A 124,079-nucleotide genomic window follows, 5' to 3' on the forward strand; every position below is an offset into this window, starting at 1 on the left:
TTACTTCATTTCTGATGTTTTAATTTAATTTCTGATGTTGACCTAAGAGACTGAAATGAGTTCTCTCCTGGCAAAGACAGGGTTTATAGTTCCCCCTCCCAATGCCAGAGGAGAAAGGAAAAATGGAAAATTAAGGCCCCCTCCCTTAACCAACCTACTTCCCACAAAACTTGACCTTCTTGTATCTTTCTAATTAATGGTTGGTCTATTTGTAACATTGGAATATATAGAGTTACTGACTACATTTCTAATCAGTTAACCCTAAACTGCATTTCCCCACAAGCTAATAAACAAGGCTGCCTCAGTGGAGATAGAGTTCCATTACTCCCTCCCCCAAGTGATTGCCTCTATCACCTTAAAACAAGCTGAACCCTGGGCTTCAGTTTCATCAACAACAGAATGAGGGTGATGAACTACTCCAAGTTTCCTACCAGTTGAAATACTCAGTGATTTTTTAATGGGATGGAAGGAAGGTTGGGAAATGCGGGGAGAGTGTTCATGGACATTTTCTAAGGCATCACTAACTTCTAGTCAATAAACTCAGAAGGAAGTGAAGATGGGAGTGGGGGAGGAGGAAAGGCTCTTTTAAGTGGAGGGTCTCAATTCATCTTGCAACCAAATTGTCTTTGTTTGTTTGTTTGTTTCTAGAAAGGAGTATGTAAATGATTAAATGGAATTTCTGAATGGGTATTTTAAAAATACTTTTTGTATTTATTCATTCAATAAATATGTATTTAGAGCCTAATATAATGTCAGGAGTAGTGGTAAGTACTGAGGATACAAGGATGAATTAAACACAACTCCTGCCTTTAAGGAACTCATGATCTGTGAGGGAAAGGGGCAAATACACAACGAATTGCAATGCAACAAGATGGTGTTAAATATAATAAATATAATAAGCACCATAGAGTAATTGAAAAGGAAGCAATTGGTTTTGCCTTGGAAAGTTGGGGAAATGTCATGGAAGACATAACAGTTGACCTGGATAAGTTCCGTAGGCAAAGACTGGAATGAACATTTTTACTTAAAACAAGAACAACAAGGCTCATTGTAGACTTTTGAGGCAATCTAGATCAGACTTAAACAGCGTGGTAGGGGATTATTTGAAAGAGAACATGAAAAGTTTGCAGTGTTGGGAGTATATTTTCAGTAGGGAAGAAGACATTCTTCAGATAATGCCATCAATTTTACCGAAAAGATTTTATGATGTTATTTTGTAGACATGTTGTAACATTGGAAATATACTTGCATTGACTTAGGATAAACTAGGGAAATTTCACTTAATGGGCAAAGGAACATCATATATGGTGACAGAGTAATATTATTTTTAAAATACTCACTACTTCGCTGTATAGTAGAAACTAACTCAACATTGTAAAACTATAACCCAATAAAAAATAAAAATAAATAAAATTTACTGTTAAATAAATAAAATACTAAAATTTCCCCTTAATATCTTTTCTCTGATTTATGTGACATAAACAAACTACATAATGGTGTGAGGGACTATATAGGTTTTATTGCCACTTGTTTGGTATTGCCTGCATAACTCATTCTCAGTACCAGTTGTGGGTATCAAACTAAGTGCCATAAAACATATCATGCCACTCCACTTCCTACACCTTCCATACAGCCAAAACTTTAGTGCTCACAAAAATACTTATAAATGAATAGTTAGTAGTGAAAAAAAATTTTTTTTGTTTTATTTAGATTACAGATCCCCAGTCTGCAATAAGAAAAGTAAATGTTGTAAGGAAGATTTATGTTACTTCTCTGCAGGATCTCATATTATCTGGCAAATTCCTTCCCCAAAGAAAACCACTTTTCAAAGATATCCTCAGTAAATGCATACTTGGATTAACATAAAATTGGCAAAGTCACTTGTGTCCACACATTTGAATTCATTTGTAAATAACGACTACTCACTTCCTTGCTTCCCCACCCCGGACCAGACTCCAAGCATCACAGGTGCCGAAAGACTTACAAAAAGGAATGAATAGGAACAAAAGGATGTAGGCGCCAGAAGGAAAACAGAATCTCCCAGAACAAAATTAATCTCAGAAGGAATAGCAGATCCAATACCAGGTATTACGGAAGTTTAAACTGCTTTTTAAATGGTGAGATAATGCATCAAATTTATTACTTCTACTATGCCTGTCTGATTTGCTTAACCTTTAAGTCAGGCTTATCTTGAGGGATAGATTTCTCTGCTAAGCACATAAATAGGTGTTAAACCTGTATTGATTTTTTAAGGGTGGTGGTCAATAAACTTTACGGTTTTTTTAAACTTTTACTTTATGCCTTAAGGACCAAATGATGATTTCTATGATCCCGAAGTTTCACTACTCGTGAGTTACTGAAGAAACACAGCTCTGACATACACTAGAAGAACCGCAAATAATCTTTAATTTACCCCCCACAAAACAGCTTGGAGGTCTGACCGGAAATGTCTGGGTAGAGTCCTTCTGAAGTTCCAAGTCTCAAAAAGTCCAACACAACGTGTGCACAGTGAGTTTAAATTTATGGTAATTAAAGTCATCCAGATGGTAGCTGCATTAATCAATGAAGAGGCAGTATTTATCTTGGGACAGACGATTCTGAAACCCAGAATGAGAAAAATCGCCAAGGAGGGGGTGGGGACAGTTAATAAGAGCCCCTGGGAAAAGTCCTTCAACTAGGATTGGAAAATAATACGTTTGAATTGGAATCTTTTTGAATGTAAATCTCCCCTAACAGCAGGAAAAGGGTCCTCTAGCCCACCAAGCTTTGGGCAGGAAGGGAGTAAACGGAACTGTAAAACAGCCCGCTCAGCTGTTTCTGGTTTGGGACGAGGAGCAGAGAAAGGAATCGCGATGTGGGAACTGAGTATTTGTGTCGCTCAAAATAACTCGAAGGGTCAAATAACGAACTCCAGGCAAAGCGCTGACAAGCCTCCCCCTCTGTAGCACCCTGCGCTGGGTTTCCGTTCAACTTCCCCTCCCTCGCGAGGACTAACGGCAGGCGCGGCCCCTTCCCACGCGGGGCGCGGCGAGCGCGGACAGCTCCCCTTGGAGCAGACGAGGGCGGGAAGTCCGCGGCCCGTTGGGCTAGGGCTGGCGGGTGCCCCTCCACGTTCCGGGAGCCGGCTGGGCCGGACAGGCCTCAAGCCTTCTCCGCCCCGGCTGGCCTTCCAGAGGCGGCGGTGGCGGCGGAGGCCTCACGGGCCGCCCGCCTGGCCCGCGAGCCGCGGGCGCGGGGCGCCGAAGGGAGGCGGGGCGAGGCCGCGGGGCGGAGGGGGGCGGGAGGTGCATCCTGGGAAATCCACCAACATGGGGCGCAGCGACCGCCGCCGCTGCCGTGAGTCCCGGCTGCGGATGCCGCCGCTTCTCTGACGCCCAGCTGGGGCCTCGCCGCGCACCGCGGCTCGGGTTTCCCCGACACAAACCGGCCAGCGCGCCCTTCACCCGTCCGCCCGCCGGGGCCATGTGAGGGGGCCAGCTCCCTCCGCCGCCGCCGCCGCCTCCTCCTCCTCCTCTTCCTCCCCCCGCCCCCTCCCTCCCCTCCCGCCCCCCTCTCGCTGCGCCCTAGAGGAGCCCCCGCTGCTGCCCGCCCTCCCTACGCAACCCCCACGATGGACAGGAACTACGCGACCTCCGGCTTCGCCGACCCCCCGCCGCCGCCCGCACCCCCCGCCGCCCCCGCCAACGCCACCGCACAACCCCCCGCCCCCGCCTGGGCCTACGAACCCCGAGCCGCGGCGGCCGCCGCCGCCTCCAGCAGCAGCTGCAGCAGCGGCAGCAGCCCCAGCCTCAAGGCCAGGTAGGGAGGGTGGGCGGCGGGGTCGTGGTGAGCCAGGAAAGGCCAGGGATGCGTTTGGGGCCTTCGCCCCTGTGCAGCCCCGCCCAGGGGTCCGGGCCGGCTGGGAGCCCTCCGCTCGTCTCTTCGCCCTAGCCCTGGCCGGGAGAGACGGCTGAGGACTCCTGTGGGGTGGTCTCGGGGTGGGTGCGGGCGCCCAGTGCGGGACTCGCAGCCAGGGCTGGTCGGGGACCGTGGGTAAAACGGAGGGTTGGGCGGGAGTCGTGGGTCCCCGTCACCTCCGGGGTCCGGGCTCTCACATGGTGAAGTTTGGGTTCGTGGCTGAACTCGGCGATCAGGGAGACTCGGAACTGGTTCTGGGGGTACGAGGGGGGCGCTGAGGGGTTCGGGGCAGTGACATTCCATTGTATTGGAACCGACAATGTGGTCTTGGGGGCCCCGGCGGTGAGTGTGAGGGCGGGGGAGGCGGGAGAGGAAGAGGCGCGGAGCTGCGTCCCTGACATTGGGGGACCCGGGAGGGCTGTGCTGCGGGAGAACCCCGGGGGCGTGGGCCCTAGGAGGGGGCCCGTTGGGGCGCGAACGCTGCGCCGTGGCTGGGTGACATATGTTTGCAGTGGTGGCCAAGATGAAGCTATTTCTCGTATACAGGTTCAAAGTTACTCTTGGGTGTCCTCCTCTTTTAACAACAGCAGGAAGTATGGAATCTCTCTTTGCCTTGGGGTGACTAAAGTTGGGAAGAAATTGGAGGTGAGGGGCGGTCGGTGAAGGCCATAAAGGTTGAAGAACAGAAGCATGCTTCTCCATCTCGGTTTCTGAAGCCCCGGTTCATTATGTAGCGTGGGGTTCAAGAGTTCGTCTTTGCTCCAGCATGACCAAGGGAATCTAAAATGTTGACTCTTACTAGATATTTAAGCTCGCGGGAAATGTGTAGTAGTGCCACACTGTGAAACGTGAAACGGTCCATTTGAATGATAACTGGAAGGCGTGGTTTGGTTTGGACCATTCGGGAGCGGGGTGTTTTAAAGACACCTCTGCCGAACAATGAAGAATCTGGTAGGTGCAGCTTCTGATTACAAGGACCAGGGAATCCTGGGTTGCTAATGACTTCATCCTCAGCTACCAACAGGAAGCTTCGTGGTTTTATGATCTCATCAGATTTCTTTATTATTGTCACAACAGAAGTGAACTTTTTTTTTTACTTTATATATTACAGTATTCTAGGTTATCTTCTTTGTTTTTATAAAAGTTCCACGTTCATGATTTGGAAAATATGTGCGAAGAGTAGCTGGTCTTTGTCTTAGATAGTACCTTGGGGTGATTGTGAGAGAATGAGAAAAAATTTGTTCAAGAAAAGGGAAGTATGCTTTCTTAGAAGATTTTAGGTCCTTTGTTTAAAAGAGATGGGGTTAAAAAAATAATGTGATGTGCCAATTTGGAGCTAAATACGTAAATGCTGAGACTTTTCAGAAATAGTCATAACTTTGTATTATGTACAGTTAAGACATTTTAAGGAGTTTTATGAAAAATGTATGGCACTTTTCCCTTTTTTTGTTTTTTTGGTGGTAATTTGACTATCATTTTTTAAGTAGGTTTTGCATCAAATACCATAATTTACAAATTAAAATTACTTTCTCTTCAGGGAACAGCAGTGATAGGTATTTGTGCAGCATATTTTATGTTTTAAATGACAACTGTTTTATTAGGTACATGAAACAAATGCTATCTAGTTATTTCTGTTATTTCTTTTAGCAGAATACTTCTGAGTCAAGAAACTAAAATCTACTTGTCATATTTTCCAAATGTTATTTATCAAAGTAACAAAGAATGACTTCCCAAACACATTTGAAAACAGTAAGTAGATTTATTTGGAACACATAATCTAAAAGGGATTTATTTTCTGTTTATTGGAAATTACTGATTCTTAACTGCTAAGCCCCTCCCCTCTTAAAATATATTTTGGGGGTGGAGTTAGCTAAATTATAGCATAGAAAATGCAGGCTTTCCCCCTCCCCCATCAACTTGCTTTGTTAACATCTTGTGTTAGGATCAGGCCATCTGTACAGGGCTACACACACTTCTTAATTGTACCTCATTTTATTCCTCAAACTGTGATGTCCTCGCTCATTTCAGTTCTATAAAAAATACTGAATCTGAAATATGCCCTTTAAGTATTCTGTGCTTTCAGGAGCCTACTCATATTTTTGTAACATTTAAAAAAGCTGTTTCATAATTTGTGTATCAGTTGAATATTTTTGTTCCCCCTTTTGGCAGTTTTTCTTGAAGGTGGAAATGAATACTAGTTTTGATGACGTAGTATGGATACTTATCCATAAGGAGTTAGCCTCTCACCTTGTTTCCAGTAACCTATTCAGAAGCTAACAGATGGTAATGACATTCAGTTGTTACAGACGTGGGATCTTACATCCTACCTTATGTCTTTACTTGGTCCTGAAATGAAACATTTTCATCAGTTGGTAGGAAACAGCATAGTAAACAATTTTTTGGTATAACAGCTCCATAAGGTATTAGGTATTTCCATTGTTTTAACAATTGAAAAATAAAGCGCTAATGGGAAAACTCAAGCATTTTATTGATACCTTAAATAGAGTGTATAGAGAGATTTCTGAATGTTTCTAAAATAGTGCTTAGTACGTATATGGAAGTTCAGAGATGGGACCTGGTCATATATTGATATATTTCCATTTATTTGGGATCTTCTCAGTTTCAGGGACCAAATGAGCATATCTTTGCCTATCACCATGTGGTTGGAAATACTCTTTATGGGGCTAGTTTAAATACTATAAATACCTCTCCATGCTTTTGGAAATAAGATGATCATCAGAAAGCTACAGACCTGCACCTTTTCTCTCCCTGACATTTGTATCTTGTACAGAACAGGAAGAGACAGACTGTTTCATCATGGTGATGATACATGTTGTGCTTAGTCACACCAGAAAGTGACTAAATAGAAATGTTGTTTTAAAATAGAATTATATTTGTTTTTTGCCTTTTTGACTTGAAACAGCCTTTTTTTTTTTGCCACCATTTTTTAAAATTTCCTAATACATAAGTTCTTTCTGATTATAGTATGAATGCAGTGAGTGTGAGAGGTACCCTTCCGTAAAAGAAAACAATGATTACCTTCTCTAAAAATGGTCAGCTACTATATTGAGGACTTTTTGAGTAAGTTTTAAATCTAACGTTTCCCTCAAGGCTTTTGTAATGAGACCTGTAAGATCACAATTTATAAGGAGTAGAGACAATCCCAAATTTGTGAAAGATTATCAACTTCTGTTGTTCAGAAAGGATTTTCCCATAAAAACAATGTTGTAATAGTAGCTATCATTTACTGACAACTAATTTGTGCTAGCTACTGTTTTAAGTGATAAACACCCACACTAGTTTATTTAATCCTCACAGTAGTCTTTTGAGGTAGGTATTATTTTTACCTTCTCCTTTAAGAATTGGAAACTGAGGCATTGTGACATTAATAAACTTAGACCCACATAGCAAGTAAGTAGTGGAGCTGGGATTTAAACCTGGGCATTGTGGATCTAAAGCCTGCATGTTTCATTACTGTACTGCACTACATCATGGTAAGATAGTCTAATGCTGTAATCTACCTATGTAATGGGTTAATGACCTTTTGTAACTGGCCTGGAAACCTAACCGTCATTAATATCCTTATTTCAGTGTTCTTTATCACCACTGTCCGTTTGTTTTCCTGATTGAAACATGCTTCCTTTCACTTCCATAGCACTGTCTATTGTGGTTTTCCTCCTTCCTGGCCCACTGCTTTTTCCTCTTCTTCACTAGTTCTTACTCTTCTATCTCCACATGTTGTTTCCTTGGGGCTTGGGATTGATAGGATTTCTTGTCCATTCTGTGCTTTCTCCTGAGGATATCACATCCATGCCCGTTACTTTAAATACCATCTCTGGAGATGCCCATATATGTGTCTAAAGCCCAGACCTCTTCTGAGCACCTAATCGCGTATCCATCTACCTCTTTGAGCTTTTACTTGGGTGTATAGCGAGAATCATTAGTGGTGAACTCATACTTTCCCCATCCACCCGACCTCTGCTTGTCTAGTGAGTCCTTTCTCAGTAAGTCGCGCCTCTGTCCACCTAGCTTCTCAGGCCACAACCTGAGAGTTGGGTGTGCTCAGTCACCAAGCCTTGCTATTTTTTTTTATCTCTTAAATATATCTTGAAATTGTCTACTGTCTGTTTCTACTGCTCCACCCTGATCCAAGCCATTATTTTTCACTTGGATAACTAAGTAATCTTAAACCTTTTCTTTCCTTCCTTCAATTCATTGTTTTATTTTTTTATTCTTTATTTTTTTATTGAAGTCGAGTTGATTTACAAAGTTGTAGCAATCTCTGCTGTACAGCAAGGTGACTCAGTTCTACACATATATATATATTGTTTTTTAAAATATGAATTGGATATAGTTCCTTGTGCTTTACAGTAGGACCTTATTGTTTATCCATTCTAAATGTAATATTTTTCATCTACCAACCCCAAATTCCCAGTCCCTCCCTCTTCCTCCCCCCCCTTCAATTCACTCTCTTCATAGCATTCAGAGTGAGTTTTAAAAACACAGATCTACCAGTTTGATCGTGTTGCTCCTTTGCTTGAAACCTTTCCATTGCTACTCCTACACCTTAAGGTCAAGTTTTTAAAAATCTGGAATGTGTTGTGTATGGCCCTGCATTTACTGGCCAATGTAAAATTCCTTGGATCATCCTAAATTCCTTTCTACCTTAAAACCCTGATACGTGCTGTTACCTCCACTTAACTAATTCTCACCCCTTCCCTACCTCCCAACCTGACTTCTTAAGGTATTTCCTGTTAGAAACCTCCTGCCTTTCACCCTCGGCCCCCTGTTACTTTGAGCAATGGTATATGTTTACTGTGCTTCCACAGAATTCTTAGAAATATAACTACATACTTATATGCTATTTATGTAATAGATACCTTCCTCTTTAGAATGGAAGTTCTTTGAAGGACACTATCTGTTTTGCCTGCTGCTGTATACCTGATACTTTAGTGTCTGGCACATAATAGGTGCTTAATACATATTTATGACATGAAAGCCAGAACTCTGCTTTAGTGTGGGAATTGAAAGCCCTTCTTTTCCTTGCTGCAGTCTCTAGTACCATTCCCCATCTTCTCCCGCTACCCTGTAGGAGGGACCAGGATGTAGGGTTTAGGGCATTTGTGATTGTCCTTGGTTGGAAGTATGGAGATGTAGGCTGCTGCTTGCTTGCTGCCTTTCCTTGCCATGCTCTCTGGGACAATTTGAGTACTAAAATGTGTATAGCAAAACACAGTCCAGGATTTTTCTTTCATTCATTAAACAAATATTTGAGTGTCCACTATATACAAGGCACTGTTGCCTTTATCAAGTATTATATTTCTTCAGTGAAAGCTTGAGAAATCAAATGGCAAACATTCATTCACTCATTAGAATGTACTGAGCATCTCTGAGTTTCTGTTACTAAGCTAAGTTCTACAGGGTACCATAAAGATGAAAGAGACACTGTCCTGCCTCTGAAAGAACTTGTGATCCAATAGATGGAGTGTAACCTTTAAAAATTGTGAAACAGTATATTATACACCTGTAACATATAGGTGTAATACAATATTGTACCTCAACTATACTTCAATTAAAAAAAACAACAACAAAACTTGTAATCCAGAAGGGTGACAGGATGATATACTTGCTGCCTCTCTACTTGTCTTCTAAATGTTGGAGTGCCCTTCAACAAGTGACACTTGGAGCTCCATCCTTTTTCTTCTCTTTCAACTCACCCTCGGTGAAGTTGCCATATATATTAAAAGATTTTCAAATTTATATCTCTAGATTCATATCTAGGTATCTTCCTGTCATCTCCATTTGGATATTGAATAAGTATTTAAAACATAATATGTCCAAAACATGATTATCACCCTAACCCCCCAGCCAAGTCCTCCTTTCATCTTCCCTACCTCAGTAAATAATACTACCGTCTACTTTGTAGCTCATGCCTGAGTTTGGAGCCATCTATGATTCATTTCTCTCCTCCCATATCCAGTCCCTCAGTAAATCCTGTTGGTTTGATCTCCATATATATAATTTCCCACATGGACAATTGCAGTTGCCTCCTTGTTTCTTGCTTTCCTTGTTTCTACTTTAGCCTTTCTAGAGTTTATTAAACATGCATCAGCCAGAGTTAACATTTCAAAATATAAATCAAATAATGTCATTACCCTCCTAAAACCTCCTAGTGTTACTCAGAGGGAAATACAAAGTCCTTATCATGGCCTACAAGGCCTTGGCTAATTCTCCAACCTCATCATTCCGCTCCCACCACCATCCTTTAGCCACATGGGCCTTATTTCTGTTCCTGAAACATGCTGAGATATTTGTGTCTTAGGAATTTTGCAGTAGTTGTTCTTTTTATCTGAACTTCCTTTACAGGTCTTTGCTTTGCTGCTTCTTCTGGACATTTAGGTCTTCTCCTACATGTTACCTCCTCAGCAAGGCATTCTCTGGCTGCCCTATCTAGAGTAACTTCTCGTCACTGTATTACAGCACAGAGTTTTATTTTCTTCATAGCGTTATCACTCTCTGAAGTAATTTTATAGATTTATATGTATAATTTATCACTACCCTTTCCCCATTACCACTAACCACTACTAATAGAATGCATATTCCATGAGAACAGGAAGCTGTCTTGTTCACATCTGTAGAAGGCAGTTTAGAGAAATGGTTGATGGCATAAGCTCTGAAGTCAGAATTTGGGGGGATTATATTTTGACTCCAACACTTGCAGTATGATCTTAAACAAGTTTCTTAATTTCCCTGTGCCTGAAGTTCCCTGTGTGAAAGGAGGAAGCTTTTTTGAAGATTAAATGAGAACACAGAAAAGTGTTCAGAATGGTGTCTAGCATATAGAATAGCGTATAGACTATTAGCAATATTGGGACTTCCCTGGTGGCGCAGTGGTTAAGAATCCACCTGCCAGTGCAGGGGACATGGGTTTGAGCTCTGGTCCTGGAAGATCCACATGCCGTGGAGCAGCTGAGCCCTCGTGCCACAACTACTGAGCCTGCACTCTAGAGCCCACGAGCCACAACTGCTGAGCCTGCGTGCCACAACTACTGAAGCCTGTGCACCTAGCGCCCGTGCTCCGCAACAAGAGAAGCCACTGCAGTGAGAAGCCCACGCACCGCAACGAAGAGTAGCCCTTGCTCGTTGCAACTAGAGAAAGCCGGCGTGCAGCAATGAAGACCCAATGCAGCCAAAAATTTAAATTAATTAATTAAAAAATAGAATATTAGCGATATTGTCAGCACGTAGAACAATGTCTGGCACGTTGTAAGTGCCTGTTAAGCATTCAGTGAATAAATGAAATAACTATAGTACTAGGCAGAAGATTTGTTTCTTTTTAAGAAGTATGAAAATGTTTGGGGGCTTCGAAGGAAAAATTATAATCGAGTTCAAGGGGATCAAGGAAGCATTTTTCAGGTGTATTGCATACAAACTGATCTGAATTATTGTTAACGTTGAGTAAATGGAATAAAGTATTAGCAGAAAGAGGGAGCTTCCAAGAGCAGGTGTTCCAAAGAGAGAGGAAGTGGAATCTGCTGGACTGGTTAGGGCTGGTGCTTGAACTGGCACAGCATCACTTCTGGCGCAGTCTGCTGGTCAAAGCAGTCCTGGGCCTGGTGAAGAGTTATGGGAGGGAGACTACACAAAGGTGTGTTTCATTGGGGAGGTCACCAGAGTAATACTCTTGAACAGGGTATCAGTACTAGATTTTGGAGGACTTTTGATGACAGGCCATGGAGTTCAGTCTCTACAGCTCAGTAGGGAGCTTTGAAATTCACGTTTTTGAGAAGAATGGTGGTGATGATGACAATGATGATGATATTAGCAAGAAAAGTGTTTTAATAAGATTAATTTGGCAGTCAAGTACAGAATGGATTAAAATTGGCAGAGGTAGAAAACAGGACACCAAATGAGAGGCAGTTCATCAGACCAGACAGGAGGGAGGTGGTGTGAGGGTTCTCCAGAGAAGCACAGCCAATAGGGGATATATAATATAAATGTGTCTGCTCTCTGCAGCCTTGAAACCAGGGAAGCCTGTGGTGTAATTCAGTCTGAGTTGTAAAGACTTGAGAACCAGGGGAGCTCATGATGTAAATCCTAGTCCAGGGGCAGGAGAAAATGAGATGAGGTGTCGCAGCTCAAACTGTGAGACAGGCAAAAGAGGACAGATTCCTCCAGCCTCTCCATGGATTGGATGATGCTGGCCCACACTGGGGAGGGCAGTCTGTTTTACTGACTTCACTGATTCAAATGCTAACTCATCCAGAAACGCTCTCACAGGCTCTCACAGGCACACCCGGAAACAGTGGTTAATCTGGGCTTCCCATGGCCAATCAAGGTGACACGTAAAATAATCATCACAGAGGGGATAGGAGACTGGTGGTGATACTGGTATAGAAAGGAAGGAATGGATGTGAGAGACATTAAAGATCAAATTGCCTGAGATTGTTGACAAGGGTACAAGTTAAAAAGTAAGAACAAGGGAAATATTGTTGACCTTTTTCTGGTGACTGGAGAATGATGCAGTGAAGAAAAATACCTAAAATGTGCACTCATTTTGGTCAACAGATATTCCATGTACCTCCTCTAGGCATTGGGGATTCGATGGTAATTAAGATAGACAACATCTGTTGTTGTGGAGTTTACTTTCTTGCGGGGAGTGGGAGTCAGAAAGTAGACAAACGAGAAATTTTCCTGCTTGAAGAAGTAGCATTTCCCTGAAATGTGAGGAAAGAGCACGTGCAGATGTCCTAAGGCTAAAACAAGTCTGGTAATTCCCTTCTCTGACACAATCTAACCCTAGATCAGTGGTTATCAAATTTAAGAGTCCTTCAGAATCACCCAGAAGGCTTGTTGAAACACAGGTTGCTGGGTCTAACTCCAGAGTTTCTGAATTAGTAGGTCTGAGGCAGAGCCCAATAATTTGCATTTCTAACTAGTTCTTAGGTGATGCTAATGCTGTCTGTCATCTTATCACCCTCTTTTTGCCCTTTTTATGTGTGCTTAAAAATCATCTTTTCATAAAGGTCTTCCCTTACTGCCAAATCTAAGTAGCCCCACCAAGTTTTCTTTTATAACACTTGTATATTCTTTAAAGTATTTGTCCTCAGCCGACAAGACCAGAAAGGCGAATTTAGGGAGTCTGAATAGACATTTGTATAGAGACAACGGTGGAATCTCAGAGGTTAAGGTTTCTGGGAAGGAAGGGTAGAGGGCTGAGACCTGAGCCTTAGCTGTTAGTGATAACTAGCAGATCCTGAATGCCTACCATGTGCCATGCACTGGTCTAATATTACATGCGTTATCTCATTTAATTCTCACAACTCTGTGAGATGGGTAGTGTTAGCCAGTTCACAGACAAGTAAACTGAAACCGAGAGCTGTTACATGTTCAAGGTCACTGCTAGTCAGTGGCAGAGGCAGGATTTGAACCCATGAAGTGTGACTTCAGAGACAGTCAGTGTCCTGGCTCTCGGGGAAAACTTTTGGCTGTGGGGATTTAGAATGAAGTAGAATTGGCAGATGAAAAAAGTCAAAGGCATTCGTGATGGGAGACTCCCCCCCCCCTCCACCCCCCGGTACGTGGGCCTCTCACCGCTGTGGCCTCTCCTGTCACGGAGCACAGGCTCCAGACGCGCAGGCCCAGTGGCCACGGCCCACAGGCCCAGCCACTTCGTGGCATACGAGATCCTCCCAGACCGGGGCACAAACCCGCGTCCCCCGCATCGGCAGGCGGACTCCCAACCACTGCACCACCAGGGAAGCCCCGTGATGGGAGACTTTTAAGAAGGGTGTTGGGGGGAAAAAAGATGTTGGGTCTCTTGGGTGTTTGTGCTGGAAGGTTGTACTTTCTCAATTTAAAAATTAGAATTATTTTCCCAGAGCATACTTTGACTAAAAGTTTTTGGAGAAAACTGGGGAACATGGGCTTACACCAGTTTGAATGGTTGCCATAAGGTATGGGAGTTTTAGAGATGTTTCCTGAGCACCTCTCATATATTAAACAGTGCTTTGGGAGCTTGGAATACATCAGCGAACAAAACCAAGATCCCTGCCCTGGTGGAATTTAAACTGGGTATGTGGAGTGAGACAGATGATAAATAATAAACATAACTTTGTGAATTATCTAGTATGTTGGTAGGTGACATGAGAAAACACAGGCTTACGAAGAATGGAAGGTGGATGGGGGAGGCGTTGTTGATTTAAATAGCAGGCTAATTGAAATAGTGATATTTGAACAAAGATTTGATGGTGGTAATCTTCAATAAGAGAATTTTTTTTTCCAGTGATTCAAATGAGACTGCAGGTTTTGTTTAGAAACATATTGCCTGCTCTTTTGCTAAACTTGCTTACAAAAAATCTTACTTCTTTGTTAACTGTTTATGCTTTGTTGCTGCTACTGCAGTTTTAAATTTTAGGAACATGCTAGATAACTTGTTACCAGGCTGCTACCAACACACAGTTTCTGAATTTTCACTAGGCGTTTTCCAGCCTGGGCCTTTTTGCAATCAGTTTTTCTTTTTCTTTTTGATCAGTAGTAAGTATTTGTTAATCATCGTGCCAGCTGTGTTAGAAAATGTGTGAAGATATTATGTGAAGAGGTAAATGGGAGGACATGGATCTGGTTTTAGCATATCCACTCATTTTTCTTTCATTTTTTTCTAGAATCATGACCACAGATTCTCCCTTGCCCTCTGTCTCTTTTATCTCTGAGTGAAACAGGCCATTTTCCCATTGTTTCTTGAACAGCAGCGGGAATGCTCTTATCTCCAGGTCTTTGAGCGATTTCCTCTACTAGGACCACTCTTCCCTCTGATTATCTACATGGCTTTCTCGCTCACTGCGTTCAGTTCAAAGTGTCACATTGTTAGAGAGGCCTCTCCTTAGTACCCCTGCCCCCATCAATACCCTGCTTTATCATTGTGTTGCCTAGTACCCTGCTTTAAGTTTCTTCATAGCACTTATCAGTCCTTGATATTAAAAATTTCTTTACTCTTGTTTATTGTTGGTCCCTGTCCATTAACCCTTGGGTGTTTCTTAACAATCCAACTTGAGCTGCTTAGTCCTCCCCTTCCACCTTCCCCCTCCCCAATATATCTGTCACATAATAGTCTTCAATAGATACTGATTTTAATAAAGAATATATTTAATACTAGAGTATATTATGCTTTGACTTAGTATCTAATATTTCAGAGTTTAAATTTGCCCTCCATAAGTTTAAGGTTCTTTAGGGATCCTGACCATGTAGCCTAACCTTTGATGGTAAGCCTGTAGGCATTTATGGGATATAACAACATAAAATAAGGAAATTTTCATATGATTTAATGCCATCATTCTCATTACTGTGTGATCACTGATCTTATTTAAATAACTTGAGACCAGATTTGTCTGACCCAATGAAGCTTGGCAAACGCAAAAATGTGGATAAGCTAAAGTACTTTTGCTTGGATCTGCTTAAATTAGATGGCTTAACATTTTAAAACATATCTCATATTGAGCAGACTGTAAAAATGAATATTGATCTGGTAAAAACAGCTGACACTATCCCCACTTAAACAGACAGTAAACTATTGAAGTCAGAGTTTGATTTGGCCAGAGCCAGAAAAGGTCTAGTGGTATAGTGCCAAAATAAAAGTGAACCATTTGGAAGGATGGGATTAAAGTAGAACTGTGGCTGTACAAAAAACAACTAGAGATGGTCTTTTGCTGTTAGTTAATATCTTTGTATTACTTTTTTCATTTTTAACAAGAGCAAGTTTGGGCTGAATATGATCCTCTTTAACTTCCCGGATTTTAATATGGCATAGAAGATGATGGTTCCAGACTTGCTATTAACAGCTAACGTAGTATCAGCTAATTAACATTTATGTATTGTGCACCTTTTTATGGACATTTTAGCATCCTCCTCCTAAAGTATACTTTGGAATGAGTATGTCTGTTATTCACGCTTAACGGACATGTTTATTAAGAAATTTTAAGGTACTTCAGCTTGTAAATTATGGCACTTGAATAACATTTTATGAAATCTTTAACTGTTGTTTCAGAATATATACCTTTTCTCTAATGTTCATTATAATTTCTTCCTCTGCATTAACCTTTGTTGTGGACCAACAACAAATCTAGAACACAAATTAGCCACTTAGAAGTTGATTTTCTCTACTACAAACAACAGCAACATTTTTATTATGGAAAATTTCAAAGCAAACACATTTTAGAGAGACTGGTGTAATGAATCCCTATGTATCCATTAGCCAGCTTTGACAGTTTCAGCACATGGTCAGTCTTGTTTCATATATGTTCCTACCAGCTTTGTCTCCCTATTTTATATTTGCTTTGTTTTATTTCAAAGCAAATTTCATGCCATGTATGTGCCTCTTTCAACCATAGTATGTCTCTGAAAGATAAAGGCTTTAAAATTTTTTTTTGCGGTACACGGGCCTCTCACTGTTGTGGCCTCTCCCGTTGCAGAGTACAGGCTCCGGACGCGCAGGCTCAGTGGCCATGGCTCATGGGCCTAGCCGCTCTGCAGCATGTGGGATCTTCCCGGAACGGGGCACGAATCTGTGTCCCCTGCATCAGCAGGGGGACTCTCAACCACTGTGCCACCAGGGAAGCCCCAACATGTAGGATATTTTAAGGCAATCTATAAATATTCTACCTGCTTTGGTATCTGAAGTCAATCTTTTTTTAAAATATATATATATAATTTTTAAAAATAAATTTCTTTCTTTATTTTTTGCCTGTGTTGGGTTTTTGTTGCTGGGCGCGGGCTTTCTCTAGTTGGGGCGAGCGGGAGCTGCTCTTTACAGTGTACAGGCTTCTCATTGCAGTGGCTTCTCTTGTTGCAGAGCACCGGCTCTAGAGCACAGGCTCAGTAGTTGTGGCGCACGGGCTTAGTTGCTCAGCGGCATGTGGGATCTTCCTGGACCAGGGTTCAAACCTGTGTTCCCTGCGTTGGCAGGCGGATTCTTAACCACTGTGCCACCAGGGAAGTCCCTGAAGTCAATCTTAAAATAGTATAAATAATACAATTACAATTGTATAAAATACTAGTGGTTTTATTATAAGTCTTTGGTTAATGGGCTTATGGATTTCTGGAAATTTCCTTAGGAAAGCCTTTAGAGCATCTGGAAAATTTCTGATTAATTTTTATTAAAATTTATAGGGAACACCTGAAACTAACAGCATTGTAAATCAACTACAACAAAAAAATTTTTTTTAAAGTTTATAGGGGATATATAATAGAATATTACTCAGCCATAAAAAGGAATGAAATTAGGTCATTTGTAGAGACGTGGTTGGATCTAGAGAATGTCATACAGAGTGAAGTAAGTCAGAAAGAGAAAAGCAAATATATACTAACGCATATTATGTGGAATCTAGAAAAATGGTATAGATGATCTTAGTTGCAAAGCAGAAATAGAGACACAGATGTAGGGAACAAACGTATGGATACCAAGGAGGAAAAGGGTGGGGTGGGAGGAATTGGGAGACTGGAATTGACACATACACATTATTGATACTATGTATAAAATGGACAATTGATGGGGAACATGCTGTATAGCACAGGGAACTCACCTAGTGCACTGTGGTAACATAAAAGGGAGGGGATATCTATATGTGTATGGCTGATTCATTTTGTTGTGCAGTGGAGGCTAATACAACATTGTAAATCTAACACAACATTGTAAAGCAACCATACTCCAATAAAAATTAATTTAAAAAAATTTATAGGGAAAGAAGAAAAAGTACAATGAGTATCAAAATGAATATTAAGCTTTGGATTTTGATTCTCCTGAAAATCTTTTTCCTTCCTCTAAAATGTTATTTATTAAGTTCTTATATTAAACCAAAGATGTATAAATGTTTGTCTACAAAACTATTCACAAGTGTGAATTATTGTGATAAGTGTATATCTTTAGAAAGACTTCCTTATTTAATGCCAGAAATCCTAGGCCATGTTAATATTAGTGAAGAAAATTGTGATGACTAAAAATTCAGCTCTACTAGTTTCTCAAACAAGGAAGAAATTTAATTCGGTAAGGGAAAGACTAAGCCACAACAAGATGCATTGAAGAAACTAAACTAAAATATTTCATAGCACCTATACATTTGAATCATGGAAATATGGACTCTATTGTGTATTATAAGAAGTAACCAGCTATGTATTAATTCATTTTCGATAATCCCTTCATAGCCTGAAATGAGAGAGAATTATCCAGGGCTCACGTGACCATTTTTGTCTACCTCTTAAATGAATGTTAATGTCTGGACATTACAGATAGTTAATACATTACTGCAGCAGTTCAAATCACAAAATAATTTGCTTTGACAGACGTATTTCTTTTAAAAGAAAAGTGTTCTAGAAAAATATTGGAGTTGGGAAAAATTGGACCTGAAATGTTTTCTTTGTTCAATGGAAAGGTCAGTAATACAGGTGATGGCAGAAATAAAAAAGGAAGATGAGATGGAACTTTGGAATTGTGTCCAATCCAGGTCTTGGAGACTCTTGTTATCATGCATATAGCCAAGCATATGCCACATCACCAACACATTTCATTTATTTTCCGACAGAACAACAGACGGAAACTCTGAGTAGCCTTGACTTTGGCATTGTCTTTCTTGGGCATCTGTTACAAATGCCAAAATCTCTCTCTCTTTGTTGTGGATAATGTTTGGAACTGGTAGATTGGTTTTTGAATATGTTCTACTGCTCCACTAGGCAGGAAATACCATACTACTCATTTCACCTTGTTAGTGAAAACAAAAACACCTTCTTTTTAATAAACTTAAATGTATTGTTTACACAAAATGAAGTAGGATTTTTTAATAAAGATCATTAATGATGTATATAAAATTAAAATACATTTACTTATCTCAAGAAATCATACTTGATTTAACAGTAACTTGTTGGTACAAAATACCAGTTGTACCTCCTTTATACGATTATCAGTTGGGGGCCTGCGTGAAACGTAATTTCTCTTAGATGATTCATTTGCAGTTACTTTGGTGAAGGGCTCAGTATTACGGTTGGGAGCAGAGTTAAGGGAACCAAAAAGGTATATTGAGACACTGAGTGAGTAGCAGCAGTGTGAAGCCACTTCTGGGCCTGTGAAGGGCCACTTCTGGGCACCAGTTATTGGAGCCCAGAAGGAACTGTAGTTGTGTAGAGATGCAGCATGGCTGGAACCGTGGTTGTGACAGGGAGGGAATGGACAGATAATACTCAGGCTCCTCTCTTCTGCCTTCTGATCTCCTGCAGAACCTACCCCTAATGGCCCCTGAAGCGCCAAGGTGATGCAGTATATAGAAGTTACCTGTGCTGTGAGGTAGTCTTTAACAAAAGAAAAATGAAGGCCCAAAGAAGCTGTAAGTTGCTGAGGTCCCATTAGAGATAGTGATTCCAGGCCATTTGACTCCTCCAGCACTTTAAAAAAATTAACAGCTTTATTGAGATTTAATTTACATACCATAAAATTCTCCTGTATTAAGTGTACAATTCAATAATTTTTAGTATGTTTATGTCACCACAGTGTCACCACAGTCTAATCTTCAAACATTTTCATTCCCCCCGAAAGAAACCTCACTCCCCATTCTCCCTAGGCAACCATTAATCCATTTTCTGTCTCTATAGATTTGCCTTTCCTGGACATTTAATAGAAATGGAATCAAAAAATGTGTTTGGCTTCTTTGCCTAAGCATAACGTTTTTGAGGTTTATCCATGTTGTAGCATGTATCAGTACTTATAAATTCTTATAATGGAATAATATTCCATTGTTTAGATATAGCTCATTTGTTTTTCTGTTCACTGGTTGATGGACATTTGGGTTGTTTTCACTGTTTGGCTCTTGTGAATAATGCTGCTGTGAACATTTTCATAAAAGTATTTAAATGAAAACATGTTTCACTTTTCTTGCACACGTACCTAAGAGTAGAATTGTTGGGTCATATGATAATGGTGTTTAACATTTTGAGGAACTGCCAGACTTTTCTAAAGTGACAGTATCATTTTATTTTACATTCCCACCCGCAGTGTATGAGGATTCTAGTTTCTCCACATCCTTGTCAACACTTGTGATTATAGCCTTTTTTTTTTTTTTTTTTTTACTGTAGCCATTAATCTCCTGAAAGGTTCACTATTTTTAACACAGAGTTGTCTCTTCTCACATGATATTCTGCAGTCAGGTTCAAGAGAAGGGAGGTATCTTTTACCATGGACAACTTTATTATTTTCACTGTTTTTTAAACTACAGGACATCACGGTGGAATTACTCAGCAGTTGGTAGCCAAGTTCATTAAGCTCTATATCCCTTAACACTTGCTTTTAAAGCAATTTTTAGTAAAACTTGGAGACTTACATAGTAATACTTGTATGAAAGGGCTCTTATGACAATGAAAGGCTTATTTGAGTTTAAGATTCCCTTTGCTTTCAATTTTAGTTTGGGAACTGAGGGTAAGTTTTGTAGCACATAGCAGCTAGAGTCACCTTTTAAAAATGTATTTAGTCACTCCCTTGGTTAAAAATCCTTCAGTTGTTTTCCATTGCGCATGGAATAGAATCCAGACTCCTTACTGTACCCCCATAGGTTTTTCATGTTTGCCCCTTGCCTACTACTTTACAGGTGAATGGGTCTCTTGGGTCTCCTGCCACTCTCCCCTTCCCTCAGTACACTTGAAGCATGCTAGTCTTCTTTCAGCTGCTCTATATAGCAAGCTTTCCAACCTCAGGCCATGCATAACTCTTTCCTATCCTCTTCCTGTGGTTTGGCACAGGGTTGGCTTAATATCCCCATTCCGTGGAGACTTTCGCTGATTGCTGTGTCTTCCAAAAGTCATGTCTCAATCGCTTCTGCCCTCAGCCCCATTTCTCAGGGAGGACACTTGGCAATTTCATCCATTTCATGACTTCACAAATAACCCAACTGGTAATGATACCCAATTTTTAATTTCCAGCTCTAAGTGGTAATGTTCACTAGCCCTCTTTTGAGTATTTCCCACTTTATCTCTTATGAACACATTTTAAGAGTTCTCAAATGTCTATAACTATTGCCACTGTTTGGTCCTTATAATTTTTTACCTGGATTTCTGCAGTAGGATCTTGGCCTTCCAACTTTTAGGCTTGCTCTTCTTCACAGTGCTTATCAGATTATCCTTCTAAGAGTCATTCTCTCCTCTTGGTATATGGCAGAATTGCTTTAAGAGCTTTTTCAAAGTGACTTACAGGGTCCCATCTTAGAATTAACTAATAAAGAACTTCTGAAAATGAGAACTGGGAGTGTATAGTTTGAAAAAACCCGCCAGATGATGCTGATGAGCACCTCTGGTTAAAAACCATTCTTTTAAAATACAAATTTAATCATTTAACACTGATTAAAATTCTTTAGAGGCTTTTGATTCCCTTGAAGATAAATGTGATTTTGTCATATAATTTTCTATAATCTGGGTCCTGTCTGACTCATAGCCCCATCCCTAGTACACCCATGCAGAATTACTGAAAGGTCTACTAATGTACCATCTTATTTACATTTCTAGGTCTTTACATATGGTATTATCTTTTCGTGAAATAATCTTCTTTTTCTTCCCTTGAATACTTTCTCCTCTTTCTTTCAGTACTCAGCTGCATTTCCTAGAGGTAAGCCTCTTATACTATGTAATGTTTGTTCATTTACTTATGCCTTTTTACTTCTGTGCCTTCTAGTGCCTAGCATAATGCTTGGCAGTCAGTTGTATAAATTCAGACCTCACCTTTAGGTGCAGTAATAATAGCATTGATTGAACATTATGTGCCAAACATATAGTACTGCGCTAAATGCTACATATATATATGTATATGCCTTATTGTTTACTCTCACAACTTTATGAATGTGCATGTTACTATTCACCATATTTTACAGTTGAGGAAACTGAGACATAGAGAGACTATGTGGTTAGCCTCAAGTTGCAGAATTTGTAAAGTACAGAGCTGGGTTTGAATCCTGTGGTTTATTTGCAAAGCTTGTGTGTGTGTGTTTTTTTTTTTTTTTACAGCTGTTACATAGTTGTTTCATGGTTCATTAGTTTATTTTTTCAAACTCACAATAAGTAATTCCTTAATAAGGGCTGATTCTTCTTATGCTTCAGGGTTTTTTTTTGTTTTTAATCCTCAGACTACAATACACGCAAAGTTACATACATGCAAAGTTAATTCAGTGAACTTGGTGTTATCAGTGTACTCATTTTGAAGACATTTTATACTGAAGAATACTGTGTGATAGATGAAGTAAAAATACTTAGCTTAACTCAGAATATTAGAAATATGCAGAACATGAGGCTTCATAAAGAGAAGAACTGGGACTCCCTGTGCTTTGCTGAAAGTCTTGAAGTACATAATTTGCAGAATCAGGACTGGAATCTGGGCCTCCTAACTTCCAATCCAGGGTTATCTTTCTCAACTCTGAAAGTTTGATAATACCCTAAGACTAAAACATTATTTTCCAAATTTAAAGAAAATTCTGTTTTTATTATATTAGAATATATATATTTTCAGTGACCAAGTTCTTTAACAGAAGAAAATAATAGGACTACTTAAGGCAAAATCATTCAGTCTTGGGTAACTTATTACTTGTGTGCAAGTACTGGCTTGTTTACCTGGGATTTAACATATTTCATGGAATTTTTGCTGATTGATTTTAAAACTTGGAATGTGTTTTATTTCTTAAGTATTACAGACATAAGAGTATGCTACCCAAGGAGAAGATCTATACATGTTATTAATATCTGGATATAAACCGTAAGACAGCTTATTAGTAATACACTCAAAGCATTTTTTCTTATGATCATATGCCATCTTCACTGCACAAATTTGCCATTTTAGATAAGATTTTTGTCACAGCTTTCTCATCTGCCTTAAAACTTAATTTTCTTTGTTAAACAAATTAGATTAAAATTAGGAAAGAGGCTTACAGAAAGTATGTCATACTTATAGTAAACAAAGTAGAGAGTGGTAAAGAATAATCTCTTTTGGTTTTTTTTTTTTAAAATATTTATTTATTTATCTATTTATGGCTGTGTTGGCTCTTATTCTGTGCGAGGGCTTTCTCTAGTTGCGGCAAGTGGGGGCCTCTCCTCATCGTGGTGCGCGGGGCTCTCACTATCGCGGCCTCTCTTGTTGCAGAGCACAGGCTCCAGATGCGCAGGCTCAGTAATTGTGGCTCACGGGGCTAGTTGCTCCGCGGCATGTGGGAATCTTCCCAGACCAGGGCTCGAACCCATGTCCCCTGCATTGGCAGGCAGATTCTCAACCACTGCGCCACCAGGGAAGCCCCTGGTTTGTTTTAATTTTGAGGAAAACGTCAGTTTTTAAATTTGGAATTTAAGTAACAGGAACTGAAGGAAAATGTTACTTCCCCCTGCAAAATTCTGACTGTTCTTATCCTCAAGATTAAGTGTGTACCCGACTTTGAAAGTATGGGGAGGGGATGGAAGATGGAAGTTTTGTGCTTGGTTGGGAATCTGAAGATTGACACAACTGTCACTGTTAGCCCTTGGTTCCTTCCTCTTCCCTAGACCTTAGCTCCTGTAGTGCTTGGAGTATGTAGGGGTAGTAAAAGTCCTCTTTCCCACCCTACCACCCATCCAGGCCTTGGGGGCTAGAAAGGGCTATACTACGGTAGGTACTATTATATTAAATAAATGTACATTTATTCAAAGGAGCTTATATTTAGGTATAGGAATTAGAAACAAAGACCATGTTTTGAGGCTTTTTTTTTTTCCAGCATAAATTTTTATTTTCTTAGGCTGGCTTTTGTTTGAAAAAAATAAACAACTTCAGCAAGCCAGTGACCATCAGATTATTTTGAAACTTATTTTAAAACCATAAAAAATATATATATATTTGAAACTTGTTTTAAAACCTTAAAAATATTACGTACAGATTAACAAAAAAAATCCTTATTATATGGTATATGGAGATGGGCCAACCACAGGAGGGAGATTGAATACATGCATGACAGCAAGCCTATCTATAACCACCTTCTTGTTTGTTGATGTTTCACACTTCATGAAAAATTACCCATAATCACTAAGTTTGTATGATCGTAACTTTTATTGAGCTATAGTTCACAAATCATATAATTCACTATTTTATTTTATTTTTATTTTTTTAAATTATGTTGTTTGCTAATAAAGACTGTTTTGTTTTTGGCTGTGCCGCATGGCTTATGGAACTTTAGTTCCCCAACCAGGGATCGAACCTGGGCCCTCGGCAGTGAGAACACGGAGTCCTAACCACTGGACCACCAGGGAATTCCCATAATTCACTATTTTGAAATGTACAGTTCAGTAGTAGTTACATGAGGCTGTGTAACCATCACCACTATCTAGTTCTAGAACATTTTCTATCACCCCTGAAGGGAACACATGCTCATAAGCAGTCTCTTCCTATTCTCCCCTCTCCCTAAACCCTGGCAACCACAGTATCTACTTTGTGTCTCCAGGGATTTGATCATTTAGTACATTTCATAGAAATGGAATCATACTATATGTGGACTTTTGTATTTGGCTTCTTTCACTTAGCATAGTGTTTTCAAGGTTCATCCATGTTGTAGCATGTATTAGTATTTCATTTCTTTTTATGGCTGAGTAATATTCCATTGTATGGCTGTATCACATTTTACTTATCCATTTATTGTTGGACATTTGGATTGTTTCTGCCTTTTCACTGTCATGAATAATGCAGCTGTGAACATTTATATACGAGTTTTTGTGTGAACATATGTATTTCCAGTTCTTTTGAGTATATATACCTAGAAATGGGACTGCTAGGGCATATGGTGACTATGTTTAATTTTTTGAGGGAAGCATGGAACTTTTTTTTTCTTCTTCTGGTCTTCCCAGTGAGTTTTATTTGGGCAGACATGGGGATGGGGAGGGCCTGTATTTAAAAGAAGGCGTTGGGCCTCTTGGTGGTGAAGTGTGGCTTGTGCTGGTGACAGAGGACCCGGTGGGGCAGTGGGAACTTGCTCTTGGAGTCGTGGAACTGCTTGGTGGCTGCTCGGCGGCACTTGATGGCTGCGATCTCCTCTACCTCCATGATCTGGATCCAGTGGGCCCGGGCAAGGCGCTGTGTGCCCATGTCTCGGTAGCACTGGGTGATGGTGCCGGCTGCAGTCAGGTCCCGGTACTGCCGGTACATGTTGTGGGGGCCTCTGCGGGAGTCATAGTGCAGCCAGATGCAGAAGTTCTTCAGCCTTGGGAGATTTCTTGAACACCTGTCCACAGCAGACAGTTTCCCTGAAGACTTCTTCATCTTCTTCAGCTGAGACACAAAGTACCAGAAGCGGGACTTGCAGCATGATTAGGTGCAAAGATTTGCATGCGACAGAGGGGCAGTGTGGGCCGTTTGGCGGGCAGCGCCCCACCACTTTGTACTCTCGATGTGTGCCCAAGGCCTCCATGGCGCTCTTGCCGCCACCCTTGAAAAGGCGGGAAGCATGGAATTTTAACTGGTTTTTAAAAATTCATTGAACTACTGTTTCACTCAAAGCTAATTTTTATATCACGTTTAATCTTTATCCCATTGTGCTTTGTATATGTTGTTTTTTAAAAAGAATCCAGTTTATTTTTATATAATTATTGAGAGGTTAAAATTATCTGTATTGCTCCCTCTATGACGTATGGTGTAGAACGTTCTTAATTTGGGCTTCAATAATTAAATCCATTGAATAGTGGCCCAGTTAGATCTCTGCTTTATATTGAAAACTCTCATACAATGCTTAAAATTGATAGAAGTCTCCAGGTATTCAGTTTTCTAGAAAGGGCTGACCTACTAGCTTGATCCTTCATTTTTTTTTTTTTTTTGGTGGTACGTGGGCCTCTCACCGTTGTGGCCTCTCCCATTGCAGAGCACAGGCTCAGCAGCCATGGCTCACGGGCCCAGCCGCTCCGTGGCATGTGGGATCTTCCCGGACCGGGGCACGAACCCGTGTCCCCTGCATCGGCAGGTGGACTCTCAACCACTGCACCACCAGGGAAGCCCAATCCTTCATTTTTTTATTTCCCAATTCTTATCAGGATGTCTGGCAATCAGGTTAGGTACTCAGTACGTATTTGCTTGAGAGGTGATTGAGTTGTAACTTAAAGGTGATTTCTCTTCTGAAACTGAACATAGATTGTAATTATTTATGAGTATCTACAATGTGCCAGATACTATTGGGTTGCCCAAAAAGTTCGTTTGGTGTTCTCCGTTAGACGGCTCTAGTAGCGCTTAGTTGTCTTCAACTTCATTTGAAACAATTTTGTTCGATTGTATTTTGACAGCTGTCATGTCAGCGTGCATTTAAAGAAAAAGCTTATAAAAACTGGTGAATTTTTGTGTAGCCATTTTAATATTGAAGATGGAATAAAAAAGGCAACATTTTCAGCACATTATGCTTTATTATTTCAAGAAAGGTAAAAACGCAACTGAAACGCAAAAAAAGATTTGTGCAGTGTATGGAGAAGGTGCTGTGACTGACTGAATGTGTCAAAAGTGGTTTGTGATGTTTCATGCTGGAGATTTCTCACTGGACAATGCTTCACGGTCAGGTAGACCAGTTGAAGTTGATAGCCATCAAATAGGGACATTAATTGAGAACAATCAATGTTATACCACGAGGGAGGTAGCCGACATACTCAAAATATCCAAATCAGGCATTGAAAATCATTTGCACCAGCTTGGTTATGTTAATCACTTTGATGTTTGGGTTCCACACAAGTTAAGCGAAAAAAACCTTCTTGACCGTATTTCCACGTGGATTCTCTACTTAAATGTAATGAAAACATTCTGCTTTTAAAACAAATTGTGATGGGCAATGAAAAGTGGATACTGTACAATAAAGTGGAACAGAAGAGATCGTGGGGCAAGCGAAATACACCACCAACAACCACACCAAAGGCCGGTCTTCATTCAAAGAAGGTGATGTTGTGTACATGGTGGGATTGGAAGGAAGTCCTCTGTTATGAGCTCCTTCCAGGAAACAAAACGATTAATTCCAACAAGAACTTCTTCCAGTTGACCAACTGAAAGCAACACTGGAGGAAAAGCGTCTGGGATTAGTCAACAGAAAACGCATAATCTTCCATGACGATAACACAAGACTGCATGTTTCGTTGATGACCAGGCAAAAACTGTTACAGCTTGGCTGGGAAGTTCTGATTCATCAGCCATATTCACCAGACATGGCACCTTTGGATTTCCATTTATTTCGGTCTTTACAAAATTCTCTTAATGGAAAAAATTTCAATTCTCTGCAAGACTGTAAAAGGCACTTGGAACAGTTCTTGCTCAAAAATATAAAAAGTTTTGAGAAGATGGAATTAATGAAGTTGCCTGAAAAATGGCAGAAGGTAGTGGAACAAAACAGTGAATACGTTATTCAATAAAGTTCTTGGTGAAAATGGAAAATGTGCCTCTTTTTTTTAAACTTAAAAACCGAAGGAACTTTTTTGCCAACCCAATATTTTGGGTGTTGGGGTTATAGCAGTGATGAAAGCAAAGACCCTGTCCTAATGGAGTTTTCATTTCAGTCGCTAATAGGCAAACTAGTAAATAATGTTGAATGTTTATTAGTGCTATGGAGAAGAATAAAGCAAGAAAAGAGGGTTAGAGGGTTAGGCAATGTGTAGAGAGAATAGAGGAAGGATGTTATTTTATATCAGGTGGTCAGGGAAGTCTTCAGTGAGATAAAGTTTGAGCAGAGACCTGAGGGGAAATGAGGTGAACCAACTTAGTATGTTTGAGGAAAGAGCCAGGAGACCTGTGTGGCTGGAGTGGAAAATAGATAAAATTGGAGGTTTAAGGGGGCAGCAGTTAGGTTACTTAGTACATTGAGGATTATTGTAAGAACTTTGGCTTTTACTAGGGTGAGATGGGAAGCCATTGGAAGGATTTGAGCAGAAGAGTTTCATGATTTGGCTTTACTTTTTTTTTTTTTTTTAAACATAATTGACCTTACAACACTATGTTAGTTACAGGTGCACAACATAGTGATTCAGTATTTCTGTACATTATGAAATAGTTACCATCTGTCACCATACAAAATTATTACAACATTATTGATTATATTCCTCATGCTGTACATTTCATCCCTATGACTCATTTATTTTGTAACTGGGAGTCTGAACTTCTTTATCTCCCTTACCTATTGTGCTCATCCCCCCCACCTACCACCTGTTTATTCTCTGTATCTGTGAGTCTGTTTTTGTTTTGTTATGTTTGTTCATTTATTTGGTCTTTTAGATTCCACATATTTGTCTCTCTGACTGATTTCACTTAGCATAGTACCCTCTAGGTCTGTCCATGTTGCCTCAAATGGCAAGATTTCATATTTTTTATGGCTGAGTAATATTCCATTTTATTTATATATTTGTATGTGATACACACATTATATGTGTAATATATACACACACCCCACATCTTTATCAATTCATCTGTCAATGGACATTCAGGTTGCTTCCGTATCTTGGCTACTGTAAATAATGCTGCAGTGAACATGGGGGGGGGGTGTGCATAGATCTTTTCGAATTAGTGTTTTGAATTTTCAGAAAAATACCCAGAAGTGGAATTGCCAGTTAGTATGGTAGTTCAATTTTTTTAATTTAATTTTTAATTTTAATTCTATTGATAAGGGGTTAAAATCCAAAATATACAAAGAACTCATATAGCTCAATGTTTTTTTAAAAATCAGCCGGTTTTTAAAAAATGTACAGAGGACCTGAATACACATTTTTCCAAAGAAGACATACAGATGGCCAACAGACACATGAAAAGATGTTCAGTAACACTCATCAATGAAATGCAAATCAAAAGCACAATAAGATATCACCTCACACCTGTCAGAATGGCCATTATCAAAAAGACAACAAATAACAAGTGTTGAAGAGGGTATGGAGGAAAGGGAGCCCTTGTACCCTGTTGGTGGGAGTGTAAATTGGTGCAGCTACTATGGAAAACAGTATGGAGATTCCTGAAAATACTAAAAATTGAACTATCATATGACTTCATTTTTTAAGGGAGTGACTCAGGCTGAGAACAGGGGGTAGGAGGGGTTAGGGCAGAAGCAGAGAGACCAACTAGGAGGTTATAATTATTCCTTGCCTGTTAAAGAAGGAGAGTTAGCATGGATTTCTAAGAAGCAAGGCAAGACAAAAAACCACCCCTAGAACCTCCTGATATTTACAGTTTATCTTGATCATTATTCTTACTCTTAAAGAGGTTTCAAGATTTGACATGGCTTACAAATTTTTCTTAGTGTAGATTGTATTTTTGAGAGCCTCTTCTGTTTTTTGTGGGGTTTTGGAGTTTTTTTTGACCATGCCACGTGGCTTGTGGGATCTTAGTTCCCCAGCCAGGGATTGAACCCCAGCCCTCAGCAGCAAAAGCATGGAGTCTTAACCACTGGACTACCAGGGAATTCCCTGAGAGCTGTTTTAGATTTACAGATAGTTACAGGGTTCCCATATACACCCTCACCCACTTTCCCCTATTATTAACTTCTTATATTCTTATGGTACATTTGTTACTAGTAATTAGCTGATACATTGTAGTCAACTGAAATCCATAGTTTATTCAGATTTCCTTAGTTTTTACCTAATTTCTTTTTTTGGTCTCTCCAGGGATACCCCTTTACATTTGTTTATCTTGTCTCAGTAGATTCCTCTTTGCCATCACAATTTCTCAGACTTTTCTTGTTTCTGATGACCTTTATATTTTTGAGCAGCGCTGGTCAAGTATTTTGTAGAATGTCCTTCTCTTGGAATTTGCCTGATGTTTTTTTTCTCATAATCAGACTGGAGTTATGGGTTCTCTAGAGGGAGATCATAGAGGTAAAGTGTTACTTTCGTTACATCATATTAAGGGTATATCTTATCAATGTGATTTATCACTGTTGATGTTGATTTTTACCACCTGGCTGAGATAGTGTTTGTCAGGTTTCTGCACTGTAAAGTTATTTTTTTTTGTTTTTTTCCTCCTTTCAATACTATCCTCTTTGGAAGAAAGTTGCTATGTGCAGCCCATTAAGGAGTGGGGATTATGGCCCACCTGCTTCAATGTAGAGTTGCTACGTAAATTATTTAGAATTCTTCAAGGGAGATTTGTGTTTCCTCCTCCACTTATTTATTAATCATTTAAATTTATCAGCATGGACTCACAGATATATACTACTAAATTTTTTTTGCTCAGAATGTTCCAGTTTTGGTCATTGGGAGCTCTTTCAATTTGCCTCTTTGTCCCTTTGACATATCCCCATAAGTGTAAGGTTTTTTCCCCTCTCTCTTTCTGTTTGTTTGGTCAGGAAGAAAATGCAAAGATGCTCAACATCATTAGGTAAATGAAAATCAAAACCACAATGAGATACCACTTCACACCTACTAGGATGGGTATTATGATAAAAGTAAAGACACAGGCAATAACAAGTATTGGCAAAGATGTTGAGAAATTGTAACCCATTAAACGTTGTTGCTGGGAATGTAAAATGGTACAGCCAGTTTAGTTGGCCATTCCTCAAAATGTGAAACATGGAGTTATCATAAGACCCAGCAATTCCACTCCTAGGTATATACCCAAGAGTATTAAAAATATACATCCACACAAAAACTTGTATATGCATGTTCATCACAACATAATTCATGATAGCCAAAAAGTGGAAACAACCCAATGTCCATCAGGTGATGAATGGCTAAACAAAATGTGGTATATCTATACAATGGAATGTTATTCAGCCGTGAAATGAAGTACTGATATATCCATGTTTGTAACATGGATGACCCTTGAAAACATTATGCTAAGTGAAAGAAGCCAGTCACAAAAGCCTGCATATAATATAATATGATTCCATTTATATGAAATGTTGCAAGTGGGCAAATGCATAGAGACAGAAAAATTAGTGATTGCCAGGGACTGGGTAGAGGAGGATATATAGGGTGTGATGCTAATGGGTACAGGTTTATTTTTGAGGCAGTGAAGTGTTCTAAAATTAGATTATGGTGATGGTTGCACAACCCTGAGTATTCTAAAAGAGCTCTGATTTGTACACTTTAAAAGGGTGACCTTTATGGTATGTGAATTATATATCAATAAAGCTGTCATTTAAAAAAATTTAGAACAAAAGAAAAATGAGATATCTAGGGATTTATACTTGTAAGAATCATACACTAAACACTACAAAAGATTGCTGACAGGAATTAAAGACCCAAATAAATAGATATACTCATGGATTAGAAGACCCAATACTCTTAAGATGGTAGTTTGCCCTGGTTGATGTATAGCGTCATTGCAGTGTTTTTGTAGAAATTGACCGGCTGACTCTAAAATTTATATGGGAATACCTGGCATAGACAAAGTCATTTTGAAAAAGAACAAAATTAGAAAATCTGTACAACCTGAATCATTTATCAGACTGTGTGTTATTGGCCTAAGAACAGACATGGATCAATGTAACACAGTAGTTAAGAACAGAACCACAAATATATGGCTAGTTGACTTTTTTGGACATAGGTTCAGATAGGTTCAATAGGTAAAGATTCAGTAGATAAATAATCTTTTTGATAAGTAGTACTGGGATAATTGCATATCCAAATTAAAAAAAATGAATCCCAAGCTTTACATCACAACATGTACAAAAAATGAATTCCAAATGAATCATAGACCTAAGTGGAAATATTAATACTATAAAACTTCTAGAAGAAAACATGAGAAGAAATCTCTGAGATGTTGGATTAGGCAAAGATTTCTTAGCTACAACATCAAAAGTACAATTCATAAAATAAAAAATTATTTTGCTCTTCTAAATACATTGTTAGGAGAATGAAAGCCACAGATTGGGAGAAAATGTTTACAAAATATGTATCTGTCCAAGGATTTGGTTCCAGAGTATATAGGCAACTCCTAAAACTCATTAATAAGAAAACAAACAACCCAGTAAAATATGGGAAAAGATTTGAGTGGATACTTTACCAAAGAATATTTCTGCATGGTAGATAAACAAATGATGCCCAACATTGTTAGTTATTAAGGAAATGCTAACTAAAACCACAGTGAGATACCACTGCACACCAATTAGAATAGCTCAAATTTTTTTAAAGAAAAGGAAAAGAAACAACTTACAAACTTAAAATACTTGGTGCCAGTGAGGATGCAGAGTAACTAGACCAGACGTACATTATTGATGGGAATGCAAAGAGGTATAGCTACTTTGGAAAACAAGTAGTGTCTCTAAAGTTAACATATTACCGTATAACTCAGCCATCCCCCTCCTAAGTTATTTACTCAAGTGAAATGAAAACTTATGTTCAGACTAAACTTTAGGCATGTGTTTATAGCAGCTTTATTCATAATTGCCAAAACAGGAAAAAACCCAAAGTTCCTTTGACTGATGAACGGATTTAAAACAACCATCAACCTTTGGTACATCTATATAATGGAGTGCTACTCCACAATAAAAAATAATGAATTACTGGAAGTGGGCACACTCCATGCCTTGAGGGCACTGGTCTTTTCCCACCTGCCTTGCGCCACTGTGGGAGATTCTGAGAGTCAAGAAGAAGTCATCTGGGACATCGCCAGGCAGCTCATCCAAGTAGCAGACAGGATGGAGTGCGGCATCCGGCCAGGGCTGGTGGGCAACCTGGCCGCGCAGTTTACAAATGGGAGCCTGTCAGAGGAGGACAGGCGTATCTATTTGTTCAACAGGTACAAAGGTTTGGTTAATGCAAGATGAGTAAGCTCTTCATCGTTCATGAACAGATCTGCGGTACAACATGGTGCACATAGTTAACAATACTGTATTATATACTTTAAGTGGGTGGATCTCATGTTAAGTGCTCTTACCACAATTAAATTAATTGGTTAGAACTTCAGCCTGGAAGAAAACATTCACAATACATGTATCTGACCCAAAAAAATGTGGATCCAGACTGTATTTATTTATTTTAAAAACATTTGATTATTTTTTTTTAAATTTTAATTTATTTTTTGGCTGCATTGGGTCTTCGTTACTGTGCATGGGCTTTAGTTGTGGCGAGCGGGGGCTACTCTTTGTTGTGGTGTGAGGGCCTCTCACTGTGGTGGCTTCTCGTTGCAGAGCATGGGCTCTAGGTGCGCGGGCTTCAGTAGTTGTGGCGCATGGGCTCTAGAGCACAGGCTTAGTAGTCGTGGCGCATGGCCTTAGTTGCTCCGCGGCATGTGGGATATTCCCGGACCAGGGATTGAACCCATATCCCCATTAGCAGGAGGATTCTTAACCAGTCCCCCACCAGGGAAGTCCCAGACTGTATTTTAAAAACTTTTTACAACCCAGTAAGATGGCTAACAACCCAATTTTTTTTAAAGGGCAAAATCTTTGAACAAACTTCACAAAAGAAGTTACAAGAATAGTCTATAAGCATATACGAAGATGCTCCTCATCATTTGTTATTAGGGAAATGCAAATTAAACCACAGTGAGATACCACTTAACCTACCTAGAATAGCTAAAATTAAGAAGACTGAAAAGATCGTGTGGTGACAAGGATGTAAAGGAAAAACGGAATGTTGATTAATTACTGATGCTGATGTAAAATGGTACGTGCACCTACCTTATCACCTAGTAATTCATTCCTAGATATTTAACTTAGAGAAATGAAAGTATATGTCCACAGAAGACTCGTATACAAAATGTTCATAGTACATTTATTCATACTAACTAAAAACAATCCAGATGTTCATCAGTAAGTGAATGGATAAACATAATTGTGATAAATTCATATAATTCAATGAAAAGGAATGACCTACTTATGTATGCAACAGTATGGTTGTATCTCAGAAACATTATGCTGAAACGAAAAATAGCCAGACACAAAAGAGTACAGACTGTATGATTCCATTTATATTCTAGGACAAGCAAGCCTAAATTTTCATAACATTAGGTTTCTCAGTGGTTGTCTGGGGCCAGAGGTGATATGAAAAAGATATTGACTGCAAAGGGGCATGAGAAGCCTTCTGTTGTGATGGAAATGTTCTGCAAGTTGGTTGGGATTATGGTTATACTGGTGTGTACATTTATCGAAAAATGTGTACACATTGAACTGTACACTTAAAATGGGTGCACTTTACTGTATGTAACTTACACCTTAATAAGTTGATTTATAAAGTTTAAAATAGATTTAAAATTAATCCTAAAATTGAATCTTCAAACTAAAACAATCATTTACTTAACTTTCGAATCAGTATTCTAACTGTATATACTTAATGGGACATGATCTTGAGACAGAAAGTACTGTGAAGAAATACTTTACTTGGTGGTTTTGTTTTTGAAAGAGGTTGTGTTACAGTATTTTCGGATAGAACTAATAAGTAAATATGTTGATGTATCAATAGTTGTGAACTGGGATTCTGACGGTAGGAAAAGGGAAATAAATGTGAAATGGAGGAAGGTGAGGAATACTACATTAGATTTGAGTTAGAGTTGTCATTATGAACTCACGTTTTTAAAAAGACATGTATTTCCTAGCTTTGTCCACTTAAAGGGCCTAGAAGCAGTGACACCTCAGGCATTGAATACACCTGACACCCAGATCTTGGTTTCAAAATGCCACTGCCCACTAAAAAACCCCTAGTGGAAATGGTTGATTTCAGGTGTGGTACAGGGTTAAAAAAAACAAGGTGAACCTGAAGCATCTTGTTCTAGGAGGTAAAAATGTGTCTGAGCACCAAGGAGGATATGTCAAAAGGAAACAAGATTGAAGGGACACTATAAATTAAATATGAAGAGTCTACGATGATATTTTTTTAAGCATAACGTATATACATTAAAAAACATTAGTATATATTTTATATATTATATTTAAGTACGTATGTAGATAAGAGAGAGAAAAGGGGGGAAAAGCTAATTTTTATTTTATAGAAGAATGCTAACTTTTAAATATGGAAGGTAGTGTAATTAGAACACTACTGTTTCTAATCTTCAGTGCAATAATTGAAATGAAGATCATGAATGCAGGGTGTTTGAAACCATTGGCTGTTGGGACAAGATACTGACACTGTCTTAAGTAACACCTCACAATTGCATACTTATTTCAAAGAGAAGAAATAACTACATTGAGAGATCTGACAGTACCTTAACCACTTCAAGTTTAGCATCACCAGTGAGACAGACTGACATTATGTGTGTCCTCATGAGTGCAATAAGAATTACGAAGCATCATTATGTATTTCTCATGAAGTAGCAATCAGACAAATCCAGAATTTGGGACAGCGTACATTCAACTGACTTCAACTGACATTCAACTGACTCCTCAAAATAAAAAGTCCATGTCCATGGAGTCAGCAAAAGGGGTTTGGCATTAGAGGCAGAGTGGAGGCAGTGTTCTAAATGTAAAGAGACATAACCAAATGTAATTGTTGAATTTTGATTGAATCCTACAGAAAGCTTTAAAATATCAAACATTTTGACAATTGAGGAAAATTGGAATGTGACCTCTGTATTACATGTTATAATGACAGTGTTGAATTTCTTCAAGTCTAATAATGATACTTGGTTATACAGCTGAATGTCCTATTCCTAGGAGATGCAACTGAATTATTTAAGGATACAGTTTCATGATGTCCACAAGTTATTTTCAAGTAGATTAAAAGAAAGGAGTATATATGTCTGTGTATAAAGATAAAACAAATATAACAAAATGTTAACAGTTGTTAAAACTTAAGTGATGGGTATACAGGTTATTCATTGTACTGTTTCAGTTTTTCTGTGGGTTTAAAATATTCAGAATAAAAATCAAGGGGAGAAAAATATCTTGTTCTGAATTACTCTCAAGATGTATAAGCTTGAAATTTTCTAGAAGAGTTATTGGGAAATAGTGTTAATTTTCAATTCATTTGAACTGTCTACTATATTCCAGAGACTGTTAGAATTAGAGGGACTTTAGAGATTATCCTATCTGGGTCCCTTATTCATACAGGTGAGGAAATAAGTCCAACAGTAATAGAGTCACTTACTGAAATCACATGGTAAGCCAGTAGTAGCACTTGGACAGTGAATTCAGCTCTCCTATTTTCCAGGATATTGCTCTTCCCAATGTACCATGCTACCTCTTCCAGTAAAAGGACTTTGTTGTAGGTAAAGTTGAACTAAGAAAAATACTGTGTATTATTTTTCTTCCCAGTGTGTCTTCAGTATGTTCCCCCGCATTTTGACAGTATTGTCAGACTGTGTTTGATCTCTTGATCTGTAGGTCAGGAATTTAGTCAAAGACTTATGCTACTTTTGATAATTGCTCTCCTAGAAATTTTTTGATCATCTGGTTTGAGCTCTGTTTTTTGTCATTTATTTTTATCATCCTCTAGTTTAAGCTATGAAGAAGGACATCCTTCTCACTCTGAAGCAGATCTCCTTCAGAGACAGACTTTTGCAGCCTCTCATCAGCTTCCTGGATATGCTGCCACACCTCAGCCAACCGGTAAAAATTCTCTTATGAAATATACCACAAATCTGGGTACATTTAGTGAATAAGAAGAAAAATCAATCTTCACATGTTGGGTTATGAAAGTATACGGAACATAACAGTCTCATGGGAAATGTTAAAATGAAAATGAGATTAAAAGCTTTGTCTTTTACTGCTAGGGAATATCTGTATAATTAGTAGGGAGATCTCTTTTTCATGCATCTCTGTAGATTTTAAATTATAATTATGCTTGAGCAAATTAATATTTGTTGCTATTCATAATAAAACAGTTTAGGGTTGTAGAACTTCTGGCCTCAAATGTCAGAGATTCCTTTTTAAAATAGGATCCGGAATATCATTTTATATTAACATATATTTTTACTTTGGGATACATTTTATCTTCAAATGTAGGTCTTTCTGGAATATTTGATACTAGTGTGAACAATGCCAGCACTAACACTAAAGAATCTTCAGTGATGAATTTTCTCTCTGCTGTTGAATCCCGAACTGCTCAGGCTGCTTCTTCAGGAACTACTCTTTTACCACAATTCAGGGCCCCATCCTGGCAGACAGGTGATTCTTTGTTTTCAGAATTTTTAAGTCCTTTAAAAATATGGATAAAATTTCACTTTTGATAATCTTGTCATTATAGTAGTGTGGCTGAGAGTGATGTTAATTATTGATTTTCCAGTGAACTTTAAAACCTGGAATTTTTCACTATTTTAAGGTGGACAAAATTCAAGAAATTGTTACTAGCAGAAATTCGGTTTTAGCACTCTGATGAAAACTAGCAAGTTGAAGAAGGTAGGTAATTGTTAAAGATAAATCCTAGATATCAAGTTTTTATCTAGCAATTTAAGTAGTTACTTGTTTACTTGAGAGGAGGAAAGATTAAATTTTTTTTTCCTATTTCACCTTTATAGAGGTGTAATTGACATATAAAACTGTAAGATATTTAAGGTGTACATTGTGGTGATTTGATATACATTTACATTTTGAAAGAATCCCCACATCTGGTTAATTAACACAGCTATCACTTCACATATTTATCTTTTGTGGGGGGCAGTTGGTGAAAGATTAAATTTCATTTCTTTTAGTGACTTTGGGCTGGATAGGTGTGGTATAGTAAAAAAAAACAATCTTGGAACTGATTTCATCATTAGAGTTATGTAAAGTTATCCTTAACTGAACAGAGTAAGTCAATCTTTAATAAAAGCCATTCCAAGTTGATATATTATGTACTTTTCTTTTTAAAATTTATTTATTTACTTTTATTTTTGGCTCCGTTGGGTCTTCGTTACTGTGCATGGGCTTTTTCTCTAGTTGGGGTGAGCAGGGGCTACTCTTTGTTGCAGTGCGCGGGCTTCTCATTGTGGTGGCTTCTCTTGTTGCGGAGCATGGGCTCCAGGTGTGTGGGCTTCAGTAGTTGCGGCGCACAGGCTTAGTTGCTCTGCGGCATGTGGGATCTTCCCCAGACCAGGGCTCGAACCTATGTCCCTTACACTGGCAGGCAGATTCTCAACCACTGCACCACCAGGGAAGTCCTATTATGTAGTTTTCTGTTTTATTTTTCTTATTTCATTTTTCAACTGTTCCCCCACCCCAAAAGTGTTTGTATATACTTTTATTTTTTGCCGGATGACAGAAAGGTTAGTTTTTTTTTTTAAGGTTTCATTTTAAAGAATATATTTTTAAGTAATAGCTATAGGAAATAATATTTTACATTCTGATATAAACTCCATTAATAGAGCTTCTCAGTATGTCTTAGAAACATTTTTTCTGCTTCCAAAGAAATAATGTTTTACTGTGAAATAAAACAGTATTAAAAAACACAGTAGGGGACTTCCCTGGTGGTCCAGTGGTTAAGAATCCACCTTCCAACACAGGGGATGCAGGTTCAATCCCTGGTTGGGCAACTAAGCCCACACGCCGCAACTAGAGATCCCACGGGCCACAACTAGAGAGAAGCCCATGCGCCACAATAAAAGATACCATGTGCTGGGCTTCCCTGGTGGCGCAGTGGTTGAGAGTCCGCCTGCCGATGCAGGGGACACGGGTTCGTGCCCCGGTCTGGGAGGATCCCACATGCCGCGGAGCGGCTGGGCCCGTGAGCCATGGCTGCTGAGCCTGCGCGTCCGGAGCCTGTGCTCCGCAACGGGAGAGGCCACAACAGTGAGAGGCCTGCGTACCGCAAAAAAAAAAAAGATACCGTGTGCTGCAACTAAGACCCAATGCAGCCAAATAAATAAATAAATATTAAAAAAATAAAACTACGCAATAGCTTCATTTTTTGCTTCCTGGAATAATTTTACATTACATGTATTGAGTTAGACTTTCTATCTCAGTTTCTATAATTACATTATTTTAAACATTAATTCTAATGTTTAGAATTAAAGTTTTTCTAATGTTTTTTCCTTCAAGAGTAGCTAGATATTTTCTGTCCTTGTAATGGTAATCCTTTTTCTGTCTGCATTGCGAGGTTTGTGGGATCTCAGTTTCCTGACCAGGGATTGAACCTGGGCCCCAGCAGTGAAAGTGCCGAGTCCTAACCACTGGACCGCCGGGGAATTCCCACTTTTTTGACATTTAATGGAAAGAGTTGAAAGAAGAATATTTTTGAAAAGGGCCAGAGAATCTTTTTTCCCAATTTTTCCAAAATGAAAAAGAATTTTTTTTAAAGGAAATTCACTAAAACATATGTAAACAGACTTAGAGAACGAACTTATGGTTACCAGGGAGGAAGAGTAGAGGGGAGGGATAGACTTGGAGTTCGGGATTGACATGTACACACTGGTATATTTAAAATAGATAACCGGGCTTCCCTGGTGGCGCAGTGGTTGAGAGTCCGCCTGCTGATGCAGGGGACACGGGTTCGTATCCCGATCCGGGAAGATCCCACATGCCGCGGAGCGGCTGGGCCCGTGAGCCATGGCAGCTGAGCCTGCGTGTCCGGAGCCTGTGCTCCGCAACGGGAGAGGCCACAACAGTGAGAGGCCCGCATAACGCAAAAAAAAAAAAAAAAAAAAAAAATAGATAACCAACAAGGACCTACTGTACAGCAAAAGGAATGCTGCTCAGTGTTCTGTAATAACCTAAATAGGAATAGAATTTGAAAAAGAATAGCTACATGTATATGTATAACTGAATCATTTTGTTGTACACCTGAAACTAACACAACATTGTTAATCAGTGGTGCTCCAATATAAGATAAAATTTTTTAAATGTAAACAATAAAAAGGTGTATAGAATGGAAAGTGATAGTTCCTAATTACAGTCCCCCTTTTTAGAGAAGAGTTAACAGTTTGGTATTTACTCTTCTTTAATATCTTTGTACATCAAAACTTTTTTTGTATATCCACCTAAGCAATGTTTATAGCATCAGTATTATTAGGATATGCCATAATTATTTTACCAGTCTCCTCTTGATGGATATTTAGGTTGTTTCTACCTGTTATTCACAATAACTATAATGAATGTCTTGTTTGAATCTTTGTGTCCACTTATTTCCATAGGGTAAATTTCTAGAAATGGAACTTTTGGATCGCATGGGTATAACAAGTTTTTACTTTTGCCATATGTGGCAAGAATGCTGTCCTGAAGTGGTAATACTCTCTTCTTGACAGTGCTTTTATTAATTTCTGATCAGCTTCTTTTGATAAGCATGCATCTATTGTTATGAGAAGTTGTTCATAGGAAGTCAAAACTTGAAATGCAAGGAATTTAAAAAATGCATTTATTTTGATAAAAGAAGCTGCACTATTAATCTCACTATTATTTTCAGATTTATTATGTTAAATGTAGGCAGTTCAGTTTCAATTTTAATGTTATGAACACTTTAGTTTGTCCGTTGGTATTTTGCATTGGGATTTCAAGGGAAATTAATCATTAGAGATTATGTACATTTTCACTGTTTTCTTAATTATCAAATGACCTTATCTGACTATATATATGTATAATCTCATATTTGTAACAGTCATACATATGAATTGCTGATACCTTTGTAATTTTGTTCCTGCCTTATGAAAGCTAGCTATTTTGAAATGTATTTTTGAAAATTTATGTGCAGAACTAATTTGTCAGGCTTTTCAGTTTTAAAGAGATTTTGATGGATTGAAGGTTATGTAAGTTTTATAAGTCTGTATTATGAAAGCAGATACAAGTGTTTGTGCTGTAACTGCATGAGCATATTTGTTTTCTTTTCATAGGTATGCATTCCTCAGCAGCAACTGAGCTGTTTGTTACTGGACCTTTGCCAACCACTGGAGCACTTCCACCCTCTGCCCTCCCTGCTTATCAGCATCCCACCACCTTCAGCAATAGAAACTTTGCCACCACCTCACCTTTGGTGCTTCAGGATTCAACTTTTAACACTACATCCAATGGAATTTTAAATCCTCATGATCCTTTGCTGCAAATCAAGACTTCCCAGGGAACTGTTCCAACCGCTTTGGCATTTGAGCGCCTGGGCAGTTCTGCGATAAGTAACAGCATACCACCTCAGTCTTCAACATACCGCTCAGCTCAAGAGTCTGCACCCCATCTTTTACAACCTCAATTTAGTTTGTTGCCTTCAGCACTTGGAGGAGCCCAGCAAACTCCTCAAGCCTACGGTTCAACTCTCTTTACTAGTTCTACTGCTTCCATTGAAAGAGCTCTTCTTCGAGAATGTAGTGTTATTAAACACCATCAGCGGCCTTCAGGTACTCAGTCTATTCAGGCACAACTGACTGGTTCACAGCATTCCTTACACAGTTATCTATCAAATGCAAGTGTGGTTAATTTTCAGGAAACAAGCAGGCAGTCATCTTTATCCTGTAACCCAATTGGAGATTCTACTCAGGTGAGCAATGGAGGATTGCAACAGAAGACATCCCAGGTCTCAGTGGGACTTGCTCAGTCCTATTCATCTGCAATTCCATCATCAGGGTATCCTCCTTCTACTACAAAAGTAAAAAGCTGTTCTACAAAACAACCACTAACATCAGCCAAGTCCCCCAAACCTCAAAGTATAATTCCTCCTGTGCAAACACTAAGCTATTCCAAACCTTTACATAACCAGAGTTCTGTCATATCAGGCCAAGCACAAATTTATTCTACAGCGCAGCTACCAAGCCTTTTATCAGTTAGTCAGTCTCAAAATTATGGTTTAGTACAGCCACATAATGTGCCATCTATTGTTCATTCACATGTTTATAGGTCCAGCAAAGTTGAGAAGTTGCCATCTTTATATAAAACATTGACTTTTTCTGGGTCATCTCAGACTATAACTTCTGAAAATCCAACACTTAATTATTCTTCTGATCAGCAAGAGGTATTATCGTCAGTTACAAATGAGAATTACCCTGCTCAAACAAGAGATCTGTCTTCAGTTAGCCAGTCTCAGAGCTACTCATCTGGTCACTCTCAGGGTTTATCACCAGTTAGTCAGACACAGGTTAGCTACTCATCTCAGTCACAAGTTTTGTCAGTTGTTAGTCCTTCAGAAAGCTATGCTTCAGGGCAGTCCCTAACATTAACAGCCCCTTCTCTTTCTTATTCTTCTGCCTCTCGGGCTCAGAATATGCCAGATTCTAGCCCAACTCAGAATTATATTTCTATGCATTCTTCCCAAAATGCTCAGACTCAAGGGTCATCATCTCCCCAGTCCCAAAAGTTTTTGCCTGTTGTCCAGTCATCATCTTTTGCGTCCTCTACTCATTGTCAGACATTACAGAATAACATACCTTCCCCTGATCCAAAGTCTTACGCTGAAAGAAAACTTGACTCAAATGTGTATACATCTTCAAAGCAAGGGGATGATTTTCCAATGCAAGAGTTACAGGTATTACAGCCGCAAGTATCTCTTGAGTCATCAACCCAAAGGCTATCTGATGGGGAAATTAATGTTCCAGAGTCAGCTTATAAGGTGTCAAAGACAGATGACAGATATTCCCAGAGCATAATCAGAAGTAATTCCCATCTTGAAGATCAAGTTGTTGGGATTGTTCTACAGGAGTCAAAAAAAGAAGAAAACATAGTTGGTTCAGTGGCACAGCTTAACCAACAAGTTGGCCAAGTCAATAATGCAGCAACCCTTGATATAAAGAAGACAACTAATTTAATGCAAACTCCACAAATAAGGTTGAATACTAAAGACCTAAACCAGCAGCATTCTCTTATACAGAAGGTACATGAAGCCAAGGTCCAGGAGCAGCATGATCAAATAATTAATGCCTCATCTCAGATTCAAATTCCAAATAATGCTTTAGGGCATGGCCATCAGGCATCTCTTCCTAATACACAGGTCCTTTTAGATTCTGCCTGTGATTTACAAATTCTTCAGCAGTCAATACTACAGGCCAGTTTAGGACAAGTAAAGGCATCTCTACAAGTACAGCGTGTTCAAAGTCCTCAACAAATAGTACATCCTTTCCTTCAAATGGATGGTCATATTATTCAGAGCAATGGCGATCATTCTCAGCAGCAACTCCATCCTCAAAATTCTGAAATTATGAAAATGGACCTCTCTGAGTCTTCAAAACCATTACAACAACATCTAACAACAAAGGGCCATTTTAGTGAAACAAATCAACATGATTCAAAGAATCATTTTGTTTCTCTTGGATCAATATGTTTCCCAGAGGCAATGCTCCTCAGTGATGAAAGAAATATTTTATCAAATGTAGATGATATCTTAGCAGCTACAGCAGCAGCTTGTGGGGTCACACCTTCTGATTTTTCCAAGTCAACTTCAAATGAAACCATTCCTGCTGTTGAAGATGGTGATTCTAAATCTCATTTTCAGCAATCATTAGATGTCGGGCATGTGACGTCAGATTTTAACTCCATAGCAGCTACAGTAGGAAAGCCACCGAATATAAATGATATTTCCTTAAATGGAAATCAAGTTACTGTAAACCTTTCACCAGTACCTACTCTTCAGTCAAAGATGACTCTTGATCAACAGCACATTGAAACACCTGGTCAAACTAAAGCTTCTAAAGTAACTTCACCAGTGGTTGGGCCGGGTCATGAAGTCCAGGAGCAAAGTTCTGGCCCATTCAAGAAACAGTCTGCTACCAATCATGAACCTGAAGAAGATAGCGAAGTACCTGTTGATAGTACATTAAATAATAACAGAAATCAAGAGTTTGTTTCTAGTAGTAGAAGTATAAGTGGAGAGAGTGCTACATCGGAGAGTGAATTCACTTTAGGGGGTGATGACAGTGGTGTGTCAATGAACCCGACTAGGAGTACACTTGCACTGTTGGCCATGGCCCAACCTGGGGAGCCAATCAGCGTCAAGATTGAAGAGGAAAACCAAGATTTAATGCATTTTAACCTTCAGAAGAAGAAAACTAAAGGAAAAGGGCAAACTAAAGAGGAAGACAACAGTAATCAAAAACAGCTGAAAAGACCCGCCCAAGGCAAACGCCAGAATCCAAGGGGAACAGATATATATTTGCCGTATACTCCCCCTTCCTCGGAAAGCTGCCATGATGGTTATCAGCATCAAGAAAAAATGAGACAGAAGATCAAAGAAGTAGAGGAAAAACAGCCAGAAGTCAAAACCGGATTCATTGCCTCTTTCTTAGATTTTCTGAAATCTGGGCCCAAGCAGCAGTTTTCCACTCTTGCTGTACGAATGCCTAACAGGACTAGACGACCAGGAACCCAGACCGTTCGTACATTTTGTCCCCCACCACTTCCAAAGACTGCATGTGCAACACCCACACCTTTAGTGTCTGAAACTGGGGGTAACAGTCCGTCAGAAAAAGCTGATAACGAACTTAAAAACTCGGAACATTTATCTTCACTTTCTTCTGATGAAGATGATCCTGGAGTATGCAGTCGTGATATTTATAAAAGCACCTCCACTACCTTAAATACTTCGGATGCCACTTCTGATAAAAAGAAGAAAACAGGTAAAGTTTTAAAATTTAGATTCATAATTATGGCTTTCCACTTTAATTTTTCTGGCTCTATACCAAGTTTTATGCTTTCTTAGCTTGAAGCAGGTCTGCATTTTTCAGGACAAAATGCATAGGTAGGTATCTCCTTATTAAATAAGGAGACTTATTTTTTTAAATGTTCCTTGCCTATAGGAAAGTTCTGGGTTTTAGGCTGAGTAGTTCTGGTTTTTCTCAGCTTTTTACCACATGCAGCATCATTTACATAGTGCACTATCCAGACTTTTCTAACCTGAGACATCTTGAAGTGGCTCATGGATATGAGGCATTGTATTGAGGGCCATGTTGTTATATAAACTGGCATATTTTCTTGGTATGCTAATTTTGCCTAAAGATTAACATTTTACTATTAAGTATGGTTATTTTGTGTGCAGCATGCAGATTAATATAATTAAGTTAAAACTTTAAAAATTTTGTGCTGGGGCTTCCCTGGTGGCACAGTGGTTGAGAGTCCGCCTGCCGATGCAGGGGACACGGGTTCGTGCCCCGGTCCAGGAAGATCCCACATGCCGCAGAGCGGCTGGGCCCGTGAGCCGTGGCTGCTGAGCCTAGGCGTCCGGAGCCTGTGCTCCGCAACAGGGGAGGCCACAACAGTGAGAGGCCCGTGTACCACAAAAAAAAAAAAAAAAAAATTGTGCTGGTTCCAAAGTATATGCCCAAATCCTTGGGTGTGTGTTTCACTTTATTCTGTAGTTAAGGGAACATTTCGAGGAACTGTTTTGAGAAGCACTGCCTTATGTAAATGATTGACAAGTAGTATAAAAGTTACTATTTTAAAGAGCATACTCAGCTTCCCTGGTGGTGCAGTGGTTAGGAATCCGCCTACCAATGCAGGAGACACGAGTTCGAGCCCTGGTCCGGGAGGACCCCACATGCCGCAGAGTAACTGGGCTCGTGTGCTACAACTACTGAGCCTGCGCTCTAGAGTCCACGAGCCACAACTACTGAGCCTGCGAGCAACAACTACTGAAGCCCGCGCACCTAGAGCCCGTGCTTCACAACAAGAGAAGCCACCACAATGAAAAGCCTGCACACTGCAACACAGAGTAGCCCCCAGTCGCCACAGCTAGAGAAAACCCGCGCACAGCAACAAAGGCCCAACAGCCAAAAATAAATAAAAATAAAATAAATAAATTTGGGAAAAAAAAGCTTTAAAAAAAAATCATGCTAAGGAAAAACATACTTATAACAATAAAATAGCTACCACCTCTGTGCCAGGAACTATTAGCAATGCTGTAAGATGTGCTTTGTTATCTCCAATATACAGATGATAGAACAGACTAAATGAATTTTCCAGGTCCATACAGTCAGTAAATGGAAGAGCTGAAATCCAAACTCAGGTTTATCTGGTTCTAGAATCTGTATTCCTACCTTCCTCCTTTTTTTTTTTTTTTTTTTTAAATAATTAATTGTTTGGCTGCGTTGGGTCTTTGTTGCTGCATGCGGGCTTTTCTCTAGTTGCAGTGAGCGGGGGCTACCCTTCGTTGCGCTGCACGGGCTTCTCATTGCAGTGGCTTGTCTTAGTTGCGGAGCACACCTGTGCAGGCTTCAGTAGTTGTGGCACGTGGCCTCAGTAGTTGTGGCTTGCAGGCTCAGTAGTTCTGGTGCACGGGCTTAGTCGCTCCATGGCATGTGGGATCTTCCTAGACCAGGACTTGAACCCGTGTTCCCTGCATTGGCGGGAGGATTCTTAACCACTGCACCACCAGGGAAGCCCCTGCCTACCTCTTTTGTATGAATAGAGTGGTGCTTTATGAGTAAAACCTTGTTTTGTGATGTACTTTTCAGCTTCTCTCCAGATTTGAGACTACCTTTTTAACTACTAGAGTAATATGAAACAGCTGGTATCCCAAATACTCTATTAGCATAAATTTCTGCTAAAACATTTGCAAAGAATTCTCATTTCGTTATACAAGGAAATTAGCATAATGGAAAATCATTGTTAGAGTCAAAACATTAGAGATGTGGCTAATCCTAGTAAGGTTTTACACTCTATTCCCCCAATTCAGAGTTCTTTGCAATTACTGTTATATTCCCTCCTATGTTCCTAGAGCAAACATTTTATAATCTCTGTTATAAAACATGAATCTAGAACTAGTTTCTTCCAGACAACAGTTATTATCTCATTTTTAGTTAAAAATCACCACCATCAACCCGATCCTTACAAATAGGTCTTTGAAGTTCTCCCTTTACCATCCCCATTGCCTCCTCATCTGTGAGAACTCATCATCTCTTGCTTGGACTATTGCAACGGACTTCTCATTAGAATCCTTCCCATCAGTCTCTACACCAGTCCGTCCTCCGCATTGTCATCATACTTTATAAAAAAGGAAAACCAATTGTTACTTCTCTGCTTTGAAATGCTTCTTTTTGCTCCATGGGAAAAAATTATAATGTGTAAAAATTCTCCCTTTCCATGTTTCACTCTTGCTCCACCCTTTCCACTTTCCCTCTTCTGTGACAACTGAATTTCTCATTGTTCCTTGGACCTGTGAGCCCCTGTCACAATTGTGCTCCTTTTGGGCAGGTTTTTTTCTACCTAGGCCTTCCTCTTGATTTTTTAGCCCAGCAGACACTTAGTTATCTTTGAAGACCATCTTCAAAGTCACTTTGTGGAAGTTACTCCTGGCAGAATTAGTGCTCATATCCTCTAAATTCCCACAGCCCTTAAATATTTCTGAAGGGCAGAAGTTTTAAATTGCAGCAAGGTCTAGTTTATCCAATTTTCCTTTTATGATTTGCGCTTTTTGTATCCTAAGAAATCTTCGCCTAGCCCATAGTCACAAAAATTTTCTCCTGTTTTCTTCTAGGAATTTTAGAATTTTGCATTTTACATTTAAGTCTAGGGTCCCTTTTGATTTTTTTTTTTTTTTGGTATAAGATATGTGGTATGGGTTGAAGTTAATTTTTTTGCACATAGAAGTCCAGCTTTTCCAACACATTTGTTGAAAAGACAGTCCTTTCTCCACTGAGTGCTTTTTGCACCTTTGTCAAAAATTAATTGTGTGAGTTCATATTTGTGTGAATCTATTTCTGGACTCTCAATTCTGTCACATTGATCTATGTGTTTATGCTTTCACCAGTACCACACTGTCTTAATTGCTATAGCTTTACAGTAAATCTTGAATGAAATAAGGCAGTGTGAGTCTTCCAAATTTGTTCTTTTTCAAAATTGTTTTGCCTATTCTAGTTCCTTTACATTTGCATTTAAATGTTCAAGTCAGCTGTTGGTATCTACAAAAAAATCCTTCTGGGATTTTGATTTCCTTGAATCTGTGGCAATTTGAGGAACACTAAACTGTTAACAATTGAGCCTTAATTCATGCACACATTTGATTTCTCTCACTAGTCTTGTGTAGTTTTTGGCATATAGATCCTGCTTTGTTAGATTTATTCCTAAGTTTTTTGGGGTGCTATTTATTGTAAGTGACACTTTCTAAAATTTTCAGATTCCAATTATGCATTAGTAGATTATAAAAATAGTTATTTTTTATACGTTGATCTTAAATCCGCACATTTATTTATTTATAATAAATCCGCACATTTATTATAAAATAAAATCTGATTTATTTTAAGACTTTTTTAATGGGAATTCCCTGGTGGTCTAGTGGTTGGGACTCCACAATTCCACTGCAGGGGGCACAGTTTTGATCCCTGGTTGGGAAACTAGGATCCCGTAAGCCATGTGGCACGGCCAAAAAAAAAAATGGTTTTTAAAAATTAGATTCCATAGGATTTTCTATGTAGAAAATGATGTCATCTGCAAATAAGGATAGTTTTATTTCTTCTTTTCCAGTCTAATGCTTTTTCATACCTGTCTTAATATACAGGACTTCCTATACAATGTTTAATAAGAGTGCTGAGTGTGGACATCCTGAACATGTTCTTGATCTTTGGGAGAAAGAAATCAGTCTTTCACCATTAACTATGATGTTCACTGTAGGTTTTTGTAGATGCCTTTTTTTATTGCATTAAAGAAGTTCCTTATATTTTATAGTTTGCCGACAGTTTTTATAATGAACGGAGGTTGAATTTTGTCAAATGCTTTTTCTTCATCTATTTAAATGATCATGTAGTTTTCTTCTGTAGTCTGTCAGTATGGTGAATTACATTGATTGATTGTTAAATATATCTGTGGCCTTGCATTCTCAGGATAAACTCCACTGACTGATATATTATCTCATTTATACATTGATGGATTCAGTTTTCTAATTTTTTTGTATCTGTGTTCACAATGAATATTAGTCTGTAGTATTCTTTTTGCAATGCCTTTGTCTGGTTTTGGTATCTGGTTATTGCTGACCTCATAAGTGAGTTGGGGAGTATTCCCTTCTTCTCTATTTTCTGCAAGAGATTGGGTAGTATTGTTTCTTCCCCAAATGTTTGGTTGAATTTGCTAGTGAAACCATCTGGACCTGGAGTTTTCTATGAATTAAATTTCTCTGACAGAACTATTCAACTAGTCTGTTTCTTCTTGACTGTGTTTTGTATCTTTGAAGGAATTGGTCCATTTCATTAAGTTGTCAAATTTATGAATATAGAGTTGTTAGTAGCATTTCCTCATTATCTTTTTAATTTCTGTAGGTCTTGTAGTGATTCCCGCTCTTACAGTCTTTTTTTAAAAAATAAAATATGGCCTATTTTTTAAAAAAAATTATTTAAAAAAAAAAATTATTTATTTTTGGCTGCACTGGGTCTTTGTTGGTGCACATGGGCTTTCTCTAGTTGCAGCGAGTTGGGGGCTACTCTTCACTGCGGTGCGTGGGCTTCTCATTGCAGTGGCTTCTTGTGCTATGGAGCACAGGCTCTAGGTATGCGGGCTTCGGTAGTTGTGGCACGCAGGCTCAGTAGTTGTAGCACATGGGTCCCACTCTTACAGTCTTGATGTTGGTCATTTGTGTCTTCTCTCTTCATCTTCGTTAGTCTGGATAGAAGTTTTATTAATTTTATTGATCTCTTCAGAAGACCAGCTTTTAGTTTCATCGATTTTTCTCCTTTGTTGACAATTTCACTGATTTCTGCTATTTTCATTAATTCCTTTTTCTGTTTGATTTTGGTTTATTATGTGCTAGTATTTTTTTTTCTAGTTTCATATGGTAGAAGCCTAAATTGCTGATTTCAGACCTCTATTCTTTTCTGCTTTAAGCATTTAATGTTATAAACTTCTCTCTAAGCCCTGCTTTAGCTATATCCCACAGATTTTATTTTTATTATTTGTTTTTATTTTCTTTTGTTCTAAAAGTTTTAAAAATTCCATTTGGTGCTTTCTTTTTGATCTATGAGTTATTTAGAATCATATTTTAAGATATTCAAATATTTGGGAATTTTCCAGACATCTGTCCTTTATTGATTTCTACTTTGTGTAATTTCAATTCTTTAAAATTTTTAAGGTTAGCTTTATAGCCCAGAATATGGTTGATCTTGATAAATGTTCCAGTGCACTTTAAAAGAATGTGTATTCTGCTGTTGTGTGGATTGTTGTATAAATGTCAATTAGATCAAGTTGGTTGTTAGTGCTGTTCAGATTCTTCTCCTTGCTGGTTATCTGTTTACTTGTTCTGTCAATTACTGCGAGAGGATTTCCAAAGCTTCCAAGTATGCTTGTAGATTTGTCTGTTTTGCTTTTCATTTCTATCTGTTATTGCTTTGTGTATTTTGACCTCTGTTTTTAGATATGTACACAGTTAGGATTGTTAAGTCTTAGCGAATTGACCCTTTTATCAGTATATAATATCCTTCTTTTTCCTTGGTAATAATCTTTATTCTGAAGTCTACTTTGTCTGTTATCAATGTAGCCACTCCAGGTTTCTTTTGATGAATTGCATGTATCTTTTTCCATCCTTTACCTTTAACCTATCTGTGACGTTATATTTAATGTGGGTATTTTGTAGACAGTATATAGTTCAGTTTTGTCTTTTTAAAAAAAACTCTAATCTCATAATCTCTCTTTCAGCTAGAATGTTTAGACCATTTACATTTAATGTAATTATTGATATAGTTCAATCTTCCATTTTATCGTTTTCTGTTTCCCTTTTTTGTTCCTGTCTCCTCTTTCCTATCTTTAAAAAAAAAATTATTTGAACTTTTTTACTATTTTATTTTTAAATTTATCTCTTTTTTTTTTGGCTGTATCCTTTTGTATTATGTTTTTAGTTGACATAGTGATTACAATCCACTTAGTTAATATTTTTGCTACTTAAAATGTAAAAACCTGAATACCATAGAGATCTCTTTACCCTTTGCCTTTATGTTATATATATTTGTCCTATATATTACCTCTACATATATTGAAAACCCTGATAGAGAAGTAATTTTTGCTTTCAACAGTCATATATATTCTAAATAACTTAACAGGAGCAGAATAGTCTATTGTATTTACCCAGATATTTATAATTGCTGTTGCACTTCCTTTATTCCTGATGTTCCAGGTTTCCCTCTGGTATCATTTCCTTTCAACACAAAGAAGTTTTCCATTTTTAAGACTTTTTCTTTGATTTTCAGGATTGTAATTATTTGTCTGGATAAGGTTTATCCTGTTTGGAGTTCATTGAGCTTTTTGAATCTATAAAATGTATCTCTTTTTCCAAATTAGAGAAGTTTGGGGACGTTATTTTTTTCTGCACCAATCTCTCTCCTATGGGACTCCAATGACATAAATGTAAAATATTTTTATATTGTTACTCAGGTTCCTGAGGTTCTGTTTCTTTCTTTTTCAATCTTTTTTCCCCCTCTGTTCTTCAGATTGTATAATTTCTATTGGTCTGTCTTCAAGTTCATTGACTTTTTTGCCTTCTCAATTCTGCTACTGAGCCTATCCAGTGAATTTTTTATTTCAGATATTTTTTTCAATTCTAAAATTTACATTTGGTTCTTTTTCTAGTTCCAATGTCTCTGCTGAGAACTTACATATTTCCATTCATTTCAAAAGTATGTTCACCTTACCCCAGGGAGCCATGATTATGATAGCTGCCTTCAAGTCTTTGATAATTTTAACATCTGAGTCACCTTAGAGTGGCATCTGCCACTTATCTTTTCTCTTTGAAGATTGGTCACATTTTCCTCGTTCTTAATATATTGAGCAGTCTTGGATTATATCCTGGACATTTTGAGTACAATACTGTAAGACTCTGGGTTCTATTAAAATCCTCTGCAGGATGTTGATTTGTTTTGTTTTAGCAGGCAGTCAGACCATGAGTTCTGTCTCATCTTTGAGTGATGGTCTGAAGTTAGTTCAGTTTTCAAAGCCTTTGCTCTGGTGCTTTGGATCTGTCAGAGCAGTTAGTCTGGAACTTGGGTGGATGGTAGACTGTTATAGTTTAGATCTCAAAGACTTTGCTATACTACTTTGGGTATATTCTGCATATGTGCAGTTTAGGCATGAAACTAAGATTTGTGTAGGTTCATGCACAGAATTAGAGAATACCACTCTCCAGTTCTCTCTTCCCTGGGAATTTCCCTACATGCCCAGCTCTCGGTTCCCTTTCCCAGACATTTGGCTAGAAAGCTGGAATTTTCCTTGGATTTTTTTTTTAGCTGCTTATGCTTTAACACAATTCTGTACAACTAGGACTGCCCTTGGGGCAGCACATTGAGAGAAGAGAAGAAAGGACAGGGAATCCTCCTACATGTTTTTCCCCAACTTTATTGAGATATAATTGACATACAACATTTTCTACTCTCTTCATGCCATAGGAGCCCATGCCCCATCCAGGTGCCTGTGGTACGCCAAAAAGACAGGTCTTCTGTTCGGGTTTAAGATGTCAGGTTTACTGCCTTTGCGTTGCAGCTCTGTGACTTGGGTTGCCCTTGGGGCAGGGCTGGGAGAGAGAGAGAGAAGAAAAAAGAAATGACAGTGGCCCCCCACATTCTTACTTTGCATGGGGCTCCTTTCCCCACTCCTCTGTCCAGAAAGACAGATTTTCTTGGAGTTTTTGTTGTCTGTGTCCTGTGTAGTTCTGCATAAGGGCCACCCTCTAGTTAATGCTAAGTGATAAGAGAGGAAGGAAAGTGAGGAAACATCTCTATATAAAGATTATTTCAGTTTGGGCTTCCCTCCCCAGTCTGCCTGCAGTTACTAACTTTGCAGAGTCTTCAGGTAGTTGCATTTTATGTTTTGTACAGAGTTTTTATTTGTAATAAGTAGGTCTAGTGGACTTAACTTCATCTTGGTTGGCACCAGAAGCTTTTCATGAATTTTTAAAAATTTGTCTTACAGGTTACAGTAGTTATTTCTGATGCTCAAACTGTCCTGTAATGGGCCGGTATGAGCCCCTTCAATGTTTTGAGATTTTGATTGTGATTACATTGAATTCATAAATTAATTTTAAGGGAGAATTGTTATCTTTACAATATTGTCTTCTCATCCACTTATGGAATGTAGTGTTTTTCTACTTATTCAGATCTTATTTTATGTCTTTTAATATCGTATCAATTTTTTCCACATAGATATTCTATATTATAGTATCTAAAAAATACTAGTTTTACTAGTATTTTAAATATAATTTTCCCCATAGTGTTCTCTCATTGGTTACTGATAATATACGGCAATGATTGATTTCTGTGTCTCCATCATGTGTTTGGCATTTTTGTTGAATTTCTATTTTAACAGTTTTTCCACCTGATGCTTTTGCACTCTTAAGTAGATGATTATATATTCTAAAAATAATGGTAATTTATCTGTTTCTTTTTTTTTTTTTTTTGGTAACTTATCTTATTGGCTCAGGCCTCTGTTGTTTAATAGTAGCAATGATAGCAAGCATCCTGGCCTCCTTCTTGATATTTAGTAAAATATGTAGTGTTTGACTATGAAATATATTTGTCAGTTTCTAGTATACCATACCCTTTAAGAAGATATCCTTATGTTTTGAAGTTCTGAAGATTATTTTAAAATTAACAATGAGCATTGAATTTTGTCAGATGCCTTTTTGAGCTGGTTCTGGTAAATCTGCTTTCTTTTACCCCCACATTCATCTATTACTTGATTTCTTAATGCTAAACCTCTTTTTAATTTTTATTTTATTTTATTTTATTTTATTTTATTTTTTTTTGTGGTACGTGGGCCTCTCACTGTTGTGGCCTCTCCTGTTGCGGAGCACAGGCTCCGGACACACAGGCTCAGCGGCCATGGCTCATGGGCCCAGCCGCTCCGCGGCATGTGGGATCTTCCCGGACCGGGGCACGAACCTGTGTCCCCTGCATTGGCAGGCGGGCTCTCAACCACTGCGCCACCAGGGAAGCCCTAAACCTCTTTTTAAAAATTTCTACCATGAACTCTGCTTGGTCATGATGAATTGCTTTAGTCCACTGTAAGATTTAAGTTGCTAGTATTTTATTTGGGATTTTTACACCTAGATTCATAAATGAAGTGAATGTATCGTATTTTTTGTCTTAATCTTGTTCATTTTTGTATTCAGGAATATGCTGACCTTACAAATTGAATTAGGAAAGTTTTTATATTTGTTTAAATTTTAAAAAGCTTATTATATATAATTGAGATTTCTAAGAATATATCTGGAACTCTCTAGTTTTTTCCTGATAGTTTGATCTATCTGGGCCAATTCAAGAATGGCATATTTTCTAGTAAAATCATCTCTTTCATTTAGATTTTAAAATTTGTTGTTATAAAGTTGTACATACTATTACCTTATAAGTTTGTAGTCTCCTCTGTTTCTGTAGGTATGTTCTTTCTTGTTCCAGCTGATTATTTGAATCTTTTTCCTTATCAATCTATGGAAGACTTGCCTATTTAATTGTTCTTTTCAAAGAACCAATGTACTTTTTTTTTTTTATCATCATTTTTTACTCACTTTTTCTTAATTTCTGCTTTTATCAGTTCTTTTTCCCTATCTTCCCTGGGTTGAATATTCTCTTTCTGGCTAGTTTGTTATTTCTTTGCTGTCTAATGAATGGCATTAAAGTTGTATGTTTCCTTTTTTTTTTTTCACTACACTCTGGCTCTATTCCTCTGGTTTCAATTTTTAATGCTCTCACTGTCCTTTCTAAATGGTTTGTCGTTTCATTTGATTTCCTTTTAACCCAAGAGTTATTAAGAATAGTGGGGTCTTGCCTGTTTCCCAGTAGATTTTTGGTTTTTTGGTTGTTTTTGGTATTCCTTTAATCCTAACTTATGGCCCTGTTGTATTGTGGTCAAAGGAATATGAATTAAGTAATGTCTACATTTTGAAATTTGTGGAAATTTTGTTACTAGCTTGGTAAATGGTCAATTTTTATAAATATCCCATGAGTACCAAGTGCTAATAGGTTTTATTTGTAATATTGTTCAAGTCCTTTATATCTTTTTATTTTTTGTGTAATGTAATAAATGATATTAGGTTATTTAACAAAATGTATATGTACATGTTGCAAGTAAATGATAGGTCTGGAATTTGCCTTAAACTATCCCAGCAAATATAAAAGAGGTGACAGAAAGATAAATTTATCAAAATGTTTGTGGTTGTTACAGTTGGGTTATGGTATGTGAGGGTTTGTATAGTCTTACATATGTTTTAAATCTTTAATAAAAAGGTTTTTTAAAATCCTCCCTATCCTTATTTGTTTCTAGATTGCTTCATCTGTTGATTACTGAAAAGGGTGTGTTGAAGTATCCAACTATGTTTTATTGTTTTTCTAATACTGTGTAGTTGTTTTGAACCCATGTAATTGGGTGTTTGAAATTTTACTACAGTTAAATTTCCTTTTATCATAATAAAATCTCTTTTTCACATTTTAATATTGCCATACTAATCTTATTGTTAGCATTTTTAGTATATTTTCCATATCTCTTCTTTCAGAATATTTTTTTCTTGTGAGATATAACTCAGATATAGAAATATGATACACATAAGAAAAACACACATAAAATTCCCATAAATCTGAAAATGCAAATATTAGTTAAGACATATTCCCTGACCACAATGCAGTAATTTCATAAAAAAATAGCAGAAAGGAAAAAAGAGACAAATAAAAGTAAGTTTTTCTTTGTAAAACTTCTAAATAACTTCTGCTAACTTCTAAATAACTCATGGCTTTAAAAGGAAACCAAAGCTGAAATGACAACTCACTTAGGACAGTGGAGCATCATATTTTGGAACCAAGGGGATGTGCCAGGAATGTGTGGGGCAAAGAAGAAAATTTATGGTGTTAAATGCTACTCATTAGAAAGCAAGAAAGTTCAAAAGTAAATTGAGTGTTAAAGTAAATCCAGCTCATAATCTGTAGAACTAACCACTGTCTGAGTTGGATGGTAATCACCTCCTTGCTTTTCTTTTGTAAATTTTACCACCTGTGTATGTATCCCTGTACTTTTGTTTGGCCCATTTTAAAACTTCTTATAAAGAGCATCATACAGTATTGATAAGTTTTTCCTTCTGCTAATTTGGAAGCTATTCTTTTTATAAAATATTTCCTTAACTTTTTATTATGGAAATTTCAAACATAAAGTTACAAAGGTTGGTATAATTAAACCGATCTATGAATCACTCAGTTTCAGTAATCATCAATACATGGTCAGTCTTATTTCATTCTTATCTTTACCTACCCTCTCACCCCCTTCCCCCCCCTGATGATTTTGATGAAATATTTCTGTTCTTTACCTGGAGATAATAGGGATTACAATATGCATTTTCACTTTCTCAAAATCCATTAGTATCTTACTCTCCCGAATAACGTAAAGACTCTGAGCACTAAAACTCCATTTTACCCCCTCCTAACTTTAATGTTACCATGTATTTTAATATTTGCGTTTTTTTCTTTCTGGCCACGCCACGTGGCTTGTGGGATCTTAGTTCCCCAACCAGGAATCAAACCCTGTCTCCCGGCAGTAGAGGTGCGGAGTCCTAACCACTGGACCACCAGGGAATTCCCCCATGTATTTTAATTCTATCCTATTTTCTAATACTCAACAAGAAATAGTGTATTAAATAGTCAGTGTTTGCTTAGGTTTATTTATATATTTACCATATTGCCCTCCATTCTTTCTTGCACCTCACATCTCCTTGGGATGACAAGCTTATGACTAAAGCACGTCCCTTGCAGTTTCTTTTTCTGAGGGTCTGCTGGTGGCCGTACCTCTGTTTTTGTTCATAGATAGCTATGTGATTTGTTTTGCCATGTAACTTAGAGTGCATTTTCAAAATTCAGTGACATTGCTATAATAAAATCCCTTTTATTTCTTCATTCATCCATTATTTATAAGAACAATGTTTCCCAGTTCCTTTATCAATAAAAATGAAGGACAGAAATAAAATTGGTTGTAAAACCTATCTCAATAAGTAATATTCACCCATGAGTCCATAAACGAGTAAGTTTTAAATGCCACATCCACTCAAAAGAAGCATTCGTTTTACATTTACATTTGTTTTACATTAAGTTTGAAAAAATATTAATTTAGATCTACGGTATTATGTGTTATAAGTATTATAATGTTAGAAGTGTTTAATATATAGAGCCTTCTGGTCACAAGACATAAAAAATTGATTTCCATTTATATACATTTTTGAGGCAGAAAGTATGATGTATAGTTATAGTAGCATAAAAATATATTACATTAGGATAAAATTCTGTAATCTAATCTTGAATGATTAGATTATTTTCCCATTGTTATTGAGATATGATTGATGTACAAACTGTGTAAGTTCAAGATATACCGCACAGTGACTTGATAATTAGATTATTCATTTGTATTTCCTCAACAGGCCTCCCTTTGATTGGGAGGAGTCATATAAATGTATGAGGATAGTTTTAATTTGGGATACAGATCAGGTAGGCTGGCTGGTGACAGCTATTAGACCACCCCCCTCAGCCCCTCCTCCCCCCTAATTAGCTAGAATAAGGGAGAGATGTACTCTAGTTGCCAAGCACTGTAGTTCACTCATTTCCCTTGCCTATCTGCTTTTCCATTTTCTTTTGTGTTTCATAGGTCTGGATTTGTGTTGGGCTCTGCTTTGATTCCCTCTCAACCCCTCCTGTAGGCAGATAGAGTTCACTTTCTTCAGGGAACAGTTTTTACATTTTGGCCTGTGATCAAGCCACCCCTGCTGCCTACAGCTCAACATAAGCAAGGGGATCACTGCCCTTCCTGTTTTATTTACTTATTATTGTATATGTTATTATTTTAGTTCATCAGCACTACTCAAAATTACTGCTGCAGTGCTGCATATTCTTTATATTTGTTTCTCAGCCTGGAGCTTCTCTATCAGCTCTAGGCTTCAAAGTCCTTTTTTAACAGCTTTGTTAAATTATAATTCACATATCATAACATCCACCCATTTAAAGTGTATAATTCACTGGGTTTGTAGAGTTGTATAACCATGACCACAATCTAATTTTAGAATATTTTCATTATCCAAAAAGAAACCCATTATTAGTCAGTCTCCACACCCACGCTCACACCCAATGATAGGCAACCACTAATCTATCTTCACTATAGATTTGCCCTTTTTTGGACATTTCATGTAAAAGAAATCATATAATATTTGACCTTTTGTGACTAGCTTCTTTCATTTAATGTAATGTTTTCAGTGTTTATTCATGGTGTAGCATATATCAGTACTTCATTCCTTTTTATTCCCTAATAATGTGGATATACCACATTTTGTGTATCCATTCATCAGCTGATGGACATTTGGGTTTTTTCCACTTTTTGGCCATTAGGAATAATGCTGCTGTCAACATTCATATACAGGTATTTGTGTAGATTTATTTATTTAGAAAGTGGAATTTAGAAGTGGAATTCCTTGGTTATATGCTTAACATTTTGAGGAATGGCCGAACTATTTTCCATAGTGGCTGTACCATTTTACATTCTCTCCAGCAAGGTACAAGGGTTCTAGTTTCTCCTCACGCCTGCTAGCATGTTATTGCTTGTATTTTTTGTAGCCATCCTAATAGCTGTGAGATTGCAATTATCTACTGAAGTTGCATTGAGCTAATGACTTATAGTGTTGAATGGCCTTTCATGTGCTTATTGACAATTTTTATGTCTTCTTTGGACAAATAGGTCCTTGCTCACTTTTTTTTTTTTTTTAATAAATTTTATTTATTTATTTAGGCTGTGTTGGGTCTTCGTTGCTGCATGCAGGCTATCTCTAGTTGCGGTGAGTGGGGGCTACTCTTCGTTGCGGTGCATGGCTTCTCATTGCGGTGGCTTCTCATTGTGGAGCACGGGCTCTAGGCCCACGGGCTTCAGTAGCTGTGGCACGTGGGCTCAGTAGTTTTGGCACACGGGCCCTAGAGCACAGGCTCAGTAGCTGTGGCGCACGGGCTTAGTTGCTCCGCAGCATGTGGGATCTTCCCGGACCAGGGTTCAAACTCGTGTCCCCTGCATTGGCAGGTGGGTTCTTAACCACTGCGCCACCAGGGAAGCCCTTGCTCACTTTTTAAATTGGGTTATTTGTCTTTTTTATCATTGAGGTGTAAGAGTTCTTTATATATCCTGGATACAAATCTCTAGCAAGTACATGATTTGTAAACAGTGTTTCCCATTCTGTAGGTTATCTTTCCACTTTTGTGATGGCATCAATTGCAGCACAAGTTTTAAATTTTGATGAAGTCCAGCTTATTTTTTTCTTTTGTTACATGTAGGGTCATGAAAATTTATACCTGTTTTTCTTCTAAGAGTTTCATGATTTTAACTTTCACATTTATGTCTATAATCCACTTTCAGTTAATTTTTGTATATGGTGTGAGGTAGACATCCAACTTTATTCTTCATTCCTATCTAGTTGTCCCAGCACCATTTGTTAAAAAGCTTTTTCATTTTTCCCCCATTGAATGGTTTTGGCACCCTTGTTGAAAATCATTTCACCATAAATACAGAGTTTATTTCTGGACTTTAATTCTACTCTTTTGATCTATATGTCAATCCTTACGCCACCATCACACTGTCTTAATTACTAAAGCTTTGTGGTAAAGTTTTGAAATTTCTGAAATGTGAGTCTTCCAACTTTATTTGCAGGATTTCTTTTGGCTATTCTGGCTCTCTTGCATTTCCATATGAATTTTAGGAATAGTTTGTCAGCTTCTGCCAAAAATGCAGCTAGGATTTTTATAGGGATTATGCCGATTCTTTTTTTTTTTTTTTTGGCTGCACCACACAGCGTATAGAATCTTAGTTCCCTGGCCAGGGATCAAACCCACACCCCCTACAGGTGGGGGGAAGCGTGGAGTCTTAACCACTGGACCGACAGGGTAGTCCTTGATTCTTTTAATCAATTTGGGAGTTTGCCATCTTTACAATGTTGACATTTCCTATCCGTGAGCACAGGATGTTTCTCCACTTATTTAGACCTTTAATTCTTTCAACAATGTTTATAGGTCTCAGAATATAAACTTTGTACTTCTTTCATTAAATTTATTCCTAAATAGTTTCTTTTTGATGATATTATAAATGGAATTTTGTTCTAAATTTGTTTTTGGATGGCTCATTGAAAGCATTTCGAAATACAATTGATTTTTATATATTTATCTTATGCCCTGCAAACTTGCTAAATTTATTTATTCTAATAGTTTTTTAGTGGATTCCTTAGGATTTTCTGTATACAAGATCATTTCATCTGCAGATACAGTTTTATTTCTTCAGACATCCTTCTTAGGGGGAAGCATCTCATTTTTTACCGTTAAGTATGATGTTAACTGTGGGTTTTTTGTAGATGGCCTTTATCAGGTTGAAGAAGTTCCCTTCTATTTTTAGGTTCTTGAGTGTTTTTATCATGAAAGTGTTTAAATTCATGATACTGAATTTTGCCAAATGCTTTTTCTGTACCTATTCTGATGATCCTGTGGTTTTGTCCTTTATTATATTAATATGGTGATTGATTGATTTTCAGCTGTTAAAACCAAGCATGCATTCCTAGGATAAAAGCCACTTGGTTATGATGTATAATTCTTTTCAGTGTTGGTATATTTGCTCATATTTTGCTGAAGGTTTTTGTGTTTGTATTCATAAGGGATACTGGTCTGTAGTTTTTTCATGATATTTTTGTCTGGTTTAGGTATTGGAATAATACTGGCCTTGAATGAGTTGGGAAGTGTTTCCTCTTATTTCTTAGCGTTTATAATGGATTGGTATTAATTCTTACTTAACTGTTGATAGAACCCGTGTGTACCCATTTGGGTCTGTGCTTATCTTTGTGGGATGTTCTTAATTTCTTTTATTCCCTTGTTATTGGTCTCTTCAGATGTTCTCTTTCTCCTTGAGTTCTTTTGGTAGTTTGTGTCTTTCTAGGAATTTGTCCGTTTCATCTAAGTTATTTGTTAGCATACAGTTTTTCATAACATTACTTTATAATCCTTTTTATTTCGGTAGCTTCTACTGGTATTTCAAAGTATTTGGGAGGTGCTGTTTTTGTTTTCCACGTCCAATCAGCTTTTCTTCTAGGAATTCACAGTTTCAGTTGGCTGACCCTTCCTTGTCTTGCATCACTTTTTTGTCTCTATTCTTTTAAAAATATTTTTGTGCTAAATACTTAAGTGGAAGTAGGGGTGAGTTTAGGTCGATGGAGGTTCTGTCTAATTGTCATCCAGATGTAATTCTCACCACTTTGGTTCTTGGAAGTTAATAACCATTCTTTAATTTCATTGTTTCAAATAATTTGATGGCAAAAATAATAAGGTCTTTCTTTGTAAACTGTTCAGATTTTACTCAAAGCAAGTAAATGTTTAATAATTTGTATTACTAATGTGCATTTGCTTGATCTAGTTTCAGAAGCCCTACAGGTGGCAACTACTAGTCCAACTGCCAATACTGCTGGTACTGCTACTACTTCCTCCACCACTGTGGGCGCAGTTAAGCAAGAACCTCTCTACTCTACTTCATCTGCAGTAAATATCCTGGAAAATATAAACTCTGCAGAACCCCCAAAGTCCATCGAACATGATGGTCTTCCTTCAGACCAGTTTGCAAAAGGACAGGACACTGTTGCCATAGAAGGTTTTACAGATGAGGAGAACACAGAAAGTGGAGGAGAAGGCCAATACAGAGAGCGTGATGAATTTGTGGTAAAGATAGAAGACATAGAGACTTTTAAGGTGATGTGAATGTTCACAGGTATAAAGGTCATAGCTTAATGGGCGTGCCCTATGGTAGCCTTCATGATGACTTTTAATACCATGCATCTAGCCTGAATTGTGAAAAGTTATATTTTTATAATTCTGTTGTCATAATTGTTAAATAATGAAATCAAACTAGAGATGTCAGGTATTTTGAAAAGGAAAATAGCTTAAAATAATTTTAACTCATCTCTGAGTTTTGTGTATTTCTGACTGGTCAGTATATTGCATTTAGCTACTAGTAATTAGAGCAGTTTTGAAATGTTAATTTTTTTAAAAGCTTCCAAGTCATTTGTATTATTAGAAGTTTGGAGAAAATGGTTATTTATGTAACTTAAAAGTTTAAAGAAAATAACAGGAATACAATGTAAAAGTAGAATTAGACTTTTTTCAAATTGCAGAATGTTATAATTTCATATAAGAAATTTTTAGCAGTGTTTAAGAAAACTTATTTTGGGGTTTTTGTTTGCTTGCTTTTGATTTTATTTTTTAATTGGGGTGGAGAGAAATGGTATTAAAAATACAATGAAGAACATAATATTTAAATTATCCATATTCCTTCCATTCACAATTAACTATTGTTAATATTTTAGCATATTTGTTTCTGGTTTTTTTTAATACATACATACTGTTATAAAATTGCATAAATAATGTATGACAATATCATTAGTGGAAAACTTTCCAATAGCTATACAAAAGGGTGATGGGTTACAACTGCATGTTTTTGTTCCCTGTTTCTGGAAGAATTTAAGCAGAGATTGAATAGCCCACTTAAAAGGATTACTGCAAAAGTTCAGCTAGGTAAAAGATAAAAGGTTGAGCTAGGTAGGTCTTTAAGATTCCTTTCAGCTCTGAGATTCTATAAATCTAGAATATGTTGCTAGTTTCTATAAATGTTGTTAATATTTCTTATTACAGGAGGCTTTAAAAGCAGGAAAAGAACCCCCAGCTATTTGGAAAGTACAAAAAGCTTTATTACAGAAGTTTGTTCCTGAAATTCGAGATGGGCAAAGAGAATTTGCTGCTACAAATAGTGTAAGTAAAATGCTTGTTTACATAACCTTCCTATTTTTTGACAGTGATCCTGGGTAAAATACAGAATGATGTAAATTTAAATGTATTGTTTAATGTATGTATATTGAGCATTTCTGAGATAAAATATTAAAATTGAACTACAGAGTATATGATACTGATTTTAAAATAAAATTAATGTCTAAATACCAACTACTTAAATTGCTTAACTTTTTATTTTTTAAATAAAGGAAAGGAATTAGTGTTAGTCTGTGAAGAATTCAGATGGACTCAGAGACTCTTATATTGATTGTTCTGCCAGAGTCAGATATCCTGATTTACCAAGAAGACTTACAGAATTATTTTCTACCTAAGTAGTTGTTTCCTAGCACTGAGTAAGTGAGCATCTGATGATCAGCCAAATAAGATTGCATCTATATATGGACTTGCAGTTAAGAGTGAGGCTGGAATCAGTTTTACTGAGGGTACAATTAGCCTGACCAGAGCTGCATTTTGAAAAACTTGAAGGATGGCTCTGTGACAGTCTATCAAGACAACAAAGTAATATTTTATGTACAGAATGTACAATTATGTAATTCAAAGTGTTTCTTTCCTTAGTACCTTGGATATTTTGGAGATGCAAAGAGTAAATACAAAAGGATATATGTGAAGTTCATTGAAAACACTAACAAAAAGGAGTATGTCAGAGTGTGTTCCAAAAAGCCACGAAATAAGCCTTCACAAACTATCAGGTATTTATTATTTTATGTAATATGTTTGTAGTAATTATTGGAAGGCTTATTATTGGCAATGTCTTGTACAAAGAATTACATAAATTAAAGAGGCTGATTTTTTTTTTTCCATTATGTACAAGTCTGAAAATTCAGTGCCTGATGTAATAAGTGATTCTTTTTGAAGTAATGAGACAGGAACTGTAAAGCCCATGGCTATCATGGTGGGATGGGTACCCTTTTCTTCTGAGTCCTTTTGGTGTCACCCTAGTATAGTGAAAAAAATTGGATTTACAGTCTAAAGGTTTGAATCCATCTTTTTGTGACCTAGATTTAGATAACCTTTCTAGGGACTTCCCTGGTGGTCCAATGGTTAAGACTCCATGCTTCCACTGCAGAGGGCCCAGGTTCGATCCCTGGTTGGGGAACTAAGATCCCACGTGCAGTGTGGCCAAAAACAAAGAAGAAAGAAAAAAAGATAACCTTTCTAAGCCCTCTTTTTTATCCATAAATAAAGTGAAAATAATAACAGAATGTCAAATTTAAAATGAAAAAAATTGAGCCTGTACATTACAAGTACAGTAGAATTGTCATCATGTATCAGTGTGACTCTGGGTTGTCTGGAGCGTGAATTTGGAAAACGATGACCTAGCCACATTCCCTTTGATCTCTGTGGGAAAGGGGGTGTGAACCTTGATATTCTCAATCTAGTGCTAGGAAGATCTAGTTTAATGAAGATTCCAACGTATTGGACACAGCCCACCTTATTTTTATGATGTAATTTTATCCACTCCCTCAAATCTCCAGAACTAGTGTATAGCAAATCTTAATGAGGGGCTCTAGAACAGGTGCAGTTGGGATTCCACATCAAAACCTGGCACCACCAGAGCCTGTGAGAGTTTCTGACATGACTATAAGTCCATTGATCATCTGCCGTGTACAGCCTCATAGTCAGGAAAATGAATTTACAAAGGGAAAGGAAGAGTAGAGGGAGAGAGAGAAATAGGGATGGAATTAATACAGTCCCTTATTAACTGAATATTGAATGTCAGTGGTTAAAGAGTATATTACAAGGGACTTTTGGAGGAATCACCATTGGAGATGTGTAGGACTTAGACTTTATTTTGGAGATACTGGTGAGGTAAATAAACTTTTCTTCACCAGTGTTTCTCGGGTTTTTGTCTAATTTATTTTATTTAATTTATTTTTGGCTGCATCACACGGCATGTGGGATCTTAGTTCTCTGACCAGGGATCGAACCCACACCCCCACCTACAGTGGAACCGCAGAGTCTTAACCACTGGACCGCCGGGGAAGTCCCTCATCTAATTTATTTTAATTTGACAAGATGTCAGTGCATTAATGAAGTCTGTCTGTAACATTGCAGAACTGTTCAGGCTAAGCCAAGTAGTAGCAGTAAAACTTCTGATGCTCCAACACCAAAAACTACAACGACAAAAGCCCCTTCCATGAAACCCAAAGTTAAACAGCTAAAAGTAAAGGCTGAGCCACCACCAAAGAAAAGGAAGAAATGGAAAGAAGAATTTTCATCATCCCAATCTGACTCATCTCCCGAGATCCACTCTAGTAGTAGTGATGATGAGGGTGAGTTCTCCATGAAATGAATACCTTGATAACTTTAGATTATGTACATTAATGGGGAGGAGCAGTGCTGCTGACAATTCAAAATGTATTTACTTTTACTTAATTAGGGAATTTAGCTACCTAATTAAGTTCTGCTTAGGCATATATTTGCCCATGACTGAGCTAGATAACTGTGCCTTAGTTTCTCTTTTATAAAGTGAAAAGGTTGAAATAGATAGCAGTTATCATACTTTTTGACCTTAGAACCCTTCTACGCTGTTAAAAACTGTTGAAGACACCAAAGAGCATTTATGTAGGCTATATATATTGAAATTTACTTCATTACAACTTAAACCTGAGATAGCTGTAAAACACAGAATATACCAGGAAACATTCCATCAGCCATCAAATTTGTTGTGTAATATATGCAAGAAATTTCTAGCAGTTCAGTAGTCTAGAGCAGAAGTAGGCAAACTACTGCTAGTGGGCCAAATCTGATCTGCAGCCTATTCTTGTAAATAAAGTTTTATTGGAACACTGGGATTCATTTACATATTTTCATACAGTTACTTTCCCATTACAGTGACAGATGTGAGTAGTTACTACAGAGAGTATATGACCATTAAAGCCCCAAATATTTACCATCTGGCCCTTTACAGAAAACGTTTGCTGACCTTTCTTCTTCTAGAGCATACAGTTGAAGGTAGTCAGGAAAAGACGAAAGGATGATGGAAGGCTGCATATGCCATGCTAAAGCTAAAAAGCCTGGGATCCTGTAAGCAAAGGGGAGTCCTTGGAGGGATTTAAGTAAGGAAGCAACATGGTAAAATCTGAATTTGAATTACGTGACATCACAGTTCAGGTATAAACTGAAAGTCTGAACCTAAGTTTTGGCAGCAGGGATGGAGGAGAGAGGACACATTTGAGAAATTCCGGATGTAATCTTGGCAGAACTTGAATGATGAATCGGGTGTTGGGGGAACTGTTGAGGTTGATGTCCAGGATGGTTTCTGACATTTTAAGTATCACTGCTAGGGAGCTGATCTTAGAGATTACTTGGATAGAAACAGAATTATAATAAAAACTCTTCAGTACAGAAGTTTACTTTAAATGTATTGTTTTTAAAAGCTACTTTTAAACTGTTGTTTAGAAGTAGGCACGTTGGAATTTATAAAGAAATTTAGTGCTTTGAGTATGTGTGGAAGGGATTATACGTAATTTCGCAGTTAGCATTTCTGCCTACTGTTTAGAGAGGTTTGGGTTCTGAATTTGCACTCAGTTATTTATACAGCTTCCTCAAATGACAATTAAGGTGAAAATTTTCTTTCATTGGTAACTTGAGTTACCACTAGGTGTCACTAACAGGCAAGCATTTTTAGTGCTTCTTAAAAAGAAGGCAAATATTGATAATAAACATAGATTTATAGGCTGGTGGTTTTCAAGCTATTTGTTTCAAGACTTCTTTATAATCTTCAAATTTACTGAGGATTCCAAAACACTTTTTGTGTGTGTGTGTGGCCTGTATCTATGTATATCGCCAAGTATCAGTTAAAACAGACAATTTTAAGATATTTTAAATAAAAATTACATATTCACATAAGTTTTTTTAGACAATTGTATTTAGTTAGAAGAATAGCATTTTCATATCTGCTTCTGTATTCAGTTTGTATATATATTATTTTGGTTGAAGTATATGAAGAATACCCAGCCTCACATTAGCTATGTAGTTGGGAAAGAGAGGAGTATTTTGATTACCTTTTCAGATAATTATGTAATTTTTCTTTGATACTCAAAGGATTTTATTTGATAAACTTGACAAGTGGTAGCTTCTTCAACTTTTCATGCTTGTTACATTAAAATCTATTGGTTTGTTTTACCCTTTGAGGTATCTTTCATCCATGAATGATTTTATAACATTTTTTTGTAATGTGAAAATATCTGTTAGCTCATTGATGTACATAGTCTATTTCATGTTTTTTCCACATTTTAAAATGTGGTAAAATATATATAACATAAAACTTGCCACTTTTAACCATTTTTAAGTGAATGATTCAGCAGCATTAATTATATTCACACTGTTGCTCAACTGTCACAGCTATTTCCAAAACTTCCTGATCATCCCAAACAGAAACTTTGTAACCATTAGGCAATAACTCCTCATTCTCCCTTTCCCCCAGCTGCTGGGAATCTCTACTCTATTTTGTCTCCATGAATTTGCCTACTCTACATATCTCATATAAGCGTGGCTTATTTCACATAGCGTAATGTTTTTAAGGTTCATCCATGTTACATAGCATATATTAGAACTTACTAGTTTTTATGACTGAATACAATTCCATTGTAAGTTTATCCATTGTATGTTCTTGTTTATCTTTTTATCTATTGATGGACACTTGGGTTGCTTCCACATTTTGGCTGTTGTAAATAATGCTGCAGTGAACATTGGCATATAAATATCTGTTTGTGTCCTTGTTTTCAATTATTTATATACCTAAGAGTGGAATTGCTGTCATATAATTATATGTTTAGCTTTTTGAGGAACTGCCAAACTTTTCCCACAGAGGTTGCACCATTTTACATTCCCACTAGCAATGCATAGGGTTCCAATTTCTTCACATCCTCACCAATACTTGTTATATTTTGTTTTTTGATTATAGCTATTCTAGTAGGTGTGAAGTGGTATCTCATTGTGGTTTTGATTTGTATTTCCCTAATGACTAATGATGTTGAACATCTTTTCAGTTGCTTACTAGCTATTTGCTTATCTTCTTTGGAGAAATGTCTATTCAAATCCTTTGCCCAGTTCATGTCTCCTTTTGTTCTTGAGTTGTAGGAGTTCTTTATGTATTATAGATATTAAACCCTTATTAGACATATGATTTGAAAACATTTTCTCCCATTCTGTAGATATTTCAGTTTTTTTTTTTTGTTTGTTTGTTTTGCGGTACGCGGGCCTCTCACCGTTGTGGCCTCTCCCGTTGTGGAGCACAGGCTCCGGACGTGCAGGCTCAGCGGCCATGGCTCACGGGTCCAGCCGCTCTGCGGCATGTGGGATCTTCCCAGACTGGGGCACAAACCCGCATCCCCTGCATTGGCAGGCAGACTCTCAACCACTGCGCCACCAGGGAAGCCCTTTTTTTTTTTTTTTTTTTTTTTTTTAAAGTATATGTGCTGCTGAAGTGAGCACAGTGTTTCATTTTCTTGATAATGTTCTTTGATGCACAAAAGTCTGAAATTCTGATGAAGCCAAATTTATCTGTTTTTTTTTTCATTGCTCATGTTTTTGGTATCATACTTAGAATCCATTGCAAATCCAAGGTCATGAAGATTTATCCTTGTATTTTCTTCTAAGAGTCTTATGGTTTTAGTTCTTACATTTACATCATACATTTTTGCAGTATCAAAGAAATGACATTTTTAATATCAACACTGATTTCATCAATGAAGTCCTTAAGTATTGGAATGTTGTCAGGCTCACAGTGGTGGAAACAAGTTTTCCGGAATTCTTTTTTTTTTTTTTTAATTAATTTATTAATTTATTTTTGGCTGTGTTGGGTCTTTGCCGCTGTGCGCGGTCTCTCTCCAGTTGTGGAAAGCGGTGGCCACTCTTTGTTGCAGTGCGCGGGCCTTTCACTGCGGTGGCCTCTCCCGTTGCGGAGCATGGGCTCTAGGCGCCTGGGCTTCAGTAGCTGTATCACGTGGGCTTCAGTAGCTGTGGCTCACGGGCTCCAGAGCGCAGGCTCAGTAGCTGTGGCGCACAGGCCCAGCTGCTCCGCAGCATATGGGATCCTCCCGAACCAGGGCCCGAACCCGCTTCCCCCGCACTGGCAGGCGGACTCCCAACCACTGCGCCACCAGGGAAGTCCCCCGGAATTCTGATTTTCACTTGAAACCTCAAATTTTATCATTGGCAACAAATACTGTCAGTTGTTTTCCTTGCAGTGACAGGTTCACTTCGTTAAGAAAATGTCTGCCAAATACCCAAGTCTGAATAGGCATAGTGTATCTGTCAGTCATTTTTTTCAGATAGAATTGGTATCCCAATGGGGGAAAAGGTGGCTGGTTCATCTTGTAATTCAAACAATTACATGGATGCTTTTCCTGGAGAAAACTGTCATACTTCATAGCAGAAATGCTTTATATGTACCTCTCATTTCATCCCACAGAATTTTAAGACATTTACTCAAGAGTAGAGATTTAATACAATTAATAATTATTACTGCTTCATCAAGGATTATTCTTAAGGGAAATTGTTTTTTTTATTTCCTTCAAATTCATGGCAGTTAGATGACAGTCATGGCAAAGTATATGGCTGCTAGTACAGTTTGGTGTCACTGCCTCAATTCAGGCTAGGTAGTTTTACCCAACAGTTTTACCCAACATTCCTTTTACAAATGTCAACAGAGTGAAAAAGGTATATAACATCTTAGTATTATTAGGAAAACAATTTGACATCAGAGACCCCTGAAATGGTTATGAGGGGAGACCCCGAGGGGTCTGTGGACCAAAGTCTAAGAATCCCTGTTAAAGGCTGTGATAATAGTTCTGTACTTGAATGAAAAGAGTCAAAATTCAGACACACCTTTAATCTTGCAGTTCTTGCCATTGAATTTGAGTGAAATTTTCTTTAGGCACAGGCTATGTTTACATTAAAAAATTTTTTTTAATATGTGTTGACTCTAGACCAGAATTTTATAGAAATTTTATAGAAACCATCAGTTTTGAAGTAGCACGACCTGGCAGCAGATGTCTGGTAGGGCCAGGGGAGGAGAAACAGGTTCCTATGGGGCAGATGTTTCCAAATACTGGGCTGGTGTTGGGCTTCAGAGGCACCTGGGAACTTTTTAAAAAGTATAACATTTAAGCTTCATCACCACTACCACCATTACCACCCCAGATTCTGTTTTAATAAGTCCAGCAATCTGTTTTTTTTGTTTTGTTTTAAAAGCTCTCCAGTGATTGTGATGTGCAAAACCACCTTTGAGAATCTCTCACCCACGGTGTTTTTAAAGGCAGAGTGGGAGAACCTTGAATTTGAAGAAATTTTATCTACAACCTTTTATCTGCTTATAGACACTTGCTATAGAGCAGAGTGTTTTTAAAGTTGTCAGGAAGGAGTATTTAATATTTCATCTTTTCTCCCTCCCAGAATTTAATCCTCCAGCTCCCTTTGTCACTCGTTTTTTGAACACAAGAGCAATGAAGGAAACCTTTAAGAGTTACATGGAATTGCTTGTTAGCATTGCTTTGGATCCTGACACAATGCAAGCCTTAGAGAAGAGCAACGGTACAGTCTGCTAAGTAGTACTTTCTTGGTAGTACTTTCTGGATCTTTTTTATTCTTCTCTGTTAGTTACATATTTAATATATGGTTTTTGTATATGTTGTCAGTTAACAAACTTGACATATTGATTCTATAAAATGGGGTCATAGCTTTTCATGAATTGTGTGAATATATGAACAATTTTATATTGAATATATTTTTATTGATTTCTACTCATGAGAATATTATGTAACTACCCACTAGTTTCTTTCAATTCTAGAATCTTTATCATCCTCATAACATTTCACCAATTGTCTGAGTTGCATGGAAGGTCCAGATGTCAATATATTCTGTTTTCTAATAATTGGAAAGATAATAATGGTGTAAAGATTAAAATTGTATATTCGTGTCCAGTAAAAGATACATCACAGAGTAATTATTTTCTAATCAATTAGTAGTAAAACAATAAACGCCATGGGTTATATTTATTAATATTATTCCTTTTTTACTCTTCCTTTAGTAACTTTTTCTTATGGTAGAGTAGGGATGAAGTTGACATAAGAAATAAACCGGTAATTTATATATCTAATGTTGCTCACTAACGTTTACCCTTCAGCTACTATAGCATTCACCAGGGACAACTAGAAGAGAGAATAAAAGGATTAACGAGTCAGTTTCCATTATCCTTCTATCAAAATGAGTTGAACAAGTGTAAGATCAAAAAGATAGTAACAATGAATAATCAGTAACAATATACTTCAACAGCAATGCCTAATAATGTATATTGTTTTATTATTTCCACATACTTTGACATACATTATTCTATATTAATCCCAGAACAACTTAGACAGCCATTTTTTTGGGTGAAGACAATGATGCTGAGCCTTTTTTGAAAAAGGTTAAGTGACTTGCTTAAGAGCTCACAACTTGCAAGTAGCAGAGAAAGGATTAAATCCAAGGTCTTCTGATTTCTAGTCTTGCTTTTTTGACTATATAAGCAGAGGCAGTAATTCATACATCAACTATTGTAGAGCTGGAAGAGACGTTAGAGAAGATATTAAATGTGTTTCCTAAAGTTACAGAACAAGTTAGTGGTAGAAGAGCCACAATCAAAACCCAAAATTAATTCCCTACGTCAGCATTTTGCCAATAAACATTTTCTCTCTCAATCAAAACTCCTTGCATTATAAAATATGCATTTCTTAGTAGTGATCATTTCTGGGTGGTTGTATTTTAAATGATTTTTTTTCTATTATCATTTTTTAAAATTTTCTCCATTTAAAATGAGGGATGAAAAATTTAATGGTTATATTTAAAAATAATCCACAAATGTTTAAAACTTATTTGTGTGAAATGTAAATTTTTATAACTTGAATAGATTTAATCACTGCTAGAAAGATAAAAAGAAAGCTATCAGGTGTGTTGTGGTGATCTTAGAAAGCATTCCTTATTGAGGACTTTTTCTTCAATTTGAGGAAACTGTTCTTTTTCTGGTCTCTGTGCTTGTGTTTATTCTCCAATTTTAAAGAGTCATTTTGTTTAGCTATGAAATTAGTAACCAGATTCTGAGGGTTATATATACATTTTCAGAAGGGTCATTAAAGCTAATTAGTATTATAAAATGTTGTTATGCTGATAAATTAAGAAATAGTTTAGTAACCGAAAACATTTAATACAGCACTAAAAGTAATTAACTTACACTCTGAAAGTGTTTCTCTTAAAAGAGCTTAAAGTTTCAGAAGGGTAAAAAAGAAATCACAATCTTTGGGTCAGAAACCTTCATCATACTTTTACTCTCCCCTTTTCTCAAATAACTATTTTGACTCTTCCCTTGTGTATTTGAAACTGGATTTTGACTATTTTTCTTGCCCTACTTTTTCTTTGCCCCAAACTATAGTGAATTAAGAATATCATACTCAGGGGCTTCCCTGGTGGCGCAGTAGTTGAGAGTCCGCCTGCTGATGCAGCGGACATGGGTTCATGCCCCGGTCCGGGAAGATCCCACATGCCACGGAGCAGCTGGGCCCGTGAGCCATGGCCGCTGAGCCTGCGCGTCTGGAGCCTGTGCTCCGCAACGGGAGTGGCCACAACAGTGAGAGGCCCGCGTACCACAAAAAAAAAAGAATATCATACTCAGTATTTCATAAAAAATTTTAATGTTAAATTTATGTTTTGGAATACTGTTATCATTCACATGGTAAATGAGGTCTGAAGAGATTAGGCAGTTTGCCCACTGGTTGATCAATTCCGGTGGCATAGATGGGGTTAAAACCCAGGACTTTTGATTCTGTCATCACACTATGCTACTTCTTTCTCACTTAGCTATTGTAAACCTATTTTTTCAAGGTAACTTTTGTTCATAAAGCTTCATGTGCAATATTTTTAAATCAATACTTAATCAGTGAATTTAATATCAGTCTATTAATGTTTTAAAGAAAAGCTATATTTCTAACAAGTTTTTTTGTTGATAGTTTATCCTGTCACAATAAATTTTTATCTTGTTTTAGATGAGCTACTTTTGCCTCATATGAAAAAAATAGATAGCATGCTGAATGATAACCGAAAGAGACTCCTTTTGAATCTTCATTTGGATCAGTCATTCAAGGTATTTCCGTCAGGTGGTTTATTAGCAAACTCAGTGGCAACCATAGTCTTAGATATAATAGGAAAGAAAATTTGGGGAAGTCATTCTCAGTTTTATAAGATTTTCCCACCCAACAAAGATTTGATTTTTATTCATTACGAGTCTTGTCTGAGCTTGTCTTTTTATTTTATTAAATATATTCTTAGTGTTAATCATTTGCTTTTCTCTGCTTAAATTCATTTTTTATATTCATCTCGTATTCCTTATATATAATAATTTCCAAATGTTTTCAAAAATACTTCCTTTAAACTACTGTATTCCAATCTTGTTTTTCTTTTAAACCTCTTTAAAAATTTCACATTTCATATATACTTAAAATTGGCCTTAGCACAGTTATCAAAATTCCCTTTACTTGCCTGCCTTACTCAGTATCTGAGGAAAAACTGATCCTCACCTAATGGTAGGAGGTATATACGTCTGTTAACGTATCTTGGCACTATACATTGGTTTTTGGTGTTACCAGAAATAGAGAACAAAAAGCTAATCTAAACTCAGAAAATATATCATAGAAGCTAGTTAGTAGTCAAAACTTTCCCGCCTTTTCTTATTCAAAGTATAACATATGGGCTTCCCTGGTGGCGCAGTGGTTGAGAGTCCGCCTGCCGATGCAGGGGGCACAGGTTCGTGCCCTGGTCCGGGAAGATCCCGCATGCCGTGGAGCGGCTGGGCCCGTGAGCCATGGCCGCTGAGCCTGCGCGTCTGGAGCCTGTGCTCCACAACGGGAGAGGCCACAACAGTGAGAGGTCCGCGTACCGCAAAAAAAAAAAAAAAAAAAAAAAAAAAAGTATAACATGTAACACCTGGAATCACTTGATTATATCTCTCTCAAGAGAAGTTTTTAGCTTTTTAAAAAACAGACTATATTTTGGAGCAGTTTTAGGTTTACAGCCAAATTGAGCAGGAAGTACAGAGTTTCCATGTGCCCCCTGCCGCCACACCTGAATAACCTCCCATTACCAGCGTCTCCCACCAGAATGTCACGCTGATGAACCTGCACTGACACATCATTACAACCCAAAGTCCATAGTTTACGTGACAGTTCACTCTTGTACATTCCATCGATTTGGACAGACATAACCACTATCATAGTATCGTACAGAGTAGTTTCACTGCCCTCCAAATCCTCTGTGCTCTATCAGTTCATCCCTTTCTCTCCCCCAGCCTCTGATCTTTTTACTTTTACTCCATAATTTTACCTTTTCCAGAATGTCATATAGTTGAAACCATACACTATGAAGCTTTGGGTACAGATTGGCTTCTTTCACTTACTAATATGCATTTAAGGTTCTGCCGTATCTTTTCACGGCAATAGTGAAATAGTTTCTTTCTTTTTAGCCTGCATAATAATCCACTGTCTGAATGTACCACAGTTTATCCAGTCACCTACTGAAGGACTGGTTGCTTCCTAGTCCTGGCAATTACTGCTAGACAAGTCTGTATGAACTTATGTGTGGACATAAGTTGTCAACTCCTTTGGGCAATTTGTATAGCTTTTTCACATCCCTATTTTATCTGAACTCCACATAAAAGTGAAAATCGACTTCATTTTAGCTAGGTGAAAATTAAGGCTCTGAGATTGATTTAGAGTTTATGTGACACCAAACTCTGACTAGTAGTCCTGTATTCTTCACTGACATGTATTGATACTTGCAGAGGGGAAAGAAAAAGGTCAAAAGCTAGTAAGACACCCCGTGCTAAGAATTTGTTCTGCTCACCCCTGGTCCAGTATTTTCTGTTTAACTGCTGTCTTCAAATGAAATATTTTGGGGAGAAATACCATGTTTTCTACAGACAATGGAATGTTGTTATCTGAATATTTACTAAATCTTAAAAATGACCGGTTTTAGTTAACCATTTTAGAGATGTCAAACCAGTTCTCTAACAACTTGTATTAAAATAAAACCACCGGGACTTCCCCGATGGTCCAGTGGTAGAGAATCCACCTTAGAATGCAGGGGAGCTGGGTTCAATCCCTGGTCAGGGAACTAAGATCCCACGTGCTGCGGGGCAACTGAGCCCATGCACCACAACTGCTAAGCTCACGCACCTCAACTAGAGAGCCTGTGTGCCGCAAACTGCAGAGTCCACGCCCTGGAGCCTGCATGCCACAACTAGAGAGAGAAGCCTGCACACCTCAGCGGAGATCCCACGTGCCGCAACTAAGACCCGACATAGCCAAAAATAAATAAATTAAATAAATAAATAATAAATAAATCTTTAGAAAAAAGAAAAATAAAGCCACCACTTGGAATTTAATAGACTCAGTAGAATTTTTTTTTTTTTTTTTTTTTTTTTGCGGTACGCGGGCCTCTCACTGTTGGTGGCCTCTCCCATTGCGGAGCACAGGCTCCAGACGTGCAGGCTCAGCAGCCATGGTTCACGGGCCCAGCCGCTCTGCGGCATGTGGGATCTTCGCGGACCGGGGCACGAACCCGTGTCCCCTGCATCGGCAGGCGGACTCTCAACCACTGCGCCACCAGGGAAGCCCTCAGTAGATATTTAAATCTTATGCAATAGTTTATGGTGAACAACTGAAATATTCATTTTCATATTCTTATTTTCACAGGAAAAAACACAAAATTTCTACTTTTGAAATTATAGTTATTTAATATAACTATAAATGATAATAGTGATGTCTGTGATAGTTTTCATTTATAGCAATTTGCATTTCAAAGCCAAAATATGCATACAGTATTAAAAGTTAGAATGAAGCTAGAAACAAATAGCTCACTATGGTAGGAAATGCCAAAAATTCTATTATTTCTATTAATGAAACAGTTCACTCCTACACTTTTATTTAGAAAATTAAGTTGTTTTAAAATACACTGTTTGAGGGGTCACAATACCAGGTGCTTGGGAATCTATATAGAGTTTGGGAAAGTGACCTTGAAGGTTGAAACTGTTTATAAACAGTTGAAGCTTACAAATGTCCTTCTTTCCGCTGCCTTGAAGCCAGAGAGGCATTACTAGTCTTACTCATTCGGGAGTCCCCATAGTGTCACATGCTGTTGCTTAAATCAGGTCATAAGTTTGGCCCAGATCCAGGGGATGGGGAAGTAGGTTCCACATCTTGATGGGAGGAGCTACAGAGAATTTGTGGCCATGTTTAACACCCCACATATGTTTGTGTATGTATGTATAGATTGTATATATTTACTGCACCCCATCAGTAACCCCCCCACATATATTTTTTGAGTATATGTACATGTATGAATATATTTCTATATTTTTTAAAAATAAGTTTTGAATAGCTGGAAGTAGTTGAGATCACTTTTCTGATGTCAGTTATTTTTGCTTTATTTTATTGTAAAGAATGCCTTGGAAAGTTTTCCTGAACTAACAATAATTACTCGAGACTCTAAAACAAAAAGTGGGGGATCTGCTATTTCTAAAATCAAAATGAATGGCAAAGCTTATAATAAAAAAACTCTAAGAACTTCTAAAACAACTACTAAATCTGCACAAGTAAGTATATATTGATTGATGTAATTATACCTTCTAGTTGTCAATATAAATCCTACTTCAAACATTGAAACAAGCAAATATTTTACTCTGTTGTTAAATGTGAAATGGTTTCAGGTAGGAATGAGCAGCTCTGGCCTACAGAATAGGGACTCGTTCTTACTCTTTGTTTTTCTCCGTTGCCTAGCACGGTATCTGGTATATGGTGAGTGCTCACAAACTTTCTAAATAAGACTAATAATCATCCCATGCTTATAATTATATTTTTAATATTTTTGTGTGTCACTGGGTACAAATGCATACCGATAAGTGGATGTGCACACATTCCATAAGATTCAATATTCCATATCTGTAAAATTATTAAAATTGGAATTCATTTATTTTCAAACATAGTCTAAATTATTGCCTTTTCAGAAAGCAGTTTAGCAACATATCAGTTCCCCATCAAAAATGTGTTTTGTAGAATCATTCACAAATGCATAAAACCGTATGCCTTTGCTCATTGTAGAATTACTTGCAAGAACAATTCCAGTTATATATCACCAGTGTGAGACTAAATAAATAAAGAGCCACCCAGATAATGTAATATTATGTACTTTTTAAAAAGAAGAGATAGATTCATTCATTCTTTCAATTAAAAAATTTGGTACCTATAGTATACCAAATATAGTTTTGAGTACTAGGAATACAACAGCGAAAAATGGTCCAAAATCCTGCCCTCATATAATTTCTCTTGGGAGGGTGGTGCTTAATAGAAAGATATCCAAGTTTTACTTTGGTTAAAGAAAAAGAATTCTAAAAAATAAAATTGCAAAACAATATATATAGTATGATTCCCTTCCCATTACAAAATTAGTGTTATTGATATATGTTATACATATGGAAGCATGCATATGGAAGAATATGTGACATACTGTTAACCTTGTTTACCTCTGAAGCAAGAATTATAGAATTCTTTACCTTGTAAGTCATCTTCTATGTTTACTGTTTAAATTTTTTGTAATGTTTAACTTTTTTGAAATAGTGTATATTTATATTCAGGAAAAAATAAAGATTTTAAAATACAATTTAAAATCTTATTTTGATTAAGTCTCTTGTCCATATTAATACATATTAATATCTAGCCATGTAAGTCATTTTTAAGATTTCCATTGAGACTTTTGGTCTAGTATTTTCATAAAAGTATTCTTAGTTCAGATGCTCCATGAAATAAATGTGTCTATAAACTCTTTTCTTTTTATAGGAGTTTGCCGTTGATCCAGAGAAAATACAGTTGTATTCTTTGTATCATTCACTCCATCATTATAAATATCATGTTTATCTCATATGTAAAGATGAGGTAATTACTTTTTCGTTTACTTAGAAAAGAAATGTTTTTCTGAACTTTAAGAATACTGTAGCTGTAGCATTTATATATATAATTTTTAAAGATTACACTGCAGTTACAGTTATTACAAAATATTGGCTATATTCCCTGTGTTGTACAATATATCCCTGTAGCCTGTCTTACACCCAACAGTTTGTACCATTCACTCCCCAGCTCCTATATTGCCCCTCCCACCTCCCACTGGTAACCACTAGTTTGTTCTCTATATCTGTGAGTCTGCTTCTTTTTTGTTATATGCACTAGTTAGCTACAGTATTTTATAATGTTTTAAAGAGAATTGTTAAAAATTGTTTTAAAAAATGTGTCTATACTCTAAGCTTTGTGCTCAGATTAATCTGAGGCTCACCATCGCATAGGAGCTGTAAGTGGTAATGTTTTTAAGCTGTTATACTCGCTTTACGTTGCCATAATAAATGGCACTTTATTGCATTTTCTTCTCTCATAGGTATAATGATCCTACTTTAATTAATTCTCGTTAGTCACTGCTTTGAATATCTTGCTGTCCTCCTTATCTGTAGAATGGCCTTATCCCAGTTAATTGCAGAGAAAATGGGAGTTTTGTCCGTTGGCATGAAGAAATGATAGTCAAAATTTAATTGTAACTTTTAAGTATCAATTTAAGTTGCTCAGAAATTATGTATGACCATAATAACACTTGGTGGATAGGATGTAAGGATTAATCTCAGAGGTTAAATGGTTGTAGACAGTAAGCTTTTTTGACAAGCATTATCAGTTTTTTAATTAAAAAGGGTTAAGTTGGCTCAAGGCTGTACAATCATGTGTTTGATAATGGTCTGGTGTGGAAAGACGTTCATAAATCTAACCTCTGTCTAGCAAAGGAGAAAGTAAAGATGGTCATGTAAAGTATGTTGGCTATTTTTACAATGCCCTGAAACGCAGAACTTACCCCCAAATTTGTCATTCGGCTTTTAACACAAATGGAAGTAATTGAGAAAGTTTGAACCACTTTTCCTAGCCTTCCTCCCTGCCCCCATGTAGTCAAAAATGATAGGATCAGACCACCCAAATTTATATGAAATAGTCATTCTCCGTGGATGGAATTTTTTTTAAAAATCTGTACTTGTAGGTAAATTTATAAATCCTCTTTTCAGTCAGGATATAGAAACAGTAAGCCCTCATAAAGAGCTTATAAAGTGATAAGTATAAACCAATTTGGTATTTCTTTTTATTTTAGATTTCTTCTGTGCAGAAAAAAAATGAAGATTTAGGACAGGAAGAAATTGTCCAACTTTGTATGAAAAATGTAAAATGGGTGGAAGACCTATTTGAAAAATTTGGAGAACTTCTAAATCATGTACAGCAGAAATGTTCCTAACATTTTCACAAAAATTCCATCTATTTTCTAGCACTAATAAGACGGCAGAGGCGGGTGGTCAAAGGGGGTCTAGGGGCCTCAGATAATTGAATGTCAAGCAGTGGTCTCCTGCAAGCATGCCTGCTTTGATCATGAACTTGCATCCTGGTCTCTGCTAAAGGACAGTGGTGCTGCCAAGGAAGTCAGTCCTTTGGAAATGGACCTAAAATCCCACCACGTTTTTATCCTAATGAACGATTTTTCTACTTTGTAAACCATTGGGTAACTGAGTTTTATTTTCAGAAATGTTTTTTGACAAATGATGAAGCATGCACTAAATATAATTTTTCTTTATTGCTAGAGAGATAACACTTAAGTAACATGATTATTTTTTCCTGACTCCGACTAAACACCAGAATGAAAGAGAGGTGGCAGAAAACATGTTAATATTCATGTCTGACCACAAAATGGAAAGTATTGTACATTATGTAAACATATCTGGTGTGATGTGACATTCTGTATGAGAACATCATCAGTTTAAAATGTAAAATTCAGAAACTGCATTCTGGTTTATGAACTCCTTTTACTCTTAACATGTTCAGGAAACTGGATGTGGAATTGGTGCAATTCTATGACTGCTTTTTGTGTCAAATTATATGGTGATGAAAAACAATGACATACTATTTTCCCTATCTCAAAGAAAAGTATTTTCCTTTATACTGTTTTTCCTTTGGAAAAATTTTCAATTGTACATTTTATTTCACTAATAGTTGTATTTTTCACAAGGAAAGTGTTGTGGTTATAATTATGTTTGATGTATCTGTACTACACTTCATTATTTTCAGTAAATCTTATTTAGTTATATATTGAATTTCTATTGTGAATTCTATCTTGAGGTAACCAGTTTTGTTTATACAGATTTGCTTCAGTGTTATCCAAAATATGCATTCAGTACTAGAATTAGTTTAGCTTTATAAATGGGGTTGTGTTAGACACTGCAGGAATTTTCTAATTCATGAAAATAAATTTCTTAGTAAACTAGCACTTGGTTAACTGACCTGTCGAAGTAAAAATTAACCACATTATACATTTTGAAGAAAAAAATTTATAATTAGACTACATGCAGTGTTAAACACAGCTTACCCAACTCTTAGAACTGGAAGTGGTAGATCCCTCCTTTAGGTGCCTTTCCAACCTTTATATATGCTATGGTAGCTCTCTTTAGTTTGATAGCTAGTGTTTCTTCAAGTAGTTTAGCTGAGACCATGAATGTATTAGGTTCAACATGACCTTGTGTTTTATTTGTGTTTGCCAACAGGATGCCTTATTTGTTTGAGAAAAAGATTTACTAGTGTCCTTCTAAATGATCTCCTTTTTTACGATTCTAAAGAAGTTGTTAATCATCATGCTTTTGTTTATTTTACCACCATTTAGTGCCTTAAGTAAGTCCTATCAAGAAAGCAGTGTTACTGCTCAATGCCCAAATAAGACGTGCTTATGTGGATATTGCTATTGTCTTGATTTTGAGTTAACAGGCCAACTTCTTACACTTAAAACCTTGGTAAACTGGCAAAGAATTAAAAGTAATACGTGACTTGATTTGAGAATAAACATTGTAGCATTGGGTGAAAAATGAGTATTTGAATTAAGCTTACATATTTATTTCTGATGGTTATCTTACTGAAAGCAATAATCCTTAATCCAACAATCCTCGTACCTGCCATTAGACAAGATAATCATGGAAATTTCTCTCAAGGATTAAATGTTCCATTTCTGAAAGTCTTTTGAAAACCTGTTTAGGCAGCTTATTTTGAAAACAAAAGTAACCTATTAGATTCATTTTGCCTAACTAACTCAAATGAGAGAATATCAGCAGTGAGAGCATCATAAAATTAATTTTGCTAAGTGGAGAAGAGTAGGAAGCAGCCATATTTCTTTCTGATATTGACTCTGGACAGAATTGGTTTCTTTCATTTCCAAAGTGCAGAAGTAGATAACTACATCTCCTAACGTAGTGTTGTAAGTATACACCTTTACGTTATTTCCCCCAGCTTACTTCCCTGAAGCATTGATGGTTTAAACAGTTTTAAAAGCCATCCTGCACTTAGGTAACGCTTGATGTACACGTTTGAAATCACTAGCCACATTTCCTTCATGATAAGACCCATGGAAAACAGAGACCTTTCCTTGTTTCCTGTAGAAAATAACCCATTTCCTTTTCAACTGCAGTTGCCCTTCCAGCTGTTTGCAGTTGTATTCATATTAGTCAAATCAGAGGCCAAGTGTGTGATACTGCCTGGAGGAGAGCCAGTTGCTTTGCACCCTCTTCTGTCATTTGATCCATATAGCATAGGTGAAGACATCAAACTCAGGCCTTAGTGAAGTGGGACTATTAGTATGACATCCATACATGAGTCCTTTCTTTGTATGAAGTTGAATAAATACCTAGCTGGTTAGCATTCACATTCCTTGCCAGGGAGTTTGAAATGTATAATATAGGAATAACCTTAGGTTGTAGATGGAGTTCAAGAGATAAAGCACATGTTGCTACAACCCAGGAAAACCTGTTTAAGAAAGATTGGATTTTCCTACCTACAGAAACCTAGAAACGATTTACTCCTTAAAAAAATCACTTAGTATTGGTATTTACTTCTAGTTCAGATTAGTGGTTAGAGAAAAGGGGCCTCCTTATTCCCATTTCATGATGACCCAGTTTCTACTTAATTGATCTTCTAATGAAGTCATAAATTTATAATGATTTATGAATTATAGTAAACAGTAGAAACTGCCCATTTTTCTATTATACTATCAGATAGAAAACATTGATGAGATGGAAAAATCTAAACTTAAAATGGCCTAGAAAATATTCAGATTACCATTAAATTTCTAAATTTCTTTTAATTTCTAAAATAGTGAAAATTATTGATGGCTCACATCATTACTATTTTCAAAGTCTCACTTTCCTTTTAATATACATATTATTTTTGTTAAAGCAGCTATTTTCCAACCTGTGATTTTGGAGATATACCCATAAAGCTAATATGGCAGCAGGGTTATTGAATCAGCTTTGGGTCCCAGAAGTTGCTTCAGATGTGCACGTTGTGAATTTTATTGTATCTATAGAATACAATTTTGTTTTAAACTGTAGTTCCATCTGTTTCTCAGAAATACTTTTCAAAGAGTGAAATATCCCAGGATAACTGCTTCTGTGTCAATTACACTTGACACATAACTGCACAAATGAACAATGTACACTATTGGTTGTACATTAACTTACACGTACGACTTTTGGCACCTGTGTTCACAAATGCATGTTTTGGCAAATCACTGTTATTTATAAGTGACAATAATTGAAGTTAAGGATACAAAGAAACCTGCATTTGTAGTCCAGAGTTTTAAGTGGTCCATAATACAATGTATGGGAATGTGAAAGACAATTTTGTATATTTGTTTGTTACTAACTCAGATCATTAAAATGAAAACAATTTTTTAAACAACAAGATCAGAATGTTTTGGGGTTTGGTTTTTTTATTTTTAAGAATTGAAAACTGAGGTATTATCCATGCATCATCATGTTACAGATTCAACGTACATTATAGAGTCCTAAGTAAAGTTATTAGGTACAAATGGTAAAGGGCCCACCCATCATTTTCTCAAATGATTAAGTCAATATTTGATGAATTATTCAGCTTCAGCTGACAATATCAGAACGTAGTTAGGAGTTTCTGTGTTAAGATACAACTCTTTTAGCCCTTTTCCTCCTATAAAGAAGTATAAGTTCTATAATTTCTAATTTTTATTTGAAAATAATGCATAGCTAGAAGTAATTGCTGATATCCAGATACTTTTTATTATCTATATAAACTGTTGAATAAGTAAAAAGGATTTTGTCTTGACTGATCCTTTAATTTTCAGAATAAGATTCTGCCTTTACTTTCATGTAATATTTTAAAATACTAAGTATTTCAAGTAAAAATATTGTCAGCATATTTGCTAGGTTTTAGTTTTGATTATAAAAGCACTTTTCACTCCTTGATTTTCTTTTACATAGTACAAAAGTAAGTCTTTAATCAATGACCTCTATCAAAAATTTTTAAAATTCTGTAACATCTCTGTTTTATTCTCCACTGGCTGCTGAAATTGCTGTTCATTTTAGAAAATGGTCATCGTTCATATATTTTAGAAAAGTCATTATTCAAATTATACATATGGCAAACCTAAATAATAGTACTTATACTACACTGCTTTGTTAATTACACTTGACACATAACTGCACGTAACTGTCTTGTTACTATATGGTTCTTTTTATTAGCATTTTAAAAAATATATACTTTGTATCTCAGAGAAGCTCTCTAAACTCAATTATTTAACGTGACCTTCTCAAGGAAGATGTGAAAGAGGATACTTCTGCTCTTTGCTGTCCATGTGGAATGTTTTTATTACCAGAAAAATAATAAAGCTACTCATTCCTGTACAAAAAAAGTCAAAAAATATATTTTAAAAAGATATAAATCACTCTCTACTAAGTCTTGACATCAGCCTAGAACAAACATACTGTTAGTTCCCAGTATGGGATGGGTCACAAGATTTAAGCCTGTATGGATTGGCCCATTTCTGTGGTATGGCTTTAAGTAAAGTCCTAAATTTCAGAGACACCCATGTTCAAATGAAAATTGAAAAGCACATTCCTAAGTGAAATAGAAATTATCTGGATCATTGATCATTTCAGGTTACGTATGTATCTGTTCTTCAGTTAGCATGAATAATTTAGAACTGACTGGTTTCAAATAAAAGGAAGATACAATTACCTATTAGTCTATTGTTAAGCCTTATCTATTTTGTGATGTTAATCAGGAGTCAAGAAATTGCTTTATAAGAATAGCTTATGTTTTATGTAATTTACTTATGATGTATATAGTTTATTGTTTTCTCTCAAATCAAATACAGATTTTCTTTTAATTTAGCTCCTTACAGTATTTAGAATAAGGCAACAATGAAAATCATTGAAGACATAGAGTTAAAAAATGGACATGGTAGAAATTTTTCTTAAATTGCAGCCAAAATTATCTTTCTCCTGTCCTTCCCCTCTTCACAACCTTTCCATGGCTTTTCATTGCCTTTAGCCCAGACTCTGTCACAGTGTACAAAGTCCTTTAAGGAATGGTTCTTCTTTCCCCATTGTGGCCCAGCCTGAAGGAATGTGTATGTTTTTTCTTGCCTTCAGGTTCCCTCTGCTGAACTATTCTTCATCTTTTAATCTTCAGATTTCACATTAACATCACTTCTGTTTAATCAGACTAGGTGTTTTTTTTTTTTGAAGTATAATTGATTTACACTGTTGTTAATTTCTGCTGTATAGTAAAGTGCCTCAGTTATAGATACATATACATTCTTTTTTTTTTTTTTTTTTGCGGTACGCGGGCCTCTCACTGTTGTGGCCTCTCGCGTTGCGGAGCACAGGCCCCGGACGCACAGGCTCAGCGGCCATGGCTCACGGGCCCAGCCACTCCGCGGCATGTGGGATCTTCCCGGACCAGGGCACGAACCCGTGTCCCCCACATCGGCAGGCGGACTCTCAACCACTGCGCCACCAGGGAAGTCCATATACATTCTTTTTTATATTCTTTTCCATTATGGTTTATCCCAGGACATTGACTATAGTTCCCTGTGCTATACAGTAGGACCTTGTCCATCCATTCAGCATGTAATAGTTTGTATCTCCTAACCCCAAACTCCTAGTCTACCCCTCCTCCACTTCCCTCCCCCTTGGCAACCACAAGTCTGTTCTCTATGTCTGTGAGTCTGTTTCTGCTTTGTAGATAGGTTCATTTGTGTCGTACTCTAGATTCCACATATAAGTGATATCATATGGTATTTGTCTTTCTGACTTACTTAGTGTGATAATCTCTAGTTGCATCCATGTTGATGCAAGTGGCATTATTTCATTCTTTTTTATGGCTGAGTGTAGTGTTCTATTGTACATATGTACCACATCTTCTTTATCCATTCATCTGCTGATGGACATTTAGGTTGCTTTCATGTCCTGGCTATTGTGAACATTGGGGTGCATGTATCTTTTTGAATTATGGTTTTCTCCGGATACCTGCCCAGGAGTGGGATTGCTGGATCATAAGGTAGCTCTATTTTTAGTTTTTTAAGGAACCTCCATACTGTTCTCCATAGTGGCTGTACCAATTTACATTCCGACTAACTAAGGAGGGTTCCCTTTTCTCCACACCCTCTCCACAGCATTTATTGTTTGTAGATTTTTTGATGATGGCCATTCTGACAGGTGTGAGGTGATACCTCATTGTAGTTTTATTTGCATTTCTCTAATAACAAGAGAGGTTGAGCGTCTTTTCATGTGCCTTTTGGCCATCTGTCTTCTTTAGAGAAAAGTAATCAGACTAGGTTCTAACCCTCTGGACCAGATCATATGCCCTGTGATTCCTCTAATGTAGGATTTACCACACTGTTGTGGCTGCTTGGTCCTGTCGTCTGATGATAGGACCATGTGTGTTTTCCTCACCATTGTATTCCCAGCATCTAGTGCAGTATCTGTTCTCATTAAATATTTGATGAATAAATGGATATATGAAAGGAAACTTACAGGGAACATTAAAAAGGTAAAAACAGAAAAGTATACAATGAATTTTGCGATAAAGGTGTTCATGATCTTAGTGAGCAACAGTAATTGTGACATCAGAAAAAAATGACAATATCGAGAGTTGGTATAATAGGAAAGTTGCTGGTATTTTATGAAAAAGTGAATGTAGTGGCCATGATTTTCTCCATTTTGCCCTCATGCAGAGAGAGCCCAGGGACGAGGACTTCACATTCCTCTGTCTTTGGGGCTTGAGACTCTCTAGACAGAATAACTAGGGAACAAAGTCCTGGTAAAAATAAATGAATGTTTCTGTTAGAGGTACTCACTGTGAGCAAAATACTCTTGGGAGGAGGGTTCATTTCTTGGGGAGGGTCAGGGAAGGCTTCATGGAAGCAGTAATGATCAAGTGGAGCCTCAGAGTTTGGGAGGACTTCTAAACAGGGCTGGATGAAGAAGGCATAATACTTAGTCTGTATTCAGGAGAATCGTTTTGTCTCAGTTCTGTCACTAAACTAGCTCTATCCTCAGGCATGTCATGTGAAGCCTAATCTGGATGTTTTCTCATCCAGAAAGTAAGGTAAGAAAGTCTTCTAAAGCTGTTAATCTTCTCTGAATCTGGATAGAGAGGCTGGAATGTTGGGAGAAATGCAAGTCGGTTCAGTTTGGCAGCACCAAAAGAGAGGGACAGCAGAATGGTAAGAATGGCTTTACTCCATTATTTACAGTCTTTTAGTAACTTGCAAGACTGTATCAGAGTCATTAAGTAGGTATCTTATACACGCACACACCCTAGCAGCGCTTAGTTCATCTGTGACACTAGCATAAGATTAAGTAGAATCATGTCTGATGTCACCAGTCAGTAGTGAAGTACTTAAGGTCAGTATCCACATAGTCTTCATCTTGGTATCTCCAATAGCACGGAGACTTTTACACAACGGGTACTTAATAGGTAGGTATGTGTTGAGTAGATGGGTGAATGGATAAATGGGGGTTTTTTTGGAATCAGTTCAAAGTGTTTTCAGGTTGACCTCTAAGTAATTCAAAATATAATATAGTCAGTGGCCCATTCCCTGCTTTCTCTATTTTTAGAGGAGAACATCTCTTATAGAACGCATCCTTTGCATGTCACTGTGAGTTCTCACTCTGTGCTTACTTCTCAACAGACCAGAGTCCATTCTCTTAATTCTTATATTTAACTTCCGTTTAGTCAATGGAAGTGAATGGGCTATCATCAGACAGCAGCTGTCTTTAAGCAGTGAAGCAGAGAAATTCAAAACGCTAGCAACAAGCCTAACAGAAAGAACCTGGCTTCAGAATGAATTTTTTAAATTATCCTTGTTTACATAGACTATTTATCAATGACTTAAAAACTGTTAATGGGCAAATGAGCAGAAGGTCTTTCCAATGCCAGTCCTTCATTGAGTTTATTATAAGATAATGTTATTTGACTAAAGTAGAAGTCAGGAAGTTAAGGTTTTTCACAGCCAACACTAATGCAAATACATTAACATTACCACAGGAGTCTGCAAACAATTCACTATCAAAAGGATTATGTATTAAAGCACCATTCACGAAGCACTGCAAAGCAAAAATTTGCCTTTTTGGGCTTCCCTGGCGGCCTGGCGGCGCAGTGGTAGAGAGTCCGCCTGCCGATGCAGGGGACATGGGTTCGTGCCCCAGTCCGGGAAGATCCCACATGCCACGGAGCGGCTGGGCCCGTGAGCCATGGCCGCTGAGCCTGCGCGTCCGGAGCCTGTGCTCTGCAACAGGAGAGGCCCGCGTACCGCAAAAAAAAAAAAAAAAAAAAAATTTGCCTTTTTAAGGTATACCTGTACTGCTCATTAACAAACACATGGCCATCCAAATGAGAACGATGAGAAGTCGTCACTGACTGGAGTCTGATCACCACTGCATTAGTCTACTCAGGCTGCTATCACAAAATACCATAGACTATGTGGCTTAAACCACGGAAACTTATTTTCTCCCAGTTCTGGAGGCTAGAACTCCCAGACCAAGGTCCAGCAGAGTCAGTTGCTAGTGAGGGCTCTCTTCCCTGGCTTACAAATGGCTGCCTTCTCGCTGTGTCCTCAAATGGCAGTGAGAGCAGGCTTTGTGGTGTCTTTTATATAGGCACTGATCCCTGCATGAGTGCCCCTCACTTCATGACCTCACTTAACTCTAATTACCTCTCAAAGGCTCCATCTCCAAATCCTACCCCACTGAGGGTTAGGGCTTCAACATATGAATTTGGAGGGACAAATAACATTCAGTCCATAACAACCACTAACTTATCAACTATGGCATAGAAAAGGAGAAAATCATCACTGATTTTCTTGAAATTATCTCTGGTCTACCAGGAAGCAAGAACACAGTTTATATACACCGCTCTCATCTGCTATAAGATTTTCAGAGGTTCACAGTGAGACTCCCTCATCACAGAGATCAAAGACTTTCATCACTGGGCTTCCCTGGTGGCGCAGTGGTTGAGAGTCTGCCTGCCGATGCAGGGGACACGGGTTCGTGCCCCGGTCCGGGAAGATCCCACATGCCGCGGAGCGGCTAGGTCTGTGAGCCATGGCCGCTGAGCCTGCGCATCCGGAGCCTGTGCTCCACAACGGGAGGGGCCACAGCAGTGAGAGGCCCGCGTACCGCAAAAAAAAAAAAAAAAAGACTTTCATCACTGAGACATATTCTTTGAAATTCACACAGGCAATAACATCCTGTCAGTTCCTAATTAAACCTCACCCTTCCCCAGTTCTCTTCTTCCACTGTCATTTTACTGGTCCTAACCACCATCAACTGTAGTAATGGCCTACTATAGTAATCTATGAATTGCTGTTTCCCCCACTTCCCATCTTGCTTTCCTTCCATCCATTCTCTACAGAGCAGTCGGTGATTTTAAACACCACTGGAAACCCTTCAATGCCGTCTGTTGCTCTTAGGATAAAGGCCAAAACTTTACTGGCAACCTCCACTTTCAGCCATGATGGAGTAACAGGGATCAGATGTAACTCTGCCTTATAAAGGAGGCCAAAATTATGAAAATGGTTTTCAAACATTTAAACAATAGGCAGCACAGGATAGTAATCTGAGAGAAGGGAAACAAATGACTTGAGCCCTCCAGCTGTCACAGCTTACTCTCTGGAAAGTTTCTAGGACACAGCACAGGAACAGTGAACCCAGGGCATGTAGGTCTTGCTAAATTGAGACAAACTTCAGGTTTTGGGGAGGCCTAGGCACCTAGAATTTGAAGCACAGAGTACCAGAGAGGAGAAAGCTGCACAAAAACTGAGCTCTGCAGATGTGCAGAGGGTTCCCCTCAAGAATCCAACTAAGTACTGACTGACCAGCTTACATGTGGCAGGAAACTACCAAGGTCAAGTAAAGGACCGCCGGAAAGAGTCAGAACAATCTCCCGAGCTCACACAGGAACTAGCAGCGTTCATGTTCCCACTAGGCAGATTGAAAAGACTTCCTAACACTGGGCATTAGTAGAATCCTCAGGAGATTTTTGTCTCACTAGCGCAACAAAATTGGGCCTGGAATAAAGGCTGTTCTGGACCTATCTAACAGAGCTTAACAGCAATCCTGAAAAAAATTCAATTGCTTTTAAGTCACTTAATTGCATCCCAGAACAAAGCCCAAAAATATATAAAGAAATACAGGGACTTCCCTGGTGGCCTTCCAATGCAGGGGACGTGGGTTTGATCCCTGGTCAGGGAACTAAGATCCCACATGCCAACTAAGCCCATGCACCACAACTAGAGAGAACCCTGTGAATGGCAATGAAGAGCCTATAGGCTGCAATGAAAGATCCCGTGTGCTGCAACTAAGACCTGATGCAGCCAAAAATAAATAAATTAATTAATTTAAAAAAAAAAAAAAAGAAATACAAAAAAATTTCCAATACCCAACAATGTAAAATCAACTTTGTCATCAAATCAAAAATTACCAGGAATGCAAAGAACAAGAAAATACATCTCATTTGAGAAGAAAAATCAATCCATAGAAACAGAAGCAGAAAAGATCCAAATGATAAAATTAGTCAACAAGGATAATAAAACAGCTATTCTAAATATATATGCTCAAGAAGGTAGAGACAGGGGACTTCTCTCGTGGTGCAGTTGTTAAGAATCCGCCTGCCAATGCAGGGGGCACAGGTTCGATCCCTGGCCCAGGAAGATCCCACATGCTGCAGAGCAACTAAGCCTGTGCACCACAACTACTGAAGCCCGCGTGCTGCAACTACTGAAGCCTGTGCACTCCAGGGCCCGCGTGCCACAAATACTGAGGCTGAGCACTGCAACTACTGAAGCTGCGTGCCTAGAGCTTGTGCTCCACAGCAAGAGAAACCACCGCAATGAGAAGCCCGTGCACCACAACAAAGAGTAGCCCCCGCTCACCGCAACTAGAGAAAGCCCACATGCAGCAATGAAGACCCAACGCAGCCAAAAATAAAAAAGAAATGAAGGAAACAATAGCAAAGATCAATCAAACTAAAAGCTGGTTCTTTGAAAAGATAAACAAAATTGATAAACCTTTAGCCAGCCTCATCAAGAAAAAAAGGAGAGGACTCAAATCCATAAAATTAGAAATGAAAAAGGAGAAGTTACAACTGACACCACAGAAATACAAAGGATCATAAGAGACTACTATAAGCAACTATATGCCAATAAAATGGACAACCTGGAAGAAATGGACAAATTCTTAGACAAGTACAACCTTCCAAGACTGAACCAGGAAGAAATAGAAAACGTGAACAGACCAGTCACAAGCACTGAACTTGAAACTGTGATTTAAAAAATCCCAACAAACAAAAGTCCAGGACCTGGTGGCTTCACAGGCGAATTCTACCAAACATTTAGAGAAGAGCTAACACCTATCCTTCTGAAACTTCCAAACAATTGCAGAGGAAGGAACACTCGCAAACTTATTCCATGAGACTACCATCACCCTGATACCAAAACCAGACAAAGATACCACAAAAAAAAATTACAGGCCACTAACACTGATGAACATTGATGCAAAAATTGTCAACAAAATACTAGCAATCCAAATCCAGCAATACATTAAAAGGATCATACACCATGATCAAGTGGGATTTATCCCAGGGATACAAGGATTTTTCAATATCCACAAATCAATCAGTGTGATACACCACATCAACATATTGAAGAATAAAAACCACATGGTCATCTCAATAGATGCAGAAAAAGCTTTTGACAAAATTCAACATCCATTTAAGATTAAAAACTCTCCAGAAAGTGGGCGTAGAGGGAACCTACCTAAACATAATAAAGGCTATATATGACAAACCCACAGCTAACATCATACTCAATGGTCAAAAGCTAAAAGCATTTCCTCTAAGATCAGTAACAAGACAAGGATGTTCACTCTCGCCACTTTTATTCAACATAGTTTTGGAAGTACTAGCCACAGCAATCAAAGAAGAAAAAGAAAGGAATCCAAATTGGAAAAGAAGAAGTAAAACTGTCACTATTTGCAGATGACATGATACTACACATAAAAAGTCCTAAAGACGGTACCAGAAAACTACTAGAGCTCATCAGTGAATTTGGTAAAGTTCAGGTTACAAAATGAATACACAGAAATCTGTTGCATTTCTATACACTGACAACAAGAGATCAGAAAGAGAAATTCAAGAAACAATCCCAGGACTTCTCTGGTGGTCCAGTGGTTAAGACTCTGTGTTCCCAAAGCAGGGGGGGTCCAGGTTTGACCCTGGTCAGGGAACTAGATCCCGCATACCATAACTAAGAGCCCGCATGCCACAACTAAAGGTCCCACATGCCACAACTGAAGGTCCCGCATGCTGCAACTAAAGATCCTGCATGCCACAATGAAGATCCCACACGTGGCAATGAAGATCCTGTGTGCCTCAACTAAGACCCAGAGGAGCCAAATAAATTAATTAATTAAAAAATAAGAAACAATTCCACTTGCCATCGCATCAAAAAGGATAAAATACCTAGGAGAAAACCTACCTAAGGAGACAAATGAACTATACTCTGAAAACTATAAGAGCACTGATGAAAGAAATTGAAGATGACACAAACAGATGGAAAGACATACCATGTTCTTGGATTGGAATTATCAATATTGTCAAAATGACTCTACTACCCAAGGCAATCTACAGATTCAATTCAATCTCTATCAAATTACCAATGGCATTTTTTCACAAAACTAGAACAAAAAATCTTAAAATCTGTATGGAGACACAAAAGACCCCGAATAGCCAAAGCAATCTTGGGGAAAAAAAATGGAGCTGGAGGAATCAGGTTCCCTGATTTCAGATTATACTACAAAGCTATAGTCATAAAAACAGTATGGTACTGGCACAAGAACAGAAATATAGATCAATGGAACAGGATAGAAAGCCCAGAAATAAACCCACACACTTATGGTCAATTAATCTACGACAAAAGAGCCAAGATTATACAATGGTGGAATGACAGTCTCTTCAACCAATGTTGCTGGGAAAACTGGACAGCTACATGTAAAACAATGAAATTAGATGCAGCACATGGGCTCCTGAGTTGTGGCACGTGAGCTTAGTTGTGGTATGCAAAGTCTTAGTCGCAGCATGCATGTGGGGTCTAGTCCCCTGACCAGGGATCAAACCCAGGCCCCCTGCATTGGGAGTGTGGAGTCTTATCCACTGTGCAACCAAGGAAGTCCCACCCCCACATATTTTAATTCTATTCTGTTTTCTAATACTCAACAAGCAACAGTGTTTTAAATAGTCAGTGTTTGCTTAGGTTTATTTATATATTTACCATATTGCCCTCCATTCTTTCTTGCACCTTACATCTTCTCTTTGGGATGACAAGCTTATGACTAAACCATGTCCCTTACAGTTTTCTTTTCTGAGGGTCTGCTGGAGGCCGTATCTCTGTTTTTGTTCATAGATAGCTATGTGATTTGTTTTGCCATGTAACTTAGAAAGAGTGTATTTTCAAAATTCAGTGACATTGCATAAAAAGGAATAAAATACCTTTTATTCCTTTATTCATCCATTATTTATAAGAACAATGTTTCCTAGTTCTTATGTCAGAAAAAATGAAGGACAGAAATAAAATTGGTTGTAAAACCTATCTCAATAAGTAATACTGGGGGACTTTCCTGGTGGTCCAGTGGTAAATAATCTGCCTTCCAGTGCAGGGGAAATAGGTTCGATCCCTGGTTGGGGAATTAAGATCCCACATGGTGTGGGGCAACTAAGCCCGCACACCACAACTGCTGAGCTTGCACGCCTCAACAAGAGAGCCCACATGCCACATACTATGGAGCCCACGTGCTCTGCACCGCACACGCCACAACTACAGAGCCTGCGCACCCTGGAACCCATGTGCCACAACTAGAGAGAGAAAACTCGCACACCACAACTAGAGAGAAGCTCAGTGCCACAATGAAGAGCCCACGCACTGCAATGAAAAATCCCACACGCCTCAACGAAGACCCCACATGCCTCAACGAAGACCCCGTGTGCTGCAACTAAGACCCGACACGGCCAAAAAAACCCAAAAAACAAAATAAATAAATATTAAAAAGAAAAATAATACTGGGACTTTCCTGGTGGCACAGTAGTTAAGACTCCGTGCTCCCAATGGCAGGGGGCCTGGGTTTGATCCCTGGTCAGGAAACTAGATCCCACATGTGTGCCGTACCTAAGAGTTTGCATGCCACTACTAAGGAGCCCGCAAGCTGCAACCAAGGAGCCCATTTGCTGCAACTAAGACCTGGTGCAACCAAATAAATAAATATTTTTAAAAAATGAAATAAGAACATTTTTTAACCCCAAACACAAAAATAAGCTCAAAATAGATTAAAGATCTAAATGTGAGACCAGACACTCTAAAACTCTTAGAGGAAAACATAGGCAGAACACTCTCTGACAAATCACAGCAGTATTTTTTTCCATCCATCTCCCAGAGTAATGGAAATAAAAACAAAAATAAACAAATGGGACCTAATTAAACTCAAAAGCTTTTGCACAGCAAAAGAAACCATAGACAAGATGAAAAGACAACCCACTGATTCAGAGAAAATATTTTCAAATTATCTGACTAACAAGGGATTAGTCTCCAAAATTTACAAACAGCTCATGGAGCTTAATATCATCAAAGCAAACAACCCAATAAAAAAATGGGCAGAAGACCTAAATAGACATTTCTCCAAAGAAGACATACAGATGGCCAATAGGCACATGAAAAGATGTTCAACATCACTAATTATTATAGAAATGCAAATCAAAACTACAATGAGGTATCACCTCGCACCAGTCAAAATTGGTGTCATCAAAAAATCCACAAACAATAAATGCTGGAGAGGGTGTGGAGAGAAGGGAACCCTTCTACACTGTTGATGGGAATGTAAATTGGTACAGCCACTGGGGAGAGCAGTATGGGAGGTTTCTTTAAAAACTAAAAATAGAGCTACCATATGATCTTGCAATCCCACTCCTGGGCATATATCCAGAGAAAAACATGGTCCAAAAGGAAACATGCACCCCATTGTTCATTGCAGCACTATTTACACTAGCAAAGACATGGAAGCAACGTAAATGTCCATTGACAGGAATGGAAGATGTGGCACATATATACAATGGACTATTACTCAGCCATTAAAAAGAATGAAATAATGCCATTTGCAGCAACATGGGTGGACCTAGAGATTGTCATACTGAGGGAAGTAAGTCAGGCAGAGAAAGGGAGATACATGATATCCTTTATATGCAGAATCTAAAAAGAAACGATACAGATGAACTTATTTACAAAACAGAAACAGATTCACAGACTCAGAGAATGAACTTATGGTTACTGGGGGGAAGGTTGGGTGGAAAGGATAGTTAGGGAGTTTGGGATTGACATGTACACACTGCTATATTTAAAATGGACAACCAACAAGGACCTACTGTATAGCACAGGGATTATGCTCAATATTATGTAACAACCTAAATGGGAAAAGAATTTGAAAAAGAATAAATACATATATAAAAAATAAGAAAGGCAAAAAAGAAACAAAAAAAAATTTGACAAGTTAGATAAAGTGGACAAATTCCTTGAATAGAAACTATCAGAGCTCATTGAAGAAAAAAATAGATAACTTGAATTTTTGTTTTTTTGTATATTGGGTTTTTACCCTGTAACCTTGGTGAACATTCTAATCATTTTTTAATGGGTTCCTTGAGATCTTCTATATAAAAGATCATATCATTCACAAATAGGGAAAGTTTCACTTCTTCCTTTACAGTGTTGCTCCAGTTAGGACACCTAATACAATGCTGAAAAGCAGACTTCTTGTCTTCTTTCTGACTTTAGGAGGAAGCATCCAGTCTTTCACCTTTTAGTATTCCGTCAGCTGTGGGGCTGCCCCTCAGCGAAGTGGTATGCCCACAGTCACGCCGAGATGACAGTGGTTTTGGTAGAGTTGTCTTCCTGTCTTTCCTTGAACACACCTGGGGTTAAACTTCACTAATTTCCAGCCGATTGCTCTCGTTTTTAATTTATGCCTGGGCATAAATTTTTGTTCAGATTACTCCAATCAAGCCTCACTTGAAGGGATAGTTTCAGAGGTCAGTGTTCGATATTTGTTCTGACTCCAGGGGGGTTTCTCCTGCTGCCTTATTTCTGGTTCTCTTCGGAAAATTAACCAGCCTACAGTTTAGCATGTATCTTGAATCTCCTTCCAAATGTTTTTCACCAAAACATGCACTGTCCTTGTGAATGCTCTTAGGCTTGGTCTTCTCCATGCTCTGCTGCAAATGAAGTCAGTTCCTTCTGAAAGAGATTAGTAGTTATCTTTTTGTCCGGCTCAGCAGCCATGGCTCACGGGCCCAGCCGCTCCGCGGCACGTGGGATCCTCCCGGACAGGGGCACGAACCCGTGTCCCCTGCATCGGCAGGTGGACTCTCAACCACTGCGCCACCAGGGAAGCCCAGTAGTTATCTTTTTTTATGACCTGCTTCTGCTGCCAGAGATAATCTCTGAGACGGGCCTCTGAAGCTGGGTGGGGCATGATGGCAAGCTTCTCTCCAAATAACACCTCCATTCTAGGAGCCGGGTGCTCGTGGGGGTGTGGGGGGCAGTTGCGTGGGGTCCTCTTGGCTTGCCTCTCCTGGCACGGAACCACTGCTTTATGAACGAGGGCAAGGATGATCAGGATCCCAGAGTTCTCAGCATGTCACACCCAAGGTAGAGCCTACATTCCATGAGCAGGAACCGGGCAGAAGGGAGTCCCCACCTTTCAACCATACTCAAGGACATAGCCTCAGAAGAGGTAGTTGGGGGCAGGGTGAGAAATGCTGATGTTTTGCTCCACCCAGAAAGTCCTCCCACTGGGAGCTGGGGGAATAGGGAGCCCTGCAGCTATCTGGAGTGCAGTCTCTGCCTTGCTGAGTTGGGAAGAAGGAGAGAGTGGTCTTGGTTCAGTATCATAGACTCGCCTTTCTTACTCAATTTTCATACGTTTTCTTGAATAGATGTTTCTTCATTTGTTGTTTGTGCTTAGCATCATTCCTAGAGGCTTTAACTCGTTGGGTTTTTAAAAATAATTTTCACCAATTTCATTGGTGAGTGGGTCAGTGAAGCTCCTCACACTAACATGGAATCTCCAGCTGTTTAAATTTTTAAATGTAAGTTTTTGTGCAAAAATGCAACGGTCCATATTTAATATAAGCATAAGAGTCTTTGTACCATGTTTGCATTTGATAAAAATAATAATTAAATGGGAATTCCCTGGCGGTCCAGTGGTTAGAATTCTGCGCTCTCACTGCTGCAGGCCCAGGTTCAATCCCTGGTTGGGAAGCTAAGATCCTGCAAGCCACGCAACGAGGCCAAAAAAGAAAAAAAAAAAAGAAACGTATAAAAAATTTTAAATATACATTATATATAACATATATATAATAAAAAAATTTTTCTAATTTAGGGTTTTTGATGGTATTATATGCATGAAATAGTAAGAAATATATTTTTCTTTTATCTTTTGTTGTCCCTTAGTCCTTTGTGTTCCACTTTTTCTGATTACATGTATTTACAAATATTAATCTTTTTTTTTTTTTTTTTTTTTTTTGCTGTACGCGGGCCTCTCACCATTGTGGCCTCTCCCATTGCGAGCACAGGCTGCAGACGCGCAGGCTCAGTGGCCATGGCTCACGGGCCCAGCCGCTCCGCGGCATGTGGGATCTTCCCGGACCGGGGCACGAACCCGTGTCCCCTGCATCGGCAGGCAGACTCTCAACCACTGTGCCACCAGGGAAGCCCACAAATATTAATCTTAATAGAAAAAGGGTTTGTATTTTTTTTAAATCGGAGAACATCAAAACCTTCCTTCAACTGGGATTAAGCATTACTCCAAATACACATGTTGGTATGATTAGTTTTTTATTACATATTAAGACTACAGGAAAGTGACTTACTAACTACATTGCAACCAGTTCTTTAAACAAAAGAAACTGGATTGGATTTAGAACTGCTTCTTCTGAACTTTGAAGTCACAACCTAACTGTCATCGCACTCATTGTTTATCTAGCTATATATGCTATTAAGGTGCATGCCCTAAGTGCTTTGTGTACATGTGTTTTATTAAAGTAGATGATTAACTTAGTGGGCATACCCAAATCCCATTCTTTATAAACAATTTTTTTTTGGCTAACTGGCAAACAATATTTATAATTCATCACCTAGTTTATTAAGCACCCACTTTGTGTTAGGTGCTCTGCTTTTGAGATTTACACAGCAATAAAAATTAAGATGAAGATAAGTGAAGATTCCACTAGTAGTAGAAGTACAAATTATTTATTCTGGATGCTTGGGCCATTCATCCTTGGCTTTTCAAAACACTAGGGCACATGGGGCTTCCCTGGTGGTGCAGTAGGTTGAGAGTCCGCCTGCTGATGCAGGGGACGTGGGTTCGTGCCCCGGTCCGGGAAGATACCACATGCTGTGGAGCGGCTAGGCCCGTGAGCCATGGATGCTGAGCCTGCGCGTCTGGAGCCTGTGCTCCGCAACAGGAGAGGCCACAACAGTGGGGCCCGCGTACCGGAAAAAAAAAAAAAAAAAACTAGGGCACATAATACAACAGGAATAAGAATGATTTATTAAATACATACTATATGCTAAACAATTAGTTTATTTTTTATTTATTTATTTTTTTGTTTGTTTTTTTTTTTGTTTGTTTGTTTTTGGCGGTACGCGGGCCTCTCACTGTTGTGGCCTCTCCCGTTGCGGAGCACAGGCTCCGGACGCGCAGGCTCAGCGGCCATGGCTCACGGGCCCAGCTGCTCCGCGGCATGTGGGATCTTCCCGGAGCGGGTCACGAACCCGTGTCCCCTGCATCGGCAGGCGGACTCTCAACCACTGCGCCACCAGGGAAGCCCCAATTAGTTTATTTTTTAAATTAATTTTTATTGGTGTATAGTTGCTTTACAATGTTGTGTTAGTTTCTACTGTACAGCAAAATGAATCAGCTATACGTATACATATATCCCCTCTTTTTTGGATTTCCTTCCCATTTAGGTCATCACAGAGCATTGAGTAGAGTTCCCTGTGCTATACAGTAGGTTCTCATTAGTTATCTCTTTTATACATAGTATCAATAGTGTATATATGTCAATCCCAATCTCCCAATTCATCCCAGCCCCATAAACAATTAGTTTAATTAACATACACTTTAATAATGCTTAACTATCTAATATCTCAATCTTTATAACAGAGCTATGAGGCAATTACTGTTATCCTATTTTGCAGGCAAGGAAACTAGAGAAATTAAGTAAATAACCCAAAGCTGTGTGGTGGAGCTAGTATTTAAATGTAAGTCTTGTGACTCCAAAGCTCATTGTCTTAACTGTAAAATCAAGGTCCTAATTCAATAGTACACACAATCGGACAAACACTTGAACAACTCTCAAATAATAAGTACCTAACATTGAGTGAATTTGATAATCTACGACAGGAAATGTTGTCGACAATAATACAGACATATCCTTGGAAATACATGTTACACTAGTAATGATCAAACTCTTCATATTAGAAATCTTATGTAACAAAATAAAGGTGATCAAAATATGGCAATAAATATGTCCTGAAGTCATCTATCACATATATCACTTATATCGAGCACATGTATTTCAAAGTTTTCACTACACAATGATGTGCTTTTAAGATAAGAGTCTTGTGGGACTTCCCTGGTGGTCCAGTGGTTAAGAATCTGCCTTCCAATGCAGGGGATACGGGTTTGATCCCTGGTCATGGAACTAAGATCCTACATGCCGTGGGGCAAATAAGTCCGAGTGCCACAACTAGGGAGAAGCCCACGCACCGTAACAAAGATTCCATGTGCCGCAACTCAGCCAAAAAAAAAAAAAAGCATAAGCAAATCTACATTACACTTTTTTTAAAAAGTCTTGTAAAGCAACTATACTCCAATAAAAATTTTAAGAATAAATAAATAAAAATGTATTAAAAAAAGATAAAAGTCTTACAGGGAATTCCCTGTTGGTCCAGTCGTTAGGGAAAAAAAAAAATAGGAGTCTTGCAAAGCTTTTTTTTTTCAGCCACACCTTGTGGCTTGTGGGATCTTAGTTCCCCAACCAGGATCGAACCCGGAGCCCTAGCAGTGAGAGTGCTGAGTTTTAACCACTGGACCACCAGGGAATTCCCAGTATTTTTTTTTTATTAAGATATAATACACATATGAAAAAGTTTACCCTAAAAGCACACAATTCAACAGTTCTTAGTATATTCACCATGTTGTGCAACCATCACCACCTGTGTAATTTCAGAACATTTTCATCACTCTCAAAAGAAATCTCATACCAGTTCCCCTCTCCTCCCCTCCCCTGGATAATCTACTCTCTATCTCTATGGATTAGCCTATTCCAAACATTTCATATAAATGGAATTGAAACAGGAGGGAAGGGGGCAGGGCACAACTTTTAAAAGAATGACATAGCCCAAGGACATGACATAAACAGATTAGAACCAACCGGGTCCGAGATGGCAGACATCGACTTCCACTAGAGCTTGAGCCTCAGTATATGTTCATTGTAATACATCAGCAAGCTAAATGACACACCCACAGGTACCATGACAGTTCCAAGGCTGACCATAATGGTCAAAAAGTGGGCAGTGGCCCAATTTCTGGAAATCTCCACCCCTTCCCCAAAATAACTGGAATACTCCTTTCACTCATTAGCCTATGAAATTACCCACACCTATAAAAACTGACAACACCATACCCTGGGGCCACTCTCGCCTTCTGAGATGGCCCACACTTTGACTGTGGAGTGTGTTTCTCTCTAAATAAATCCACTTCTTACCTATCACTTTGTCTCTCACTGAATTCTTTCTATGATGAGACATCAAGAACCTGAACTTCATTAAGTCCTGAGACAGGTGTGTGATCTCAGTGAGTTCAAGTCCCAACCTGGGTTTTGGCTGGGTAAGAGTCCCAGCATGTGGGCTCAAGTCCCAATCTGAGATACATGGTTTCAGAATCATATGATACATGGGATCTTTTGCATCTGGTTTCTTTCAGTTAGCATAATGTTTTCAAAATTTTTCCATGTTGCAGCATGTATCAGTACTTTGTTCCTTTCTTTGGCTAAATATTTCATTGTATCAATACATCACATTTTGTTTATCCATTCATCAGTTCATGAATATTTAAGTTGATTTCCCATTTTTAGCTATTATAAATAACACTTCTATGAACATTTGTATACAAATTTCTGGTGGACACGTGCTCTCAATTTTCCTTGGTAAATTTTTGGACTAGAATTGCTGAGTCATATAGTAACTCTTTTTTTTTTAAGGTTTCTTTTTACGAATTTTTGAATTTTATTTTTTTTTTATACAGCAGGTTATTATTAGTTATCTATTTTACACATATTAGTGTATACACGTCAATCCCAATCTCCCAATTCATCCCACCACCACCACCACCACACCCCCTCTTTCCCCCCTTGGTGTCCATGTTTGTTCTCTACATCTGTGTCACTATTTTTGCCTTGCAAACTGGTTCATCTGTACCATTTTTCTAGGTTCCACATATATGCGTTAATATACGATATTAGTTTTTCTCTTTCTGAGTTACTTCACTCTATATGACAGTCTCTAGATCCATCCACGTCTCTACAAATGACCCAATTTCGTTCCTTTTTATGGCTGAGTAATATTCCATTATATATATGTACCACTTCTTCTTTATCCATTCATCTGTTGATGGGCATTTAGGTTGCTTCCATGACCTGGCTATTGTAAATAGTGCTGCAATGAACATTGGGGTGCATGTGTCTTTTTCAATGATGGTTTTCTCTGGGTATATGCCCAGTACTGGGATTGCTGGGTCATATGGTAGTTCTATTTTTAGTTTTTTAAGGAACCTCCATACTGTTGTCCATAGTGGCTGTATCAATTTACATTCCCACCAACAGTGCAAGAACGTTCCATTTTCTCCACACCTTCTCCAGCATTTGTTGTTTGTAGATTTTCTGATGATGCCCATTCTAATTGCTGTGATGTGATACCTCATTGTAGTTTTGATTTGCATTTCTCTAATAATTAGTGATGTTGAGCAGCTTTTAATGTGCTTCTTGGCCCTTTGTATGTCTTCTTCGGAGAAATGTCTATTTAGGTCTTCTGCCCATTTTTGGATTGGGTTGTTTGTTTTTTTAATATTGAGCTTCATGAGCTGTTTATATATTTGGGAGATTAATCCTTTGTCCATTGATTTGTTTGCAAATATTTTCTCCCATTCTGAGGGTTGTCTTTTCGTCTTGTTTGTAGTTCCCTTTGCTTTGCCTTTAAGATTCATTAGGTCCCATTTGTTTATTTTTGTTTTTATTTCCATTACTCTAGGAGGTGGATCGAAAAGATCTTACTGTGATTTACGTCAAAGAGTGTTCTTCCTATGTTTTCCTCTAAGAGTCTTAAAGTGTCTGGTCTTACATTTAGGTCTCTAATCCATTTTGAGTTTGTTATTGTGTAGGGTGTTAGGGAGTGTTCTAATTTCATTCTTTTACATGTAGCTGTCCAGTTTTCCCAGCACCACTTACTGAAGAAACTGTCTTTTCTCCATTGTATATCCTTGCCTCCTTTGTCATAGATTAGTTGACCATAGGTGTGTGGGTTTATCTCTGGGCTTTCTATCCTGTTCCATTGATCTATATTTCTGTTTTTGTGCCAGTACCATATTGTCTTGATTACTGTAGCTTTGTAGTATAGTCTGAAGTCAGGGAGTCTAATTCCTCCAGCTCCGTTTTTTTCCCTCAAGGTTGCTTTGGCTATTCTGGGTCTTTTATGTCTCCATACAAATTTTAAGTTTTTTTGTTCTAGTTCACTGGTGATTTGATAGGGATTGTATTGAATCTGTAGATTGCTTTGGGTAGTATAGTCATTTTCATAATATTGATTCTTTCAATCCAACAGCATGGTATATCTCTCCATCTGTTTTTGTCATCTTTGACTTCTTTCATCAGTGTCTTATAGTTTTCTGAGTACAGGTCCTTTACCTCCTTAGGTAGGTTTATTCCTAGGTATTTTATTCTTTTCGTTGCAATGGTGAATGGGATTGTTTCCTTAATTTTTCTTTCTGATCTTTTGTTGTTAGTGTATAAGAATGCAAGAGATTTCTGTGCATTAATTTTGTATCCTCCAACTTTACCAAATTCATTGATCAGTTCTAGTAGTTTTCTGGTGGCATCTTTAGGATTCTCTCTATATAGTATCATGTCATCAGCAAAGTGACAGTTTTACTACCTCTTTTCCAATTTGTATTCCTTTTATTTCTTTTTCTGCTCTGATTGCTGTGGCTAGGACTTCCAAAACTATGTTGAATAGTGGCGAGAGTGGACATCCTTGTCTTGTTCCTGATCTTACAGGAAATGCTCTCAGATTTTCACCATTGAGAATGATGTTTGCTGTGGGTTTGGCCTAATATGGCTTTTATTATGTTGAGGTAGGTTCCCTCTATGCCCACTTTCTGGAGAGTTTTTATCATAAATAGGTGTTGAATTTTGTCAAAAGCCTTTTCTGCATCTATTGAGATGATCATATGGTTTTTATTCTTCAATTTGTTAATATGGTGTATCACATTGATTGATTTGCATATACTGAAGAATCCTTGCATCCCTGGGATAAATCCCATTTCATCATAGTGTATGATCCTTTTAATGTGTTGTTGGATTCTGTTTGCTAGTATTTTTTTTTTTTTTTTTGCGGTATGCGGGCCTCTCACTGTTGTGGCTTCTCCCGTTGCAGAGCACAGGGTCCGGACGTGCAGGCTCAGCGGCCATGGCTCACGGGCCCAGCCGCTCCGCGGCATGTGGGATCTTCCCGGACCGGGGCACGAACCTGTATCCCCTGCATTGGCAGGCGGACTCTCAACCACTGCGCCACCAGGGAAGCCCTAGTATTTTTTTTAATAAATTTATTTTTGGCTGCATTGGGTCTTCGTTGCTGCGTGAGGGCTTTCTCTAGTTGTGGCAAGCGGGGGCTACAGTTCATTGAGGTGCGCAGGCTTCTCATTGCGGTGGCTTCTCTTGTTGCAGAGCACGGGCTCTAGGCCCACGGGCTCAGTAGTTGTGGCTCCCGGGCTCTAGAGCGCAGGCTCAGTAGTTGTGGCACACGGGCTTAGTTGCTCCGCGGCATGTGGGATCTTCCCGGACCAGGGCTTGAACCCGTGTCCCCTGCATTGGCAGGCAGATTCTTAACCACTGTGCCACCAGGGAAGCCCTGTTTGCTAGTATTTTGTTGAGGATTTTTGCATCTATATTCATTAGTGATATTGGTCTGTAATTTTCTTTTTTTGTGGTATCTTTATCTGGTTTTGGTATCAGGGTGATGGTGGTCTCATAGAATGCATTTGGGAGTGTTCCTTCCTCTGCAATTTTTAGGAAGAGTTTGAGAAGGATGGGTGTTAGGTCTTCTCTAAACGTTTGACAGAATTCACCTGTGAAGCCATCTGATCCTGGACTTTTGTTTGTTGGAAGATTTTTAATCACAGTTTCAATTTCATTACTTGTGATTGGTCTGTTCTATTTTCTATTTATTCCTGGTTCAGTCTTGGAAGGTTATACCTTTCTAAGAATTTGGCCATTTCTTCCAGGTTGTCCATTTTATTGGCTTGTAGTAGTCTCTTATGATGCTTTGTATTTCTGCAGTGTCCATTGTAACTTCTCCTTTTTCATTTCTAATTTTATTGATTTGAGTCCTCTCCCTCTTTTTCTTGATGAGACTGGCTATGGTTTATCAATTTTGTTTAACTCCTCAAAGAACCAGCTTTTAGTTTGATTGATCTTTGCTATTGTTTTCTTTGTTTCTATTTCATTTATATCTGCTCTGATCTTTATGATCTCTTTCCTTCTACTAACTTTGGGTTTTGTTTGTTCTTCTTTTTCTAGTTCCTTTAGGTGTAAGGTTTGATTGTTTATTTGAGATTTTTCTTGTTTCTTGAGGTAAGCTTGCATTGCTCTAAACTTCCCTCTTAGAACTGCTTTTGCTGCATCCCATAGATTTTGGATCATCGTGTTTTCATTGTCCTTCGTCTTTAGGTATTTTTTGATTTCCTCTTTGATTTCTTCAGTGATCTCTTGGTTATTTAGTAACATATTGTTTAGCCTCCATGTGTTTGTGTTTTTTACGTTTTTTCCCCTGTAATTCATTTCTAATCTCATAGTATTGTGGTCGGAAAAGGTGCTTGATATGATTTCAATTTTCTTAAATTTACCAAGGCTTGATTTGTGACCCAAGATGTGATCTATCCTGGAGAATGTTCTGTGTGCACTTCAGAAGAAAGTGTAATCTGCTGTTTTTGGATGGAATGTCCTCTAAATATCAGTTAAATCTATCTGGTCTATTGTGTCATTTAAAGCTTGTGTTTCTTTATTAACTTTCTGTCTGGATGATCTGTCCATTGGTGTAAGTGAGGTGTTAAAGTCCCCCACTATTATTGTGTTACTGTCAATTTCCTCTTTTATAGCTGTTAGCAGTTGCCTTATGTATTGAGGTGCTCCTATGTTGGGTGCATATATATTTATAATTGTTATATCTTCTTCTTGGATTGATCCCTTGATCATTATGTAGTGTCCTTCCTTGTCTCTTGTAACATTCTTTATTTTAATGTCTATTTTATCTGATATGAGTATTGCTACTCCAGCTTTCTTTTGATTTCCATTTGCATGGAATATCTTTTTTCATCCCCTCACTTTCAGTCTGTATGTGTCCCTAGGTCTGATGTGGGTCTCTTGTAGTCAGCATATGGGTGGGTTTTGTTTTTGTATCCATTCAGCCAGTCTGTGTCTTTTGGCTGGAGCATTTAATCCATTCACGTTTAAGGTAATTATTAATAGGTATGTTCCTATTACCATTTTCTTAATTGTTATGGGTTTGTTTTTGTAGGTCCTTTTCTTCTCTTGTGTTTCCCACTTAGAGAAGTTCCTTTAGCATTTGTTGTAGAGCTGGTTTGGTGGTGCTGAATTCTCTTAGTTTTTGCTTGTCTGTAAAGCTTTTGATTTCTCTGTCGAATCTGAATGAGATTCTTGCTGGTAGAGTAATCTTGGTTGTAGGTTCTTCCCTTTCATCACTTTAAGTATATCATGCCACTCCCTTCTGGCTTGTAGAGTTTCTGCTGAGAAATCAGCTGTTAACCTTATGGGAGTTCCCTTGCATGTTATTTGTCTTTTTTCCCTTGCTGCTTTCAATAATTTTTCTTTGTCTTTAATTTTTGTCAATTTGATTACTCTGTGTCTCGGCATGTTTCTACTTGGGTTTATCCTACCTGGGACTCTCTGCGTTTCCTGGACTTGGGTCCATGTTAGGGAAGTATTTTACTATAATCTCTTCAAATATTTTCTTGGGTCCTTTCTCTCTTTCTTCTCCTTCTGGGACCCCTATAATGCAAATGTTGTTGCATTTAATGTTGTCCCAGAGGCCTCTTAGGCTGTCTTCATTTCTTTTCATTCTTTTTTCTTTATTCTGTTCCACGGCAGTGAATTCCACCATTCTGTCTTCCAGGTCACTTATCCGTTCTGCCTCAGTTATTCTGCTATTGATTCCTTCTAGTGTAGTTTTCATTTCAGTTATTGTATTGTTCATCTCTGTTTGTTTGTTCTTTAATTCTTCTTGGTCCTTGTTAAACATTTCTTGCATCTTCTCAATCTTTGCCTCCATTGTTTTTCTGAGGTCCTGGATCATCTTCACTATCATTATTCTGAATTCTTTTTCTTGAAGGTTGCCTATCTCCACTTCATTTAGTTGTTTTTCTGGGGTTTTATCTTGTTCCTTCATCTGGTACAAAGTCCTCTGCCTTTTCATTTTGTCTGTCTTTCTGTGAATGTGGTTTTCCTTCCACAGGCTGCAGAATTGTAGTTCTTCTTGCTTCTGCTGTCTGCCCCTTCCATAAAGTAACTCTTATGTTTAACTTTTTGAGGAACTGCCAAATTGTTTTCTAAAGTGATTGCACTCTTTTACATTCCCACCAGCAACATATGAGGGTAAATTTCTCCACATCCTCAAACAAGTATTGTTTTAAATATTATTTTAAATTAGCATACTTTTCTTAACATAGGGAGAAACATTAGTCCAATATTCTGTCAATGACAATAGTACCCCTGATGGATTTGTATTAAATCCTCTGCTAAATACCAGAAATAATGACCCTATCAAAACAACAGTCTGTTCAAAACATATTACAGTGCTACAGTAATCAGAGAGTGTGGTATTGGCATAAAAACAGATACATAGGGCTTCCCTGGTGGCGCAGTGGTTGAGAGTCCGCCTGCCGATGCAGGGGACACAGATTCGTGCCCCAGTCTGGGAAGATCCCACATGCTGCGGAGCGGCTGGGCCAGTGAGCCATGGCCTCTAAGCCTGCGCGTCCAGAGCCTGTGCTCCACAACAGGAGAGGCCACAACAGTGAGAGCCCCGCATACCACACACACACACACACACACACACACACACACACACACAAAACCATCACCACCACAACAAAAACAGATACACAGACAAATGGAATAGAATAGACAGCCCAGAATTAAACTCTGTGTATATGGTCAAATGACCTTTGCAAGGGTGCCAAGAGCATACAGTGGGGAAGGATTTACCTTCAATAAATGATGCTGGGAAAACTGTATATCCACATGTGAAATAATGAAAATGGACCCTTACCTTACACTGTATACAAAAAGTAACTCAAATGAGTTAAAGACCTAAACATAAGACCTAAAACTATAAAATTCCTAGAAGAAAACATACAGGAAGTGTTTCATGACATCAAATGTGACAATGACATCTTGACTATAATACTAAAAGTACAGGCAAGAAAAGTAGACAAATGGGAATCTATCAAACTTAAAATTTTTTCTGCAAATAAAAGGAAACAATCAACAAAGTGAAAAGGAAACCTGTAGAATGGGGAAAATAATTGCAAATTATATATCTAATAAGGGTTTAATATCCAGAATGTATAAAGAACTCCTACAACTCAACAACAACAAGCAACCCAATTAAAAAATGGTCAAAGGACTTGAATAGTCATTTCTTCCTATACAAATGGCCAAGAAGCACCTGAAAAAATGCTCAACATCATTGATCAACTGGGAAATGCAAATCAAAGTTACAAGGTATCATCTCATACTCATTAGGATGGCCAAAATTAAAAAAAAAAAAGCAAATAACACATGTTGATGAGGATATGGAGAAACTGGAACACTTGCATACTGTTGGTGGAAATGTAAGATGGTGTAGCCATTATGAAAAACAGTATGGAAGTTCCTCAAAAACTTAGAATTACCATATGATCCAGTAATCCCACTTCTTGGTTTATAGCCAAAGAGTTGAAAGCAGGATTTCAAAGAGGTCATTGCAGTATATTTACAATAGCCAAGAAGTGGAAGTAGCCCAAATGTCCATTGACAGATGAATGGATGTTGAAAATATACATACAATGTAATATTATTCAGCCTTAAAAAAGGAGGAAATCCTGTTACATGCTTCAACATGGAAGAACCCTGAGAACATTTTGCTGAGTGAAATAAGCCAGTTGTAAAAGAAAAAATACTGTATAATTCCACTTATATGAGCTATCTAAAACAGTCAAATTTCTGGAAATAGAAAGTAGAATGGTGGTTGCCAGGGGCTGCAAGTAAAGGGAAATGAGGAGCAGTTGTTTGATGGGTACAGGGTTTTAATTTTGCAAGATTAAAACATTCTACAGATCTGTTATACAACAGTATGAATATAGTTAACACTATGATACTGCACACTTAGAAATGGTTGAGGGTAAATTAATACTGTGTTTTTTGCCAGAATTTTAAAATTTTTTAAATATTTGGAAAACAAAACTTCCATCTGTTCCCACCACCCTTAGCTTATCACTTTGGTCATCAATTACAAAAGGTCTTGACTTTGACATATTGATACATAAGTTGAATTCTTGGAAGATTCCCTCTAATTCTTTGACCTTGATTTTGAAAGTGTGGATACCCTCACTGTCCATAATTGCCCAAGCTAGAAATACTAGGAATCATCTTTGACTCTTCCCTTTTCTTCTCTGACCATGTGTAATCGTCCACCTAGCTCTGTATATTCACTGAGCACTATACATGTCCATTAGTGGGTGCTCAAGAAATACATGTAGAAGGAAGGAAGGGATCTGTTAAATCTTCCCTTTTTTTCCTTCTATTTCTCCTTCAGTAAAAATTAAGTACTATTTTCATTCTCATATCTGTATCTTTCATGGCTTCACTGGTCTCCTTACTTCTAGATTCTTAACCCTTCAATCTTATCTCTACACACTCAGCGGAAACTGGCTTCCTGATCACCTAAGACCCCTCATGATGTAGCCTACCTTATATTTCTCATGTAATCTCCCTTCAGCTCTCCCATCTTTACTCTTATGGACCCTACTCTGTAGCCCTACAGAGCTTTTTATTGCTGAGTACACCATTTTAAGCATGTTATCATGCTTTTACTTATGATATTTCTTCTGCCCGACTGGAAGTCCTCTAATTCCTCCTCTATCAGGTAAACATCTTTAAATGCTCAACTTTAACACAGACCCACAGGGAAGCCTTCTATTTTCCTTCAGACAGAGCCTGATCTTTCTTCTTCTGTGGTCACAGGGAACTCTGCAAATGCTTCTATTATAACACTACTCACACGGCCATGGAATTATTTCTAAACATCTTAGTTGTTCCCACTTGATGGAACTTAAAAATAGGAACAGTGTGCTATTTCCCTTTGTATGTAACAATCCTAGCACACTACTAGCAATGTATTATTTTCTTGATAAATATTTATGTACTTTCAACTTATTTGTATCTTTGAACCTAAAGTGTATTGCTTGGGGGAGGAGGGAAATAAAGTGTATTGTTTGCAGACAGCATACAGTTGGATCATGTTTTTTTGTTTGTTTGTTTGTTTTGGCCATACCATGTGGCTTAGGGGATCTTAGTTCCCCTACCAGGGATTGAACCTGGGCCCTCGGCAGTGAAAGCAGAGTCCTAACCACTGGACCCAGGGAATTCCCTTGATTGGACTTTTTAATCCATTCATGCTTATTGTCTTTACTGATAAAGTAGGATTTCCTTCTGTCATTTTTCCATTTGTTTTCTAAATGTTTTATGTCTTTTTTGTTCCTCTACTCCTTCATTATTGCCTTCTTTTGTGTTAAAATAGGTACTTTATAGTGTGCCATGTTAATTCCCTTTGTTGTTTTACTATATATTTTTTGAGTTATTTTCTTAGTGGTGCTCTGGAGATTATAACTGACATCTTAATGTAAAATAATCTAATTCACATTAATACCAACTTAATTTAAATAATAAAATATTTGCTCCAGTTTAGCTGTGTTCCCTCCCCCTCCCTTGTGTTATTACTGTCATATAAATTCCATCTTTTTATATTAAAAACCCATCAGTACCGTTTTATAACTATTACTTTATGCATTTGTCTTTTTCTTTTTTGGTCACACTGCATGGCTTGCAGGATATCAGTTCCCCAACCAGGGATTGAACCGAGGCCACAGCAATGAAAGTACAGAATCCTAAGCACTAGACCACCAGGGAACTCCCACAGTTGTTTTAAATTGGGAGAATAAAAGAGTGACAAACAAAAATATATTTATATTTTTTTATACTTACCTATGTATTTAACCTTACCTGTGCTCTTCATTAATTTATGTGGACTTGAGTTCCTGTCTCGTGTCATTTCATCTCAGCCTGATGAAGTATTTCTTTTTTTTAAATTTTATTTATTTATTTATTTATTGGCTGCGTTGGGTCTTCGTTGTTGTGTGCAGGCTTTTCTCTAGTTGCGGCAAGTGGGGGCTACTCTTCATTGCAGTGAATGGGCTTCTCATTGCGGTGGCTTCTCTTGTTGTGGAGCACGGGCTCTAGGCGCACCGGCTTCAGTAGTTGTGGCACATGGGCTCAGCAGTTGTGGCTCGCGGGCTGTAGAGCGCAAGCTCAGTAATTGTGGCACACAGGCTTAGTTGCTCGTGGCATGTGGGATCTTCCCGGACCAGGGCTCGAACCCGTGTCCGCTGCATTGGCAGGTGGATTCTTAACGACTGCGCCACCAGGGAAGTCCCTGATGAAGTATTTCTTGTAAGACAGTTCTGCTAGTGACAATTCTCTCAGTTTTTGTTTATCTGAGAATGTCTTAATTTCTCTTTCATTTGAAGTATAGTTTTACCAGATATAAAACTTTTGGGTGATAGTCTCTTTCTTTCAGCACTTCGAAACATGCTGTCCCTCTGCACTTCATGATTTCTGTTGAGAAGTCATCTGTTAACCAAATTGAGTATCCCTTACTGTTTTTAAGAGTCTCTTTTTGTTTTTAACTTTTGACAGTTTGATGATGATTGCCTAGGTTTGGATTTCTTTGACTTTACCTTCTAGGAGTTTGCTGAGCTTTTTGAATGTGTTGATTTAGATTTTTCATCAAATTAAGAAAGTTGTTTGGTCATTAGTTCTTCAAATATTCTTTCTGCCATTTCAGTAAACAAAGGATGTTGCAGCCATAAAGTTATCAGCCACAGCAGCTGCCCCTGATGGTACACCTTGATGGGAATTCAGGATGGAAAAAAACAGGTTGCTGCCACCAAGCCATCAGCCACTGTAGCTGCCCACCCCCCATTCCCATGGTGTGCCCTGAGGGTAATTCAGGATGGAGAAAAGCAGGGTACTGGCCCTAGGTAGCTAAGATGCATGTCACGGGTATAATTTCAATGAGCAGAGACTCTTGTATCTTCCCATACATAGAAAAGCACTAAAATCATTAACTTGAGATGTCTGTTTTTTGTGATTAGCAATAATCTTTTTGTTTTAATGTATTTATTTATTTATTTATTTTTGGCTGCATTGGGTCTTCGTTGCTGCACACGGGCTTTCTCTAGTTGCAGTGAGCGGAGGCTACTCTTTGTTGTGGTGCACGGCCTTCTCATTGTAGTGGCTTCTCTTGTTGTGGAGCATGGGCTCTAGGCACGCAGGCTTCAGTAGTTGTGGTGCACAGGCTCAGTAGTTGTGGCACGCAGGCTCAGTAGTCATGACTCATGGGCTTAGTTGCTCCGCGGCATGTGGGATCTTCCCAGACCAGGGCTCAAACCTGTGTCCCCTGCATTGGCAGGCAGGTTCTTAACCACTGTGCCACCAGGGAAGCCCAGCAATAATCTTTTGATGTTCAACTAAATTTTTTTTTTCCCAGCAAAAACTCCTATATATCCTGGCAACTCTCTTACCTCTTTGGAACAGTTCCTCAGAGTTATCTGAGAGGCTACTATCCTGGGCTATAGACCTCAGTAAGTAGGCCAAATAAAACATAATTCTCAACTTTTAGGTTGTGCAGGTTTTTTTCTGTCAACAGGTGTTTCAGGGACTTCCCTGGCAGTCCAGTGGTTAAGACTCCGTGCTCCCACTGCAGAGGGCACTAGAGGGCACTGATTTGATCCCTGGTCAGGAAACTAAGATCCCACATGCCGTGTTGTGGGCCAAAAATAAATAAATAAATAATAATCCCCATGCATACAAAAATATGTACACATTTATATAATCCCATGTGCTACTTCCAGATCCTTACCTGGCACTGCAGAACTAACTGCTGCTGACTCTTCAAGATTGTTTTTGGGACTTCCCTGGTGGCCCAGTGGTAAAGAATCCGCCTTCCAATGAAGGAGATGCGGGTTCAATCCCTGGTCGGGGAACTAAGATCCCACAGGCCACGGGGCAACTAAGCCTGCGTGCCACAACTACAGAACCCATGCACTACTGAGCCTGTGTGCCTCAACTAGAGAGAAGCCTGAGCACCGCAACTAACATCTGACACAGCCATATAAGAAAAATATATATAAATAAATAAATTTAATTTTTAAAAAGATTGCTTTCACTTTGAAAATAAAATCCTCTAAAAAACAAAACAAAACAAAAACAGTTGTTTCAAATTAGACTTTTTGCCTTGTAATTTCCCAGTGTTTCAAGGGGAACCATTCTTTCTAGGATTCACTGTCTAGTGCCATAATTTCCCTGGATCTTTTTTTTTTTTTTTTTCCCTGGATCTTAATTATGGGATTTCATCATTTATCCATTCAAAAAACACCAGAATGGCAGGTAACAGTCTTTGTTTACCGAAATGGCAGGCAACATTCTTTGTCCACACACATCTGAAGCAGTGATGATAATTTGATGTCTGCAGTATCTTGCTATTTGGGGTAATGCCTTTTGGTTTTGAAAACAAAAAGGAACTCCCAGAAGAAAAAGCAGCTAAGTGGTGACAAATTGAGGGTACTGCTTAAAGCTCTCAGGTACATTTGTAGTCAGCACAAAGTTTTTCAATCCTAAATATAAGCCTCACTGATGATCTATTCTAGCAGTCCCCAAATCTAGCTACAACCTGAAATCATTTAGGGAGCTTATTTCCAAGTGCAAAAGAGATTGAACACTTTTGTACACATCTTACAGGTAATTATTGAATTATATACTCTTGGACTTCCAGGCACCAGTTTATAACAGGCTGCTGCCAAACTACAACTGAAAAGGCCAAAGGAACTAAAAAACAAGGAAAAAATCTGCATCAATAAGTAGATAGGATCCAAATGCTCCAAACCTAAAAAAAAAAAATTCTGGGTGTTGAACAAGACCAGACTGAAGAAAAATATGCCAGAGATGACATTCAACTTCTCTTCCAAAAAAAAGAAAACAAAAACAAAAAACAGAATGGTGGTATGGTAAGTAAATAAAGGAGATCTTGGTAGAATCCAACTATCAACCTCTAATTCGGTGGAATAAAGAGTGGCAGAAAGGGAGTTCCCTGGAGGTCCAGTATTTAGGACTTGGCACTTTCCCTGCCATGGCCCTGGGTTCAATCCCTGGTCGGTGAACTGGGATCCTGCAAGCCACGTGATGTAGCCAAAGCAGGGGTGGGTGGCAGAAAGAATAAGGTCACAAGACTTTAGGGGAGCAGTCCAACTGAAGGCCACATTTAAAAGGCCTTTGAAAGCCACAGCAGTTGGAAATCCTCAGGGTAAGCACGCCCACACCAAACATAAGCCCGCAGGTGATGTGGTATTTCCCCACCTAGGAGGAAATTGCAATAGGAAAGACACGGAATACAATCTATGTGGAATGGGAGCTGGACCAAATAAAAAGTTAGGAAGCTGACCCTCGTACAGATATTTCACCAAACACAAAAAAGAAACTCTCAGGATGTTGGATTATGGACCTAGTCATGCATATTTACAACAGGAGCTCTCCCACTTAAAGACTGGAGAGGACATACTCAACCACACGACAGTGTGTAATGTGGCGATCCAAGGAGGATCTCCTTCCTTTGTTTTTAAGCAAATGTTAGACTTAAATAGACCTCTTTTCTTTCAAGAATGAAAAAATACTGAAAAAACTCAAAATGGAACCTATGGGACAATTCTGCAATGTAAATAAGAGAACTTAATAGCAAGGTGGAGTCTATTTTTTATTCTTTAATTCACCAAGTATTCATTGAATGTCTATTGTGTGCCAAGCACTGTTCGAGGTACTTGGGATATGTTGATGAATCTTAACCACATGGAGATTACACTGGGGGAGAGGGAAGAAACAGACACTAAACATAGATTTTTAGAAGTTAGTACATGTATTAGAAAAGGATAAGAAATTTGGAAAAGAGAAAAAGACCAAGATAAGGAGGGTCTGGATTGCTGAGGGATAAGTATGAGAGATGAGGTCATGACAGCAGTATTTAAATAGGATTGTTAAACCAAAACTTGAATACAGGAGAGTTAGCTGTGGGTTTATTTGGGAAAAGAGCATTGCAGGCAGAGTGAACAACTGTACAGAGACCCCCTAAGGTAGGAATGTGACTGATGTGTTAATAGAACAGGTAGAAACTAGTGTGGCTGGAATGGAATGATGGGTAGCCTTTGCAGCGGTTTAATCTGTGGCATAATCTTACTTATGGTTTAAGGACTATTCTAGCCGCTCTGTTAAAAGAGACTGAAAAGGGTGGGGCAAAGAGAAAAGCAAGAAGACCAATTAGGAAGCTACTATAGTAACCCAGGTAAGAGGTGGTAGCGATTCAGGCCAGAGTAGTAGGAATGGAGGTATTGGGACATGGTCATATTCTGGACATATTTTGAAAATAGAGCCAACAGATTTCCTCATGAATTGGGTGGGTGTATAGTGAGAGAAAAGGAGTTAAGGATGACTCCAAGATATTTGGCCTGAGCTACTATAGAGCTGGAGCTGCTATTAACTTAGCTGGAGAAATTTGTGTGGAAGAGATTTTGAGGGGAAAGATCAGGAGTTTGGTTTTGGACATGTTAAGTTTGGGATGCCTACCGGACATCCAAGTGGAGATGTAGAGCTGGCAGTCAGATAAATGAGGCTGCAGTTTTAATGAAATGTTTACAGTAGAGATATGATTTGGGGAGCCTTCAAATGGCTTTTTAAAACACGAGGCTGGCTGAAGGAGTGAATGATAGAGAAGAGGACAAAGCCTGAACTCTGGGACACCTGACCATTATTAGTAGCAGGGAGAAGAGGAAGAATCAGAGGAAGGGAGATGGAGGAATAACAACCAGCGAGACAGGGGAAATATTCAGTGTCATGGACTGGAAACCAAGTAGTCAGCTTTATAAATTGTGTATCAGATCTTTTCTAGAAAACAGGTTTCAATTCCTTTCTGTTTTCAGTGGCCTCCTCCTCATTTCCCCAACCATTTGGCCACCGAAAACGGGAGTGAATATGAGATGGATACCGTTCCTAAAACACAAATAGTCCACTACAACAATTTTGGGGAGGGGGAGGCTTGGTTAAGATATGAGCCTGAAGTTTGATTTAGCCAAAATTTGAGGTGAAAATTTAAAAATTACACTTTCCATGTTTTAATAGTGAAAAAATGGCACTAAATTGCTACCTTAATAACAAAGTTTTTTCAAAAACTCCAAAAGATTTTTATTCATTATTTTTTTACATTTCTAGATTTACATTTCTAGTTTCTACTGCTAGAGAAAATGGTAGTGCTGGTTGTTTGTTTGGGGGTGATTGTGTGTGTGTGTGTGTGTGTGTGTGTGTGTGTATGCAGGATTGCACCAGAACAGTTGTTTCCTGCCTCTAAACTGGCTTAGACAAGTTAGAACAAGCGAAGTTTTCCCATACGCTAAACATAATATTGACCTGACACACTTGTTTAATAATCAATAAAAATGATTTTAAAGCAGTCTGTTAAGAAAAGAAAACTGCAAAAATTACCTAGTTGCATGCTGCTTTATAGTAGTTTTATAGAACAGAAAGAAAGAGGCTGCAGGCTGTGGCAGTGCACTAGGTTCATCCAGAAAGGGATGGACGAAATTTCCTTTCATGTCATAAACTGATGGTGACACTTCTAGATATGAAAGAGATTTTTAAGGTTTTTTTAACTAGAGGCTCCTAAACATTAAATTTGGGGAATTCCCTGCTGGTCTGGTGGTTAGGACTCCACGCTTTCACTGCTGAGGGCGTGGGTTCAAAACCTGGTCGGGGAACTAAGATCCTGCAAGCCCCATGGCGTGGCCAGAACAAAAACAAACAAACAACAACAACAAAATTAAAGTTTTAAAAGCATGAAGCTGATATTTTTAAAAGCTCTGTATTTTAATGAGGATAATCATTACTATATAAGACATCTACTATGTGCCCAACACGACAGATACTGAAAGAAATCTGAGAGGTTAAGATAGTCTCCCTGCCCTGAACAGTTTTCCAACTTTGCTAGGCAATCAAGAGGTGTGTGCTGAAATAATTAGGTAGTATCAGTACGATGGGGCCATAAAACAGTAATGTATTTGATAAATGTCATGGGTCTGTAGGGAAGGAATCTATCAGTGTAATCTGGAAAAATCTGTCCAGCAAAGAAGGTGGGATTTGAATTAGGCCTCCAAGATACATAGAATGCGGACAAGTAAAAGAGAGCATTTCACCAGGTAAGATAGACAAAGACAGCACAAGCTGGTAAAAATTCTTTGAAATGTTATATAAATCATCAAAATAGTCACTGAGGTCACCTGCCTTTTTCAAAAGACCCAATATTAGTGTTTGTCAAGATTTGCTTTCAGAAATAAGATCTTTTTTTTCCCCAAGTAGTGAGGATGGACTTGTGTGTTCATTCAGTTACACAGCATGAGGTAGACTAAAGTTAATTGGCCTACTGAGTACCTGAAACCCGTCCTAAATTGTATCTTATCTCTGAGATACAGTAGTCAACTGAGTAGTCAACTGAGAAATGACAAAGGAAAATTCCTTGAATAGAGGTGCGGTTGGGTTTTACTACCACCAGGGGGAGAGAGCGCATTAAAAAAAAGGACAACCCTGGCAACCGTTTCTAAATCTTAGGAGCAGCAATGGCCCACGTCTGACCCACTAAACTGGGGGCCCTAGGGTCGCAATTTCTTGGTATGTGCTCTTTGAAATAACCACGTTTGTATTCTTCTTAGCATTTTGAAGCAACTACGTGTAGGAGCTTCCTCCAATAAGCTAAGTAATGAACTCCCATTTAAAAACCATTCTGAGGCTTCCCTGGTGGCACAGTGGTTAAGAATCCGCCTGCCAATACAGCGGACACGGGTTCGAGCCCTGGTCCAGGAGGATCCCACATGCCACGGAGCAACTAAGCTCATGCGCCACAGCTACTGAGCCTGCGCTCTAGAGCCTGTGTGCCACAAACCCTGAGCCCTTGTGCCACAACTATAGAAGCCCACACGCCTAGAGCCCGTGCTCCACAACAAGAGAAGCCACCGCAATGAGAAGCCTGCACACCGTAACAAAGAGTAACCCCCGCTCACCACAACTAGAGGAAGCCCACACGCAGCAATGAAGACCCAATGCAGCCAAAAGTAAAATAAATTTTTTAAAAAAACCATTCTGGTTTATAACCTGATCACGCAGGCATCCTCCTTCTAAGAAGACATTTATTATATGTACCAAAGGTTTAACATGATTGCAAAATCCCCAAATTTGAAAAAAAAAAAGCGGGGGGTGGTTAAGTATCTGACAATTGAATTATCGGTCTCTTAACGCCACTCATCTTTTCAGAGGTACCCCAGCGCTGGATCCCTGGATTCCCTGTTTTCAAATTCCCCTTAACAGCCCCCTTCCCTTCTTTCCTAACTCTGTCCCTACCCACCTGACCCAGAGTTACTTTGGAGGCGGCACCGATTTCCTTGGCAGCCAGCCCCAAGGCCAGCTAGCTGCCCTCCTGACTGTGCCCTCTAGACATTGCTCTCCTGAAACAGATAAAGATTTGTTCTTTACAGGTGGGGATGCGTGAAAAACTCGAGGCACTTATCACCGTGACATAGTTTTAAGCACTTACGTTCCAGACCCAACAACTAAAATACATGAATTGGTTCGTGTAATCTTCATTAAAAAAATTCCGCGAAGCGGATACTAATACTGCCCTCGCGTCACAGGTGAGGACACAGAAGCCCAAGACAGTTAAACAGCTGGCCGAGCCCCAGACCTAATCCACGGCGGGACGCGCTTTGCATCCAGCCGGTCTGAGCCTGCTGCGCGCATACCTCTGCCTGCGCGTGGGCTGTGCCGACGGCGGGGGTGGGATGCGGACAGCGTGCGGCCGGCGCGGACTCGCAGGGCGCAGCACCCCGAAATACTTCCCACCTGGCTGTCTCGAAGGCGGGGTCCGCACCTTTTCCTCGCCCGCGGGGCCTCAGGTTACAGTCGGCCCCGGCCTGCACGTGACCGGCGGCGTGCGGCGCGCAGCGGCTGATCACGGGGCGGGGACTGGGCCTGGCGGGAGCCCCGCCCCATCCCGGGCCAGTTAACTGGCGGCCGCTGCGCTGGCGCCCACTTCGCTGTGCGGCGGTCTGGGGCGGCGGTGTCCGCGCGGCTGCGGCCATGGCCACGGTGCGGGAGAAGGCGGCGGCTCTCAACCTGACGGCTTTCCAAAGTCCCGCGCAGAGGCCTTCCAGTAGGTGTCGAGGACCCGGTCTGGGAACGCTGGGGGTCACGGGGCGGGCGGGGGGCGCAGGCTGAGGTTCTCGCGCGGGCGGGGGATCTCGCCAGGTACAGCCAGGTCCGCGGCCGCCTCCGAGAGCTCCGCACAGCTGTGGCCGTTCGGGCCGGCGCCCCCGCCGGTGAGCTGCTGTGCCGGACCCTGGTGCCCTCGCAGCCAGCTTTCTCCTAAGTTACCCGGACTTTAACTTCACCGCGCGCTAGTCTGTGCGCCAGCTGCGTGCCGGGCGCTTGCAGTAGGTCTCCAGACGTGCTCCACATCATTACTGGTTACTGTCTCAGCCACAAACCTTGACTCCACAATATGGCAAGGGGCCCAGTGCCTCTGTTGCCCAGTTTGTTGCCCAGACTCTTCCTGGGAGTGGTGAGAGGTTTCTGTTATATTAAGTTCTACCGGCAGGAACTTGGCATAAAAGGTATTTATTAGTTACACTTTCTGGATAAGCAGTATTTCAATGAGTAGAAGTTTTTGATTTTCCTTTTCAATGGTTGCATGAGATAAGGAGAAACACTGGTGAATTTTGCCAGCTTAATCATGTCCTGGGAGGCAGGTTACTTAGGATGTTAGTATGCTAACATCTTGGTTTCTTTAAATGTCCAAACAATTGAACGGAATCGGATGATCGGTTCTAAAATTCCGATTTTAGCATACCCTACGTCTCAGTTAATAGAGTTAAGGGGTACAGATAATACTTGGCCTTTTTGTTTTCCTTTTAGAGAAGTTACAACTTTCCCCCCTTTCTGTAGCTACAATGTGGGTTGCTGTAGGAATTAGTTCCCTTATTATTAAGCCTTTCATTTGTAAAAGCAAACCAGTGAAACTGTGACTCCTTCCTCAAGGTGACAGTGGTCAGTGGATTGACGTGGGACAAATTGGGTGCATCTCAGTGCTCCCAGTTTTCTGTTTAACTTACAATTAGTGATGCTCCTTTTAATCTTCAAAATGCTAATGATAAATTGTGATAGAGAACCACTTTTCATTTGTACTTTTCTAAAAAACGATCTTAACATTAATCTTACTCTCCAATTAAAAGGATTCAAATAAGCGCATGATGGCTACATTCAGAATTTCTCCAGTGTTTACAGTGTGAAGAGAAGGGAAATATTTCATCGTTTAGGAATATAAAATCAAATAATATTGGAAACAGTCTTGAGAATTCTTTAGGCTTACTTTCTGGGTGAAAGAAAGTGCCAAATTTTATGTGATTAAAAGTCCTGTCTTCTCTAACAGCTGAAATTCCTGTTCTGAGCTTTGGTCATTAGTGACCAAGTTCTTCGTATAAGGGAATATGTATTCAAAATTAAGTAGATGACTCTCAGAGGGAAGAGTTGAAGTGCTGGTCATTGAATTTGAACCCAAGGAAAGGACCACTGTCTTCTGCACACCAGGTGCAGTGGGCAGAGAAGGGCCCACTATGTTTTCTCATCTGTTTTGGTTGCTACAGTTGGAACCCTACCTGTTATCCTATGTTCATCCCCCTTCCCACTCTTTAGTTGCCTTGTCACAGTCCTAGCGAGCATGGTAATGGGAGCCTGTGTTCTTGGTTCCCTGCCATTCTCTTTCTGTGTCCTCTGGCAAGCAGCTTTGTATTTTTGTTTCTCTAACTATTAGTAATCCTTCCATAGTTTAAAGGGGCTGTAACAACCAGGGACCTGATTTATGTAGAAGAAATAAAGTCTGTATGCTAACCTTTAGTAAGTAATTTGAAGAAATTTGTTTTTTAATATAGACAAGCAAGAAAGTGGTATGTTATCCTGTTATCCCTTTATACTGTAACCTAATTCTTTGAATTCACCTGGTATCACTTTTCCAGGGAGCTCAAAGTACTTCCCATATGCTATCTCATTAATCTGTATGAATTAAAGCAGGGGCCAGTGCCTACTTTTGTTAATAGTTCTCTAAACATATTCTAAAATTGTTCTTTATTTATTTTACATAGTTTACCTGCAGCCTTCTTTTCAGAGGCAATGTCAGTCTTCAGCATGACATCTCTAATGTTGTGTAAGAGGAAAACAAATTCTGGATTACCAAAACCAATATGCAGTAAAAGTGTTGCAGTATTGATACTGGCGTATAGGAAGTTTTCCCTACTCCGTCACATCTGCCTAGTTTTAACATTCAAAGCACAGCTCTCTACATTTATCTATTTTCATGAAATTTTGGTTAATGTCCAATAAATGTAGTCCTTTTCCTTTGTCTTAACAATTCTGTGAGTAATGTTTTAAAACCTCTTTTGAAAAAAAATAATTCTTAAGAAAAATTCTCTCAAATCCTAAATGATTTAGGATTTTATATACTTGTTATCTTCTGATGAGGAGTTAAATCTTCTGGTATGTGTCACATTTGTCATCTCACCTGCTAGTGGTCTTTATTTGACTGACTACTGTTCAGCGCTTGACCTCATCATCCAAGTGGTATGAATAGGTAGAGGGTAAACTCTTTGAGGGTGGGGACTGTGTCTTCTTAGTTCAAAGAAAGGAAGAGGAAGAAAGAGACCTTCCTCTTTTTAACTTTTTAAATAAACTTAAACATTTTTAGAATAGATTTAGATTTACAAAAAGTCACTAAGTTAGCGTTTAGAGTTCCCATATGCCCTTCACTCAGTTTCCCTTATGATTTAACATCTTACATTTAGTGTAATACATTTGTCACAATTAGTGAACCGATATTGATAGTCCATACTTTTACTCAGGTTTCCTTAGTTTTTGCCTAATATCCTTTTTCTGTTCAGGGTCCCATCCAGGATATTACATTACAGTGAATCCACATGTCCTTCGGCTCTTCTAGATTGAGACAATTTCCCCTTTCCTTTTTATACGTCTGTTAATTGCTGGTTACGTGCCAGCCACTTTACATATATATCTTAGATGACCTTCACAGTAACTGAGAGCAGTGGAATTAACTCTGTTTTGTACCAGAAAAGTTTGCCCAAGATGGCATTATTAGTAATGATGGAGCCAAGAATAGAGAACCAAGTTCTCTGGGACTCCAGAACCCACAGTCTCGTCTTTTTCTATTCACAGAACCTAGCACTGTGCCTGCTGCATTAACACAAGTTTCCATGTCTAAACAGTATTCAATTAACCTAGGGTTTCTGAACCTCGGCGCTGCTGACATTTTCTTTGTTGTTGCGGGAGCTGGCCTGTCACTGTAGAATGTTAAGCAGTGTCCCTGGCCCCTCTACCCACTAAACATCCGTAGCATTTCTCCCTTAGCTTATAACAACCAAAAATGGCTCCAGACATTGCCAAATGTCCGGGGGGAGTAAAATCACCCACTAAGAACCACTGTGTTAACCCTTCTTTAAAATATTTTAATAGTTGGCAGTAATCTACAACTAACAAGTATTGAATAATTTGAACCTCTGTGAAGTATAAGGAAATTTGAATGAAATAAGGTACTAGCTCACTGTTTCTTTAAGTTTTGTGCAAAACTGCCTAACATGAGCTCTCTGAATTCTTTTCTTTTGTGTGTGTTGGGGGTGGGGGCAGTGTAATGTCCAAAATTGAAAATACGATTGTTACATATTCATTTAGAAGTAGCATGTTTTAGTAACTCTTGTGTGTATGTTTACCTTACAGTGGGATCCAGTTTTATAATGTGTCTATTGATCTTCTAAGGAGTTAATATAATCTCACTGATTGAAATGATTATAGAATTGTTTTCACCCTTAAATTGGTTTTCACAGCAGGGCCATAGTTGATGCTGATTATCCCCTTGTGACTTAATGAGTAAATGTAATTTCTTGACCTGTCTGCCTTATGACTTGATTTTTAAGGAATTATTATTATAATAACTTGATTATTTAGTGTACCTTTTTAGAAATAAAAATGATTTTTTTTTTTTTTTTTTTTTTTTTTTGCGATACGCAGGCCTCTCACTGTTGTGGCCTCTCCCATTGCGGAGCACAGGCTCCGGATGCGCAGGCCCAGCGGCCATGGCTCACGGGCCCAGCCGCTCCGCAGCATGTGGGATCTTCCCGGACCAGGGCACGAACCCGTGTCCCCTGCGTCGGCAGGCAGACTCTCAACCACTGCGCCACCAGGGAAGCCCAGTAAAGATGATTATTAGTAGTGTTACAAATATACATAAGTCCAATATTAGAAGTTTAACTTTTTTATGGCTGGTAAACTTTTTTGGGTAGATTTCAAACACATGCAAAGGATGGGTCTTTGCTTTTGAAAAATAGCTATTGTTTTCACACAGATAAAGAAGAGCCTGCTTGAAAACTGAATGTTAACTAGCCTAGACTTATACAGTGCTCAAGAGCATGTGTAGTATGTTATAGATCTAGTTTAAAACAGTTTCTGAGCCTCTTGATAGCTTCTCAAAGCTTTTTATTCGACAGGTCAAATTTGTTACTATGCTTCATTTCTTACATATTTTGTTTGGTGTTCAATGACCATGTCTAAATGGAGAGAGATATAATTTTAGTCTCCAAAGTCCTGCAAATCAGCAGTTTAGACCTGAAACATACCTTAAACATAGTGTTTAATTCTTGTATCAGTAAATGAAGAAAACAAATTATAAAAGTTAAGTCTGTTTTTCAGGGTTATCGCAGCTGGTCTCTAGACTTTGATCATTAGGTCATGATGCTTTCAGAACATGCTTAACCAAGTCTAAACAAAGAAGCATCAAGATGTAGACAGTGATGAATTTTCAAGAATTGTCAAGCTCATATGCAAGTGAAGTTTGAGGACAAGCTGAAGCTTAAATTCTGATTGCTAGACTTACAAAACATTCATTGTATACTTTGGGTCTCTCGAATCCTGTTTAGAAGTCACAATAATTCATCTTACTGGGCCATGGTCAGCGATACCAATGTTCATTTCAGCTCTTAGATGATGATAAATAAGAAGTTTCAAACCAGCATGTGGGGGATCTATGTTCAACTGGTGAAGTCAGCATTAAAAAAACAGGTTATCCTGGTGTGGGTTTTGGCACATTTACTCATCAAGTCCAGGGTAGATTATGTATTAAAATACCTGTACGAACATGAGTTAGTTTGGGTCTGCGGGTGGTGATGCTTAAGGGGAAATATCCCAGGATATTTGCAACCAGGATGCAATGGTTGGGAATTAATGGTCAGTGAGAACAGAGGGGACCTGAAAGGGCTGAATTATATTATGCCTGGAGAACTCTGGAAACATTGTGTGGCTCACAGGTGCCTACTATCCTGCTCTAACCTGTTCTTTAATCTTTTATACTTTGTTATCCAACCTGTAAGACTTCCTGATTTCCCATATTTAAACAGCAAGTTAATATGGGGAAATATATTCTTTATTTCTTAATTCCTCTGTGAAGATTAGCCTTTTTCACATCATTGAGGCTCTCACCCCCATCAGTTGTCTTATTGATCTCAAATTAATAAGTGAGTCAGCCTTATCTTTTAGGGTTTTTATGCTAACTTACTTGTAGCTCAACTGTTATGATTTATGTGTTTCATCTTTAGTATTATTACTAGCCCAGAAGTCTGTTTTGTTGGTACTTAATAGGCAATCTGAGCTCTACAAGTTTGAACCTTGCTTATTTTCCTTTCCTGTGTACTATGGATAGTATATATCATAGAATTATGATAACTGTCTTATTTTAGGAGTAATGACTACTAAGTGTTTTTAAATAGCTTGGTTAAGGATTCAAAAATCTTAAAGTTTTTTTTTGTTTGTTTCTTTAATCTCATTGGCTCACTTAAAGCTCTTTCAGTTAATCCAAGTCTTCAATGAAAGGTTAATGCTAAAACTATCTGCTTTTTTTTCAAAGCTTTTTTTAGAAAAATTATTTAATTTATTTATTTTTGGCTGCACTGTGTGTTCGTGGCTTCGCGTGGGCTTTTTCTAGTTGCGGCGAGCGGGGACTACTCTTCGTTGCAGTGCGCGGGCTTCTCATTGCGGTGGCTTCTCTTGTTGTGGAGCATGGGCTCTAGGCACAAGGGCCTCAGTAGTTGTGGTGCATGGGGTTAGTTGCTCTGCGGCATGTGGGATCTTCCCGGACCGGGGCACGAACCCGTATCCCCTGCATCGGCAGGCAGACTCTCAACCACTGTGCCACCAGGGAAGCCCTGACTTACTTTTAATATATTTATATTTAAGTACTAAGAAAAGCTAGTATATATTTACTACCTGTAAAACTGAGGGGGAAAAAAAATACTGAGGGTAAGTTTGTTTAATTCACTGAGCCTCAATTTCTTCAAAATACGATTATTAATAACTATTTTAGAGAAGTTTAT

General features: G+C 38.4%; 2 protein-coding genes, 1 non-coding gene and 1 pseudogene across 5 annotated transcripts in view; 2 read left to right on the top strand and 2 right to left on the bottom strand.

Moving 5' to 3' along the window:
• Positions 1-3,754: 3,754 nt before the first annotated feature.
• QSER1 (glutamine and serine rich 1) lies at positions 3,755-82,221 on the top strand. 3 transcript variants are annotated; one of them, XM_032640530.1, is made up of 13 exons: positions 3,755-3,798; positions 36,238-36,350; positions 36,747-36,908; positions 40,541-44,239; positions 60,981-61,309; positions 62,249-62,365; positions 62,960-63,093; positions 64,460-64,677; positions 69,806-69,943; positions 72,427-72,524; positions 75,876-76,028; positions 77,269-77,364; positions 78,608-82,221. In XM_032640530.1, the coding sequence occupies exons 3-13, from the start codon at positions 36,812-36,814 to the stop codon at positions 78,746-78,748; spliced, it is 5,220 nt and encodes a 1,739-aa protein (XP_032496421.1). In that variant the 5' UTR covers positions 3,755-3,798; positions 36,238-36,350; positions 36,747-36,811; the 3' UTR covers positions 78,749-82,221. The 3 variants fall into 3 exon arrangements, with proteins under 3 accessions (XP_032496421.1, XP_032496423.1, XP_032496422.1); XM_032640532.1 differs by lacking the exon at positions 3,755-3,798 and adding an exon at positions 5,534-5,646 and having other exon boundaries at positions 60,981-61,102; XM_032640531.1 differs by lacking the exon at positions 3,755-3,798 and adding an exon at positions 5,536-5,646.
• Positions 24,108-24,180, bottom strand: TRNAE-CUC. The gene has a single exon. It is a non-coding gene; the product is annotated as a tRNA-Glu (tRNA).
• LOC116757980 lies at positions 24,294-25,438 on the bottom strand (annotated as a pseudogene).
• A 35,441-nt stretch (positions 82,222-117,662) lies between the features above and the next one.
• Positions 117,663-124,079, top strand: part of DEPDC7 (DEP domain containing 7) — a 16,183-nt gene continuing 9,766 nt past the window's right edge. Inside the window, exon 1 of the mRNA XM_032640523.1 lies at positions 117,663-117,808. Within this exon, the coding sequence (XP_032496414.1) occupies positions 117,736-117,808 (73 nt within the window). The 5' untranslated portion in view covers positions 117,663-117,735. The remainder of the gene's footprint in view (positions 117,809-124,079) is intronic.

The sequence above is a fragment of the Phocoena sinus genome, chromosome 8 (assembly GCF_008692025.1).
Source record: "Phocoena sinus isolate mPhoSin1 chromosome 8, mPhoSin1.pri, whole genome shotgun sequence".
NCBI lineage: Eukaryota > Metazoa > Chordata > Mammalia > Artiodactyla > Phocoenidae > Phocoena > Phocoena sinus.

Coding starts and splice junctions, on each gene's coding strand:
- QSER1 (XM_032640530.1), top strand. CDS start 36,812: ATGAATTTTCTCTCTGCTGTTGAATCCCGAACTGCTCAGGCTGCTTCT. Junction 44,240..60,980: donor TGATAAAAAGAAGAAAACAG/GTAAAGTTTTAA, acceptor TGCTTGATCTAG/TTTCAGAAGCCCTACAGGTG. Junction 63,094..64,459: donor AAGCCTTCACAAACTATCAG/GTATTTATTATT, acceptor GTAACATTGCAG/AACTGTTCAGGCTAAGCCAA.